We start from the raw sequence: 120,383 nt of genomic DNA on the forward strand, positions 1-120,383 counted from the left end.
ACACAAAGGTACTCTAGCCTGGGTGACAGGTCACACACACACGTACGCACACAAAGTAAAAAGACAATAACAAGTGTTGACAAAATATGGAGAAATTGGAGCGCTCATACATTGTTGGAGGAATTGTAAAATGGTACAGTGACTTTGGAAAACAGTCTGATGGTTCCTTAAAAGGTTAAAAATAGAATTACCCTATGATCCAGCAATTTTAGTCCTAAGTGTATACTCAAGAAATATGAAAACATATGGCCATGTAAAACCTTGTACATATGTTCTTCACAGCATTATTAATAATAGCCAAAAAGTAAAAGCAACCCAAATGCCCATCAACTGATAAATGGCTAAACAGTATGTGGTATACCCTACAATGGAATATTATTCAGCTATAAAAAGTAAAGAAGGGCCGGGCACGGTGGCTCGCGCCTGTAATCCTAGCCCTCTGGGAGGCCAAGGCGAGTGGATCGCTCGAGGTCAGGAGTTCGAGACCAGCCTGAGCGAGACCCCGTCTCTACTAAAAATAGAAATAAATTATCTGGACAGCTAAAAATGTATATAGAAAAAATTAGCCGGGCATGGTGGTACATGCCTGTAGTCCCAGCTACTCGGGAGGCTGAGGCAGTAGGATCGCTTAAGCCCAGGAGTTTGAGGTTGTTGTGAGGTAGGCTGACACCACGGCACTCACTCTAGCCTGGGCAACAAAGTGAGACTCTGTCTCAAAAAAAAAAAAAAAAAGTAAAGAAGTACTGATACATGATACAACCTGTATTAACCTTGAAAACTTTATGCAAAGTGAAAGAAACCAATCACAAAGGCCATATATTGTATGATTCCATTTATGTGAAATGTCCAAAATAGGCAAATCTATAGAGACAGAAAGTAGATTAGCAGTTGCCAGGGGCTGGAATGAAGGGAAAAATGGGGAATTTTTGCTCATGAATCCAGGATTTCTTTTTGGGGTGATGAAATGTTCTAAAATTAGATAATAATGTTGATTTTACAACTCTGTGATATACTTTTAATAAAAACCACTGAATTCTATGCTTTAAAGGGATGAATTTTATGGTGTGTGAATAATTTGTCAATAAAGCTGTTATAAAAAGGAGAACCTAGGCTTGGTGCGTTGGCTCACACCCATAATCCTAGCATTCTGGGAGGCTGAGGCAGGAGGATCGCTTGAACTCAGGAATTCAAAACCAGCCTGAGCAAGAGAGAGACCCCATCTCTACTAAAAATAGAAAAAATTAGCCAGGCGTGATGGAGTGTAGTGGTGCACTCCTGTAGTCCTAGCTACTCACGAGGCTAAGACAGGAGCATCATTTCAGCCCAGGAGTTGGAGGTTGAGCTATGACGACACCACTACACTGTAGCCAGGGTGACAGAGTGAGACTCTGACTCCGCAAAAAAAAAAAAAAAGAGAGAGAGAGAGAGAGAGAGAATCTATCGTATAGCATTAATATATTGATTATGTTTTATATGTATTTCTTCCTCCTACTAGAATTATACTATGAGCTCTCTTCATCCTTACACGCTGTATGTACTCAACAAACACAATAAATACTTGATGATCCAGTAATTAATTCATTGATCTTTGAAAGAAGTTTAAGATGTTGGCAGGCAGTTGGAAGGAAAGATTATTATTCCTTGCAAAAGCAGTGGCTGAGCAGCAGCAAAAAGGAAAGTCGCCAGGCTTGAGCAGCTAGCAATTCCTGTTTGGCCAGGAGAAGCAGCAAAGGTAGCAGTCCGGATAAGTGTGTTAAGGGCGGTACTACCTACTAAATTTGTTCAATATTTAATTGTTATTAAATATTATTGTTAACTGATGGTGTTTTGCTGACTTAAAATATTTTCAGACAAAATGCTGATCCGTTCTGTCTCCCCCACACCTTTTCCCACCTCCTTAGTTTAGTCAAAAGCTGTGAGGTTGCTCCAATTGGAACCGAATGAGAAGTAAAAGAGTTTTATCTTTGGCCACAGCCAGGTCTGCGCATTCTGGGCCTCCTGCTTTAAAAGCCTAGGGTGATCCTCATGCTTCATTCACAGGGCCTCTCAGCTCTACTTTCACACAGTTGCGTTTGGTTTGTTGTTGTTGTTGTTTTTGTTTTGAGATAGACTCTCTCTCTGTCACTCAGGCTGGAATGCAGTGGTGTCATCATATTTCACTGCAACCTCCAACTCCTAGGCTCAAGTGATCCTCCTGCCTCAACCTCCTCAGTAACTGGGACTAGAGACCTGCACCACCACCGTGCCCAGCTAATTTTTTCTATTTTTGGTAGAGAGCGGGTCTCACTCTTGCTTAGGCTGGTCTCCCCCCTGGACCTCTTGGAATACTAGGATCATAGGAACGAGCCACCCTGCCTGGCCTTGTGTTTTTGTTGTTATTGTTGTTTCTTTGGTTTTGGGTTTTTTTGTTTGTTTGTTTGTTTTTTTTTTTTTTTGAGACAAAGTCTTGCTCTGTCACCCTGGCTAGAGTGCAGTAGTGTCATCATAACTTACTCCAACCTCAAACTCCTGGGCCAAGCAATCCTCTTGCCTCAGCCTCCATAGTTGGGCCTACAGGCGTGTGCCACCAATCCCAGCTAATTTTTCTATTTCTTTATAGAGACAGAGTCTCACTCTTGCTTAGGCTGGTCTCCAACTCCTGCCCTCAAGCAATCCTCCACCTCAGCCTTCCAGAGTTTAGGATTACAGGTGTGAGCCACCAGGCCTGGCCCTTTTTTAAAAATTTCAATATATTTAGGTGGTACAAGTACAGTTTTATTCCCTGGATATATTGTATAGACACTAAAAGGTCTTGGCCTTTAGTGTACCGATCACCAGAACATTGCACATTATACCCAATAAGTAATTTTTCATCCCTCACCTCCCTCCCACCTACTTGTACACAGTTCTAAAGCCAGAAACCTGCTTATACCTACCTTCCCAGATTCCTTCCTTTCTTCCTTCTTTCATCCATTCATTCAACAAATATCATTAAGCACCTATTTTTTGGCAGGGATTGTGCCAGACACTGGAAATGACAGCAAATAAGTAAGTTATACCATCAATGTATGTCATGGTATCCAATGCTGAGTTGAAGCATTTCTACTTGACTATTAGTAATATCATTTTATTTATTCATTTATTTTTTGAGACAGAGTCTCACTTTCTTGCCTGGGCTAGAGTGAGTGCCGTGGCATCAGCCTAGCTCATAGCAACCTCAAACTCCTGGGCTCAAGCAATTCTCCTGCCTCAGCCTCCCGAGTAGCTGGGACTACAGGTGAGAGCCACCACTACTGGCTAATTTTTTGTTTCTATTTTTAGTTGACTGGCAAATTTTTTTTCTATTTTTAGTAGAGATAGGGGGTCGGGGGAGAGTCTCGCTCTTGCTCAGGCTGGTCTTGAACTCTTGATCTCAAGCAATCCTCCTGCCTCAGCCTCTCAGAGTGCTAGGATTATAGGCATGAGCCACCGTGCCTAGCTGGTATTATCATTTTAGAAAGGGCTTTAAAACCCTCTCTAGTGGATTTCTTGTGAGAATACTACCTATATTTGAATAGAACTATTCAAGGATTTCACATTCTATTAAAACGAAGGGGAGGGCAGGTATTATCATTTTACAGATGAGACCAGTGAGATTTGGATAGTTTAAATGATTTTTTCAAGTTCACATAGCTAGTAAGCAGCAAAGCCTGCTTGGGAATGCAGGTGTGACTTTTAATTGGTTGCTTTTTTTCTACTGCCCCTTATAGAGACAGGAAAGTCTGACCTAGGGGGCAGCTGCCCCTGGGGGTAAACAATACGGCAGCAGAGAACTGTTTAGCTTTGCTCTTTTAAAATTTTGAATAAACCATCACTGTGTTTATTATCAATTTTATAAATAGGCAGCCATTAAGAAGCAAAGTAATGAACCCAACAGATGGGGACATTGTGAAAATATGTTTCTATAAGGCTTGTAAGTGCACAATTAACAAGAACAGAAATGAAATTTTTAGCAAGCTGTGTAGTTCCTGACTGGTGGAGGCCACCCAAAATTCTCCCGTGGAGATCCTCTGATTTACTTTAGCTACCGGCCTCTGTGTGAATGACTTCCAAATTAAATTCAACAGGTATTGAATTGATGGGCTACAAAATGCTAGGTGTACTTAGAAAACAAACAAGAATGAGACTCCACCCCTGCATTCAGAGCTCAGTCTACATTAGGAAAGCAAATGATTAACATACCATGTGAATACATCCTATAATGGGCAAGTGCTACAATGATGTAGAAGTTTTCCTAAGAAACAATGTTAGGAAACAATTCTGTGTACTAAACATTACTTAAGAATAATTCTAAGCTAGGTGTGGTGGCTAATGCCTGTAATCTCAGCCCTTTGGGAGGCCAAGGTGGGAGGATCACTTGAGGCCAGGAATTCAGACCAGCCTGGGCAACAGTGAGACCTTGTCTTTGCAAAAAAATAAAAAATAAAAAATTAGCTGGGCCTGGTGGCATGTGCCTGTAGTCCCAGCTACTCAGGAGGCTGAGGCAGGAGGATTGCTTGAGCCCAAGTGTTTGAGGTTGCTGTGAGCTAGGCTGACGCCTCAGCACTCTATCCCTGGTGACAGAGTGACACTTTGTCTAAATAAATAAATAGGTAGATAGATAGATAAATACATACATACATACTAGCTACCTGACACCTCCACTTAGCTGTTCCAAACATATCAAAAAAAAATTCCATGTGTCCCAAACTAAACTTATTATTTTCTCTACGCATAAACCAACTCATATTTCTAAACTCTATTCTGGCAGGTTAGAATGCTGCATAAGGCTAGACTTTTCTCCTCGGCCACCCCTCACATCCAGTGCATTGCAAAACCCTGCAGATTCCTGTTTCTTAAAATCTCATGCCCAGCACCTCCTCTCTGTCTCCCTTTCCTCTTGCCTGGTGCAGGCCCTCCACTTTGCTCATCTCAATGACTACCAGAGCCTCAGACTCGAATCCATCTCACTGACTCCAGAGTTGCTGTCTTAAATCCGCCTTCTACCCTTCTCCAACGACCTAGATTTTGACTTTGGGCAGGGTGCAGTGGCTCATGCTTGTAATCCTAGCACTCTGGGAGGCCAGAGAGGGAAGATAGTTTGAGCTCAGGAGTTGAAGACCAGCCTAAGCAAGAGGGAGACACTGTCTCTAATAAAAATAGAAAAATTAGCTGGGCGTCCTGGTGCTACCCTGTAGTCCCAGCTACTCAGGAGGCAGAGGCAGAAGGATTGCTTGAGCCCAGGAGTTTGAGGTTGCAGTGTGCTATGATGGCTCCACTGCACTCTACCCAAGGTGACAGAGAAAGACTCTGTCTCAAAAAAAAAAAAAAAAGAACAAGATCACAACATGCCTCTAACTGGGTCAGCCATGTCTCTAAATCCTACAGTGCTTCCAAATTAACAAGGACATTGAGTTAGTACAGTTTGGTGGCTTCTTGCTGAACCCCTTTCTCTACCCTGAAAGGCATTTTTATTAGTTCTAGGTAGTTACATCTAATAGTAATTCAAGTGTTTGTGATTAAATATACATTTCCTTTCAAACTCTTCTAAATTGCAAATATTTCTGGGAAGGATAATAGAGTAAACCCTGGACCCTTTATTGTGCAGAGTTTGTGAGAGAAACCCATTGTGTGGACTCCCAGAGCAGGAACACCCCACCAACCGCCCCCCTGCCACACCCCCACCCCCACCCCCAGGAAATGCTTTGCCTAAGGCAGGAGTTTTTGTCTAGCAATGTGTGAAGAATTTGAAAAGGCATTTCCTTTCTTGATTGGACTACTGTTCTAAATATATTGGGTCATAGGGCAAAGCCGAACTTCCGCCATGAATTAGATATTAGATGCCCACTCAAGGCCTGCCTCTCTAATTCTCTCAACAACTCAACCATAGAAATCATCAACCTATTTTTTTGTTTGTCTTTTTGTTTTTTGACACAGGGTCTCACTCTGTTCCGTGGCCTAGAGTGTAGTGGTGTCAGCCTAGCTCACTGCAACCTCAAACTCCTGGGCTCAAGGGATCCTCCTGCCTCAGCCTCTCAGAGTGCTAGGATTACAGGTCTGAGCCACCACACCCAGCCTCATCATCAAGCTATTTAACAAGTGAGGGAACCCAGGCTCAGAACACTGTTTCGTTCTTAGAAGCAAATGGTTTGTGAATAACTCAAGACCTAACCATGATTCCTGGGTGTGGGATTTTAAAACAAGTGTTCTTTTACCTTTCAATTCCCTCCCCACTTTCTCTAGGCTAGTAGTTTCCAAAGTGTGGTTCTTAGACCAGCAGCATCCTCATCACCATGGGAACTTAATGGAGATACAAATTCTCAGGCCCCACTCTTGGCCTGGCTAGAGGATAGTAAGGGAAGGAAGGAAAGTTGATGGCTGAGAGACTGGAAGAAAAAGGTGGCCAAGGTCTAGAGGTCTTAGTAAGATGAAAGAACAATTGCAATTAGGAGGAAAAGAGTCTGTATATAGTCATAATTAAAAGAATGAACTTTGGAGGCCGGGTGTGGTGGCTCACGCCTGTAATCCTAGCATTCTGGATCTCTTGAGGTCAAGAGTTCCAAGACCAGCCTGAGCAAAAGCAAGACCACATCTCTACCAAAAATAGAAAAAAATTACCCCATCGTCATGGCGCATGCCTGTAGTCCCAGCTACTCGGGAGACTGAGGCAGGAGGATTGCTTGAGTCCAGGAATTTGAGGTTGCTGTGAGATATGATGACATCACTACACTCTGCCCAGGGCAACAGAAGACCCTGTCTGAACAACAACAACAACAAAAAAAAAACTGTGAACTTTCGAACCCAAACTGGTTCTATCCACTTCCCACATGTGGAACCTGAAACAAGTCACTTAACCTCTCTGATTTGTAAAATCAAAAATAATAAGGTTGATACGAGGACTAAATGACATACACTATTTGTAAAGCAATAAGCATAATATCCAGTGCATAAAAACTATTCAATAAAAATGTTATTTTCATTAAGAATGCTCGGGAAGATTGGAGGATATCTGAAAGATTTAAGATTTCAGATGTAGAACATGGGGATGGAATCAAGGGAAATGAGTTTTAACAAACCCTCCAGGTGATTCTGAAGCAAGGCTGAAGTCTTAAGAACCACATTAGAATCACCTGGAGAGAGGATCCCTTGAGCCCAGGACTTCGAGGCTGCAGTAAACTATGATCACATTGCACTCCAGCCTGGGCAACAGAGTGGGACTCTGACTTAAAACGGGGAAGAAAAAAAAAAAAAAAAAGAATCGCCTGGGGAGTTTAAAAAATTCCCCATTCCCAGCCTGTACTGCAGACCTATTAAACCAGAAAGTCTGGGGTGGTGAACAGGCCTTAGTGTTTTTAGAACACCCCAGGTAATTCCAATGTAGCCAAGGTAGAGAACCACTGCTTAGCCTCATGCTAAGGTAATTCAATAGCTATCCTTTATTAAGCACTCATAATGTGCCAAACACTGATCTTCCTTATTTATATTTACATACAATCCTCATAACAACTCTAGAACTTTGGCATTATTCTTCCTACTTTACAGAAATTAATAGTAAGGCTTAACAAGATTTTGCATCTTGCCCACAGGCACAAAGTTAGCAGAGCCAGGATTCAAATTCAGGATTTTCTAACTCAAAATCTGGACCACAGCTCACTCACTGCCAGATAATACAGCATTCTTAGAACCATCATTAGGGTATGAGCAAGAGCGGCCAGTGGCCACGTGAGACTAGAGTCTTCAGAGTAGGTGCTGGCTCATCAGGTGCTAACAAGAAGCATTCAGAACTCAGAAAAACCTGGCTTTAATGCTGGCTGTGCCCAAGATCCTACTTTGTGGCTTCTTGAGCCTCAGTTTCCTCAGATATAAAATGGAGATAATAGTACTTTGTAGAATTGCCATGAAGATTAAATGAGATAACACCCATGAAAGTGCCTGGCACATACTAAAGGCACAATAAATGCTTGTGTATCCATCCCTTCCCAGTGATAAATTCATCTCCCACTTTAACCCAGCCTGTTAGGGCCTAGGGGTTGGTGATGGTTGTTGCTGTGAGAATGAACCTTGGGAGGAGTAATTTCTCTGTTCATCAATGTTTTCCACTAGTTAACTCTGTTTGCATTTTCTATTCTTAACTCAGTCCCTAATGAAAGCTAAAGCTCTCTTCTCCTGGCCACTGTTGGAATCAGCCCCACCCAAACCTTTGCCTAGATGAGTGAGATGAATCACCTTCCTTTTCCAGTTTGACAGTCATTCTGCCAAATCCCACCTCCTCTCCTGATTAGGTCAGATCCTTCCTCCTCTCCTGATTAACCGCTCCCTCTTGTGGTCCCTCACCTACAGGTCTTGCCCACCCTTAAGGCCTAAGTGTAATTATAGGGTTGGCCTGCACAGCCTTGGATTGATGGCAGATATTTTGACATTAACCTCTCTGGACCATGCGAACATTTTGTCTGCTTCTTACTCAGAACACCCAGCCTCCTGGAAAGGCTCCAAATGAAGTAACCCTCTAACTTCTCATTCTCTACCTAGATTAGCCAGCTTCTTTTCAGCATTCGACCACTCCTGGCTAAAAAGGCTTGTTTTTCTCTCATAGACTCAAACAACACCTAAAGGGACTTTGGAGAGGGCCTTTTGAGTCCATTCCTTCTGTTTTGTAGGTGAGGAAACAAACTGATCTAGGTCAAGTGGCAAGTTGGTGGTGGAGCCCAGACTGTAAGACGGGTTTTCTTACCTCCAGCAAAGCCCTCTTGCAGCAGGAAGCTGTTTCACAGTGGCGATGGCTCTGGATTCGAGTTGCAGCCTTGTATGGCTGTCATGAACCTTACATGATTCCATGTAAGATCCGCACTAGGCTTCAACTTATGCATCTCTTTGGGCTTTGTGACTCTCTTGCTATTTGTTTGTTAACATTTAAAAAGTGTGCATTATTAATAATTAAAATGTGGTCATAGTAGGAAATGTAGCAAAAAGAGGAAAAAAAAATCAAAAGAGACAGAAAAGGTAGGGGAGACAGAAACAGCCAAAAGGATGTGACAGGAAGGGAAGAGAAGGAAAGGGCCAAGGAAATCTGAGATGTGGATGAGTGAGCATCCTGCATCAGCCTTGTTGGTCACAGCCATCATCACCACTCCCACCATCAACCCCAATTGCCCTACTCCACAGATCTAAGGCACTATTACTATCCTCTCCTTTCCCTGCCCTTAATACTGTTCCCAATCAATAGCTGAACCTAAAAGAATCAGGGAGAACTCAGGACATGTGTGCTGGAATAGTTGGCTCAGAAATATAAAAATGTTGCAATGCTCAGTGTGGAATTTAGGTTCTACTGGCTCTCAAGGGAGGAAACACTGAGAGTTTATTCTGGGGAACCCATTTTATTGCCTGATTTTATTGCACCTTCCAGGTTCAAATTCAGATATACCCCATTTCTAACTCACTCAAAGTGCATTGAGTCAAGCTGGGTGATTCTAAGAACAAGGCCACGTCTCATCCCATTACCCTTTGGTGAGATACATAATGCACAGGCAAGAACCATGAGCCAGAGATACAACCTGACTCATTCATTCTTTTTAATGGAAGTTTTTATTGAGATAATTACAGACTCATATGTAGTTATTAAGAAATTAATCATAGAAATCCAGTATACCCTTTATCCAGTTTTCCTCAATGGTAATATTTTGCAAAACTATAGTACAATATCATAAGTAGGACATTGATATTGATAAAATCTATTATTCACAGGTCTCCAGTTTTACTTGTACTCATTTGTGTGCGTGTGTGTGTTTAGATCTACGCACTTTTATCAAGGTCCTTGTATCTATCATCATGGTGTGCATGCTGACCAGTTCCATTACCACAAAGATCCTTTGTGTTGCCATATAACCATACCCATCTCCCGCCTGCCACACCTCCTCCTACCATACCTAAACCCTGACAACCACCATTCCATTACTAAAATTTTGTTGTTTCAAAAATTTTATATATGTGTAATCATAGAGTATGTAACCTTTTGGCATTGGCTTTTTCTACTCAGCATAATTGCCTGCAGAGTCATCACAATTCCTGCAGGTATGAATAGCTTGTTCTTTTTCATTGCTGAATTGATTCACTTTTTTATTCTATGATTGTAAACAAGTCCCTTAGACTTTGGTGCTTTTCTACCTGAAGAATCTTGGAAATTGTCTTAACCCACATAAGCCTCCATTTATTCATCTATTTTCTTTAATGTTGGGAAGTTGACAATAGCATAGTTTTTCCCAGGACTGACATAAAGATCAAATGAGATAATAAGCATCATGATGCACTGTTATCTGTAAAGTGATGTACACATGTCAAATGTTGTTATAATGGCCTTATTGAGGGAAGCTCCTTTTTAAAATTTTGTTTTTCCTGCTTCTTCCAGACATATCAAATTACTTCCATTTGGGGATTTTCTTCCAGCCAGCTGAACTCAAGAGGGACAGGGATTTGACTTTCAGGCCTCCCTTGAGGAAATTCCTTACCTGTGCAGGGAGAAAGGAAGAGAGGGAGAGAGAAAGGGAGAGACAGAGAGAGGGGGAGGGAAACCATGAACCTTTCAGGGCTCTTTTCAGTTACTCTCAAACCTGTTCTGATGGCAGAGTACCTGAGAGTCTATGTATCACTGGCAGAACACCAACCAAATTTCTCAGAACAACTCCATTACTAAGTATAAAAACCAATTTCCATGGCAGAAAAAAATCCCTCTATTTCTATGTGTACAGTATGAAATCACAGTCACAGGCACACACCCATGAAAAAAAGCAGGGTGTCTAAGCATGGTTACCTGTTTCTGACTTTTTCTGTAAATATTCATTTCATGTCCTACTAGAGCTCACTAGAAGACGAGGGATAGTAAGCTGTGAAGGTTGAAGAAAAAATTTAGAGGACATGAACTTAAAATTTGAAAATTCTACTTATTAACCTTCTTTTCTTTTCTCAAACAAGGAGAAAACATCTATTCTGTTTTGGTGGGACTATTCCTGCCCAGCTCACCTTCTATCTAATTCAGCTCAGTCATAATTACCTGAGGATTCCAATATAGATTCCAACTGCCTCTCCTACTAATTGAATAGGTCTTGGATGGGATCAGGAAACTTGTATTTTTTTTTAAAATTCCTTGGGTGATTCTGATAGTCTGCCAGGTTGCAAACCTCTCCTATTTGGGATTCAGTGGCCCCTGATGGACTTTTCCTGACATACCTGGGTGTTCCTCTCTCCTGTAAGATCTGTCCTCACAGAAGTTTTCCTTTCTATCCAAACCTAGATCCAGTGGGTTTTCAAGTTCCTCACAGGCTGGGTGTGGTGGTGTGCGCCCGTAGTCCCAGCTACTCAGGAGGCTGAGGCAGGATGATCACTTGAGCCCAGGAGTTTGAGGTTGCTGTGAGTGAGGCTGACACCATGGCACTCTAGCCTGGGCAACAGAGCGAGACTGTACCTTAAAAAAAAAAAAAAAAGTTCTTCTCTCCCCTGGAACTACCCTCCGTCAAGGTCAGGTCATCATCACATGTGTCTGTATGTCTCTTTCTCTCCTCTTACTCAACAGCTCAGCAGCATTTGATGTGGGTGACCACACCCTCTTGGCCTGAAATACTCTCAACAATTGTTTCCGAGATGTCAGATTCTCCTACCTCCCAACTTCGTTTTTCTTAGTTCCCTTGCTGGCCCGACCTCCCCTGCCTCACTCCTAAAGATCCTATGTCCAGAGTCTTGGCTGACTCTCTTTTGCCTTGTCTGCATTCTGTCCCTAGGTGATCCCATTTAGGTACTTGGCTTTAAATGCTATCCATATTCTAATAGCATTCACAGTTCTACCTGACCTTCTACCTGGGCTGTCTATTTGACATCTCCCTTGGATATCCACTAGGCATCTCAAACTTAACATGTTCAAAATAAAACTCTTGATCTCCACCCACCAACATGACCAGCCTGGCTCTGCAGTCTTCCTCATTTCATTTAACAGCACCACCTTCCAGGCAGATGTTCAAGAGAAACATCTAGCAGTCATCTGTGCTTGCTCTTACCTCCCGCCTCCGCCTGTAAAACATAGTCAGAATCCTTCTACCTTTCACTCTCTGCCACTTCTCTAGTCCATGCCAGCACCATCTTTTATCAAAACTATTGTAATTGCTCTATAATTGGTCTCTTTGCTTCCATTCTTGCCTCCTTATAGCTGATGCCCCACTGAGCACTGTGAAAAATGTAAATGATGTCAGGCCACTACTCTCCTGCTTAAAACCCTCTCATGACTTTTCATAACAAATCGAATAAAATCCAATCCCTTATTTTGAAGCCTAGGAAGTCTAAACAATATAGCTCTGAACACTCACATTGATGTCCCCCTGCCTGTAAGCTTTTTGCATTTCAGCGTTGGCTCAAACATAACCCATCCTGAGAGACACTTTTCCTGAGCATCTTTTTTTTTTTTCTTTTTTGAGGCAAAGTCTCAGCTCTGTCACCCAGACTAGAGTGCCCTGGCATCAGCCTCGCTCACTGCAACCTCCAAACCCTAGGCTCAACGGATCTTCCTGCCTCCCAAGTAGCTGGGAACTACAGGTGTGCACGCCTGGCTAATTTTTCCATTTTAGTAGAGATGGGGTCTCACTCTTGTTCAGGCTGGTCTCCAACCCCTGACCTAAAGTGATCTTCCTGCCTCAGCCTCCCAGAGTACTAGGATTGCAGGTATGTGCCACCTGGCCTGGCCTTTCCTGAGCATCTTATCTGAAGAGTCCTCCAACCTTTCCAGACTTTCTCTTTCTTCTTTTTTTTTTTTTTTTGAGACAGAGTCTCGCTTTATTGCCCGGGCTAGAGTAAGTGCGGTGGCGTCAGCCTAGCTCACAGCAACCTCAAACTCCTGAGCTCAAGCAATCCTCCTGCCTCAGCCTCCCGAGTAGCTGGGACTACAGGCATGCACCACCATGCCCGGCTAATTTTTTCTATATATATTTTTAGTTGGCCAGATAATTTCTTTCTATTTTTAGTAGAGACGGGGTCTCACTCTTGCTCAGGCTGGTCTCGAACTCCTGACCCGGAGCGATCCTCCCGTCTCGGCCTCCCAGAGTGCTAGGATTACAGGTGTGAGCCACCACGCCCCGCCAGACTTTCTCTTTCTTATTACCTAATTTATTTTCTCCATTGCCCTTTCACTATCTGAAACTTTTATTGATGTATTTGTTTACTTGTTTATTGCTGACCCAGCCCCACTAGCATCAAGTGTCATCTCTACAAAGCAGATCCTCAATTAACACTTATTTAATAAATCGCTCATTTGTACCACAGTATAAATGACAGGTACTCCAAGTACTCCATTTTTCTTGGGCATTTCATTTTCACTGGGATCGAAGTTTTGAGATTAGGAAAAAGCAAGCTGGTAAGATTTCAATCATCAATTCCCTGACTAAGGAGAATTTCTCCACCACTCCCCCAAAAAATCATACGTCAGTTTTTACAGGTCACCCCCATTTTCTGTCTGTACTTGCTCCTGAATTTCCTCCAACTTTCCTGGGAGGTTCCCTCAGAAAACTGTTCTTCGCTAGTTGGAGTCATCCCCTCTCTTTAAGAGGCGTGTAAGCGTCCGGGCTCAGAGATTCTATTTTGCATCGCTGCAGCTGGGTACCCCGGTCGGAGGCGACGCCCGGGTGGGGCTGGGGTTGGAGGGGGCGGAGGGGGCCGGAGGGGGCGGAGGGGGGCGGAGGGGGGCGGAGGGGGGCGGAGGGGGCGGAGGGGGCGGAGGGACGGAGGGGGGCGGAGGGGGCGGAGGGGGCGGAGGGAGCCGGAGGGGGCGGAGGGGGGCGGAGGGGGGCGGAGGGGGCGGAGGGGGCGGAGGGAGCCGGAGGGGGCCGGGGCGCCTCTCTGGCCGCACCGCGGCGGTTGTCGGTACCTGCGGCCGCCTCAGCCGTGCGCTCCCGGTCTGTCCACACCCGCATTCCACCCAGCTCTGCCCTGCCCTTGTTTCCTGTACCTTTTCTGCCCTGTACTTCTCGCTTTTTAACTGGCTAGATGCCTAATCCTACCGCCGGCCTCTCCATTTCTGGAAATAGTTGGCCTTCGCCGCTGCCGCACTTCTGCCCCCTGGCAGCCGAGGCGGGAAGCGCGCCGCTCTGACTGGAAAGCGCCGCTCCCCGCGCCCTCGGGCCTCAGCCGCCCTTCCGGGAAGGAAGCAAGCGGTGGACGGTCCCTCGACTCGGGAGTTTCGGAGAACCGGCTTTCTCTGTGGCAGGGTGACGGCCAAGGTATTTCTGTATTCAGGCCACTCACTCTGCCTCCCCCCACCTCAGTGGTGTGTTCCCTTTCTTCCCTCCATGGCCCATGTTCACGACAGAGATCCTCTCAGGGCTGGATTGAGAATTTGGTACCCCTGCTAATCAACAGATATTTTGTAAATGTTTGTTCGACACTTACTTAGTGAGGGTGAAGAGAAACTAGTTTTCTAGTAATAAAAATGACTAAAGGATTTATAACATGTAAATTTTCCAAACCAGAAAACTTCCTGCGAAGCATTCATTTTTTGTCTTCCCGTCTATTCTGATTTCTGTTACCATAGATTAGATTTGCCTGTTGTTGACCTTCATATAAATGGAATCATACAGTATGTGTTTAATACTTTTTTGTGTCTGTCTTCTTTTGCTTAGCATGTTTTTGAGATTTATGCGTCTGGTTGCATAAAATAGTTCTTTTGATGGATGAGTAGTATTCTACTGTATGGATATACCACCATTTGCTTATCCATCTCCTATCAATGGACATTTAGACTGTTTCCAGGTTTTTTCAGGCTATTATCAATAAGCCTACTGTGAACATTTGTGTATAACTCTTTTCATAGATTTTTTTATTTCAGAATATTATGGGAGTACAAACATTTTGGTTACATGTAATGCCCTTGCCTCACCCAAGCCAGGGCTAGAAGCATTCCCCCTTCCCCCATACAGTGCGCTCTGTCTCCATTAGTTGTGAGTTTACCTCCCCCCACCACCACCTGACCGGCACCCAATGAATATTACTACCATGTGAGCTTTTGTCATAGATGTTTCAATTTTGGCCTTGGGAAATTACTTTAGGAGCAGAATTGCTGGATCATAAGACATATATTTAAGTTTACCAGAAATTGCTAGTTTTCCAAAGTTATTGCATCATTTTACATTTTGGGGCACATATTAAAATTGTTTAAATTTAGGTAATAAAGTAACACACACTCAGTGACTAGCCTGATACTGTGTTTTATTCACTATAAGAATTTCTGTGGCTGGGTGCGGTGGTTCACGCCTGTAATCCTAGCCCTCTGGGAGGCCGAGGCGGGTGGATCGCTGGAGCTCAGGAGTTCGAGACCAGCCTGAGCAAGAGCGAGACCCCTTCTCTACTAAAACTAGAAAGAAATTATCTGGCCAACTAAAAATATATATAGAAAAAATTAGCCGGGCATGGTGGCGCATGCCTGTAGTCCAAGCTACTCGGGAGGCTGAGGCAGTAGGATTGCTTAAGCCCAGGAGTTTGAGGTTGCTGTGAGCTAGGCTGATGCCACGGCACTAACTCTAGCCCGGGCAACACAGTGAGACTCTGTCTCAAAAAAAAAAAAAAAAAAAAAGAATTTCTGTAGGCCAGATGTGGTGGCTCCCACCTGTAGTCCTAGCAGTTTGGGAGGCTAAGGTGGGAAGATCACTCGAGCTCAGGAGTTTGAGGTTGCAGTGAGCTATGATGAGGCCACTGCACTCTAGTCTGGGCAATAGAACGAGACGCTGTCTCAAAAAACAAAAGACAAAGAGTTTTTTTGATTGTGACTACAGACTCCAGAAAACTGTCAGCTAGAAGATTTTGGGATTGGAGGCTTATCTTTTTTCATACTACAATTTGTTCATTCAGGTCACAAAATTCCTCACTAGGGGTCAGTCAGTTCTAGAAAGCCATGGCTTCTTATTTCCCTTAAAAATGCTCTGTACTTTTTGCCAGTTCTGTAGAGTCAGATGGAAACCTGAATTAACTGATATAAATATTTCAAATTTATTCCAGTGATGCTTTTAGTGCTCTTTACAGGTTTCTGTTTGGAAAATTCAGAGCATATGGGTGTATTTCTGATATCTTTCTTGTTTTAGGAGAGAGGGATGGGAATACCTCTAGTACATCACCTAAAATCTAATTAAAAAAAATTAGGGCTGGGTGTGGTGGCTCACGCCTGTAATCCTAGCACTCTGGGAGGCCGAGGTGGGAGAATCGCTTGAGGTCAGGAGCTGGAGACCAGCCTGAGCAAAAGTGAGACCCCATCTCTACTAAAAATAGAAAAATTAACTGGGCACGGTAGTGCATACCTGTAGTCCCAGCTACTCAGGAGGCTGAGGCAGAAGGATTGCTTGAGCCCAGGAGTTTGAGGTTGCTGTGATTTAGGCTGATGCCACGGCACTCTAGCCTGGGCAACACAGTGAGATTCTGTCTCAAAAAAAAAAAAAAAAAAAAAATAGAAGGGAAACCAATATAACATCAAAATTCAACTTCCAGTATTGTGGATTTGATAAGTAAACCCCGATTTTTATCAGTTTGGACCACCAGCTTGAAAATTGAACCACCAATTTAAAAAGTTTCTATTAGAAATCTTGTGCTAAGTTCTGAAAGCTAATAAACTATAGAAACATGAAATTGCAGGTTATGGCCCTTCTGTTTATATATTTCAGCTAATACTTACTGCACTGTGAAGGATCATGGAAGAATAAAACCTGCTTCCTGGACAGATTTTATTCCTGTCCTCAGGAATTTATATATTTCTATTGAGAGAGATAGGAATTTAACTAATTATAACAGAAGCCAAAATATATATAATCGTATCTCCTTAAGAAGGAGGATATATTGTGAAATCTTTAAAAAAAAAAGTCACTTCTCTAAAGACCAAGAATTATTCTTTATCTTATTTCCATCCGTCATGGTATCTGCCAACATGGTGTTCACAAAAGAGGCTTAATAAATAGTGTTTGGCTGATTCTCTGGTATATAGAAATTAATTGGTAGGTATAAAAAAGGAGCCTCAGCAGAGAGTGAGAGAGAAAAGATGGGTTGTAAATAAATATGTTCTTGAAATGTCACACTGTGATTGTTGAGATAATGCCTACCTGGGACTTTAGAATCCCTGCCTATGTCTATGTGTCATTTCAAGTGCAATACAAACAGTATGGCCCCGATGCTGACTCAGAAGGACATTTTGTCTTATTAAATCACCTATGTTATGTCCCTGAGCAAACTAGGTGTTCCCTGAAGGTCTCCAAAGACATTCAGTTAGTCATGTCTAGAAATGAAATTAATTTGGGAGAGTAGCATAGTGGATCAGGGTTCCATTGAAAATACTTGTTTTTCTATGAAAAAATATTTCAAGAGAATTTAAAATATTTTCCAGGAAGAATATTTTTCACAAATGTTTTTGATTTTAAGATTTTTTTTTTAATCTCTTTTCAGACCACCAAACTCAGATGTAAAATGGAGGAAATGTACCAATAGGAATAGGAGTTAATTTTAGCAACAAAAACAAAAAGAATATGTAAAATTTAAAAATTTTTTCTTTCTTTTCTTTTTTTTTTTCCTGTGAGACAGGGTCTCACTGTGTTGCACAGGCTAGATTGCCATGGTGTCAGCTTAGCTCACAGCAACTGCAAACTTCCGGATTCAATCGATCCTCCTGCCTCAGCCTCCTGAGTAGCTGAGACTAACAGGTGTGCACCACCACACCCAGCTAATTTTTTCTATTTTTAGTTGCCCGGCTAATTTATTTCCATCTTTAGTAGAGATGGGGTCTCACTCTTGCTCAGGCTGGTCTCGAACTCCTGAGCTCAAGCAATCCTCCCCCCTTGGCCTCCCAGAGTGCTAGTTTTACAGGCGTGAGCCACCATGCCCAGCCTAATTTAAAAATTTTTAATGTGAAGCTTAGAAGTTAATTCTTTAGAGTTAAAATAGAAGTCTTCTATTAAAATCTAATAAATCTAGCAAAAATTAGGAAATGGAAATAATTTTTCTCTTTTAAAATTTAAAGAATGTTGTTGATTCACAAAATGTTTTGTGTGATAAAATGGTTTATGAGACATGCGACTGTGGTAATTACCCACTTGCACACACCCAGACATCTATTTTCAAAAGGTAGGTAAAGGAGTTTCGTTGCAGATGACTGAATAATTTTGTGATTATGTAATGCCAAGATTAATTTCAGAAATCACTTAAAGCAAGGTGGAGATTAGCAAAGTAACCAAGAAAGATCAAAATGTAAAAGGGTCATGTCCAGATATGTTTTAATGCTCAAACCAGAAGCTTCAGACTTTTACCCTCTCCTCCTTCTGAGCTGCCAAACTGGCTTTTCTGGAGGCAGGCTTTGTCCGGATGAGTGACAGCTGGTGATATTTCTTGTTTGGGTAAAACTCCTTTGAATTTTTGGTTTCTTGCTCCCACCACTTAACTCTTTAGCCTTCTCTCTCTCTCTCTCTCTCTCTCTCTCTCTCTCTCTCCTTTTTTCTTTTCTTCTGTCCTTTTGGCACTGTTGGGTTTCCTCTGGACTCTGCTTGCCTGCCCCAGCATCTCCCTGGGAACTCTCTCTGCCCTCGCTGTCGAGCTTTCCCAGGGCCTCTAGTTCCACGCCTGTTTTCCTGGGCAAGGCGTTTAGGAGGTGTCTTGGGATGGGAAAGGAAACAGAGCAAACTTGGCATTTCAACTGCCTTGGGTCAAATGTTAATTAGTGTGGCAAATATTAACAAACAAATATAATTATTTGTTAGTTGTGTGCTTGCTAAGGAAACATGGAACATATAAAATGTGGGTTGACGCTGGGTGAGGTGGCTGATGCCATACTACAACATGGATGAACCTTGAAACATTATGCTAAATGAAATAAGCTTGGCTGGGCACAGTGGCTCATGCCTGTAATCCTAGCACTCTGAGAGGCCGAGGTGGGAGGATCACTGGAGGTCAGGAGTTCGAGACCAGCCTGAGCAAGAGTGAGACCCTGCCTCTACTAAAAAATAGAAAGAAATTAGCCAGACAACTAAAAATATATAGAAAAAATTGCTGGGCATGGTGGCGCATGCCTGTAGTCCCAGCTATTTGGGAGGCTGAGGCAGTAGGATTGCTTGAGCCCAGGAGTTTGAGGTTGCTGTGAGCTACACTGATGCCAAGGCAGTCTAGCCTGGGCAACAGAGTGAGACTCTGCCTCAAAAAAAATAAAAAAAATGAAAAAATAAATAAATGAAGTAAGCCAGACACAAAAGGACAAATATTGTATGATTTCACTTATACGAGGTATCTGGAGTTGTCAAATTCATAGAGACATTGTATGATTTCACTTATACGAGGTATCTGGAGTTGTCAAATTCATAGAGACAGAAAGCAGAATGGTGGTTGCCAGGGGCAGGAGAAATGGGAAATTGTTGTTTAATGGGTAGAGAATTTCTGTTTGGGATCATGAAAAATTCTGGAAGTGGAGAGTGGTAGTCATTGTACAACATTTTGAAAGTACTTACTTAATGCCTCTGAATTGTATACTTAAAATTATGGAAATGGTAAGTTTTATGTTATGTATACTTTACACTCCTACACCGCCCCCCCCCCCCAAACAATGTGGTGGGTTTATGGCCAGCCCAGACTTGGTTTCTGTAAAGTATCTTCTAATGAGAGCTGTCTTTGAGCTTTCTGAACCAGCTCTGTGTCTGCTCTGCTTCTAGGACCCAGAGGAGACTGATTCTGTCTTGCTTAACCTCTGTCTGGAATGGGAATTACTGACATCAAGTGGAGCAGTTCCTAGAAAACTCTATTTAATAAAAGTAGGAATTTTGGAAAAAGCCTACTGCTGTGTATTCTAACTGGTCATGATATGGGACTTGTCTAGAGTTATCATATTGGAAAATGAGGGCATTCAATTTTTTTTAATTTTTTAAAATAATTTTTAAAATAACACTTGTTTATTATAGAAAATTTAGAAAATAAAGGTTATCAGGAAATAAATATTACCTATAATTCCATCACCCAAAGAGAGATCATTTTAACATTTTGGTATGTATCCTTTCAATTAATTGGATTTCCTATTGTGTGTATATATGTAAACTCCTTTTTGAAATGAAAAGTTTATTGAAATATCTTTCACTGGGAATGATTTAGATAAGATTTTTGATGATTACTGAGTTAAATTTGTTTTATCAAGAGCTTTGTTTGGCTTTAAATAAACTTTATGTTTTATAATACTTTTATATTTATAGATTTACATAGATAGCACAGAGAGTTTCTGTATCTCCTTCACCCAGCTTCCCCGTTAACATTTTATGTAACCACGACACATTTGTCCAAAATAAGAAATTTACATTGGTACATTCCTAAACTGCACACTTTATTCGAATTTCACTAGTTTTTCCACTAACCTCCTTTTTCTGTTCTAGAATCCAATTTAGGATACCAAATTGCATTTAAGATGAGTTTTGCTTTTTTTTTTTTTTTTTGCTGTCTAATACTTTCAGGATATTGTAGAGGGTACAAAAATAAATAAGTTGCAGCCTTGTCCCCAAAGAGTTCTTAGTCTACTCAGAGCAGTAACAGAGGTATATAAACCCCAATAGTGCAGGGCAGATGATAATAATTATATTAGAGAAGAACAAAGGGTTTTAACAAGTCCATTCTGGAGATTGGAAATGCTTAGTGAAAGAAGTGGGCTAGGCTTGGCCACACAGAGGAGGCAAGGTTGACAGTTTTTCAGGAATTGTAAGTAGGAGTCCAGTTTGTCTACAGCATACAGGCTATATCACCATTTCCTAGGTCTGCCTATGAATCCAACTGATCTCTATGGCTTTTTAAAAATTTAGATATCTGAGCCCAAATCCCCTACCTATTGAATCTGAATTTGAGAAAGCAGGGCTGACCAACTTTTCAGTTTAAGAGTCTGCTGTGTAGCCAGGATTGAGAACCACAGGGATAAAGGGAGAAATACTTATAGAAATATACAGTGACAAGTAAGGTATTCAGAGGCTTGAGAAATTAATACTAATCTGTTCTATTTTGCCCTAGACCAGCAGAGTTACCATTTAGCTACTTAGAATGACAAACTAAGAAATACCAAATTCCCTACTTTCCTCCTTTCTTCTTTTTTTCTGATTTTTCTCAGATGTGGTGATTATGAAAACAAGACCCAGGAAAAGTGCAAAAGTTATACATAGACAAAAGTATATTCTATAAAAGTATATTCTATAAATGTAGAGATAAAAATGTGTATAATCATGTATTATTATATTTTTATTTAAATGTTAAATGCCATTGGATATGTTGTGGTACTTGCTACTGATGTCTGTTAAAAATGTAGATCTGGAATTTTCTACTGGATTTTTAATTCTGAGAAAGTTTCCATAATGATGTTTCTATGTGTTTACCCACAACCAGTTTTGTTTTAGATCTGTCTCTCCTACAAAATTAGGACAATGGTGAACATATTGCAAGTCTTCAGCAATGTTTCCTAAAGGAAGGAAGGAAGGGAGGGAGGGAGGGAGGGAGGAGAGAGCAGTGCTTTAGGAAAGTCAGGCCAACAGCAGGTACATGGTATAATTAAGCACAGGGAGCAGACCAGTAATGAAACAGATTATAGTTTCATCCTGAATGAAGATGTATTTAGAGAAATGGGAAGGATGGAACAGCCTTTGGACAATCTTGCTTAAGAAATAAATATATTTGTGTATATATATATTTTTTTACAGTAAATCATTTTATTTGAAACAAAGTGTATACTTTTCTTCCCCAACAAACAATTATTAGTTATTTCCTGGTATCTTGTTTGAATGAGCAGGATGGGATGGCATTGAAAGAGAAACATTCTTACATATACAGACAACATGGTTTAATTGTAACAAACTAGGACTGACCCATATAGACAACTGACCCTGTAATCTAATGACAAGACAAAAAGAAGGGCCACAGATCAACTTTTCAACAATTAAATAGTCATCATTTGAGGAAACAACTATATTTTAATTGACTCTATAGAACTATATTTTCAGGAACTCCCCTTTGGACTGAGAGGACCAAAATTTTTATAGCACAAAAATGGCAATAAACTGAATTTATTGAGTCATCTTCATGCTTAAACAATTTTACTTCTGCCTTGGAGCATTACAAGACTATCTAGAAGATATAGATAAAAATAAAAGCAGAAAATTACTAAATCAAATTGACTCTACATTTTTTGATAAATTTGAACATATTCCTTTTTAGCAGATTTAGCAATAGAGATATGAAATAGAAGTTACATGCTTGTTATAGAAAGACCTATCATCCCTATATCTTTACTTATAAATTTCCTAAGTGCTGGAATTTTTCTGCTGCTTGTCAGTGATCAAATTACTACAATATTGGCTGGAACTTCTGTTTATGAGATTATCCTCTCAGTTCCTTATCTGTGAAATGGATTGGTAACACTCAGATTGTGCTGGACTTCTTCCTTCATGATTTCAGTGTTGCTTGTGGTATGGCTCAGGCCCTATTATCTTCTCAGTAGCCAGGGTCCCTAAATTCTTTTTTCAGCCACCTTTGAAAGTGATTTATTTGAGTTGTAACAGAAGTACACATCTTTGTGAAAAGCTCAGTTGATTTTTGGGTTTTTTGCTACATGAATGACTGGAGCTTCTCTGGACATAAGTAGTTGTTAGAATTGGGATCCTCAGGACCTCACTTCTGCTTAGAACATTCACTTTGTCACACTGGCCTCTTAACCACTTTGGTGAAGCAGCAAATAACCAGAAAAAGCCCCCCAGGCATTATACTATGTGAGGAAAACAGCACAGGGCTGCCTTATGCAATTTAGTCTCCTCATTTAGATACATATAAATATCTGGGTTTGGAGCGGGTCAAAGGCAGATTATACCTAAAGAAAAAAGCTGCAGTGGAGCCGCTGATGAAATAGAGTTGCGCAGTTTAGGCTCCCCCTGGTGGCCACATGGAGTCAGTAGAATAATTTGCCCAATTACAACTCTTCCCTTCCTCCCTGCCCTTTGTTAAAGCCCCTTCAAGTAGATATCCTATTAAGAAGTTCTTTATAACAATAGAGAATAGAGCTTTAAGACTTTTGTTTTTGGTTCACGAATTCTGTCCTAAAGTGCAAATATCATAGGGTGAACTTACACAAACCTAGATGGTACAGCCTACTACACAGCTAGGCTATGTGGCATAGTCTAAAAACTGCTCCTAGGCTACAAACTGTGTAGCATGTTACTGTACTGAATACTGTTGGCAATTATAACACAATGCTAAGTATTTGTGTATCTGAACATATCTAGACCGGGCGTGGTGGCTCATGCCTGTGATCCTAGCACTCTGGGAGGCCAAGGCAGGTGGATCATTTGAGTTCAGGAGTTCGAGACCAGCCTGAGCAAGAGCAAGACCCCATCTCTACTAAAAAAAAAAAAAAAAGAAAGAAATTAGCTGGACAACTAAAAATATATAGAGAAAAAATTAGCTGGGCATGGTGGCGCATGCCTGTAATCCCAGCTACTTGGGAGGCTGAGGCAGGAGGATCACTTGAGCCCAGGAGTTTGAGGTTGCTGTGAGCTAGACTAATGCCACAGCACTCTAGCCTGGGCAACAGAGTGAGACTGTGTCTCAAAAAATGAAAAATAAAAAATAAACCATATCTAAACATAGAAAAGGTACAGTAAAACTATGATATACAGTGCACTTTGTTATTCTGTTAAAGGCCAATGACTTAACTGAGGGGACAGGGACCTGTTTTCATGGTATCTATTTCCTTCCGACTGACATTTAGGTATCTTAAAAATAGGATATTAATACAAATGCTCCTCAGCTTACACTGGGATTATGTCCCAGTAAACCTATAGTATGTTGAAAATATGGTAAGTTGAAAATGCATTTAATATACCTAACCTTAACATCATAGCTTAGCCTGGCCTACCTTAAATGTGCTCAAAACACTTACATTTGCCTACAGTTGGGAAAAATCATCTAACACAAAGCCTATTTTGTAGTAAAGTGTTGAATATCTGATGTAATTTATCGGCTGCTCTACTGATGGTGAAACATAGAATGGTTGTTTGGTACTTGAAGTACAATTTCTACTGAATGCGTGTCGCTTTCACACCATTGTGAAGTCAAAATATTATAAGTCTAACCATGGTAAGCTGGGATCTGTCTGTATTCTATTAAGATATTTATTACTTTCTGACCTCCAACATCTGTTAACGTAAGTCAGTAATGGCATGAACCAGTATAATGTTTTATAGGCTACAACCAAGGTAAGGGAAGCACAGTGAAGGTCCTGTCATAGGAATGATCTTTGGGAACCACTGCTACCAAATTCCTAGGACTCTTGCCACTAGGCTGGTAGAGTCCACCACCCTTGGACAATCCTCCCGGAGCCACTTGACTCTTGACTCTGCTGTAGCTACCTTGAAAATCTCTACCTAACCTTATAGCTTTGGGCTTAATCACATGCCCGTGCTCTAGTTGCCAGGAGGCAATGGCAGGGCCACGTGATGGACAGTGGGGCAGTGCCTCTTATTGATTTTACGATTACCTTGAAATAGGAAGGGTATTTAGAAGATGGGAAACCAAAATGAGCAAATGTCCACCACAGAATTTGTCTATCATATCTCATTTGAAGTAGTGGTCATATTATATTACATATATATATTTTTTGTTGCTGGGGCTAGAGTGCAGTGGTGACATCATAGCTCACCGCAACCTCAAACTCCTGGGCTCAAGTGATCCTCCTGCCTTAGCCTCCCGAGCAGCTGGGACTACAGGTGCATGCCACCATGCCCAGCTAATTTTTCTATTTTTTGTAGAGACAGGGTTTTACTATGTAGCTCAGGCTGGTCTCAAACTCCCAAAGTGCTAGAATTACAGACGTGAGCCACTATATCAAACCAATATTTTGTGTGTCCATTTCTCCACTAACCTGTCAATTCCTTGGGGATAGTGAGCGACCTTGTCACTTTACACTATTTGTGTATCCCTAGCACCTAGCACACTGGTTGGCACAAGATCTATTTAAAAGAACATTTGCTCTTTTTGTTGTGATTGAAGAAGTCAGTTAATGGATATAAACTATATTCTTATTCTACCACACTGTGGAGTTCTTCATTGTAGTTTCTTTCTAAGCTACATTTTTCACATATGCATATACTTTTTATTTTGAAATAGTTTGACTCACAAAAAAGTTGCAAAAATAGTACAGAAGTTTCTATGTACCATTCACCTAACTTTTCCAAATGATAATCAGTGTAGCTTTTAAAAATTCCTGGTTGAATTTCTCTTAACCCTGCTGACTCTTTAGTCACCTCTCATGTTGCCAACTGGTGTGAAAATGCAGGGAACTTAATGCTATGTTTCCCCCACCATTTCTTCCCATGTTTGAATTTTCTCTTTTTTTTTTCTGTTCTGCTCTCCTTCTCTGCTTGCTTCTGTGGTTTTTCTCTTTAATGCCTCCTCTTTAATTCTTCTTGTACTCACTTTATACTTAAAATGTCTTAATTCCAAAGAGGCTTGGAGGCATAGTAAAATGACAAAATGTGGCATGTGTGCGTACCCACACATAGAGATCTGGTCATAAATTAGGGGTGAAAGGAAAGCTGGCACTGAAGTACAGGAGTTAGTGTCACCTGTCTCTCTCCCCAGCAGAGTCCATTTCACCAAGTCCACAGCCATCTCCAATCCCAGAAGTCCTTGCTCTGCTTGTCATGGACTGAGTTTATAGCCACCTCTTCCACAGGGGCAAAGGCAGAGTTCACCACTAGGGCAAAGCGTTAGCTGGGTAGTGTGTGCTGTGCGCTTCAGAGATTTTGCAGACCATATTCTCTGGCTGTAGGTACTCTATTTCCCAATTGTTCCTCTTAAATATTTGGTAAAGACTTTATAATGAGTAGCAGGCTTCACTGCAACAGAGCAAACAAGTTAAAATTTTATTATGAGTATTTCTGTTTGCAATAAAATTGACTAAAATTTGGTCTGATTTTCATTGTCACTATGCCAGAAATTCTAACCAATGTAAGCAATAACATTTTCTTCCTCTAAAAACATATTTTGTTGCTCTAAGTTATAAAGAATTGCTAATGACTTGTCAGCTTTTTAGCTAAGATCAAGTCTAAACAATCCTTGCAGTTACTGTTGAGAGATTTGTTTTGGTTTTGTTTGTTTGTTTGTTGTTTAGAATCAGCGTCTTGCTATGTTGCCCAGGCTGGTCTTGACGTTCTGGGCTCAACAAATCTTCCCTCCTTCCACTTTAGCCTCCCAAATAGCTGGAACTTCAGGTGTACACCACCACACCTGGCTTGTTGAGAATTTTAATAACTTTAAGTTGACAAATATTTATTAGTTATCTTTAATAAACATGATGTTTTAGATGAAAGTTAATTGGGAGAACTCTAACTAAACGGTTGGCTCCTATCACACAGAAACTCAGTTATACACATTCCATTTAGGAATAAGTTCATAATGGTTCAAAATGATCCGAGCTCACTTAGGCACAGTTCATGTCTCCACCCCTTGTGTTATTATATATTTTTGTTTTTAAGCAGTAGATTTGATATAAGTAATGATAACATAGTAATTGTGGAGACAAAGAAGCAGAATTTGAATTACTTCATTTCCGTCACTCTGTATGACTACCTGACTTTTTTATTTGTGTTTAAAATTTAAAACAGTGGAATAGAATGTAAACTACAAGTTGTGATATTTTGGTTTGGTAAGTGCAAGTTTTAGTTCATACATGAAATATTTTACCGATTTGAATAACTTAATGTTACAACTGAAATGTAGTATTCTTTAAAAATGGTTGTTAGTTTTAAATCTAAAAAACAACCAGGTATGGGGACTCATGCCTGTAATCTTAGCACTCTGGGAGGCTGAGGGAGGAGAATCGCTTGAGGTCAGGAGTTCGAGACCACCCTCAGCAAGAGTGAGACCCCGTCCCTACTAAAACTAGAAAGAAATTATCTGGGCAACTAAAAAGAAATAGAAAAAATTAGCGGGCGTGGTGCTGAAAGCCTGTAGTCCCAGCTATTCAGGAGGCTGAGGCAGGGGGATTGCTTGAGCCCAGGAGTTTGAAGTTGTTGTGAGCTAGGCTGATGCCACAGCACTCTAGCCTCGGCAACAGAACAAGACTGTGTCTAAAAAAAAAAAATATATATATATATAAATGAATCAAGAAAATACATAGTTACATGAGTGTTACAATTTAGTAGTTGCCTAAATTGTATTTTTTGCCAGCAGTTTAAATTTATTAACATTTATTTATTAGTTCCTGGACAATTATTTACACAAAATATTATTGTATCAGTGTGTAACCAAAGGATCAAAGTTCAAATTGGTAGGTAGATATAAAATCTTTTGAATAAACAGTTGTGCTTTTTACCCTTTGTTGTACTATAATATTTATTTTATTTTAATTGTTTTTCACTGGATACAATTAAAAATGGAAATTTTCATTATCTCTATTTCTTTTCAGTCCTTATTGTCATTTATTTCTTGATTATTAAAAATGATCTACTCATGGTGTCAAAACTGCTAGGTATATCACAGCCCACCCCCTCTATCTTGATCTTCCGTCCACTTCTCCCCGGGTTATTTGCCCCAAATTGACCATATTCCTGTGATTTCTTAAACACAGCAATTTAGCTACCTCTGTGAATAAAAGAAAGACATCTCTAAGTGTTTCACCCTGGCCTCAAATGTGTTATGGGGGATTAAGAGGAAGGGAGTGTGCTTGTGGGGGACTCAGAATTCTTACCAAGGGCACCCAGAGGCCAGCACTAGAGACACCCACGGGAAAAGTGCCACGGAGTGAATAAGAGTAGAGGCCATGAAATCCAACTGTTCTCCTGTTGAGAGTCTCCATCCTTTGTCAACTCTAAGCTCAATTTTATTAAGGGAGATAGAAGCTTCCTTATGATTCATTTATCCAACTGCCCCTGGAGGGCAGGAGAATGCCTTTTATTTTCTCTACTTCCTTAGCTCCTAGGTCATAGTGTTTGGCTGAAACTGCTTACTTTTAGGTCAAAAAAATGTCAAACAGCTGCAATTTCATGTTGTTCAAGTATTCATTGTTGTTGGTAATGATGATTATGCTGAAAAATATCTCTCAATTCTTAAATGTCAAGGTGTTCTTTCATAGTTAGATCTGGGGGGCGGGTATTGCCCAGGCTGCAGAGTCACAGTGGGCCAATGGACCTAACAGGCTTCAACTTCTACAGAGGTATACTGTTACAAAGACAAGAAGAAATTCATCACGTAACTTCAGATTTGTGCCCCATTACCAGACCACATAGCCTATAGAATACCATGAATATTTCTTAAACAAACACTCAAATTATTTTGAAATTTATGTAATTCATGTAATTCATTATATTGGATTCCATATTTCATATTTAAAAGCATTGATGCGTTAAACATAAGCATTTAAATAAAATACAAGGCCTGTCCAGAAAGTATCCAGCCATGTAATATGAAAAATAGAGACATTTACTGAAGATGATACAAGATCCAAGAAACATTGTACGTAGGACAACGACGGCTCATTCCCCTTCAAAGTAGGCACCTTGGGACCTCACACAGTTCTCCCAATGTCTTTTAACCTAACCTGTGTTCAACATTCTCAGGTGTTCTGCTTGTTGCAGGCCTCCCAGATCACTTTCAACAGATTCTTGACCATCTTTGAAGTGTTTGTGCCACACTTTTATTTGCTCTTCCCTCATTGCATCGTCCCCAAAAGCTTTCTGAATTATCTGAATAGTTTCCGCAGAGGAATGTTCAAGCTTAATGCAAAATTTGATGCAGATTCATTGCTCTACTTGCTCAGTCATTTTGAATGCGATGGCCACACAGTAACACATTCACTCAACGGTGTCTAGTACAGTGAAGGTGTCATTGTTCACCCACGCTCGTTACAGTCCACTCTCCTTGGCCGCCAGGTTACATTGATGTTGTGCAAACTGTTCTTGTTATATTAACAATGGCTGGATGCTTTCCGGACAGACTTCATATAGCACAATTCTTATAACTTTGTTTTGTCATTTCTTCAATCCTTGATATATAAGCAACCTCCCCAAATCCAAGTGGCTTTGGTCTCTCTCTACCTCTAAGAGGCTCCAGTTTTGTGTACATTTTCACTTATGTGTGTGTGTGTGTGTGTGCATGGTATACCTTTAAAACTCATTGTTCATTTAACAAATGTTAACAAATACCAACTGACTGCCTAACTGTACTAACTCCAGGAAAGGAATACAAAAATAAATTACTTCTTTTCTTAAAGAAGATCATAGTTTGGTGAAGTATAAAGGCAAATGTGTAGAGTGGCATTCAGTAATTCTGGGACAATGCTGAGTACAGTGGCCCAGCTACTCCGGAGGCTGAGGCAGAAAGATCACTTGAGCTCAAGAGTTAGAGACCAGCCTGGGCAAAAGCAAGATCTCATCTCTAAAAAATAAAAAAATTAAACATAATTTAAAATAATTCAGGGGCAAATTTAACATTTGAGTGTTTTATATGCTGGTAAGATAAGAATTTTATTCTTAATACTCTCCTCAAAGTTCAGACTATTTGTATGGAGATTCAATATTATGTGAACCTTTCTGGCTAAAATAGCATATGTATCCTAGTGAAGACAGCTGTATCAGGAAAAAAATAGTAATAATTAAACAAAGGCAAATCATGTTCTGGTTTTACTAATGATTCAATGGAAAAAAGACTAGGTCATATTATGCTTAATATATGTTTTGAAAAATATAGATTTACTTTTAACCAGTATTACAATTTGATTAGTCACTAAAAAAATTTGTAGTTTTAGTCTTTCTTTGGTTTGTCTGTCTTTTTTTTTTTTTTTACAAGTGGTAATTTTCTTTTAAATTTCAGAGTAAATTACAGTTATTACATAAACTTATGTTTATTACATGAATGATAATGACTAAGATGTATCCTGAGAGATTACATATGCTAAAAACCACTAAATGTGTTAAATAATCAAAATTTTGGTATCTGAAACTGTTCATTGACTGATAAATAAACCAGTATTTTTTTTTTTTTTTTTTTTTTTTTTTTTTTTTTTTTTGAGACAGAGTCTCACTCTGTTGCCCGGGCTAGAGTGAGTGCCGTGGCGTCAGCCTAGCTCACAGCAACCTCAGACTCCTGGGCTTAAGCGATCCTACTGCCTCAGCCTCCCGAGTAGCTGGGACTACAGGCATGAGCCACCATGCCCGGCTAATTTTTTTTGTATATATATTTTTAGTTGGCCAGATAATTTCTTTCTATTTTAGTAGAGACGGGGTCTCACTCTTGCTCAGGCTGGTCTCGAACTCCTGACCTCGAGCGATCCACCCACCTCGGCCTCCCAGAGCTAGGATTACAGGCGTGAGCCACCGCGCCCGGCCTAAACCAGTATTTTTTTTTAAGCCTTTAAATGTGTTTGAAATACCAACTACGTGACAAGTTTTTTTTTTTTTTTTTGAATCAGAGTCTCGCTCTGTTGCCCGGGCTAGAGTGCCGTGGTGTCAAGCTCACAGCAACCTCAAACTCCTGGGCTTAAGCAATCCTTCTACCTCAGCCTCCTGAGTAGCTGGGACTACAGGCATGCGCCACCATGCCCGGCTAATGTTTTTTCTATATATATAATTTTAGCTGTCCAGATCATTTCTTTGTATTTTTAGTAGACACGGGGTCTCGCTCTTGCTCAGGCTGGTCTCAAACTCCTGACTTTGAGCGATCCTCCTGCCTCGGCCTCCCAGAGTGCTAGGATTACAGGCGTGAGCCACCACGCCCGGCCAAGTTTTTGAGGTCATGTTAAACTCATGTTTAGTTATAAAATATTGTAAAATTTATTTTGTTTATGGTTATAAAATATTGCAGAAGATTGTTTAAGGTTATAAAGTGTAGAAGGTTCATTGTGTTTGTAGTCATAAAATATTGTAGAAAGTTGTATTGTTGCTTATATCATTACTGGAAATGATCTACTTTAATACTCTATGGTGCTGTATTAGACAAAACTCTTTTGGTTGCAAGTGATAGTAACTCAGTTTGATAGCCATTGACTACCTTAGTTTCACGTGCTTCCAGCTTCTCTACCTCATTGGAAAAATGCAATAGTCATGGGAAGGGCTTTGGTCTTCCCAATTTGAGTAATGGTCCCACCTTGGAAACCATCACTATTGCCACATGGATAGGTTAATCTGAAGGCATCCTTTAGTAGGAGATGGGTTCGATGATTGCATTCTCACCTGGACCATATGAGTTGGGGAATGGGTGGTTCTAGAAGGAAGGTATATGAGACTAATAAATCACATCTGTCGACTAAAGTTTCCTTCCAGGATGATTGTCATTTGCATACAGCCTTGTGGGAGTTATGTCTAGATTGTCCTCATGTGGAAAATGATAATACTTCTGGGTTAATCATTATTTCCTAAAAAGAATAAAGCTGTAATTTGCACTGTTTTTGATCTCAGGATTTGTGCTGGGACTGAAGAGATTTTCTTACGGAATTACATTTATGTTTGATAGGAAAACTATCTCCGACCTTAATTATTTTTGCCAAAAATGGGATATCTGACTTTTTTTTTAACAGAAAAAACCCACAGTGAATGGCACATAATGTTCCATTATTTTAATTCTTTTCCAGGACCTGGTAGGTTGTGTTAGCCACTATAAAAAGGTACTCGCAAAATTTAATTTCATTTAACATAAAGTTCAAAGAAGGAGTGATTGTCTTAAAGGTAATCAATTCAGTTCTGTTATTGAAGAACCAATGGGGTTGCTGCCTGATGCACACAGAAGCCAACACTGTGGTGCCTGCTTTTGAGAGAAGAAGGGCTCCTGTGGCAAGGAGGCAACACTCAAATCTGTCTCCCTCAGCTAGGGGCTGGGGCAGGTTTTATAGGCAGAGGGTAATGAGGCATGATCTGATTGGATCTTGCAATGAGGTGATGCTGGGTGGCATGATCTGACTGGTTCATGCCATGGGGTGATGCCAGGGCTTGATCTGATTGGATCATAAATAATGCCATGAGGTGCTCTCTTCTTAATTTGATCCCTGCTCCTTGGTCAGAGCACTTAAGACCCACCCATCGTTTCAGGTGTGGTTCACCTGGGCATGATTAGGTTATATAACTTGCAACTTCAGGGTCCATGGCAACTGAAAAACAACTCACAATTTTGTTACATAAAAGTTGAACCAGGCTGGGCAAGGTGGTTCACACCTGTAATCCTAGCACTCTGGGAGGCCAGGGCAGGAGGACTGCTTGAGCCTAGGAGTCCAAGACCAGCAAGAGGGAGAACCTCTATAAAAGCTAAAAGAATTAGCTGTGTATCATGGTGCACACCTGTAGTCCCAGCTACTCAGGAGGCTGAGGCAGCAGGATTGCTCAAGCCCATGAGTTCAAGGTTGCAATGGGCTGTGATGAGGCCACTGCACCACTCTATCCTGGGTGACACAGCTAGAGCCTGTCTTGAAAAAAAAAAAAAAGTTGGCCCAGCGCGGTGGCTCACGCCTGTAATCCTAGCACTCTGGGAGGCTGAGGTGGGAGGATCGCTCGAGGTCAGGAGTTCGAGACCAGCCTGAGCAAGAGCGAAACCCTGTCTCTACTAAAAATAGAAAGAAATTAGCTGGACAACTAAAAATATATATAGAAAAAATTAGCCAGGCCTGGTGGCGCATGCCTGTAGTCCCAGCTACTTGGGAGGCTAAGGCAGTAGGATTGCTTGAGCCCAGGAGTTTGAGGTTGCTGTGAGCTAGGCTGATGCCACAGCACTCACTCTAGCCCGGGCAACAGAGTGAGACTCTGTCTCAAAAATAAATTTATTAATTAAAAAAAGTTGAATGGTCTGGTTCTGCGGTTGTAGTTCCATTTTATTCAATAAACAATAGTTGAGGATAGACTATGTGCCGCTAGGGACTGTGCTGGATGCTGGGAATGCAATGATGAACAGGGTACAGTCTCTGTCCACAAGGGAGCCATTAGTAAGAGAAAAGACACATACACAGATACTTTCAATGTAATATGCTAGGTACAATGTTAGATGTATGCTCAGACATATGGGAGAATTTAGTTTACCCAGCAAGTTCAGGAAAAGCTTCATGGAGGAAAAGAACTGAACTCTGAATAAAGAATAAAATTGAGCTGGAAGAAGACACTGAGAAAGGCAAGGCTGGCAGAGACTCAGGCCATGAGCAAAGGCTCAGAGGTACAAATTAACATAGTATTATATATGTATAGAAGGCTCAACGAGTTGGATATAATTCGAACATAAATGTCAAGGTAAAGAGTGATAGGAGACAAAGAGAGGGAGGCAGTGTCTTGATGGTCTTAGCTATGCTGCTAAAGGACCTGGACTTTCTGCGGGGGATGGTTTTAAGCAGAGTTAGATTTATATTTTAGATAGTTTTCTATGCTGCAGTGGGGCAGGTGGCTGAAACAAGAGCAAGATTGGAGGGAGGGAGTCTAGTGAAGAGGCTAATGCAACAGTATGCTGAAAAGATGATGAAGGATTGAACTTGATGAGGCAACAAGATGTCTTATTCATCTTTGTATCCCCAGTGCCTGATGTAATTCCTGGTACATAGGATGAGCTCAAATAATATTTACTAATTGAGTTAAATTTATTTTTCCTCTTCCACATTCTAATGAAATCATCATCTTTTAGCTTTAGAACCACATTTCTAGTAATTATTATAATGCATACTGGAGTTCTAGCCAACAATTTCATAAATACATCATACAAAATGTAGTGAGAGTATATATGCTGATAAATAAAATAAAACTAGAAAATCTGCCTAACATGATCATAATACATCCCACAAACATTTATTGATCTTTTTTTTTTTTTTTTTTTTTTTTTTTTTTGAGTCAGAGTCTCACTTTGTTGCCCGGGCTAGAGTGAGTGCCGTGGCGTCAGCCTAGCTCACAGCAACCTCAAACTCCTGGGCTTAAGCGATCCTACTGCCTCAGCCTCCCGAGTAGCTGGGACTACAGGCATGTGCCACCATGCCCGGCTAATTTTTTCTATATATATTTTTAGTTGGCCAGATAATTTCTTTCTATTTTTGGTAGAGACGGGGTCTCGCTCAGGCTGGTCTCGAACTCCTGACCTTGAGCAATCCACCCGCCTCGGCCTCCCAGAGTGCTAGGATTACAGGCGTGAGCCACCGCGCCCGGCCGATCTTTTTTTATAATTTTTTTTTTTTGAGACAAGAGTCTCGCTCTGTTGCCCAGGCCAGAGTGCCGTGGTGTCAAGCTCACAGCAACATCAAACTCCTGGGCTCTGGGCTTAAGCAATCCTTCTGCCTCAGCTTCCCAAGTTGCTGGGACTACAGGCATGTGCCACCATGCCCAGCTAATTTTTTTCTATACATATTATTAGCTGTCCAGCTAATTTCTCTCTATTTTTAGTAGACACGGGGGGGTCTCGCTCTTGCTCAGGCTGGTCTCAAACTCCTGACCTCGAGCCATCCACCTGCCTCGGCCTCACAGAGTGCTAGGATTACAGACGTGAGCCACCGCGCCCAGCCCAATTGATCTTTCTTATACTTTGTTTTGCTTTTTTCCTGGACCAAGGGATGTGGATAAGAATATAGATTTTAAAGGATTGTTTCAATCATCGTTGCAATAAAAAACTAAAGCCAGATGGCCTATCAACTAAATAACACTCAGTGCAGAAAATAAGCAAATCTGCAGCTGTCTTTGCCTATAAAAGACTGCATATCTTGCTGGGCACATGGTATGCACACAATAAGGACTTGTTGATTGATCTGTTGCAATATGTGTTGAAAAGTCCCTGAAACCAGAGTTTAGTGTGAAATTGGAGTTTTATATGAATATATAACCGAAGATCAAGGTGTCAACATGGGAAGAATTAAGAGAAAGCCAGGAGGTGTAGGTGGAAGAGAATAAAGAATTTTATGAGGCCATATAGCAGGCTAGATTATTTTTGTTTTGTTTTGTTTTTAGTTACAAAATTTAATTGTCAGGATCAAGCAGTGGTTATTGGTCAAACCAATCCACATTGACAGCTTTAAAGTATTCAGATGCTAATTTTTAAACAAAGGTAACAAATACCAATCAGATTCTTTTTTTTTTTTTTTGAGACAGAGTCTCGCTTTGTTGCGCAGGCTGGAATGAGTGCCGTGGTGTCAGCCTAGCTCACAGCAACCTCAGACTCCTCGGCTTAAGGGATCCTACTGCCTCAGCCTCCCGAGTAGCTGGGACTACAGGCATGCACCACTATGCCCGGCTAATTTTTTCTATATAGATTTTTAGTTGGCCATATAATTTCTTTCTATTTTTTTTTTAGTAGAGACGGGGTCTCGCTCTTGCTCAGGCTGGTCTCGAACTCCTGACCTCGAGTGATCCACCTGCCTTGGCCTCCCAGAGTGCTAGGATTACAGGCGTGAGCCACTGTGCCCGGCCTCCAATCAGATTCTTATAACACTGTGCAGGATCTACATAAACTTGATTCTGGACATAGTTCAATACACAGGGTTAGAGAATGACAATGTAATTACCAAAGGTGTTATTTTCCAAATTATTTTTAGTATAAGACAGAATACATTCTAACTTTTTAAACATGTAAAGCTGCATAAAACTCAAAGCAATCAATTTTCTACTGGAGTTCAAAATAAGTTTCCTTTTTCCTATCTAAACACAATTCTTGGCATTGAGGTAAATCTGAATTCATGTGATATACTTTGTCAAACTTTTCCAGAAAATTTTAAGTCCTGCTTTAAGAGCATTTCTCATGTTACACACACATACATATATATACACACACACATATTTTTTTCTTCAAAGACTAATGATACATTTATGAGATTAATAAGCCTGTACTGGAACCATGATACTACTAATAATATGACAATAAAAAAACCATTCATTATCCAAAGTGTTCCTGAAAGGTGCAATAAGAAATGGGATCACAGAATTTATGTACATATATGAATCACTAAGCGTTCAGAAATTAAGCTCACTTTGGGAAAACTCATTCTATTGTCTTTGGAGCTGAGGTTGCAAAATTGTGATGTATAACAAAAATATTGTGTATAAAATCTCCAAAACCAAGCATTAGCCTAAATTGGCAATAACTGTGGCTATGAAACTTCTTGCTTTGTGATCTGCAGGTTTTTACTGAGGTAACAACCTCTCATCTCTTGCTCTTCTCTCTTACCCTCCCTCACCACAAAAACAAAAACAAAAACAACAAGAAAAGGAGCGCTGTTACTCCTCTGGCGCTTCCACACCATCTCCCGATTAGAAGAATGTCGAACCAAAATTGCAAACTCTGAAAAGATAATGACTTTGGAGGAAGAGCTAAGAAAGTGGATAAACGATAAATAAATACAGCAATGGCTTTAGCTGTGAATGAGTTTCTTTGCTCTGGCATTGGTAATGTCAATACGATCTCTGCTGGTGTCAGCCTCTTCTGTGACCTGGTCTATTTGTCAATTTTGAGCTTCAATTTCATTGCCCATGTCCAGGGCTATGTGTTTTAGATTTCCCAGGATACTACTCACTTGAGTCAGATTCTCTTCCATTTCATCTTCTTTAGGATCATTAGCTATACCAGCCGTTCTGGTCACTCCTCTCTGGCTGCAACGGGAGCTGCATGCACCCTTGTCATGCCTGTGCATGCCAACCCTGCCTGTGCCAGGTTAGATTATTAACCACTGCCACCCTGGGAATCTGACACCTTTTGACCACTTCACTGTAAATATGAAGGAAATTTCATCTGTGCCCACATTTTCTCTGCTGTTTGATGAAGAATCAAGAGTTCTCACATTTCTCTTTTACATTGTTCGCTTTGGGACTTTTTTTCTCTAGCATCTTCTAAATCAGTTAGATATTTTGGGAGAAAGTTAGCAAATGGTAGTGGCATGTTAAGCATAATAAAAAGAGGGAAGTTCACACAAGATGTGTTGCAAAAACAGGGATGGGAGTTGAGCAAGGACAGTTTAATAGAGAACATTTTTCTGGGACTATTAGAAAATCTGGTATTGTTCATTCTTCTGTAAAGCTCTTGGGATTTTAGAGTCTAAAATTTACACTGTGATGGTGTCCTTTACAATTTGTCTTTCCCAAAGGTAACTATTGAATGCTGACTCATTTCTTTCTATTCACAGTATCATAAACAAGATATAAGAAGATTTGGCATGTCAATCTTTGGCAGACAAAAGGTTTGTGAAATTATGAAATAATAATTTCATATTGCTAAAAAATTGCAAAATGGCATCAAATCTTATGGTTGCTAAATTCCTCCTCACTCTGGCATTGTTGACTTGGCTGCTAAATGTAAACTAGTTGCAGCCATCAAAGACAGAGCCAAGTCTGAAGACATCAGACTTTTACATTGACATAGTTTTTGCCCAAATATTTTCCATTGTTTTATGCCTGTTAACAAGTGTTACTCAAAATAGGTTCACAAAGAAGTTTGTGAAACAGTTGATTAAACAATGTTCAACAGTTCTCTTCTGAAGTATTTCTCTAAGTCTTCAATATACTAATGTACAATGGTGTCGATCTAAAAGGAGGAAGTTGAGGCAAAATTATTATAAATAGAGAGTTCACTTGGGCCAAGCTTGAGGATTACAACCTAAGAACATAGATTCAATATGTCTGAATATACATTCAAGTTGCCCTGAATATACACTCCAATTACCAACAGTTAGTAAGTTTTTAAAGGAAAAGCAGAGGCACTTCCTAAATTGTTTACCAAGAATATACATTAAAATAACATAAGAAATTGATTGGGTATATTGTTCTTTGTATCACAAATTCCAAGAATGTGAAGATAATAGGTGAGACAGCTACTCAGGAACAAAATGCCTTTTTGTTCCAGGCATGGGTGCTAGGAGAGTGGGGGAAGATGACTGAAGCCCCATACTCATGTATCTCTGGGCCTGATAAATTTTGCATACCTCACATAGCTCAGACTGCTTTGAGCTAGTTTTCTTTTCTCAGTGGGAACCTTTAAGAGCAGGTTACAGTAAATACTATTTCCCAGATTTCTTTGCTAATAGGACATTATCTTTGAGGAGCATCTTATAGGACTAAAATTAAGCAAAACTCAGTTTGGGCTTCATACCATAAAAGTTAGATGGATTTTACAATGTGATTTTGAGATAGTTTTTAGTGGACTTTCGTCAGTTGCCTTCTCAACAGTATTCCTCTACTCCTCCTTCCTATAATCCTCAGTTTTCATTTTGGGATTCCTAGGGTTCTGGGGAGGCTGATTCCACTCCTGACTTCAGGGATGGCTCATATGACCTAACCTGAATCATTCAGTGTGTTCCATCCAACAGGCTGCAGTGATTGGTTTGGGTTGGGCAAGTATCAGAGCCAGTACAATCAGAATTTTTCCTGGAAATGTTAGTAGGAGAACTCTGTTTTCTTCTTCCTGCTGGATGTGAATGAAAAAGCAAGTCATCCAAGGAACTTCAGGCTACCATCTTGGAAATGCAGAGAGCCAGCTTTATGTGGAAGATAATAACAAAAGTGACAGAGTGTAGAAACAGCAAGACACTGGTCCTCAGTGTTGAGTTTGGAGCTAGTCCTACCTCTGGACATTTTATGTACAACCCAATAAATTCCCTTTCCTTGGTAAGCCAGTTGGGTTTGGTTTTCTATTATTTGAGACAAAATTCATAGTTACTGATAGAGTTTACTTACCATAGTAAGATATATACTGCCACCTCTTTTAAGAAAAATAAACATTGAATTAACCATGAAAAGAAGATCTGCTCCCCTCTTCTCCCTAGTCTAGTTTCACTTTCCCTTGGTATCTGTAGTTATTTACTGTTGCTATGACGACAATGCTCTAAAAATGTGCTGTTTCCATTTTTATGCTCATGCATAAGTATAATCAAAACCTCTTGCTCTGATTCATCAAATTAGCATTTATAGAACCCACTTTATACTAGGCAAAAAGGTCCAAAGATATGACAATCCTTGACTGTTCAGAAGCTCATAGTCTAAGACAGTTTCAAATTTTCCAAATAATTTCATATAAAACTATAGGAAATAAATATAGGAATTGAAAGCATAATAAATAGTCTATTTTATAAAGAAGGCTCCACTTTTAGCGGGGCTAATTTGTTCCCATTCTGCTTGCCCTTTTAAGATCTTTTCAGTCTAGCTCCAAAAGAGTTGGTCTAAAGTAGCCTGCCCAGGTCCCTCATTTCCTAGCTGCTCCCTTTTCTTTCCACAGAATAAGCCATATTCATTCAATACCTAGAAGTACCTTCCTAGGAATTTTCTTGTTTCTTCGTTTTTTTTTTTTCTTAAGGTAAAATTCAAATAACATAAAATTAACCATTTTATTTTATTTTTATTTATTTATTTGCAGAGACAGGGTCTTAGTATTTTGCCCAGTCTGGTCTCAAACTCCTAGCCTCCAGCAATCCTCTTGCCTTGGCTTCCCAAAGCACTGAGATTATAGGTGTGAGCCACCATGTATGGTCTATTTGTCTATGCTTTCACCAATACCACACTGTCTTGATTAATGTATATTTAGAGTAAGTATTGAAGTTGGTAGTATCAGTCCTCCAAACTAGTTCTCCTTTAATATTGTGTTGCCTATCTGGGTCTTTTGCCTTTCCATATGAACTTTAGAATCAATTTGTCAATATCCACAAAAGAACTTTCTAGAATTCTGATTAAGATCGTGTCAAATCTAAAGATCAAGTTGGAAAGAACTGAGATTATAACAATATTGAGTCTTTTTACCCATGAACATGGAATGTTTCTCCATTTATTTAGTTTTTTTCCTCTGCCCATTTTTTAATCATATTGTTTTTTGTTGTTGTCGAGTTGTCTTAGCTCTTTATATATTCTGGATAGTAACACCTTATCAGATATATGATTTGCACATATTTTCTCCCCTTCTGTGGGCTGCCTCTTCACGCTGTTGATGTATCCTTTGATGCACAGAAGTTTTGGATTTTGATGTAGTCCAATATATCTGTTTTTTCTTTTGTTGACCATACTTTTGGTATCATATACAAGAAATCATTACCAAATCCAATGTCATGAAGCTTTTCCTTTATGTTTTCCCCAAAGAGTTTTATGCTTTTAACTTTCAGAGCTAAGAAATCTTTCCTTGGAAGCCCACTCAGCCAACTTCCCCACATGTCTCACTGGCCTAACTATAATTGCATGCTTCTCCTAATCACTGGCAAAGAGAATGTAATGGCCAGGAAAGGAAATTTGACCAATTAAGACTGGCTCCATCAGTCTTGGGCTGAGGCCAATGTTCCTGAAATGCAGGGTTTCAGGGAGGAAAAGGAGGAATGTGTATTCTGAACAAATCAGCGTTCTCTTAGCATTGAAGAAGATGAAACCATCTCTTTCTACTATGCTTATTATGCACTTATTAGATATATTCCAGTAGAGGAAAAGGCATTCAGCTTGATTGTGCTACGCTTCAGAGTCTCCTGAGTCCTTTCATCACCTGCAAAACTCTGATTATGTAAGGGCTGTAATGAATGATGAGCTAACATGTCTTCACTGGTCTAGTTAGAAATTGATTTATCAGTGATAATTAAAACATTAAAATGTAGTTCAGGAGCAGTCATTTGTGTGATTAAAATGGTTCTATTCTTCAGAGACTGATCACTCCTGAGGAAACCAGTTAACAAAAGTTTCTAACCCTACGGGGTCAAAAACAGCTCCTAGTTCTAGATCTAGGACCTAGACCAAGATCATGCTATGATGCTGCACCCCCCCCCCCATAAGCTCTTCCTGAAATAGCCAGCCAACTGTACCTATTTTCTTTGCCATATACTTATGCCTAATATTCTGACACAGATTCAAAAGTATATGATCTTGGCCGGGCGCGGTGGCTCATGCCTGTAATCCTAGCACTCTGGGAGGCCGAGGAGAGTGGATCGCTCGAGGTCAGGAGTTCAAGACCAGCCTCAGCAAGAGCGAGACCCCATCTCTACTAAAAATAGAAAGAAATTATCTGGCCAACTAAAATATATATATATAGAAAAAATTAGCTGGGCATGGTGGCGCATACCTGTAGTCCCAGCTATTCGGGAGGCTGAGGCAGTAGGATCGCTTAACCCCAGGAGTTTGAGGTTGCTGTGAGCTAGGCTGATGCCACGGCACTCACTCTAGCCTGGGCAACAAAGCGAGACTCTGTCTCAAAAAAAAAAAAAAAGTATATGATCTTATTTGGGAATATCAAAGAGGGAAAACATGAAAATATTCTATAAATTAGTAAAAAATAAATAAAGCAATCAATACATATAATTCCCTTCCACCCCCAGGAGTGTCTAGGTAGAAGAAAGGAATGAATACTAACTGAATACATAATAGTCATGAGGCACCATTTGGGCTTTTAGTAATTCACTATGGAGAATGAGTGGATTAGAATATAAAAGAAATAAAATGATATCCATAGTCAAATCACCCTGACACTTGGTATATTTCTATGTTTTTTAAAATGCATTGATTATTAAAATTTTATATAGTTTTATATCATTGCAATCAAACCATGTATGCATTTTTTCTGAACAAATAAAATATACCTCTCCATGTAATTCTAAATTATTCATGATTATCATTTTATGGCTGTAAAATATTTCATCTTATTATAGCATTGTTTATAATTACCATTTTATTGAACATTTACATTATTTCCAATTTCTTATTACTAATGATGTGATACGTGTTTTGTAAACAAAGCTGTTTCACTATTTTGTGATTAATTCCTTAGAACAAATTTCCAAAATGGAAAGAATTGGGTCAAAGGGTATAAATATTTTAAGGATATATGTATTACCAATATTAACATTATCAGTATTCATTAAAATGGAAAATCAGACTTTAAAAGACTTTAGACTTTAAAACATATAACATGGCAAAAATAAAAATTTTATGGTATTGAATCTTTTTTTTTTGAGACAGAGTCTTGTTCTGTTGCCTGGGCTAGAGTGCCATGGAATTAGCCTAGCTCACAGCAACCTCAAACTCCTGGGCTCAAGTGATCCTCTTGCCTCAGCCTTCTGAGTAGCTGGGACTACAGGCTGATTTTCTTTTTCCATTTTTAGTTGCCCGGGTAATTTCTTTCTATTTTTAGTAGAGATGAGGTCTTGCTCCTGCTGAGGCTGGTCTCCAATTCCTGACCTCAAGTGATCCTCCCGCCCTGGTCTCCCAGAGTGCTAGCATTACAGGCATGAGCCACCATGCCCTACCCAAGCTGAAGTTTCATCAGAGGTTGAATTCCTCTAGGTCACTGTTTCTCAAACTATCAGTGATGAATGATCTTTTAAAAATTATCATCCTGTCACTGATCAATACTTTTGTAAAATACAATAAAAATAAATTACTAGAAAAGTAAAATAAAAAAACCAGAACACATAGCTGGGCACGGTGGCTCACGCCTGTAATCCTAGCATACTGGGAGGCTGAGGCTGGAGGATCGCTCAAGGTCAGGAGTTCTAGACCAGCCTGAGCAAGAGCGAGACCCCGTCTCTACTAAAAAATAGAAAGAAATTATCTGGCCAACTAAAAATATATAGAAAAAATTAGCTGGGCATGGTGGCACATGCCTGTAGTCCCAGCTACTCAGGAGGTTGAGGTAAGAGCATTACGTAAGCCCAGGAGTTTGAGGTCGCAGTGAGCTATGATAATGCTGCTACTGCACTCCAGCCTGGTCAACAGAGTGAGACCCCGTACCTACCAAAAAAAAAAAAATTGCTCATCAAGTAACATAAAGAAATTCTAATATAATTAAAAAATTGTTTCAAAATTTTCTAATTTCCCTAAGAGCTAGAAGGGAAAGTTCTTATATAAAAGCAAGTTTTTAGACAACTCATTCCATGCTATCAGCCATCTTCAAATCTACCTAGCCTTTGTACTTATGGTTTTTTTTTTTTAAAAAAGTGCTAAAAATAGAATAGTATATAAGACTGATGTCACTGGTTCTCAAGAGTATAGAAATAAAGAGCAAGTTAAGATCAAGCTACAATTGCTAGTAATAAAGACCTAAAAAGTTAGAGAAATTTCTCTTCTGTATATTTCTCAGAGGTTATATTATGCTAACATGCATGGTGAAGCTCTAAGAGGGAGTTTGCAGGGTTTTCCAAATGATTTTTGATTACAGAAACTCTTTTACATGGGGCTTCTTGAGGGAACATGCTTTGAGAAATTCTGGATCTGCTGAATACATCAGAGCAATTGCAAGAAAGGTAAAGGGCACATGTTAGGCTTATGGTCTACGTCGCATAGCCTTGATACCCTAAGGTGGAACTAACCACAGAGTTTTGGCTGTTTGCCTGTCTTTCAAATAGATAGGATCCCAGAGAGGTGTGTTATGCCTTTACAAGGCTAGAAAAACAGTTGGAAAATAGCTGGAGTCATTAAATCTTTCAGAACAACTGGTACTAATGGGTATGCTTATTTTGAGATAGTTTGTATATATAATAGTTTATAATCTGTGTTTCTCACATCTTTAGGTAATACGTAAGTTTCACAGCAAACACCTGACTGTGGGAAATTATAATCAAGTCTCCTGGAGAAAGGTGGCAGGTGTTACTTTTCATCAATGTGCTCAGAGACGAGGCAAACGCAGGTCCTTTGTGTTCCTGATGGTGGCTGGATGTCTTGCAGTTGGCAGTCTGCCAGACTTTCAAATCATTTTCCTTCTTCCAAGAGAACTGTTGATGTACTTGGTCCCGGGAGGCTGAAATGCTTGGCAGTTCACTCAGACCCTCCTCCTGCTCTGTACACTGGTGTGAGTGCCAGTCACCTTGAAAGGGAGATTGACTGTTACCAAACAAATGCAACATTTAGTTGTTGTGGGCTGGGGAGATCTCCCCCATCATCTTTGCCTTTTTGTCAAGTTGCTCCTGGCAAGTATTCAGATTTGCATAAATTGCTTCTCACATTAGAGACAATTTTTATTTTCCTTCAAATTGTTCTTTTCATTGTAAGTTGGAAGAAATAAAAGAAGGAAAGACACCCGAATGATAAAACAGCAGTAGCTACTATGAGCTGGTTACAGAACACTGTTCTGGGAGAGTTTATAATCTGATAAGCAAGACAGACAAAAATGAAAAAACAAGAATAGTACAATCTAAGCATCTGATGTATAAAATATGCACAATATGTAATTATATATGGGATTTGAAACAAGACTAAATAATTTGTTCAATAAACATTTTTGAGTGTTTAGTATGTGCCAAGTACTGGGGATATACCCATGAACAAGATGCAATTACTACATGGGAAGGAGCTCGCAGGCTAGAAGGAGAACAGTGACCTGTAAATAAGTAAGTGCAAAAAACTGGTTAGGTGCTTTAATCTGTGGAATTCTCTGAAGTCATGAATGAGGGAACATAAAATCTACTGAGGGGTAGGAGAAGTCATTGGACAAAAGTAAGTATGTATATATCACATTTTGTTTATCCACGTATTCACTGATGGTTATTTGGGCTGTTTGCACCTTTTGGCATTGTGAATAATGCTGCTATAAACATGAGCATACAAGTATTTAAGTACTATTTTCTTTTTTAATTTTAATTTTAATATTTTAGAGACAGGTTCTTGCTCTGTTACCCAGGCTGTAGTGCAGCAGTGAAATCACAGCTCACTGCAGACTTGAACTCCTGGGCTCAAGCGATTCTCCTTCCTCAGCCTCTAGAGTAGCTGGGACTGAACACATGCACCACCAGGCCTGACTTAATTCTTTAAATTTCTTGGTTAAGTTGCTCTATAGTTTCTCTCTCCTGATTTAACCCAGACTAATGCAAAGGTAGGCTGTAATAAGTTTAAAAAATCCCTAAAGCAACTGCTAAAAAAATAAAATAGGTATAGCTCAAAGATATTGGCTGAATGACAAAAAATAATTATTCTGGCCGGGCGTGGTGGCTCATGCCTGTAATCCTAGCACTCTGGGAGGCTGAGGCAGGAGGATTGCTTGAGCTTAGGAGTTCGAGAGCAGCCTGAGCAAGAGGGAGACCCTTTCTCTGCTAAAAATGAAAAAGTAACCAGGTGTCATGGCGAGTGCCTGTAGTCTCAGCTACTCGGGAGGCTGAGACAGAAGGATTGCTTGAGCCCAGGAATTTGAGGTTGCAGTGAGCTATGATGACGCCATTGCACTCTACCCTGGGCCACAGAGCAAGACTCTGTTTCAAGAAAAAAAAAAAAAAAAAAAAGATCTATAGGAAGGTAGAAAAAGAGAAAAGAGGAACAAAGAACTAAAGCGAGCATTTATTCTCCACATCGCTGAGTGTAACACTGAATGTAATAGCAAGCATTCAACTGCATCATTGAATGTAAATGGTCTACACACCCCAATTCAAGGCACAGATTGTTAGATTCAATTTTTTGCTTTTAAAGAGACAGGGTTTTGCCCTGTTGCCCAGGCTAGAGTGCAGTGGCCCAGTCATAGCTCACTGTAACTTTGAATTCCTGGGCTCAAATGATCCTCCTGCTTCAACCTCCTGAGTACCTGTGACTACAGGCGAAGATCATCACACCCAACTACTTTTTAAATATTTTTGCTTAAAGAAGCCAGTCTGAAATGACCACATACTGCATGATTCTAACTTATGACATTCCAGAAAAGGTAAACTATAAAAACAGTAAAAAGATCAGTGGTTGCAAGGAAGGAAGGAGGGATGAGTAGTTGGAGCACAGGAAAAATTTTAGGGCAGTGGAACTATCCTGTATGAGACTGTAATGATGGATATGATACATTTTGCATTTGTCAAAACTATACAATACTAACAGTAAACCCTAAATTATGGACTTTAGTTAATAATAATCTATTAATACCGGTTCATCAGTTGTAATAAATGTACCAAGCTAATGCAAGATATTAATAACAGGGAAATCTTTGAGTGACAAAAAAGATGGTATATGGGAACCCTTTTTGCTATCTGCTTAATTTCCTATAAAACTGCTTTAAAAGTATAGTCTATTAATATTTTAAAAAGCTATCTCACACTACTCTCAGATCAAAAAAATATTAAAGCTAAGAAAATCAGGTTATGTAAGAAACAGCAATAATGAAATCACTACATGATATTTTTACAGTTAAAGCAGAGTTCAGGGGAAAATCGATAGACATAGAGTAATAAGAAACATGAATATAAATAAATAAAGAAACATGAATATAAATCAACTGTAGAAATTAGAAAGGAATGGCATTAAGCCTAAAGATAGCAGAACAAAGGAATCAGTAAATGCAAAAGCAGAAACTGAAGAATTAGAAAATTTAAAAAAGCTGGAAATAATAAATATCAATGAAAGAACTGGTTCTACTGGAACACATAATAAATGGGATAAATTATTGGTTAACAGAGGCAACTGGATAGCTGAGAAAATAGGTGGGAGATTTACTTTAACAAATATTATTAAATATTTCAGATATATAGAAAGATACGAAGGATAATGTAAGAGACACCTGTTAAACCACCACCAACCTAAAGAATAAAACACTATGAAGGCATTTGAAGTCCCTTTGTTCTTTTCCATTACAGCTCACCATTATCTTGAAAGTTTAGTTTTTAATACTTCCAATGCATTTCTTCATAATTTTATCACATATGAGCCTAAAATTTTATATTATTTTGCATTTTATGAACTATATAAATGCTAATTTACACTACACACTTTTCAACTTGTATTTGCCTACCCATGTTTTTCAGATTGTCCATGCTAGTAGATGTAGCACTAGTTCATGCTTTCTACCTGCTATTATATAAATACGCCACCGTTTACTTACTACTTCTGTTAATGGCAATTAAGCTTCCTGCTCTTTTGGAACTATAAAGTGTGCTACAAACATTCTTGAATCTGTAGGTATTTCTTTGGGCACGTGCGCAACAATTTTCCTAGAAAAAGGATAGGCACACGTAATTTTACTATTTCCTAACTGCTCTCCCAAGGGTTTCTGCCAGTGAATACCACCAAACCAGCTGTGTTAGTTCCAGCTGTTCCAATGCTCATCAACACCCGATAGGGAGGCTTACTTTTCACTCTACCTCCTTTTTATAGTTCATGGCATTTCACCTTATACAAGTCTTTGAATTTTATTTTAATTAATCCTCACAATCATCCTGTGGGATAAGTATTACTCTTCACATTTTACAGACAAGAAAACAAAGAATCTCTTCGTTTGCTGAGACGACAGTTTCTTTTCTTCTTTTTAAAACGTCTTACTTTGCGATCTTGTTCACTGCATCTTTGTGCTCCCAGTGCTGGAAAAGCCGTTTTTTTGAAGGTGTACGGGGCAGGTGGCCAGAGTTGCCAGCCTTCCCTCCCCTTCCTCCACCTTCACAGCCAGCTCTGTGCGCCACCACCCGTAGGCCGCCGTGGCTCTGCAACGCGGTAGAACAACAGGTTTGGCCCACTGAAGACTCCGTAGTCCTCGCCGATCTTCCCTCCACCCCTCCGCGCTTTCCGAGGGCTACCCCCGCCGCGCCGGAGAAGGTGGGGCCGGCGACTTCGCTCAGCAAGGTGCGTTGCGATAGGCTGAGGCTTGCGGCGCTAGCGCCCCGGCTGCCGGAAGTGCTGTGGTATTCTCCCTCTCCGGAGCCGCTGTCGCAGAGGTTGGAGCGCTGCCCCGGAAGTCCTCCCCCCGTTCCCCGCCCGCGGCAAACATGGCGGTGGACTCGGCGATGGAACTGCTATTTTTAGATACTTTTAAACACCCGAGCGCTGAGGTAAGACTTGGCGAATTGATTCCGACCCTATTTCTCGGCTTGGGGACCCTTACAAAATCGCTAGGCGTTGTGGAGTTTTCTTTCTGCCGATTGCCGTTCTAATTCCTCACATACACACACCTCCTCCCCTCAACGGTGTGATCACCGTGTCGGAGGAAGGGCGGCAGCAGCCCCTTCGTTTCTCTGCTTAACTTGGGCCCCCAGCGTCTTTGGTCGAGTTGGTTGCTCTGTTTGCATTGCTTTTTAAATTTTTTCAAAAATATTTTTCTGTCAGCTTTGGGCCTTGACAAGGATCATGGTTCTCAGGTTTACCTCAGGTGGCGTTTGGGAGGGCTCTTGGGTAGTTTGTGTTTGACAGCAGTGCGGGGGTCTGAGCAGCTCGCGCTGGCTTCGCGGTTTTCGAGTCACGGTGTTTCTAAACCCCTCTTCTTTGGGCTCTTTTCTAACGGGAATTATGTGGCCCAGTTGTGACAGTCATCCGGTTTAGGATTGCGGCGTTCTCCAGTTTGTGTGGAAACTTTAATACTTAATCTCTTGGAAAGATTTCCCACGTTGGGACATGAGCTACTTTCGCGGAAAGCTTTTGCATGGAGAATACTTCTGAAGAGAGGAGAGCTGAGAGAATTACAGTCATCCTGTCGTCAGAAAGCAGATGATTGTTTTGAGGGGCCGGGGTCAGGTGTTGTGGAGCAATCTTTCTGTACCAAATTACTTGATCGCCCCTGAACGTATGATAGGCCCCGCCATATATAAATTAAATATGGCCAGTTCCCCAGAGGCGATCAAAAATGAACCTTAACGAAGGCCACAGAAAAATTGAAGCAAAAAAAGGGCAAACCTCGTCTTTCTCTTAGTGTAAACTTAATTTAGAAAACTATTCTTCAGAGACTATTTCTCTTATTTTTATCAAGAGTGTGTTCTAGTCTGGGCGCGGTGGCTCACGCCTGTAATCCTAGCACTCTGGGAGGCCGAGGCGAGTGGATCACTCGAAGTCAGGAGTTCGAGACCAGCCTGAGCAAGAGCGAGACCCCGTCTCTACTAAAAAAAAAAAAAGAAAAGAAATTATCTGGCCAACTAAAAATATATATAGAAAAAAATTAGCCGGGCATGGTGGCGCATGCCTGTAGTCCCAGCTACTTGGGAGGCTGAGGCAGTAGGATCGCTTGAGCCCAGGAGTTTGAGGTTGCTGTGAGCTAGGCTGACGCCATGGCACTGTAGCCCGGGCAACAGAGCGAGACTCTGTCTCAAAAAAAAAAAAAAGTGTGTGTTCTAGCATCAGGCTTCGTGAGAATCTGTAGAATGTCTCTTGCTTTCAGCTGTATCTCCAGTGCCATGGGCAGTATTTAGCAAAATGTAGGTGCTCAATAAGAATTTGAATGAAAAATGTTTAAAATGTTTTTTCTTTTAGGAGATAATGATCATAGTGAGTAGTGGTTGTATCTTAATGCTTTACTTGGCAAAATAAATTGACAGCCTTGATCTTCTAATTTAAAGAATGGTCTGTAAAAGACAAAAATTGGAGAACTTTGTCATTTCTATGGACAATACGTTAAGTATGGTCTCACATTTCATGTGAGTCAGTTAGCCCTGTTCAATTACTATAATTCCAGTGAGGTTTTAGAAAACTCACAATGGGGGCAGTAGTTGGATCAGAACAAAACATACCATGTGTATAGAAATAGAGAACAGTCAAAAATGAAAGAAAGAAGGATATGATGAATTAGTTTAGTTCTATTCTAGATTAGAAAATTGGCATTCATTTGTTTATCATATATTTAATCTATTCCTTTATTCATTCTTAGACAAACATTGAGGACCATGAGAAGATAGGGCAGGTAGTAAATACCTTCCTCTGGAGGTGATTGGGTAAGGCTTAGTAGAGATCACATTTGAGCTGAGTCTTGAAGGATATGAGTGAATTGATTTCCTTTCTCTGTCTCTCCCCCAAATCCTGTTATAATCAGTATTTACTTTGTATTTTGTAGCTGTGATTAACAGATATCTTTATATTAATATTTTCCAAATCCTCTACTTAATATTATTATGCTTAAATGTGTACACCCCCCATCTACATTAGTGTTCCAATATTGTAATACTGTTTTGTGTTTTATCACCTATCAACATGTGTATCTATATAAATCAAGAAATACGTATGTATAACAGTTTAAAAGTAAGCTTCATTTATAAAAATTTTCTTTTTTTTTTCCACTAGGTAAGACATTTATGAGGTACAAAGTCAAAAGGTACAAAAGGGTATATGGTAAAAAGTAAGTCTTTCAGCCGGGCACAGTGGCTCATGCCTGTAATCCTGGTACTCTGGGAGGCCAAGGTGGGAGGATTGCATGAGGTCAGGAATTTAAGACCAGCCTGAGCAAAAGCCCTGTCTCTACAAAAAGTAGAAAATTAGCAGGTGTGGTGGTGTGTACTTGTACTCCCAACTACTTGGGATGCTGAGGCAGGAGGATCACTGGAGCCCAGGAGTTTGAGGTTGCAGTGAGCTATGATGATGCCACTGCACTCTAGCCTGGCTGACTGAGACTCTGTCTCAAAAAAAAAAAAAAAAATATATATATATATATAAGTCTCCCATCCCTGTCCCCTAGCGATCCTGTTTCTCTCCTTAGATATTCTATACAATATAATAAATTCTTATATGTTTAGATTTCTGACTTTACAAACAGTGATGTAATATAATACTCTTTAAGATAAATTATACATTTTTAGTTATCTGTTTATTACTTTCCAGGTGAAATGCTGGGTTTAAAATACTGTCTTATGGAAGCGGTTGATGCTAGAATGTCCTTTCTTTTTAGAGGTCATTTTATAGCTTCTTTTAGGAAACCTACTTGGAACTCAACTGCAGAAGTGATAATGGAAGGGGTAGGAATAGATGTGATAGCTAAGGGAGCAGGTAGAAAGAGAAGGTAGTTGGCAGGGATAGTAGAGTGAGGGGAGACAGCTACATTGTAACCTGTAAACACTCCTTCCACAGGTAAATGTGGCTTAGAATTGTGGAATCTGACCAGTCTGTACTTCACGTTCCTATTACTTTCCTGATCATAAACACTTCCATGATATCTCATTGCCAACCTTTCTTCCTAAGCTTTATTTTTAACTTTCTGAAAACACAATTTAATAAACTTTTAAGTGCCTATGAAAAGCCCTTCATTTATTAAATGAATATCTTAGGCATATGAATATACAGTAAACTGAGGCTTGGTTCTTGTCTTCTTGAAGCACGTACACTAATGAGAGAGATAAATGAGGCAGTTGCAATTCAGTTAAATAAAGGACTTTGTTTATACAAGGGAGAGGCACCTATCTAGACTTGATCTGGTTCAGCTTTCAAGAGAAAATTGACATCTAAAAGGGAGTTGGGACAGAGGGGTGTGAGGGAGTTCTAAGCAGAGAGAACAGCATGAATGACGGCATGAAAATGAGAAAAAATATGGTGTATTAGGGATAGAAGTTTGGAGTGATAAAGAGGCCAATTTTACTTATAAGACCTAGGAATTTGGCTTGACAGCAGTAAGAAGCAAGAAGTAATACGTTCATATTCTACAAAGACCACACTGCAACGGGAGAATTGGTTGAAGGGGGGGGCAAGAAAGAAGCACAGAACCAGTTAGGATCTATTTACTGTAATCCAGATTAGAGCAGTGTAGTATATAACACTAAAGGAGCAACAGCAGAAATGGAGGGAAATACACAGATTTGAGAGCTATTTAGGGTTTTAATCAATAGCACTTGGTATTTGAATGGATGGATGATTTGTTTTTTATGAAATTTAATTTTTTTTGAGACAGAGTCTCAGTCTGTTCCCTGGGCTAGAGTGCTGTGGCATCAGCCTAGCTCATAGCAGCCTCAAACTCCTGGGCTCAAGTGATCCTCCTGCCTCAGCCTCCTGAGTAGCTGGGACTACAGGTGCATGCCACCACGCCTAGCTAATTTTTTTCTGTTTTTAGTAGAGACAGGATCTCACTCTTGCTCAGGCTGGTCTTGAACTCCTGAGCTCAGGCAATCCTCCCACCTCAGCCTCCTAGAGTGCTAGGATTACAGGTGTGAGCCACCACGCCTGGCCGGATGGATGATTTAGACGAGAGAGAATGAGAAGCCAAGGATGATAATGTCTTGGGTATTGTGTGGATGGTGGTGCCATCACTGATATAAAACAGTTGAGTTTGGATTTGAATTTGTGGTGCCCAAAGGACATTCAAGTGGAGATGCCTAGTGGGCAGTTGGATATGGCAGCATGGGGCTCAGGAGAGAGGTCCTAGATAGAGTTACAGGTTTGAAATTGGCTAATGACTTAGATGAAAATCTTATTTCTCGTAAATCTCTTGATTGTGCTTAGCTATTCTGCCCTATTTTCCTCCCCTATTTTGTTCTCTAGCCATCAAGGGAGAGTCTTGCTCTGTTGTCCAGGCTAGAGTGCAGTGGTATCATCATAGCTCACTGCAAACTCAAACTCATGGGCTGAAGTGATCCTCCTGCCTCAGCCTCTGGAGTAGCTGGGACTATAGGTACGTGCCACCACACCTGGCTATTTTTCTATTTTTTGTAAGGATAGAGTCTCATTATGTTGCTCAGGCTGGTCTCAAACTCTTGGTCTCAAACTATGCTCCTTCTGTCTCAGCCTCCCAAAGTGCTGGGATTACAGGCCTGAGCCACTGCACCCAGCTAATTTTTTAATTTTTTGTAGAGACAGGGTCTTGCTCTGTTGCCCAAACTTATGTTTGCAATTTCTTGATCCTTCCAAGTTCATCTTCCTTTTGTGCATGCTTTCTCCTCCTACTTTTCCCTCTCTTCCACTGATTTTTGTTTTCCTTGAAGACTTAATTAGCTTAGGTGCTACTTCTTTTGGGAAACCTTCCTTGGTATCCTTCTTCCTCCACAAATGTTTCCCCACAATCTGAGTTAGCTAAGTGCCCCTCTGAATTTTCATAGCATCTTGTGTGAGTCTGTATTGTGGCAATTTATCTATTTGTCTACCACAATATATTGTCTGTTCCCCCCCCTTTTTGTTTTTGAGACAGAGTCTCACTCTGTTGCCCTGAGTAGAGTGCTGTGGCTTCAGCCTAACTCACAGCAACCTCAAACTCTTGGGCTCAAGTGATCCTCCTGCCTCAGCCTCCTGAGTAGCTGGGACTACAGGTGCACACCATGGCACCTGGCTAATTTTTCTATTTTTAGTAGCGATGGGGTCTCACTCTTGCTGAGGCTGGTCTCGAACTCCTGAGCTCAAGCAATCCTCCCGCCTCAGCCTCCCAGAGTACTAGGATTACAGGAGTGATCCAATGTGCCCGGCCTTAGATTGTTCCTTTAATGGCAGAGATTATATCTTGTCTTCATATCCTCAGAACCTACCATATCTTGGAATATAGTAGACATTTAATAAATGCTTGGAAATAAGTATTTAATAAAAATGGTAGCAACTAATACAGAAACTCTTCTACTTAAAAACAAAATAGATTTTGAAAGGCTCTAAATCCTTAAATTCATTTTTTTAGGTCCATAGGTTATAGTCTAACTACTACTAATGCCATTCATTAGTAGAGGCCAGGTTAGAGGAGGATAGAGTTGATAAACTTTTGTTCTAAGCTTCCTTTGTACATATAAATGAGAATTTAGGTTGAACACAGTGTCTCTCAGCACTTTGGGAGGACAGGTAGGAGGATCAGTTGAGACCAGAAGCTAGAGACCAGCCTGGGCAATGTAGCAAGACCCAGTCTCTACAAAAAAGTTGTTTTAAAATTAGTTGGGCATGGTGGTGCACACTTAAATCTCAGCTACTGGGGAGGCTGAGGCAGGAGGATCCCTTGAGCCCAGGAGTTTGAGGCTGCAGTGAGCTAGGGTCGCACCACTGTACTCTAGTGTGGGTGACAGAGTGAGACCTTGTATTTATAAAAATACAAATAAATGAGAATTTGTTACTATGTGAACAAAGGAACTTCTATATAGTAAGCTTTTTAAATAAAAGAGTTTGTTACTGGCAGGAAATATAGCACCAAAGTTGAGACAAAATGCTTATTTCTCTTATGCTTATATAAAGTTTATATAAATCTGTGGTACAGTCTGGGCAACATAGCAACACCCCACCTCTACAAAAAATAAAAAAATTAGCTGGATGTGGTGATGTAGGCTTGGATGACAGAGCAAGACCCTGCCCTTAAAGAAAAATCTGTAGTATTTGTTGAATACCTAAGGTATATTTGTAATAATTAGGATACAAGTTCAGCTGTTGTAACAAAAGCCAAAGTAACAGTGGATTTAGCTAACATAAAATTTTGTGTTTCAGTAATCTGGTTGAAAATAATCTAGGGCTAATATGGAAGATCTGTAATGTCAGGAACCCAGGCTTCTCTGTGTTGTTCCTCTGCCAACCTTAGAGTGTCGCCTGTGTCGTACACAGTAGCTCACTATAATAACATGTTTTAAAGACAGAGTGTTGGAAGAAAAGGTGGAAGAAACGTCTAAAAGTCTGAATTTTCCCTTTAAGGGCATGACCCAGAGGTGCCTACATCATTTCCATTTACATACCATTGATCAGAATTTAGTAATCATGTGTTCATACTGGCTTCCAGAAGTCTGGTAAATAGTCTTTACTTGTGCCCAGCTAAAACTTCTCTAGAAGAAGAGGAAATTGGATATTGTACAACCGCTAGCAGTCAGCCTCACTTCGCATTCATCCTGTTTATTTTATATCTTTGAGAGTTTAAAGTACATTTAAACAGTAAACATATTTGGGGATTTCTATACCCCTATATTATAATCTCCAAGTTTAAAATGCAAAATTAGGAAGTCATCCTCTGTTGCATTTCTAGAAAGACTAACTTGAACATGTTCTTTTGGTATATTGATATGCACGATATTCCTTGCAACTTGAGGAAGAGACTCAGTCTTTCTAGGAACAAATAATGTAAACCATTCTTCTTGTGATGAACTTTGACCACTAGGTGGTGACAGTTGACTGAACTGCTAGGAAAAGTTGATGTAAAATAGTCCAAAAATAATGTGAAATTTCATTTTTTATTATTGAAAACAAGAGTTATATTTGTCTAATTCTGTGTCAAATGATACATACAGATAAGTATATACTAAACATAATTTATGCTATCCATTTTTATATTATGATAAACTCTGTGGATTTTTTTTTTTTTTAAATTTCAGTAGGGGTTTACTGTGACCATTCAGTGCCTGAATGACTTCCCTAATCCCTTGATATTAGTTCATATGTAAGTTTAGCAAAGTAAGCTGGTTTAAGTACACATCTACAGTCTCTTGTCTGTAATTTAAAAATTCAAAAATAGTGGAAAAATCAGTTGGCCATGTAGTCTGATCTATACTGACATGATGCTCGTTATATTCTAAATAATAGTGTGAATGTTGATACATGTGGCTGCAGAAATATTAATGTTTTGATTACAAGGTACTACCCTAGAAGGGAAGCCACTGAGGTCTTAAGTATTATAATATGCAGTGTTTGTATCATATTACCTTTCTGGAAATTCAAAAAGTCAGGATTCTGAAAGGCTTTTGGCTCCAGAGGTTTCAGAGTGGGTCTGTATTGGTATAAAGGAAGTAAATACACTACAGAAAATGTTACACAAATTGGGAGACTTAAGTAGGTGCTTTTTATCATCAGCTATTTTTAAAAAATGATTTATACAGCATTGTAAATAACTTATTTAATGATACAAAGTTTATTTTAAGGTTATTTGTGATATTCTGAATGAGAAAATCGTATAGAAGATGAGTAAATTTTGAATAGAGAAACTTATTTACTTACATATGTTCCCCCCTCCCTCTCTCTTTAAAGCAAAGTTCTCATATAGATGTTGTTCGTTTTCCTTGTGTGGTTTATATCAATGAAGTCCGAGTCATACCCCCAGGAGTAAGAGCCCATAGCAGCCTGCCTGACAATAGAGCATATGGGTAAGTAAACTCTCTTTTTGAAAGTATTTTTTGACTAAAGATTGTCTTAGAAACATATTCTTAAATGCAAAAATTTAAGGTAATGTTTTGTAAGTAATAAAGCCCTGAAACTTTCTTCAGTTATGGTTATGCTGCATTGTGATTAACTCTAGATTTTCTACATAACACATATGTCATCTTAAACTTGAAAAGAATAATTATTTCACCTAAGTACTGGGTAAGATTTTCTTTAATCATTATTTTTTTTAAAGTTGGTGGATGCCAGGCATGGTGGCTCATACCTGTAATCCCAGTGCTTTGGGAGGCTGAGATAGGAGGATCATTTGAGGCCAGGAGTTCGAGACCAGTGTGGGCAACATAACCAGACCCATGTCTTTACAAAAAATACAAAAATTAGCTGGATGTGGTGGTGTATACCCATAGTCCCAGCTACTCAGGAGGTCAGGAGGCTGAGGTGGGATGATCTCTTGAGCCCAGGAGTTCAAGGTAGCAGGGAACTGTGATTGTACCACTGCAATTCCAGCCTGGATGACAGTGAGGGTCTGTCTCTAGATGAATGAATGAATAAATGAGTGAGTGAATCAGTGTATGTTGGCGGAAATAGGTTTACATTTTCCAAAATATTCTGGGGTGGCATAATCAAATAGATGAAGTTTTTTTTGTTTGTTTTTTTTTTGAGACAGAGTCTCACCCTGTTGCCTGGGCTAGAGTGCCGTGGTGTCAGCCTAGCTCACAGCAACCTCTAACTCCTGGGCTCAAGCAATCCTTCTGCCTCAGCCTCCCAAGTAGCTGGGACCACAGGCATGCGCCACCATGCCCAGCTAATTTTTTCTATATATTTTTAGTTGTCCAGCTAATTTCTTTCTATTTTTAGTAGAGACGGGGTCTTGCTCTTGCTCAGGCTGGTCTCCAACTCCTGAGCTCAATTGATCCTCCCGCCCTGGCCTCCCAGAGTGCTAGGATTACAGGTGTGAGCCACCGTGCCCAGCCTAGATGAAGTATTTTTAACCTGACTTTTCTCTTGAAAGTAAGATAAAGTTTGAATATTAAGAAATTTAATTTTTATTACATTATTGCATTTCTTATTATATGATTTTATGGTATCAGTTTTTATGACTTGGTGATAAGCCTGATATGTCTTTTTATTATTTTATAGCTTCAAGTTAGCCAATAGCTATAACTAGCAAGTAATTATTTGATGCTTTCTCTAAGTTACTGTGAGAAGTAAAATGTAAAATCTAGTCCCTGACATGGGGTTATAGATAGCTTTAACTACTGACATAAAATAGAGAAATTTGATCTTTGTTGTAACATGAATAATCATTATCTTCTGATTTTAATTATAAGGTTGGATATATAAGCCAAATTTTGGCTGTGGAAACATGAATATATGTCATAAATATATTAAATCTAGTATTGTATATTAGCTATATATATAATAAATACTAATATATCTTACATGAGTTTTTAGCTTATAACTAGCCTAGGTATTAGTTTTATGTATCAATATCACATTTCATTCTAGGCATGCTATGGATAACTCAATTTCTATCACATAAAAGAGTTAAACTAGTTAAATCATGGTCAGGTGTTATGGGACAGATTCAAAGTTAAGGGCTCATTTCTTCATTATTGTGAAAAATAGTTTGTTAATTGTAGAAATAGATATAAAATCTCCACCATTCAAAAATTAAAAGATTCAAAATAAAACAATAAGATGTTTAATTAATGTTTGCAATGAAGGATCATTATAATTGACTTCATATCTTTGATCCATGTTTAAGAAAATTAAAACTCATGTTTTCCTATACATGTCTTTCTTTACCTATAAAGGGAGATGTATATAGAATTGTAAAGATGGGGTATCGATAATATATCTGACAGTCTTCTCTATTTGTGCTGCTTTTGGTCAAGCAAGACCTATTAGTTATCTGTTTTTCTATAACAACTAATAGTCTAGAACTAAACATTTATTATTTCACATTGTTTCTGAGGGTCAGGAATCTAGGAGTGGCTTAGCTGGCTTAGGTTCTCTCATGAGATTGTAGTCAAGATATAGGCTGGGGCTGGAGAATTTGCTTGGTAGCTCGCTCAAGTGGCTCCTGGTAGGAGGTTTCAGTTCCTTGCTAGGAGATCCACACCATGGGCTTGCTCCAGAGTGAGTGATCCAAGAGAGAGAGAGAGCATGCCCAAGAAGGAAGCCACAGTCAGTGTGTTTTATAACTTAATATCAGAAGTGACATTATCACCTTTACTGTATTCTGTTGGTTACATATTCTGCTGGTACAGTATGGGAGGGAACTACACAGGGTGTGAATGCTAGGAAGCTAAAGGAGTCATTGGGGGCCATCTTGGAGGCTGGCTACCACAGCAGGCAAACTGGATCTCTGCCGTTAGTTGCAATGAGTAGGAGTATTGGTTTCATTTTCCCTCTTATCCCTTTTCCTTTTCTTAGCTAGGGATGAGTGGCTCTTTGTGTTTTAGTAACTCCAAATATAAAAGTATCAGAAACAGCTTTATACATGATTAATATGTTACAGAACAGTGAAATAAAGTATTAACACAACAAAACAAATCCAAGTCAGGAAGACTAGAATCTCAAGGTTGAAAGTAATGTTAGAGATCAAATGATACTTGTGAGCATACTTTACAATAGTGTCTTTTCTCTTTATAAAATTCAGAAATGCATAGGTAAAGTTAAAATCCCTATAATTTCTCTATTCCAAGACAATCAATCGTAACATTTGGTATTTTGTGGTTTTTAATGTGTGTGCGTGTTTATATATGTATGTGTGTACGTATATTATGTTGTTGTTTTACATGTGGTAAATATGTGAGGTTAGGTTTTTTTTATAGTCACCAAGTTGTGAGTTAAAAGTCTAATGCAGTCAGATTACCCTAGATTCTTTTTTTTTTTTTTTGAAACAGAGTCTCCCTTTGTTGCCCGGGCTAGGGTGAGTGCCGTGGCGTCAGCCTAGCTCACAGCAACCTCAAACTCCTGGGCTTAAGCGATCCTACTGCCTCAGCCTCCCAAGTAGCTGGGACTACAGGCATGCGCCACCATGCCCAGCTAATTTTTTTCTATATATATATTTTTAGCTGTCCATATAATTTCTTTCTATTTTTAGTAGAGACGGGGTCTCGCTCAGGCTGGTCTCGAACTCCTGACCTTGAGCGATCCACCCTCCTCGGCCTCCCAGAGGGCTAGTATTACAGGCGTGAGCTACCGCGCCCGGCTACCCTAGATTCTTTAAATCACTTTTCAGTGACTAGGACCTGAGCCTATAGTGGGTCAGAAGTAAAGAGTTTACATTTGAGCTCTTTTTCCTTTTCTTGAGATTTGAGAGTCCAGGGTCTAGTTTGAAGAAGGGCAAGAGGGAGAGACTAGAGTTGTTGGGTTGAATTCGGGTAAGGTAAATGTATGTTGTTACTCTGACTCTACTGTATATTGTTCTGTGTATTCCTTTATTTCATTTAATAATGTGTCAGGAATACTTTCATATTATTAAATGTTATCCGAATTTATGATTTCTAATAGCTACATAGTCTAAGGAATTTAATGTGCTGTAATTTATTTGATTAGTCTTTTTTGTGGGGACCATTAGACTGTTTTGTTTTGTTTTGTTTGAGACAGGGTCCCCCTCTGTTGCCCAGTTTGGAGTGCAGTGGTGTCATCCGTAGCTCACTGCAACCTCCTGCCTCAGCCTCCTGAATAGCTGGGACCACAGGCACACACCACCAAGCCTAGCTAACTTTTCTATTTTTTGTAGAGTTGGGATCTCTTGCTGTGTTGCTCAGGTGGTCTCAAATTCCTGTGCTCAAACGGTCTTCCTGCCACAGTATGGGGATTGCAGGCATGAGCCACCATACCTGACCCCTTAGATTGTTTTTAGTTTTCAAATTACAAGTAACAGTATATGATGAGTCTCCTCTTGAAAAAAATCCTTATTAACATATTAGTGTTTCTGTGGAAACACTTCTAGAAAAAAGTGGATCAAGTGGTGTGTCTTGGTCCATTTTGTGTTACTATAATAGAATGCCACAGACTGGATAATTTATAAAGAAAAGCAATCTATTTCTTACATTTCTGGGGGCTGGGAAGTCCAATATCAAGGTGCTAGCATTTGACAAGGGCCTTCTTGTTGTGTCATCACATGGAGGAAGGCAGAAGGGCCAGAGGGAGCAAGAGAGCAATAGGAGATTGAACTTGCTTTTTTATTAAATAACAAGCGCACCCATGCTAACTAACCCACTATGGGATAACTAACCTACTGCCCAGGTAACAACATCGATCCATTCATGAGGGCAGAGTGCCCTCATGACCTAATCACCTTTTATTAGGGCCTACCTCTCCACACTGTTGCATTGAGGATTAAGTTTCCAGCATAGGAACTTTGAGGGATGCTTTCAAATCATAGCATGATGTGAACATTTTTTCAGTCTCCTGATTGCCACATTGCCTTTCAGAATGACTGTACCATTTGTACTTCTATCATGCATGAAGGAATCTCTTCGATGGTACTGTGGACATGATGCTTTTTACCATTTGGGTTTTTATATGAACAATAACAAAGAATGTGGTGTTTAAAGCCAAAATTTTAGTTGAGCCTAAGGAATTTTGGCCAATGGTGCTATGATATGGTATCTTTTACATGAAGTGTACTAAAATTTCAGTCTAATGCAAATTAAATAGGCTTTAATCTTAACTATATAATCTATTTTAAAAAGACCAAAATATTTGTGTAAATTGCTACTATAGAAATTTCAATTTAGGCTTTAAGTCACAATTTAGGGCTCTGATGCTAAGATTATGATTACAGCCTTGTATTAATGTGGATTAAGTTGAAATCAAATTGCAATTATAATATAGAACTTGAGGCTGGGCATAGTGACGCATGCCTATAATCCCAGTGCTTTGGGAGGCCAAGGCAGGATTGTTTGAGCCTAGGAGTTCAAACAGCTTGGGAAACATCGTGAGACCCTATCTCTATAAAAAAAATTTTTTTTTAAAATTAGCTGGGTATGGTGGCACTTGCCTGTAGTCCTAGCTATTTGGGAGGCTGAGTCAGGAGGATCACTTGAGTCCAGAAGCTTGAGGTTGTAGTGAGCTATGATTGGGCCACTGTACCCTAGCCTAGGCGACAGAGTGAGACCCTGTCTCAAAAAAACAACTTGAAGTTAGTTAACCCCTAATTCTTTTTGCTAATGAAAGGGAGCAGTGATATAAAGAATTATACAATTAGGTAGATATCACAACAATTAGTATTTACCTTTAAAATAAATTAAAAATTTTAATTATTTAAGGTAGACACCATGTAGCAGATAAAAGATGCTTGATTAAAATTTTATTTTCAGTAACAGTTGTCCAGTTGAGAATTGGATGTGAATAAAATTATATAAAATGTCATATTAAGGCTAGGTGCGGTGGCTCATGCCTGTAATCCTAGCACTCTGGGAGGCTGAGGTGGGAGGATTGCTTGAGCTCAGGAGTTGGAGACCAGCTTGAGCAAGAATGAGACCCCCATCTCTCCCAAAAAGAAAAAAAAATCAGCTGGGCATTGTGGTGTGTGCCTGTAGTCCCAGCTCCCTGGAAGGCTGAGGCAGAAGGATCTCTTACAGCCCAGGAGTTGGAGGTTGCAGTGTGCTACAATGACGCCACTACACTCTACCCAGGACAACAGAGTAAGACTCTGTCTCAACAACAACAAAAGAAAAAACCAGGGAAATTGAGTACCTCTCCTCCCAACCCTCCACCCCTTCATTAAAAAAAAAGAAAATAATATTCAACGTATATTTTTGTTATTTAAATCTTAGGAATGTTATACTCTAATTCTAGAATTGCTTTTAACTTTGTACTTACTATATTTTTTGTTTTAATTTAGGAACTGATTATTACAAAGGCTGATATTTTGACTTTGTTTTATTCACAGGGAGACATCGCCACACACATTTCAATTAGACTTATTCTTCAACAATGTAAGCAAACCAAGTGCCCCGGTTTTCGATAGGTTGGGAAGGTAGGTAATTTCACTAGTAACTTATGAGTTAGTAAGCAAAACATTTTTGTTCATTAGCTAGAAGAAAAGGATGTATCTGCTGGAAGACCCGAGAATGCAAGGTTTAATTTTATCAAGGCAATATTAAAGAAATGTCAAACTCATAAGGAGATGTTGAGTATATTTACAAAATAAAATTTTAAATGTGTGAAACATTCCCCATCTTTTGTTTGCTTTTTACTCTTACATGCATTTCTTATACACGTGATACTTTCACATGATTTAATAGTAACCATCTAATTTGGAAAAGATTGCTTTTTGATTCTTAAGTAAAATTATATAAACACATTGTGAGCTAATATTTTATGTGTCTTTTACATCATACTACTTTGTAATTTAAAATTCCATAGTCACTTTTGTAAATTCAGACTTTTGTTAATAGATACTCCCTTTTTGGATTATTTAATACATACAAGGTATTATTAAAACTGGTTGTGATATCTGCAAACAAATTGACCATTAAATGCATTTACTTAGAACTCATTTATAAAATAAAAAATTTTAAAGGTAGCTTAAATGTGGGAAAATTTCTATTTCTGTCAGAAATTCACAGTTTCTTAGACATCATTCTTTTTTTTTTTTTTTTTTTGAGACAGAGTCTCACTTTGTTGCCCGGGCTAGAGTGAGTGCTGTGGCGTCAGCCTAGCTCACAGCAACCTCAAACTCCTGGGCTTAAGCGATCCTACTGCCTCAGCCTCCCGAGTAGCTGGGACTACAGGCATGCGCCGCCATGCCCGGCTAATTTTTTCTATGTATATTTTTAGTTGTCCACATAATTTTTATTTCTATTTTTAGTAGAGACGGGGTCTCGCTCAGGCTGGTCTCGAACTCCTGACCTCAAGCGATCCACCCGCCTCGGCCTCCCAGAGGGCTAGGATTACAGGCGTGAGCCACCGTGCCCGGCCGACATCATTCTTTTATTGATTCTTCTGTCATTTATTATTAAATTATGTTGGTAATTTAACCTTTTTAAATTAAGGGAAACCTAGAAAATTAGAAGCAGATAGTTTTTACTATTTTAGGGTGTTTTTATGTCAATAGCCACTTGATAAAAATAGGCGCTTTTCTTACATTTTAGTTGTAGTCTGCATTTTTGTATAAATGTAATGCAATGGTTCTCTACTCTGGCTGTATATTAGAATTACGTGGGGTGCTTTTAACAAAATATTGATATCTGTACTCAGCCCAAACCAATTAATTCAGAATTTTGGGGGTTGATTTATTCTTGATAATATTTTGGGGGCAGTAAATTAAACCCAAACTTCGTGGTTTATTCAATCAAAACAAAAATGTAGCATTTGGTTACATTAAAATAGTTGGATCAAGAAAGACTTCATCATCTATGATGTTCAGTGTTTCAGCCTGTGTATTTATTCCCACTCTTTTTGGCAGCCTGGAATATGATGAGAATACTTCCATCATCTTTAGACCCAACTCAAAGGTAATTGTGGAAGTCAGTTTTCAACTTGTCATTGCTGTTTGTTCTCACCTCCATTCAAAGTTTGTGATCCAAATAAATTATTGATGCAGAATGTCAGTTTATTTGGTTTTAGTGCTGCAGGATGTCATCATTTCTTATCTGATTCCTCTTGCATCCAGAATCTATTTTAAAGTGGAGTAAAGACCTTGTAATGTCATTCTCTACCTATAAAGCTCTTTCTTCCCCTAGTTATATACTTGAATTAGGAAGAGACCAGCATTTGTGCTTTCCCTTCTTTTATTAAGGTGAGCAAATTCAGAAGATGATAGGCAGATTATTATTAGACATTACTGTTCCTTAATTAAGGTTTCTTTAAAAATACATATTTCATATTTCTCCTTCCTTATCAAAAGTGTGCCATTTTTCTTGATACACCAATTGCCATTCTAGAAACAGCTAATGGAAGATCTAAAATGCAAAAATAATTTTGATTTTGTATGGGACTACAGTTTGCTTTTTGATTTTGGGGGTGGGCATGATTATTTAATCCTCTGCATCCTGTTTAGACTAAAAATTATCATCGTTATCTGTTTATCTTCCTCCCAAAGGGATTTCTGCCAAGAATCTATCAATTCCTGGGCGTAGACTTTGAGCCTTTCTTCTGGTCCCCAGTTTCCCTATATAGTCTAGCAAGGAGAATATTAAATTCTCTCTTCCTTATTGTGCCTTCAGAAGAGGCCCCAATAACACTTACAACTTCATCTTTACCGAGTATGGTGGAATGTAATGAGAACCCAGAAGTCAGGGGCTTTGGTTTCTAGAGCAGGTTCTTCTTCAGACACTCTGATTTTTTTATTTATTAAAAAATAACAATAATATTTGTTCTAACTGTCATAGTTGTAAAGATCTAGCCATTAAGATAGATCAGCTTTGAAAAGCATAAAGTTATTTTTATTTTATGAGGAAATATTGAGGGTTAATGACATTGGCCAAGTCTTTGATATTTTTAGGAGAAAGTTTCTTTGCAAAAACAATTTATTTAATGCCTTTGGGTTCTCTTTTTTAAGTACAATATGGGTACATAAAATATACCTGCATATATGATTTGGGCATGTAAGAAGAATGCTATACAATTTTATGAACTTTGTCATTCTTGAAGCTGGGCACAATTTGTACTTTTGTTCCCATCCTTGATCCCATTAACTATTGAGGTTTAATTTATTAATTAGCAATAACTCCCATTTAATTTTATTCTCATTTCTCTTCTCTTGGGTGGGAATCTGGTTAAACTTACAGGACTGGGGAGATGTAGTCTTAGGACAGATTTAGTTATGGTAATCATGGAGAACCATATAAAAGTTGTACCTCTTGGTAAATTTCACCAATTTGACCTTTGCATTTTCAGCATACTTTTAAAGATTTTAGTTGAGCCACAAACTAATTTGATACCAGTTTACTTCTAGCATATTAAAACATTAATTTGGAAGTTTTTTTTTCACCTCTACAAACCAGGTGAATACTGATGGTCTGGTGCTAAGAGGCTGGTATAACTGTCTGACACTGGCAATATATGGATCAGTGGATAGAGTGGTAAGTCATGACAGAGACTCACCACCACCACCACCTCCACCACCACCACCTCCCCAGCCACAGCCAAGTTTGAAAAGGAATCCAAAACATGGTGAGAATTTTAAATTTGCTTTCATCAGTGAAACTTATGTCTATTATATTAAGAAAAGGTAATTCAAAGAGCTCACCTACCTTTTGAACCTTGCTTAAGACGTGACAAGATACCTGGCAGTCTCTTATTCTTTCCTATGAGAATTTCTTTTTATGTTGAAGTGTTTACAATTTCTTTTCTTTTCTTTTTTTTTTTTTTTTTGAGGCAGAGTCCTGCTCCATCACCCTGGCTAGAGTGCTGTGGCGTCATCCTAGCTCACAGCAACCTCAGACTCCTGGGCTCAAGCAATCCTCCTGCCTCAGCCTCCCGAGTACCCGGGACTACAGCCATGCGCCACCATGCCTGGCTAATTTTTTGTATATATTTTTAGTTATCCAGCTAATTTGTTTCTATTTTTAGTAGAGACGGAGTTTCACTCTTGCTCAGGCTGGTCTCGAACTCCTGACCTTGAGCGATCTTCCCTCTTCGGCCTCCCAGAGTGCTAGGATTACAGGTGTGAGCCACCGTGCCTGGCTAAAATATGTTAATGATAATACAATCCAGTAGCTATTTATGGTTTACTATCAAAATTATTTCTAAACTAATTGAAGAGTAGGCAGGAAGTTTGATATGTATTCCTGGAATACTTATGTTAATGGAAGTTTTTTTTTCAGGAATGCATTTCAAATTTTTAAGATGTATAAATCTTAACTAATGCAGATTTCTCCTACTTCAGAGAACCTTTTGCTCATTAGCCAAAAACAAGAAAAATAAGAACTTCAGTACACTTCAGTGGCTTTCTTTCTGTAGGGTAGGCAGCTGGGCTTATGTTTCCAAGGGCTTATGGGCTTATATCTCTTTTCCTTACTCCAGTACTAATTACTGTAAGGAGTTGAAATAAGGAGATTCAGATCCAGGCACAGTGGCACATGCTTGTAATCCCAGCTACTTGGGTGGCTGAGTGGGGAGGATCACTTGAGCCCAGGAGTTTGAGTCCAGTCTGGGCAATCTAGTGAGACTGTGTCTCTATGAATGAATGCATGAATGAATGGAGATTCAGGATTACATTGTGAAATTATAATTGAGGTCATTAGGGAAAAAATTTCTTTACATTTAGCATTTTGTGAGTACAAATGAGTTTTGTTTCTATTAATCCTGACATAGTAATGTCGTATAAGCTCTTTTTCTCTAATGGTGGTCATACACTGCACTTTATCTGTTTTCTTATATCTTACCTGCTAAGCATAGTTAGTCTTTTACTTTTATTTTTCCTTTATTTCTTCCTTCTTCTGTACTTGTTGGTCTTTTTTGCCAGACTGAGCTCCTTGTGGACAGAGAGTATATTTACTTATATTTGTATCTTTAGTCTTGTCACAATACTTGACATATATAGGAGTTACTTTAACATTTTGTTCAGTTTACTTAACTTTTTACTTTGACATAATTTCAGATTTCACAGGAGGTTTCAAAGAAATGTACAGGGAAGTCCTGTGTATTCTTCAGCTTCCCCCAGTGTTAACATCTTTTATAGCTATAGTACAATATCAAAACCAGAAAATTGGCATTGGTACAATCTGTAGAACTTGTTTAGATTTCACCAGTTAGACATGTACGTCTTTGTGTGTAGCTTGGTGCTTTTTAATGTCACTTGTAGCCTTATAGAACCACTGCCATAATCAAGATACTTAACTATCCCATTGCCATAAGGTTTCCTCATGTTAACCCCTTTATATCCATATCTATCCCATTCATCTCTAATTTTGGCAACCACTGATCTGTTCACCATCTGTATAATTATATTAATTTAGAAAAGTTACAGAAATGGTATACTGTATCTTTCTGAGATTGACTTTCTTCATTGAAGATAATTTCCTTGAGATTTTTGTCCACTTTGTTATGTATATCGATAGTTTGTTCTTTTTTATGGCTGAGTGGTATTAATAGTATGAATGTACAACAGTTTATTTAATTTTTCACTTGTTGAAGGACATTTGGGTAGTTTCTATTGTAGTTTCTGGCTGTTACAAATTGGCCTATGTTTTTGGCACAAAAATTAGTCTTCATTTCTCTGTGATTATGCCAAAGACTGTATACATTTTGGTATGTGAGAAGTCAGAAATTCTGACTTTACCAATATAGATTATTTAGCAAAATTTCTGTTAAGACACTAGGAAGGAAAAGATTATTATCAATAAATTCTGAAGATGGAAATCTCAAATGATGAAAAGGATATTTTCATGCATTCATCTTTCTATACTTTAATACTGTCATCCTGAAGTCTGCCCAGAGGAACCTGCATGTAGGAAAAGTTGGCCCTTTGTATACATGTGGGTTTTGCATCCTGTGAATACTGTATTTTGAGTATAAGGGGACCCACATAGTTCAAACCTGTGTTGTTCAAGGGTCAACTGTGATTTGAAAGTTCTTTTTCTGTCTCTAATAAAACTCTAGCTGATGGGGAGAAAGAAGATCAGTTTAATGGAAGCCCTCCAAGACCACAGCCAAGGGGACCAAGAACTCCTCCAGGACCCCCTCCACCTGATGATGATGAAGATGATCCTATGCCTCTGCCAGGTATAAATAAAATCAGTGCTAGGTTTTTTTTTCTTCTTGATTATTATTAACAGTGCTTTTTGATTAAAGAAAAGAAATTAGATGCTGTTAATCAAAAGTTGATGAATCTTCCCCCCCATGCTGTGCAATATTTCCTTGTATTTTTCTATTGATAAATGAACTTGTTTAAAAAAATTAGTTAATTAATTTGAAGCTGTGCCAACATTACTTTGAAAATAAAGTGTTAGTTTGCTATAGTGACATGTACAAAAGAGTACCAGTTAAAAAATAAGTAGTATGTATTAGAAAAGAGAAAAATCTGGATAGTTACTTAATACCTAAAAAGAAAAGGATTTGTTTATGGTACTAGAACATAAAATAGTATACTTTATTAATTCTCACTATATGAAGTTATACAATGTATACACTTAATATTTTTTAAAAGCAAGTAAATTCTCCCACCTTTTTAAAGGGTATTTATGAACTAAGACATCCAAAATATCATTAAGTAGTTGCCTTATTTAATCCTGCTGCCTTGTATTACTTAAACTATTAAAATAATCTGTGCCTTAAACCTCAATTTTTCAGTGTCTGGTGACAAGGAAGAGGATGCTCCTCACAGAGAAGATTACTTCGAGCCCATTTCTCCTGATCGGAATTCTGTTCCCCAGGAAGGTCAATATTCTGATGAAGGAGAAGTAGAAGAGGAACAACAAGAAGAAGGAGAAGATGATGAAGATGATGTGGATGTAGAGGAAGAAGAGGATGAGGATGAGGATGATCGCCATACAGTAGACAGCATCCCTGAGGAGGAAGAGGAAGATGAAGAAGAAGAAGGTGAAGAGGATGAAGAAGGTGAAGGTGGGTTATGTTAGCTAGGGCTTTTGGTTTTAAGTGCTAGAAACTTAATTCAATGTAACTTTGAAGAATGCAAGATAATTTATAGCAAAGATAAATGGGGCCGGGCATGGTAGCTCATGCCTGTAATCCTAGCATTCTAGGAGGCCGAGGCAGGAGGATTGCTTGAGCTTAGGAGTTCAAGACCAGCGTGAGCAAGAGTGAGACCCTGTCTCTACTAAAAATAGAAAAATTAGCCAGTGTAGTGGTGCACACCTGTAGTCCCATCTACTTGGGAGGCTGAGGCAAGAGGATTGCTTGAGCCCAGGAGTTTGAGGTTGCAGTGAGCTATGATGATGCCACTTTACTCTACCCAGGGCAACAGAGCAAAACTCTGTCTTAAAAAAAAAAAAAAGATAAATGGGTTTCAAGAAATCCAAGAGTCTATTAAAAAAAGGCGGGCAGGGGCGAGAGGAAGAGAGGGAGAAAAAATATTTAAAAAAAAAGGAACTGAGGGTCAGAATGTAGCTGGACCTCAAGGCATGACTAAAAATGAGATTTCCATCTTTTCTGTGCTTTTTGTGTCTCCTTTATACTCTCTCTGTCAATTAACTGTTATTTATTCACCCAACAGCTTTCATTTACTTTGTCTAACCAACCAGTCTGAACTGCTTGACTATATCTCAGTCCCATTTCCAATTTCCTAGGAGAGAGATTCTCTTTGGCTTGCTACAATATAAGTTTCCCCTTGATACCATCAGCTTTGGCCAGGGAAACAGGGTCATGTTGCAAATGCATGTTGGTTAGGGATTTGGTGGCTGTTTTCAGAGTAAGGAATGATGTTGTAAGCTGGTTGGAATTCTTAAAGATGTCTGCCAGCTAGATATTTTAGCAAAATGCTACATTATTTTCAGAAATTCAGGGAGAAAAGTCTCAGTTACACAAGGACATGTGGCAGTATGATGCAGTCCTTTAATTAGGCTTTATTTTTCCTTTGAAAGTAAAACATGAGAGATTTTCAAGCTAATTAACTCTTCATTTGTCTAAGAAATAGCATGTAATGTTAAGGCATTTATGCAAAATGACAGCTAATCTGCGTTGGTTTTTTCCTACAGTAGTGATGTGAGAATGAGTGTCATTTCAGAATCACAGAGGCCCTCTTACAAAATACACAAATGATTGGATTATTGAGTGATGCTTTTCTTAGCTTTTCTTATCCCCAGATTGCCAAATAATCTTTTCTAGGTTTATTGTATTTGAGTGGCAAAAAGTAGTTAAATTTCAGGCAGGCAGTTTTCTATCTCTACCCTATCTTGGTAGAGAAGGTGAGAGAAAGGCTGGGGTATTTAATTTTTTTTTCTTTTTCTTTCTTTCTTTTTTTTTTTTTTAAATATAGAGATGGTGTCTCACTGCGCTCAGGCTGGTGTCGAACCCCTGAGCTGCAGCTATCCTCCCACCTCGGCCTCCCAGAAAGCTAGGATTACAGGCATGAGCCACCGCGCCTGGCCCTTATTTAATTTTTTTTTTTTTTTTTTTTTTGAGAGAGAGTCTCGCTCTGTTGCCCGGGCTAGAGTGAGTGCCGTGGTGTCAGCCTAGCTCACAGCAACTCAAACTCCTGGGCTTAAGCGATCCTACTGCCTCAGCCTCCTCAGTAGTTGGGACTACAAGCATGTGCCACCATGCCCGGCTAATTTTTTTTCTCTCTATATATATTTTTAGTTGCCAGATAATTTTTTTCTATTTTTAGTAGAGATGGGGTCTCGCTCAGGCTGGTCTCGAACTCCTGACCTCAAGCGATCCACCCACCTCGGCCTCCCAGAGTGCTACCTTATTTAATTTTTAATAGAAGACATCTGGCTAATGTCAGCATCAAGCCCCTATAGGCCTTTATCTTTTCAAATACTAGTGTATTGCTAAGGCTAATAAGCAAAGGAATGTCAAAAGAGGGCTGGAGGAATTCTCTGGAAACAATCTCTCAAGAGGGCAAGCTTAATTTCTTCCCTCCTGAGAGAGGTATTTTTGTTACTTTGAGGCATTTCATATTTCTGTGAGGAAAAGATAACTGTTACAGAGTGTGTTGTAAAGCTGAAGAGATATGATAGAAGAATTTGCTTAAGAAATTTGTCCATAGTTCTAAAATGTTGGTAATTGTGTATAAGGTGTTGGGGCAGAAGTTAATTTTGTTGAGAAAATTATTAATTCTTAATGTCTGCCATACTACTAAATAAACTGTTTTTTGATCAACCAGAATTTATGCGTTAAACAGCAATGATATAATAATTAAATATTATTCAAACTAATTTTCAGGGGATGATGGCTATGAACAAATTTCCAGTGATGAAGATGGAATTGCTGACTTGGAGCGTGAAACATTTAAGTATCCACACTTTGATGTTGAATACACTGCTGAAGATTTAGCTTCAGTTCCTCCTATGACATATGATCCATATGACAGGGAGCTTGTACCACTCTTATATTTCAGCTGTCCATACAAGACAACTTTTGAAATAGAAATCAGTAGACTAAAGGATCAAGGTCCAGATAAAGAAAATTCAGGGGCAATAGAAGCCTCAGTGAAATTAACTGAACTATTAGATTTGTATCGAGAAGAGAGAGGTGCAAGATGGGTAACAGCTTTAGAAGAAATTCCAAGTTTAATAATAAAAGGATTAAGCTATTTGCAATTGAAAAACACAAAACAAGACTCCCTTGGCCAGTTGGTGGACTGGACCATGCAAGCTTTAAATCTACAGGTAGCCCTTCGCCAGCCTATCGCCTTAAATGTCCGACAGCTCAAAGCTGGGACCAAATTAGTGTCCTCACTAGCAGAATGTGGGGCTCAAGGAGTTACGGAACTGCTGCAAGCAGGAGTGATCAATGGATTATTTGAGCTTCTGTTTGCTGATCATGTGTCATCTTCTCTTAAGTTAAATGCCTTTAAAGCTTTGGACAGTGTCATTAGTATGACAGAAGGAATGGAAGCTTTTTTAAGAGGTAGGCAGAGTGAAAAAAGTGGCTATCAAAAACTTCTGGAACTCATACTTTTAGATCAGACTGTAAGGGTTGTCACTGCCGGTTCAGCTATTCTTCAGAAATGCCATTTCTATGAAGTCTTGTTAGAGATTAAAAGACTTGGTGACCATTTAGCAGAGAAGACTTCATCTGTTCCTAACCACAGTGAACCTGATCATGACCCAGATGCTGGACTTGAGAGAACAAACCCAGAATATGAAAATGAGGTAGACGCTTCTATGGATATGGATCTTTTGGAATCCTCAAATATAAGTGAAGGGGAAATAGAAAAGCTTATTAATCTCCTAGAAGAAGTTTTTCATTTAATGGAAACTGCACCTCATACAATGATCCAGCCTCCTGTTAAGTCTTTCCCAACCATGGCACGAATTACTGGACCTCCAGAGAGGGATGATCCATACCCTGTTCTCTTTAGGTATGATATGTTTGGTTTTTGGGAAATATATTTCACAAATCACTGAAAGCAATTTTATGTGGTTGATTTTGTTTTTTATCTGTGTAAGGATACTTGATATTTCAGGTTACAGGGACTGGAAAGACAAATAATTGTGCTAATATAGAGAGAATTTGTGAAAGAGCAATTATAGTTCTAGGACTTGGCAATAGGACCTAGCAGATAAGAGAACGTGAGAAGGCACAAGAGGTTTCTAGCCAGGGTAATAATAGGAACTTGTTTTATTGATAGAAACTAGTAAATTAAGAGAGAGTGAATTTTGAAAGGAGAAATAATTGCATTTTGGAAGGATTAGTTTGAAGTGATCGCAAGACTCTCATGTCCTAATGTCATGTATCAGCAACCACAAGATCACTGAGATTCTCTAGGAGGATTCGCAGGACTCAGCATGTAATTATACTCAGCAAAGGAAAAAGGTACGTGGGACAAAGTCTGGCGAAATCAGTCACAAGCTTCCATAGTCCTCTCACTGGAGTCACACAGGGACCACGTTAGTCCCCCAGCAACAAGTTGTGATAACATGTGTGAAATGTTGCCTGTTGAGAAGGCTCTTTAGAAAGTTGGCACCCAGGACCTTTTTATTTTTATTTTTAAATGACAAACAATAATTGTAAATATTTATGGGATACAGTGTGATGTTTTAATATATGTATACATTGCACAATATTGAGCTAATTGGCACCCAGGCTTTTTATTGAGGGATAGCCTTATAGGCATTCACTGCCTATCATGTATGAGAATTCCAGATTCCTAGAAGGAAAGCAGGTTTTCAACATAACCATATTGTTTGCATAAATAATGGAGGCACAGCGAATTATTCTTATCAGTTGGGTGTGTGGGAATCCTCCTGAAATCCAAGTTCCCTGATATCAGCCAAGGGCCAACCTTGCAAGCAGGCCTCTCTAAGAATAAGCACTCTGAGGCCTGGTATGTTAACTGTTTTCCAATAAGGTGGTTAAAGATGCTCTTAGAGCATAGTAATTCTGGAGCTTTGTTTTCTGTTTGACTTGGCAGTAAGCAGTTACTTGGGTTGGGGGGTGTTTATTATGAAGTAGAAGCAATAGTTTAACCAGTAGTTGGATTGAAGAGTCAGTTTTCACTTTTGATAAAAATGCATTCTGGCCTTTAATTTACTTATCAGTAATAATTTGGCAGGTGTTTATGGAAGCTATTGTGTCACCATTCATAGTGACTAAAATTGTGAAGAGAATAAATCAGAATTTTAAATAATTTTTATGCTTTTTAGCATTCAAAAAATTACAGTATTCTTCCTAACTCAAAATTAACAAATTTACATTAAGTTGGTCTTCTTTTGTAGTTAAGAGATGTCTTTATAGACCGCCCCCCCATTTTTGAATTTTTGGAAAAATACTGTTTTGATTTTTTTTTTAAAGTCTAGTTAAATTTCATTTTGAAAAAGTTGATTTTAGAAGAGTTTAAGGAGGCCAAGGTGGGAGGATTGCTTGAACTCAGGAGTCCAACCTGGGCAATATAGTGAGACCCCATCTCTTTTTAAAAAAAAGAAAAGGAAAAAAAAAGTTTAAATCTGGCAGGGCCTATTGGTAAGCAAGGAAATCCATACACATAAGAAAACTGATGCCTAAAGAAGTTGTCCATAGTATTTATGTCCACTTTGGAGCATTTATGTCTACTTTGGAGTGTTGGGTAAATTCATTCTTTTTCCCCTGAGAGTATGTATACCGAAGAATAGTTTTTAGATCTGATAAAAAAGTGCTGTGTATGATAATATTAATTAGTCACATATTAAAAATTGATAGTTTGACAGTTTTTTTCTACTAGAGATATTAATTCAGATCTCCTATAGTAAATCTGAATATACAATATTTTTCTATAGTACAGTTGTACTTAAGTATCTGTGGGGGATTGGTTCTAGGACCTCCCTCGGGTATCAAAATCAGAGGATGCTCAGGTCTCTGATATTAAATGGCATAGTATTTGTACATACTTTAGTATAATTTAAATAATTGGCTATATGAATAGTTGTTATAGTGTATTATTTAGGAAATAATGACAAAAAAATCTGTACATCTTCAGTACTGACACATTTCAAAAAATATTTGCAGTCCACAGTTGGTTGAATGTGGAAGCCACAGATATGAACGGCTGACTGTACATATACTATATTTTTCCTAGATACACTAATACGCATATACTGCTATGCCATGAATAGAGTAGGACCATGGTGAAAAAGGAGCATTTGATAAGTGGCCTATAGAGAAGGCCCAGAATTTAAAGTCAGGGTTAACTCTGGAAAGAGAAAACTTGTCAATAGTTATTAATTGAACACCTCTTGAGTACTAGCTAGATAGGAGAAAGCCTCACAGAACTTTCACTTTTATTTGGCCTAGTAGGAAGAAGACTTGCTACTCACATTATGTTTTCATTTAAAGCAGCATATTGCTGAGGATAAGGATTATGGTCATTAAAAAATTTTGCTGGTTTCCTGTGTAGTGAATATCGAATGAATGAAGAATGCTTTGCACTGACTTGACATGTATGAATTAATTTGTCCACAGGTATCTTCATAGTCATCACTTCTTGGAGTTGGTTACCTTGCTTCTGTCAATTCCAGTAACAAGTGCCCACCCTGGTGTGCTGCAAGCCACAAAAGATGTTTTAAAGTTTCTTGCACAGTCACAAAAGGGTCTTCTTTTTTTTATGTCGGAATATGAAGCAACAAATTTGTTGATCCGAGCTCTGTGTCACCTTTATGATCAAGATGAAGAAGAAGGTCTCCAATCTGATGGTGTTATTGATGATGCATTTGCCTTATGGCTACAGGATTCAACACAGACGTTGCAGTGTATTACAGAACTATTCAGCCATTTTCAGCGTTGTACAGCCAGTGAAGAAACTGACCATTCAGATCTCTTGGGAACCCTTCACAATCTTTATTTGATTACTTTTAATCCTGTGGGAAGATCAGCTGTTGGTCATGTTTTCAGTCTTGACAAGAATCTCCAAAGTCTTATTACTCTAATGGAGTACTATTCCAAAGAAGCCTTAGGGTAATTTTCTACTTACTCCTTAAATTTCCTATTATGTTAGGAAACTAGATCACTATTACTAGATCACTAATATAGTTGCTTAAGAGAAGGTGTTGTTTTGAGAGAAAAACACTATAATTATTTTTGACGTAACACATAACTTGTTAATTAAGTAAGGATTAGAGTGACAGAAATCTCTAATATATAAGATGTGTCTATAAAGCAATGAAATGGACCTTTTAGCATCTTCTTTCAGTTTCCCTGTGATGTTAACAAAGATTGCAACTGTAGTACCCCTGCTGTTTTATTGTAGAGGGGAATTATGATTGTTTTTTTTAATGTATGTATTTTTAAGGCTGGTCAAGTGTAGCAGTGGTAGTGGAGAAGGAACAAAGTAATCTGTAACTGGTTGTGATTAATTAGTTATAAACACCACTGCATTTGGACCAGACTGTAGAGGGGAATTCTAAGGCACAGGAATATACATATACCTTTTTTTTTTTTTTTTTTGAGACAGAGTCTTACTCTGTTGCCTGGGCTAGAGTGCCGTGGCGTCAGCCTAGCTCACAGCAACCTCAAACTCCTGAGCTCAAGCAATCCTTCTGCCTCAGCCTCCCGAGTAGCTGGGACTACGGCATGTACCACCATGCCCGGCTAATTTTTTCTATATATATATGTATGTTTTTAGTTGTCCGTATAATTTCTTTTCTATTTTTAGTAGAGACGGGGTCTCACTCTTGCTCAGGCTGGTCTCGGAACTCCTGAGCTCAAACGATCCGCCCACCTTGGCCTCCCAGAGTGCTAGGATTACAGGCGTGAGATACCGCGCCCGGCCCGTATACCTTAAGAGTAGTGAGAACTCTCTTGCTATCTTGTGCTCTTGCCTTTTAAGACATTCATGGTACTTTGGTTTCAGAATTGCTTTGACTAGTTGGGGGGAATTGAGAATGATAATAGTTTTGAAGAACCTGCCTGGTAGGGCAGAGGGTTTTAGTGTATGAGAAGAGAGACATGCCCTCTTCCTAGCTCATGTCACACAAAGCAATAACATCCAGGTAATGCTCTTCACAATGGGGACTTGGTACAACTCCTTGAGTGACAGCTCTTTTTGGCTGGGGGGGGTGGGGTGCCTACGAAAGGCAAGCAACAATGGCTTCTGTGCCTATCCATATCTTATTAGTTCTATAGTGGAAGACTGAGTATTGAAGGCAAGTGATTACTCTTGTTCCTCTTTATCCCAATTGGACAAATATTTTAAAGGAGACTAATGAAGTATACTTCCTAATCTTTTATTGCTAATGAAGTATACTTATTAATATTTCATTTTTCTTCTGATCTTATTTCTTGATAGAATTTTACTTTCCGTAGTGATATGTTTTCTTTTTATATACTTTTAAATAGTGTTTTCAGGTGAATTGGATGTGAACTGTAAAATCTGATTTCTTGTCTTCAGGAAGTTAGTTGTGTTTTATTGTAAATTCCATTGGTCTCTTTAAAACCAAGTAGAAAAAAAAATGTTTAAAAATTGTTCCTACAAAATCGTTTTTGTACCCAAACCTTACAAACCTTATTTTGTTTCAGCGATTCCAAATCGAAGAAGTCAGTAGCTTATAATTATGCTTGCATACTTATTTTGGTGGTGGTTCAGTCTTCCAGTGATGTTCAAATGCTTGAACAACATGCAGCATCTCTCTTGAAGCTTTGTAAAGCAGATGAAAATAATGCTAAATTGCAAGGTATGGTACTGAAGTTATTTTAATCGTTTGTAATGTGAAGGAAAAAGCCTTTGAATATCTGTAATTAGTGCTTCATCATGTTTTGATAATATACCTGGTAATACTCTATTTTTAACTTCCTGAAATTATGTTTTATGAAGATAGTTTATAAAACTAAAGATTGATAAAATATTTTAGTATATAAATGAAAAGGTTTGAAATTGCCTTTTTCTGGAAAGTCATGAAGATTGATATTTAGTTGAAGTTTCTAATCAAAATGGAAGAGGTAGTAGTTTAAAGACAAACTGAAAAGTTCAGTTTGGGTATGGTTTTGCCTCTGTTTTGCTGTATATATATTTCTAACTACAACACAGTTGAAAACATAGTTTAGAAATCTGTTAGTGGATTAACACATATTTGCTATCCTCAAAAGTAAAGAAGAATGAATATGAACATTATTTTTTTTAAGTATATAAATGTATATTGAATGAGGCCAGGCACAGTGGCTCACACCTGTAATCCTAGAACTCTGGGAGGCTGAGGCGGACGGATCGTTCGAGCTAAGGAGTTTGAGACCAGCCTGAGCAAGAGCAAGACCCCATCTCTACTAAAAATAGAAAGAAATTAGCTGGACAACTAAAAATATATAGAAAAAATTAGCCGGGCATGGTGGCACATGCCTGTAGTCCCAGCTACTTGGGAGGCTAAGACAGAAGGATGGCTTGAGCCCAGGAGTTTGAGGTTGCTGTGAGCTAGGCTCACGCCATGGCATTCTAGCCCAAGCAATAGAGTGAGACTCTGTCTCTAAAAAAAAAAAAAGTATATTGAATGAAGTTTTTGGCAAACCTTATGTGGGCAGTCTTTAAAAGTTTAAAATACTTAATCACGGTTTTTAAATTATTTTATTTTGATTCCTGGCTTTCTGACCTTATCAAGTAGAAGATTTGATAACATAGAGTAAATATTGTAAAAATGCTTTAAAATAGCATGTGACCTCTTTTCTTTTTAATCCTAAATTTTACATGTGGTATCTCCAGTAACAGTTAGGTAGTAAACTCAACTTCCTGTCCTGGGAATAGATTTTTTCACTTAAGTATGCTTTTATAAAAGGAGAGCACACAGTGTCTTCAAAAGTATGATTAATGCTTTACTTTACTACTTTTTTATGGGTGATGGGTACACTGCAATTTGTTTTAGTATTATTCATTAATATTGTTCATTTGAACTGTGTATTCTGTATACATGAAACAGTTAATTTAAAAATGCAGAGAAAAAATACTCAGATGTGTATAGCTGTAATCCTCATGGAGGAGTGTAGAACCAAGGAGAGACATGACTGTTTTCCTGTCCTTTAATCATGCCTATGAAATGTCTGGAATTGGTATATGACTTTTCAAATTAGAGTGTGCTTTTCTAGAAATATTTTTGGTAGTAAGAGAATAGGCATTACAGCATAGCTTGTAGGAAAATTTTGTGTTTGGTTGCAGTAAAGGGTAGATTTCATTTGTGTTTATTTAAAAAGTTTGCTGTTATTGTTTTGGCATGATAGTAATTACTTTTAATTTTATAGAGGCAAATTAGGAAATTGAAAATTAAAAATTCATATTAAGGGAAGAGGCACTCAGCAAGATTCCTTTGGAAATTAATTCATTTTGTTTCTACTTTTTTGGGGGGGGTTAGGCAATGGCAAAGATAGAGAAGTAAACACTATGTTATATTAGTTTATAAGCTGTCTATTTTATAAATCTTTTTTAAATGTTGTAAATTGATTGTTTCAAAAAATTCATTTTAATTAGATGGACTGTTTAAGCATTTAAACATTTATGTTTTCAGAAACCAGATAACTTAGAATAGTTACTTTTTATTTCTAAACCAGAATAGTAGGGCTACATTTACATTTCTTTTTAAAACTTGCTTAAAGAATTAGACACAAGTTCATCACTGTATGAAATTTAGATTATTGGAATCAATATGGATCTGATAATGTTTTCCTTTGAAAAAAATACTTTTACTTTCTTTGTCATAACTGTGTTTATTTTTAAATATTATTAATTATTCTTCTTGTTTTTAAGAACTTGGCAAGTGGCTTGAACCTCTGAAAAACCTTAGATTTGAAATTAACTGCATCCCAAACTTAATTGAATATGTTAAACAGGTAAGTAAAACTTAAAACCACTTTGCTTTTATGAAACTATGTGATAGCATATAGTGATCCTGCATTAAATCACTTGTGTAGATAATGCAGAAATTGTTAACTGTCCGTGATTAATTTATTAGACTTTGTAGATACAGATTGGTATATGTAGATTGATGTGTGATTATGTGTTTGTATGAACACACATGCATAAAACCCTGTGTACTACCAGACTCTGTCCTATTTTTTACTTTATTAATATCACCTACCAGCTTTATGACATTTATAAAAGTGTTTTAAAGTTAAATGTTATCATAGTATAGCATAACTGTTCAATTAAGCTTTAATTGGTGAAAAAGAATTTCACTCAGAATATTTAGGTGAAAATTGATAGGGCCAATTCCAGATAATTGCAGTGGGGGCTCGTTCTCTTTGCTGTTAATTTGGGTTGGTCAAATCTGTAGTTGAAATAATTTGTAAAAGTTGAAATTCATAAAATCCATAAAAATAGAAAAAATTCTTATGCAGTTCAAGTAATTTATACTGAAAAAAATCACTGCATTTTTAGTTAGTATTGTAAATTGTTTTTTTCTTCTTTGTTCCTTAGTTGATGCAACGTGTAGCATAAGAAGAAGGGCTAAATGCATTCATAGATACATAAAATGTTTTATGCTAGAGGGGCAAAATGAACCTTGAATTATCTCCTCTTTCATTTAGTAGCTGAACTCTGTATGTATGTGTGTGTGTGTTAGAGAGAGAGAGAGAGATGTGTAAATCATCTTGGTCTTGGAATTGCAGTGTATGTTATTTAAGTAATTTATGTGAATTATTTAATCTGTTGCTATTCTGACACTACAGTAAAGTATTCTTTGGGCTTATCTGCTTCAGATATTTCTTTTCTGATTTTTATGCCCTTGTCTTTTACTCCATCTCTCCTATGAGTACTTTACTTCCTGTGATGCCATCATGTCCTTCTGTGTTCTTACTCTGTGCCTCAAATGACATCTAGAGCTTTTCATTATATTTTCTTTTATTTAGCAGAAGTACAATTAATGTCCTGTAAAGTTAGATGGTCATGTATTCTGGGTACTTGTGCATGGTTGAGTGAGTATTAACAAGATGTTTAATAAATATCAGATGACTTTATTAAAAGTCTTTAACCAGTAAGAAATTTAATTTTAGAAATTTGAATTACATGCTATAATTAAGAGTTTTGATTTTTTTTTTTTTTTGAGACAGAGTCTCGTTCTGTTGCCCGGGCTAGAGTGCCGTGGCGTCAGCCTAGCTCACAGCAACCTCAAACTCCTGGGCTCAAGCAATCCTCCTGCCTCAGCCTTCTGAGTAGCTGGGACTACAGGCATGCACCACCATGCCCGGCTAATTTTTTCTATATATTTTTAATTGTCCTGCTAATTTCTTTCTATTTTTAGTAGAGATGGGGTCTCGCTCTTGCTCAGGCTGGTCTCGAACTCCTGAGCTCGAATGATCTGCCTGCTTCAGCCTCCCAGAGTACTAGGATTACAAGTGTGAGCCACTGCGCCTGACCCGAGTTTTGATTTTTATATAAATCTTTATCCCATTAATTGTGATTATTATAAGTGGTTCTGATCCCCAGATAGATTATAAACAGTTGATCCAAGACCAAAACTTCATTCTGTGGCTCCCTGCTGTCTTGTGTAATTTGTGGAATTACCAGGAAAATAAAGGAAAAGATAATCTAAAGTGGGAAACATACAAAAGAGAAGATTTTTTTTATTTATTAAGTATATAAACAGAGGCTTAGAAGTTAGAATGATAACTTCCTTTTTTTAGAGACAGGATCTCACTTTGTCACCCAGGCTGGAGTGCAGTGGTTCATTGTAACCTCAAACTCCTGGGCTCAAGTGATCCTCAGCCTCCCAAGTAGTTAGGCCTACAGGCACATGCCACTTCTCCCAGCTAATTTTTTAGACTTTTTGTAGAGGTGAGGTCTCACTATGTTGCCTAGGCTGGTCTATGACTTCTGGGCTCAAGGGATCTTCCCACCTCAGCCTCCCAAAGTGCTAGGATTACAGGCATGAGCCACCAGCCAGAAGTTGGAATAGTAACTTTTTTTTTTTTTTTTTTTTTGAGACAGAGTGTCGCTTTGTTGCCCTGGCTAGAGTGAGTGCCATGGCATCAGCCTAAGCAATCCTGCAGCCTCAGCCTCCCGAGTAGCTGGGACTATAAGCATGTGCCCCCATGCCTGGCTAATTTTTTCTATATATATTTTATTTGGCCAGATAATTACTTTCTATTTTTAGTAGAGACGGGGTCTTGCTCTTGCTCAGGCTGGTCTCGAACTCCTGAGCTCGAGCGATCCACCCGCCTCGGCCTCCCAGAATGCTAGGATTACAGGCGTGAGACACCGTGCCCGGCCTGGAATCGTAACATTTTTGAATGTTATTTTTTCCAAGTTTTTAAACTGTTTATAGTGCTGGTCTGTGAAAGCTACAAAAATTTAAATGTAACTGTTTGTTGCCAGAAACATAGCATAGGCAGGTGCTAATGACATAGACAATGTATTTCTTTTTCCTCTAACCCAGTCCCCAACTGGTTATAATAACTAGACTCTCTTGGTATCTACTTTTTAAAAAAATGTATGTTATGTAATCCAAAAACATTCCCTGTTGCTTCCTCAGTTTTGAAAGAGGTTTAGTACTCGCAGGGCTTTTAAATCCAGAATCATAGCTTCATTTTTGGGAGAGAAGATGTATGAAAAGGGTATAGAGAAAGGGAGTCATTTTAAACTCTTAATACAGAGAATCTCGTATATTCCTGTATGTTACCTGTGTTTTAGTCAGTACTTTTTAATGTACTTGTGCATTATAATTGTTTTTATTTGCATAATATATAGAACAACATACAGTACCTACATGCCAAATAATAGTACATACAGTACCATTTGTGCCAAAGATTAAGTAATCTTGATCAACTTCTTTAACTCTAAGGCATTTTTCATGTTTTAAATTTACTTAATAAATGTAAAATATTACATGTACTTAACTTGAAGCTCTTATTTTTAATTAATGCCTTGTTTGGAATTTTCTCTTGATCTAATGGGTACCAAGAAATAAAACTTCCTGTTCATTTTTATTTTTAAAGAATATTGATAACTTGATGACTCCAGAAGGAGTTGGCCTTACCACTGCCTTACGTGTTCTGTGTAATGTGGCATGCCCACCACCTCCTGTTGAAGGTAATGTGGTTACTATACTTTAAAAACTATTATTCTTTAAGCCTAGTATAAATATCATTTATTAAATATTCAAAATTCTTCACCATTATTAACATATAAGTAATTAGGTTTTTTTTTTCTCTTATCCTATATAAAGGTCAACAGAAAGATCTGAAATGGAATCTTGCTGTTATTCAGCTTTTTTCTGCTGAAGGAATGGACACCTTTATTCGAGTTCTGCAAAAGTTGAACAGTATTCTGACTCAGCCTTGGAGGCTCCATGTCAACATGGGGACTACCCTTCACAGAGTTACTACTGTTTCAATGGCTCGCTGCACACTCACTCTTCTTAAAACTATGTTAACGGAACTCCTGAGAGGTGGATCCTTTGAGTTTAAGGACATGCGTGTTCCTTCAGCACTTGTTACTTTACATATGCTACTGTGCTCTATCCCCCTCTCAGGTCGTTTGGATAGTGATGAACAGAAAATTCAAAATGATATCATTGATATTTTACTGACTTTTACACAAGGAGTTAATGAAAAACTCACAATCTCAGAAGAGACTCTGGCCAATAATACTTGGTCTTTAATGTTAAAAGAAGTTCTTTCTTCAATCTTGAAGGTTCCTGAAGGATTTTTTTCTGGACTCATACTTCTTTCAGAGCTGCTGCCTCTTCCATTGCCCATGCAAACAACTCAGGTATCACTTCCATATAACATGCATCTTATAAATGACTGCAGTAACACTTTTTAAAAAACCAGTGATTTTGTTAAAAAACAAAAACAAACCCTCATCTCCTTTCCCCCCAAAAGACATAAAATAACTGGATGAGGGGGAGATAAAACTGAAGCAAGTTGTTCATTGAGGAAATATGGGGGTAACATTTTAAATAAATTTATGTTAAAGTGAGTTTTATTATGCTGTTATGTATACTTGTACTTATATTTTTCTGTTATTTTAAATTCCTTTTTCCTCCTTTATCATGTGTTAGAATTTGTCAATAACTAGATTGCTTCACCAGTGGACTCTACTCAACTGACTGCTAACCTGAGAACGATAAGATTTCTTAGATTCATTGAATTTAAGCAAATGTTTAATTGTATAATAGACAATTAAATGTTTTAAGCATGCAGTAAAGATGTTCTTTTCATAACAATTTTTCCTGAATAGTTTTTGTGACTATAAATAAATATAAGAAATCTACGTACACACACATTATACTTTTTTAACAGGTTATTGAGCCACATGATATATCAGTGGCACTCAACACCCGAAAATTGTGGAGCATGCACCTTCATGTTCAAGCAAAGTTGCTCCAAGAAATAGTTCGCTCTTTCTCTGGCACAACCTGCCAGCCCATTCAACATATGTTACGGCGTATTTGTGTTCAATTGTGTGACCTTGCTTCACCAACTGCACTTCTGATTATGAGAACTGTGTTGGATTTGATTGTAGAAGACTTGCAAAGGTATTTTCATTTTGCATTAAAAATTTTTTCCTCAAGTTATTTTTGACACACACTTTTTTTCCACTTACAATTTGGAAACTTAGGTTTACATGTATACTATATATACATGTAAATAAATATCCATACATAAATATGTACATGTATGTATATATGAATATATGTAGATTTTTTTAAATTAGAAAGCTTTAGATTTTATTTCATGTGTAAGATACCTTGAAGGTCTTGATTTTGGGTTTTTGAAAGGTGAACTACAAAGAAAATATGCTATTGAAAACCTAAATTTATAAAATTATGCAGTAATTGTAAAATTCCAGAGAAATTGTTGTTATGTTTAAGAAATGAAATGCTTTATACAAAATTTGTGTGAGTTGATATGTATTGAAAAATAAATATTAGATAAACAATGCTTTAAAATCAAGAACTTGTTTACTAAATGTATTGATTTTATTTCAGCACTTCAGAAGATAAAGAAAAACAGTATACTAGCCAAACCACCAGGTTGCTTGCTCTTCTTGATGCTCTGGCTTCACACAAAGCTTGTAAATTAGCTATTTTGCATCTAATTAATGGAACTATTAAAGGTGATGAAAGATATGCAGAGATATTCCAGGATCTTTTAGCTTTGGTGCGGTCTCCTGGAGACAGTGTCATTCGTCAACAGTGTGTTGAATATATCACATCCATTTTGCAGTCTCTCTGTGATCAGGTAATTATAATTATTTTATGAAGAGTGTATGTGTGTAAGCTTCTCTTGATGTAAATCTTGGCTGTGAGTGCAGAGCTCTCACCTATGTTTTGTTACTCCTACTGTTGTTTAGGGAGATAAATTTGACTAGTGAACCAGCAGTAAATTATTTGGTGCTTCATAGCTTTCCTTGAGTTAGTACTTCATCGGTTTCTCTGAAGAGCTTTTTTCCTTTCCTTTATAAGATCGTAACCTTGGATAATTGCTTTATGTGACACTGTTTTTATATTTTTAGGATCAATTATGTCTACTTTGTTCATTTTCATTCCAATTATATTACACACCAAGTCATTCTTCAATTTTATAACTGTGTGATTGGTTGAATTAATGTTTTCTTGTTAGGGAAACTTTTGAAGGCATCATAGGCTACTACAGTTTTAGTGTATTTCAGACTACTGTATTTATAGACGTTGGGTAAAAGTAGCAGTGTTTTTTCCTGTTGTCTATATTATTATTTCCTGTTGTCCAGACTTCCAGTGTATAGTTTCATGAGTTAGTGAGAATTGTTTTAACTTCTAAAGCTTGTTGTAATTGGTATCTTTGGAAAAGATTTTCATTTCCAAGCATTTTAACTTGTCAGAATGCTCCTGCTAACTGGTCACCAGATATGACTTTTTTCAGGCAGTATATAATTTTAATAGAATCCCCTGTTGGAAGATTATCTTTTTCTAGCTTAATTAAAATCCAGTTTGATTACTTTTAAGACTCAAGTCAAGAAAGAACATTTTTTTGTGTGACTTATTTTCACAAAAAGGAAACATAATAGAAAATAATTTTGAACCTGATAGAAAGGATTTTTAAGTCCTTATACCTCAAAGTGTCCATGTGGTTAGTATTTGTTCTGTAATCCACTTTGGATTGCGTGACTACACTGAATAGCACTATAGCATCCTTGCTGCCCTGATCACATAAACCTCGTTGATAGCTTCACTTTGTTATATTTCCCTTCTGATTCAGGCTTTGTTTTATAGTTTTTTTTTTTTTTTTTTTTGAGACAGAGTCTCACTCTGTTGCCCAGGCTAGAGTGAGTGCCATGGCGTCAGCCTCACAGCAACCTCAAACTCCTGGGCTTAAGCAATCCTTCTGCCTCAGCCTCCCCAGTAGCTGGGACTACAGGCATGCGCCACCACGCCCGGCTAATTTTTTGTATATATATTTTTATTTGGCCAGATAATTTCTTTCCATTTTTAGTAGAGACGGGGTCTCGCTCTTGCTCAGGCTGGTCTCGAACTCCTGACCTCGAGCGATCCACCTGCTTCGGCCTCCCAGAGTGCTAGGATTATAGGCGTGAGCCACCGCGCTCGGCCTGTTTTATAGTTTTAAAACAAGTTGAATACTAGTTTACAGTATGTTGAAGTGATTAAAGGTGATAACACATACCCTAAAACATATCCAAAATGGTCTGGTAAAATACAGTTTACTTCTTTAAAAAGAGTAGTGGGAATTTTTAGTTATTAGCTAACTTGCTTAGCAATAGAAAAGCTGAATTTTAGAATACATGAAAAATAGAGGGAAATATTTGATTGGAAAACTGTGGCTAAAAGTTCGTTTGCTTCATCCATCCCTTGTGATATTTTAAATTCCAGTATTGCCATATGTGATGTCTCATGCCTGTAATCCCAGATCTTTGGGAGGCAGACGTGGGAGGATCGCTTGAGACCAGGAGTTCAAGACCAGCCTGGGCAACATAGTGAAACCCTGTCTCTACAAAAAAATTTAAGAATTAGTTGGGTGTGGTGATGTGCACCTATAGTTCTAGCTACTCAGGAGGCTGAGGTGGAGGGTTGCTTGAGCCCAAGAGTTCGAGGCTGCCCTGAGCTGTGATTGTGCCACTGCTCTCCCGCCTGGGTGATAAAGAGGGACTGCTTATTTAAAAGAAAAATCCAGTATATTTCTCTGAATAGTTTCTTTATAAACCCAAAAGATAGAAATAAATAAATAATACAGTGATTTAAATATTTTAGTACCAAAATACCTTTTCTATTTAATCATTTGAAAATCGAAACTACACTCACTGCAATACAGAAAGAGTATTTTTTAAAGATATTCTTTTAGAGCAAAAATAACATAAAGTAAAATATTTAAGTCTTTATTTCTTTGGGTGTGTATTCTTGTATTAACTTTAATAAAGGGGCAAAATGACTCCTTTATTATTTTTTTTTAATCTCAGCATATTACGGGGGTACAAATATTTAGGTTACATATAATGCCTTTGCCCCACCCAAGTCAGAACTTCAAGTGTGTCTGTCCCCCAGATGATGCTTACCACACCCATTAGGTGTGAATATACCCATCCCCTCCTCAAAAATAAGAAACGCTTCACCAATTTGCATGTCATTCTTGTGCAGGGGCCATGCTAATCTTTTCTGTATTGTTCTAATTTTAGTATATGTGCTGCCGAAGTGAGCACAACTCCTTTATTCTTAATATGTTTAAATGTATGTTTGGGCTGAAACCATAGCAATAGTAGTTTAATGAGATAGTTACTAAGTATTAATTGCTATGTATTTCTCAAAAGTGCAAAGTGATAATGATAATAATTTTATAAATCTATTTTTTCTCTGCTTCCTTCCTCCCCTACAGGACATTGCACTTATTTTGCCAGGCTCTTCTGAAGGTTCTATTTCTGAACTGGAACAGCTCTCCAATTCTCTACCAAACAAAGAATTGATGGCCTCAATCTGTGACTGTCTATTGGCTACACTAGCTAACTCTGAAAGCAGTTACAACTGTTTACTGACATGTGTCAGAACAATGATGTTTCTTGCAGAGCATGATTATGGATTATTTCATTTAAAAAGGTAATGCTTTGTCTAATTTAATATACTCTTAGATTTAATTTTTTCACTGCTACTCTCCTCCCCTAAATTAATTACTTCATACCTATTGTAGAAAAGTTGTAGGTATCATTTCTTTCATGAGAGAAATTTTGTGTTTATAGAAAAGATTCATTAGCAGTGAAATGTCATGTTAGAATCTTTGGGATTAAAGATGTAAATTGAATAGATAAACAATGTGGGCATGATGCAGTATCTATAAGGAAATCTTATTGTTCCAGGGATGCTAATTCATACCTCAAGGTTTTGTTGATGTATCCTCAGAGGTGATGGTAGTGCAATTTTATAGACCCTAAAACTAAAAGTGCTGATTCTATATACAGTCATTCCTTCGTATCTGTGGGAGATTTGTTCCAGGAACACCCACCCCTCTCAGATACCAAAATCCACAGATGTTCAAGCCCCTCATATAAAATACTGTCATATTTGCATATAACCTATGCACGTTCTCTTACATGTTTTAAATTAACTCTAGATTACTTATAATACCTAATACAATGTAAGTGCTATGTAAATAGTTGTATTTTTACTTATACAACTGTTTAATGTATTTTTAAAATTTGTATTATTTTTTATTGTAATGTTGTTAGTTTTTATTTGAGGTGTTTTTTTCCACCCATACATTTTGAGGGGACAAGTGTTTTTTGTTTCATGGATGAATTGTATAGTGGTGAAATCAGGGCTTTTAGTGTACTTGTTGTTTGCATAGTGTATGTTATATTCAATACATAATTTTTGTTGTTGTTCTGTTTCTCAGGCTAGAGTGCAGTGGCATCATCATAGCTCACTGCAACCTCAAACTCCTGGGTTCAAGCAATCCTCCTGCCTCATCCTCCCACGTAGCTGGGGCTAACAGGCACATGCCACCATGCCTGGCTATTTTTTGTAGGGATGAGGTCTCATTCTTACTCAGGCTGGTCTTGAACTCCTGGGCCTCAAGTGATCCTCCCGCCGCAGCCTCTCAAAGTGCTAGGATTATAGGTGTGAACCTCATCTGTAATTTTTGATTTCTCACACCACCTCCCATCCTCCCCCTTCTTAGTTTGCAGTGTCCATCATTCCACTTTGTATTAGCATACATACCCATCATCTAGCTCCCACTTAATAAGTGAGAACATGTGGTATTTGTTTTTCTGTTCCTAGGATACTTAGGATGATGGTCTTCACTTCCATCCAAGTTGCTGCAAAAGACATTATTTCATTCTTTTTTATGGCTGAGTAGTACTCCATTAATTATATATATATATATATATATATTTACACACACATGCACACACACACCCATATTTTCTGTATCCCTTTTTTTTTTAAATATTTTCAATTCATAGTTGAATCCACAGACAGATGCAGAATCCATGGATATGGAGGGCCAACTATATTTTGTTTTCTAGAGAAATGGCTGAGTTAAAATTAATTTGAAATGATATAAACTCCAAGCTGCTTGGTGTCTCAAATATAATTTCTGCTCTAGTCTCTTTGTTTATACCCTGATCTTTTTCTTTGCTAGGAGAAGGATGAGGGAAGGTAGCTGGCTAGTACATAGATTTCCTTGGAATTTGTTGAAATTTACATGGGATTTTGAGATAGTAAGGAGGAGGAAACATATATTTGTGCCTTTCTCATTAATTCTTTTGGCATTGTTTGAAAAATAATGGTTCAGGTATTGTGTTTGATGCTGGCTCCTCCCTTCTCCATCTCTTTGTCCTGTTTAACATCCATACCTTCTACCCAACCCCCTCACAATCTCTCACCAGAGTCTTTAACCTTTTTTCTGTTGCCTGGATATTTACTACATATCCTGTAAAATTTACCTCATATGCTATACTTCTGAGAAAGCCAAAATTTCCTTGATTCCTAGCTGGGTTAGCTGATCCCACAAATATCCTTTGCATACCTCTGCTATAGCATTACCTGTGATTTTGTTAGCTTTACTAGATTCATGTTCTGGTCCTCTTTTCTTTTTTCTTTGCTTCTTTTTTGACATGGCGTTCTTGCTGTGTTACCCAGGCTGATCTCTAGCTCTGGTGCTCCAGTGATCCTCCTGCCTCAGCCTCCTGAGTAGCTGGCATTACAGGTACACACCTCCGTGCCCAGCTTTCTAGTGCCCTTTTCTTACCTGTAATTTTTTCCTAAGTCATCTTAACCTGTTCTCTTTTTCCCTTTTAGCCCTTATCTCTCTGCTAAGCTTCAAGTAACCCATTAATCTACTTGACATTTCTACTTGGCTGTCCAATGGGCATCTCAGTAATTCTTGTGGATTATTTCTCCAAAACATATCCTGAATCAGATTGCTTTTCTCCATCCTCATAGCTACTGGCCTTACCCAGGCCACTGTCATTTCCTGCATAGCTTCCTAACTGGTCTCTTTGCTTCCACTATTGTCTGTAAAATTCATTCTCTCAAGTAGCCAGAGTAATCTTTTTAAACTTAAAACAAAAACATGTCATTTTTCTGCTGAAATTCTTCTAATGGTTTCCTGTTGTGCCTCAAATAAAATCCAGACAAGTCCTTGATTGATAATAGTAGGGCTTTATACAATCTAGCCTTTGACTTATCTAATAAAACTAATAAAAAGTAGTCCTGTTATCTTGACTTTTTGCTCTTCTGTCAAGCTCGTTTCTATCTCTAGGCTTTTTATTTTCCCCTAAAATGTTTTTCTCCTAGATTCTTTCATGATTTATTTCATCACTTCACTCAGGTATTTGTGTAAATATATGTCCTGTCTAAACAGCCTGTCTAAAATACCTTGCCCTTTGTGTTGTTGTTCCCTATCCCTCTTCATATTTTTCACTATATATATATATATTTTGGAGACAGAATCTCGCTCTTCTGCCCTGGCTAGAGTGCCATGGCGTCAGCCTAGCTCACAGCAACCTCAAACTCCTGGGCTCAGGCAATCCTTCTGCCTCAGCCTCCCAAGTAGCTGAAACTACAGGCATGCGCCAGCATGCCCAGCTCATTTTTTCTGTATATATTTTTAGTTGTCCAGATAATTTCTTTCTATTTTTTTAGTAGAGATGGGGTCTCACTCTTGCTCAGGCTAGTCTTGAACTCCTGACCTCGAGCGATCCTCCCACCTCGGCCTCCCAGAGTGCTAGGATTACAGGTGTGAGCCACCGCGCCTGGCCTTTTCACTGTATTTATACATTAGATTATATAGATTTATTACTTATTTGGTTATCTTTCTCTCTAGAATATAAGCTGCATGAGGACAGGAACTGTGTCTTCTTGACTACACTCTCTCCCAGCACCCAGAAACCTGGTACATAGTAGGCGCTATGAAGGAATGGAATTGAGTACTAGATTCATCTAGTTCACAAATATTTATTGAATGCCTTCTCTGGACTAGACACTGATTTTAGGTGCGGGAGATTCAAGAAAAAAAAAAATCTGTGCCTTCTTGGTGCTTTCATTCTACTGGAGGTTGTCAAACAATAAATAAGTAATTAAAATATATAGACTGCAACAGAAAAAACATAAACCAAAAGAGGATAGTGAACACCTGAGTGAGGTTGGGAGTTGCCATTTGAAATATGGGAATGAACTTGATCAGGGAAGTCCTTGAACAGAGATGAATACGTGAAGGAGGTGAGGAATGAAACATGCTAATATCCTGGGGAGAACAATTGTAAAAAAGCATGCCTAAGATGTCTGAGAATCAGCTGTGAGGCCACAGAGGCAGCCCTTGGAGTGAGCAAGGAGAAAAATGTTAGGACATCTGGTTACAGAGGTAATGGGGGCGTGAGATGGGGGAAAGATCACTAAGGCCCTTTAGAATTATTATAAGGGCCATTTTAAGTAAAGATACTGCATGATCTGTTTTTTATTAACAGGTCACTATATACTTTTTCATATATTTTCCCGTATAGTCCTCACAACAATCCCAAGGCAGGTTACACTTTAGAAAAAATATTTTTTTTTGTTTAGATACTTTTAGACTTCCAGAGGAATTGCAAAAATAATAGCACAGAGTGCAGGTATACCCTTCACCCAGCTTATATTTATCAAAACTAAGAAATTAACCTTGTTTAATATTATTAAGTAAAGTGCAGAGCTTGTTTGTGTTTCACAAATTTTTTTCTTTCTTTTCTTTTCTTTCTTTTTTTTTTTTTTTTTTGAGACAGGGTCTTGCTCTGTTGCCCATGCTAGAGTGCACTGGTGGCCTCCTCATAGCTCTGCAACCTAACACTTCTGGGCTCAAGCGATCCTCTTGCCTCAGCTTACAGGCATGCACCACCACGCCCGGCTAATATTTTTCTATTTTCTTATAGAAATGGAGGTCTTGCTCTTGCTTAGGCTAGCCTTGAATTTCTGGCCTCAAGCAGCCTTCCCATCTCAGCCTCCCAGAGTGCTAGGATTACAGGCATGAGCCCCTGCACCTGGCCTTAATTTTTCTATTAATGTATTTTTCTATTCCAGGATCCAAGATAGGACCTTACATTACATTGCATCTTTTGTCTCCCCTTTCCTTGTCTTTCATGACCGTGACTTTTTAGGAGAGTACTGGTCAGTTGTTTTATAGAATGTCCCTCAATTTGGGTTTGTCTGATATTTTCTCATGATTAGATTGATCTTATATGCTATATTAGGAGGATACCACAGAGGCAATCCTTTTTCAGTCCATCATATAAGGAAATACATGATGTTGATATCTATTACTGATATTAACCTTGATCACTTGGTTGAAGTGCTATATGCCAGAATTCTGCACTGCAAACTTAATAATTTTCCATTTTAAATTACTAAATATTTTGGAGAATAGGCTTTGAGACATTAGGATATCCAAACATCTTGTAAGTTTTTTCTGCCAAAAACTTTAATCTGCCAATTTTAGTACCTATCAGTATTGATTTTGGCAAGATGTGGCAGTTATTACTGTGATGTTCTAATGGTAGTTTCCTATTTCCCTCATTCCTTTTTCTCAATATTAATTTTCCTTCTGTAAGGAAGAGTTGTTGCTTCTCCTTCATGTATTTATTCAGGTATATTTATATCAGTATGGATTCATAGATGTTAATTTTTTCATTGTATAATAATCTGGTACTATTCTTTTTTATTTTGTTGCTCAACTTGTTCCAACTTTGGCCATTGGAGATCTTTCAGGTTTAGCTGCTGTACCCTTTTCATATGCCCTATCTTTTTTTAATTAATAATTTATTTTTTAAAAACCACTTTCTTATTTCTAGTACTACAAGGTGTTCCAGGATCAGGTTGTATTTTCCCTGTTTCAGCCCTGAGATCAACTTCTTCTCCAGTGAACCCTGATTCCTTTTATTGGAGAATATTTAGAAACCAGGATGTGGGGCGGGGCGCAGTGGCTCATGCCTGTAATCCTAGCACTCTGGGAGGCCGAGATGGGTGGATCATTTGAGCTCAGGAGTTCGAGACCAGCCTGAGCAAGAGCAAGACCCTGTCTCTACTAAAAAAATAGAAAGAAATTAGCTGGACAACTAATAAAAATATATAAAAAAAAATTAGCTGGGCATGGTGGCACATGCCTGTAGTCCCAGCTACGTGGGAGGCTGAAGCAGTAGCATTACTTGAGCCCAGGAGTCTGAGGTTGCTGTGAGCTAGGCTGACGCCACGGCACTCTAGCTTGGGCAACAAAGTGAGACTCTGTCTCAAAAAAAAAAAAAAAGAAACCAGAATGTGGGCTCTGAGTGTGCATTGCTATTAGGGTATTACTGATTTGTGTTTCTCTAATTGGATAGAACTGTGAAATTATGTGCCCTAACTCATGCACACACACGTATACACACACATATACTTTCTTTTTACATTTTGCTTACATAAAAACAGATAAATCTAGTAAAAATAAATTTATTTTAAAATTAAATTATTAGTAAATAAAATTTATTTTCAAATAATAAATCTATTAATTCTCATGTATTTATTTTTAAAAATAAGTTCATACTAATACCTTGACTCTGATCCAATACCAGAAGTTGATTCTCGTCTTTCCCCCTTTTTGGTAGCTTTGTTCTCCTACAGTGAGAAACTCAGCTCTCATTATCTATAGACATACTTACCTATTTATTTAGCCCTAGTATACAAATGAAGTAGTAGTTTCTAACTAATTACCAACCCATACTCCTGTGAGAAACAAATTAAGCAACTAGACTACAGTGTTTGTATGCAGTTCTTTGTGTTTAGCTTTACTATATCCAGGCATAGCACTGTCCTTATTTCCTTCTGTTTGATTACATGATTCATTTGTAATACAGTTAGGTTTATTTGTCATAGTCTGTATTCTTATTTTTTTCCTCATATTCTGATTGATTTTTGGAAAAATTTTGTATCCAGTAAAATTTATGTTTTGTGGTGTACAGTTCTGTGGATTTTGACAAATGCTTAGAGTCATGTGTTTATCACTGCTATTCCATTCAAAGTAGTTTCATCACCCCAACATTCTATCATGCTGCCCTTTTATACAACCCCTCTATCCAACACTGGCCACTACTGATGTAATTTTCTTCATATACTTTAGCTTTTTATAGAATGTCATATAAATGAAATTATACAACATGTACACTTCTGGGTCTGGCTTCTTTCATTTAGCAAAAAGCACTTATGATTCATTAAGTTTGTTACATGAATCAATAGTTCTTTTTATTGGTGACTAAATTCCAGCAATCTGGGTTGTTTCTAATTTTTGGTGGTTATATGTAAAGCTGCTATAAACCTTTGCAAACAGGTTTTTTGTGTGAACCTAAATCTTCATTTCTCTTGGGTAGTACGAATGGGATTGTTGGGTCATGTGGTAGGTGTATGTTTAACCTTACAAGAAATTACCAAACTGTTTGCCAAAGTAGGTATACCATTTTGCATTTCCACCAGCAGTGTGTTAGAATTCTAGTTCCTCCTCATCCTCACCAGAACTTGGTTTTGACAGATTTTTGATTTTAGACATTCTAATAGCTATGTATTAGGCCTTAGTCTTTTATTGACCATGGAAGTATGACTTACTTGCTTATGATTGTATGCAGTGGCTGGTAATTATGGTCCAATTTTGAACCCATGCTTTTTCCATTGACAGTATTATCTTTGTATTTAATCTCATTTCTGTTTGTTGTACCTTTCCATTTTATTCGGTGATAAAGTTGTCAAGAGCTGGGAATCTTTTTGGTCTTCCTTTTATATTACATTACCAAAGTCTTGTATAATGGGATCTCAAAATCTAACCAATTTTCCAAATATAGACACCACAAGCTTAGTGTTAATATCATACTTACTTCCATTTTGGCTAATTACGTTATAGCTTAAAGGACATAATTGAACATTACAATACTTTGCCCTTAAATTCTCTTTTGATCAACTCAAAACTGTGAGAATAATTTTAGCAAGACTGTGTATTGTCTAGATTTTAGATATATATTGTGATCGTTTAACACTGAAATGTTTCTATATCAGGGGTTGGCAAACTGGCCTAAAAACCACATCCAGTCTGCTGCCAGTTTTTGTAAACACAGGCCAGCATCATTTATGTGTTGAGTTAGACTACTTTCCCGTTACACTAGCAGAGTTGAGTAGTTGTGACTGAAACTACTGTTGTGTATAAAAGATAAACTGAGTTGCGTAAAAGTCTGCAAAGTCTAACGTATTTACCATTTGATTCTTTTTTTTTTTTTTGAGACAGAGTCTCGCTCTGTTGTCCAGGCTAGAGTGAGTGCCATGGCATCAGCCTAGCTCACAGCAACCTCAAACTCCTGGGCTTAAGCTGATCCTACTGCCTCAGCCTCCCGAATAGCTGGGACTACAGGCATGCGCCACCATGCCCGGCTAATTTTTTTTCTATATATATTTTTAGTTGGCCAGATAATTTCTTTCTATTTTTAGTAGAGATGGGGGTCTCACTCTTGCTTAGGCTGGTGTCGAACTCCTGACCTTGAGCGATCCACCCGCCTCGGCCTCCCAGAGTGCTAGGATTACAGGCGTGAGCCACCTCGCCCGGCCTACCATCTGATTCTTAATGCAAAAAGTTTGCTGACATCTGCTCCCTACCCTCCATTTCCTTCTGTCATTTTACAATGTCATAAGGATAGTTATTCTTTGTAGTAGTTATGTAAGTTAGGCTTTCTGGGCAGGCTTCTGAGATAGCTATAATGTCCTTATGTTAGAGAAATCCTCAGGTTATAAAAAGTTTAAAATTAGAGAAATGGTAAGTTTCTTGTTAAGTATTATAAATTTATTATTTGGGGGAAGATTTTTAAGAGCTTGAAGCTTAGCTTTAAAAGGACTTGGTAACTATAGATACTACTTTGTTATATTATTTGTGTAGACAGACACACCAAAGTACTTTTTACAGTTTTTAAAATGATGGACTAAATTTTATTCTGTCTGAACTGAGATAGTTCATTTCTTATACTAGTTTTATATGCTCATATTTTAAACAATATCTCTTTATTTTTTACTTATAGTTCTTTAAGGAAAAATAGTAGTGCTCTGCATAGTTTACTGAAACGAGTGGTCAGCACTTTTAGTAAGGACACAGGAGAACTTGCATCTTCATTTTTGGAATTTATGAGACAAATTCTTAACTCTGACACAATGGTAAGTGTATGTGTGTATATATACTTGGTGTTTCCTAAATTTACAAACTTTGTCATAAGTGAAAAAACCAGTTCAAAATTATCTTAGAACTCAGAATAGTGGTTTTTTGTTTTTTGTTTTTTTTTTTTGCTGTTTGCCTCACTATAAATACAGGGTTTTGATTAATTTTTAAAAAATCAATGTTTAAGAGTAGAATATATTGAACTTTTCTTTAATTTAGTAGGCATCATTAATTTGTCAGTACCCTATGACTTTGCAACTTAAATAGGTAAAAATACTACCATAGTGCCTTCTTTTTATAATTCCTGACATTGCGTTACCTTGCTAGGGTAATTCAGGACAGTCAAGTTTTGAGTCTCTCAATTATTTACTTGTCATTTAATTAAGCACTTACTGATTGTGTTTTGGATATTGTGATTTTGGGGTGACTAAAAAGTTTATTATATTATGCTAGAGTATTTTGAATCCATTATAGATATATGAATTAAAGATTATTTTTCCCACTCTTAAAATCTTAATTAAGACTTCTCTCATTAGTATTTTCCAAAAATCATGGTATATTATGGGCGCAATTCCAGAAGTTATTGTCATGCCCTGCCAGGCACAGTGGCACACATGTATAGTCCCAACTACTCAGGAGGATGAGGCTGAAGGATTGCTTGATCCCGGTAGTTCTAGTCCAGCCTGGGCAATATAGCGAGACCCCATCTCTATTTTAAAAAGTTAAAAGTTTAAAAAAAATATGCCAGCCTTTAAAAACTTGCTTGGGGTCAAATAAGTTTGGAAATATGCACATTAGTACACATCAACTATACACATTAGTATATTAAGAGCTCTAAAAAGTTCTGGGGTGCTTTGCTGCAGTGTAATCCAGCAATCCAGCTTTGTGTAGATGTATTACCTGTGAAATACTTGTGCGTGTGTACATATCCTGTGGGTCTGTGTGTGTGTGTGTGTGTGTGTGTGTGTGTATACACACCCTATGGATCAGTATGTATTCTGTCAACATTGGTTTAAGAAATTCAGCTCATATTTAAGATTTCTATTTGGGGAGAGGTGTAGAGGACCCATTTAATATATTATTACTAAAATAAATACATGGGATTTCATATGAAAAATAAATTTACTGTTTAGTGTGTTCTTTCTAATGCTTGTAATTTATTTTGAGAATATTTAATTCAGTAAGTCCTTCTTGCCGGACTGCTATGTTTGTAGTTATTGTCTTGCCAACTTTATTGGCAAATTACTATTTGTTTTCTGTTTTATCTAGTTTGTTAAAGTGATTACACTTACCAGATACTCTGATTCTGAAAGATTGATATATTTAACAGTAGACCTATGCTGCCCTAAAGAGATTAGAGTTTTACTTGATGGAAGAGTATTTGTTCATTAGTTTCATTAGATCTTAAGTGACAGGTTGTTTTTTTTTTTTCTTTTGAGACAGAGTCTTGGTTTGTTGCCCGGGCTAGAGTGAGTTCCATGGCATCAGCCTAGCTCACAGCAACCTCAAACTCCTGGGCTTAAGTGATCCTCCTGCCTCAGCCTCCCGAGTAGCTGGGACTACAGGCATGCACCACCATGCCCGGCTAATTTTTTCTATATATATTTTAGTTGGCCAGATAATTTCTTTCTATTTTTAGTAGAGACGGGGGTCTCACTCTTGCTCAGGCTGGTGTCGAACTCCTGACCTCGAGTGATCCTCCCGCCTTGGCCTCCCAGAGTGCTAGGATTACAGGCGTGAGCCACCGCGCCCGGCCTTAAGTGACAGGTTATTAACATATTAGTTTGACAGATTTTCTTACACATGTCATCAGTTAAACATTTTCTGATCAAAAACAACTAACTAGTGTTCATTCATGTTATCTACAATTTGCTGGGCCCTCATGATTGCTAATTAATGCTTTAATTCATCCCTCATCAGTGCATTTCCTTTTCTCACCTCCTTCATTGAGAAGATCAAGGCCATCCTTTTTAACCTCTAAATCCTTTTACTACCCCCTAGATTCCTTCCCTGTCCTTTCTAATTTGTTATTTCCTTCCTTAATTAGAGGAAAATAATATCCTTACATCGCTTCATCTGTACTTATGACCTGGATCCTGTCCTAGTATTTTTCCTGATTCCTTTTCCCTCTTCTTTTTTTATGAGTCTCTGTGCCCTTAGCTAATGGATAAAATCTCTGAATTTTATCCAAATTTTATCCAAAATCAAATTGTTTGTTTTCCCCATAAACTTTATGTTTTATATGCCTTACCTTCATACTGTTGATCTTCCCTGACCTCCAAGATAGAAATCATGAAATAGTAACCAACTTTCCCTCATAATCATCATCTTCAACAGTAGCTCATTCTTGTCAGTTTTATGCACAAAACCTTTCATACTTCAGTCTCTATTTTATGTTTTCACTCCCCATTACCATAGATTTCTCCTTCTTGCTCCTTCTTTTTTTTTTTTTGGAGACAGAGTCTTGCTCTGTTGCCCAGGCTAGAGTGCCATGGCATCAGCCTAGCTCACAACAACCTCAAACTCCTGGACTCAAGCCATCCTTCTGCCTCAGCCTCTCAAGTAGCTGGGACTACAGGCACACATCACCATGCCCAGCTAATTTTTTCTATATATTTTTAGTTGTTCAGATAATTTCTTTCTATTTTTAGTAGAGATGGGGTCTCGCTCTTGCTCAGTCTGGTCTTGAACTCCTGAGCTCCAACAATCCTCCCGCCTCGGCCTGCCAGAGTGCTAGGATTACAGGCGTGAGCCACCACACCCGGCCTTGCTCCTTCTTTTTTAATAATATTTTTATTGAATTATAATTCATATGTCATAAAATTCACCCTTGTAAACTGACAATTCATTGTTTTTCAGTGTATTCATAAAATCACATAGCCATTACCACTATCTAATTTTAGAACATTTTTATCACCTCAGAAAAAAGCTTCATCCCCATTAGCAGAAACTCCCCTTTTCTCCTTTCCCTCAGTCCCTGACAACCACTAATCCAACCACTAATCTCTGTCTTTATGTCAATTTCTGCAAAAAGGGCTGCTAGGATTTTGATTGGAACCGTGTTGAATCTGTAGATCAATTTTGGGAGTATTACTTTGTTAACAGTATTGAGTTTTCATATCCATGGAGATGGTAGGCTGTCTTTCCATTTATTTAGGTCATCTTTAGTTTCTTTCTATGATGTTTTGTAGTCATTAGTGTACAAGGCTTGTACCTCATTTGTTACACTTATGGCCCTGGTATGGGAAGTGTCATATCTGGTATGTAGGGGTGGTGGAGGTTTTGGATGCTATTGTAAATGGAATTGTTTTCTTAATTTCATTTCTGGATTGTTCATTGCTAGTGTTTAGAAATACAATTGTGTTTTTTTTTTTTCTTTTTTTATTTTAGAGGCAGGATCTTGCTGTTTCCCAGGCTGGAGTGCAGTAGCCTGATCATAGTTCACTGTAACCTTGAATTCCTGGGTGCAAGCGATCCTCCTGCCTCAGCCTCCTGAGTAGCTGGGACTACAGGCGCACACCACCATACCCAGCTAATTTTTTTGAAAACTTTTTGTAGAAATGAGGTTTTACTGTGTTGCCCAGGCTGATCTGGAACTCCAGGCCTCAAGCATTCCTCTTACCTCGGCCTCCCAAAGTGCTGGGATTATAGGCGTGGCCACTGCGCCCTGCCATACAATTGATTTTTGTATTTTGTGTCTTGCAACTTTGCTGAACTCAGTGATTAGTTCTAATAGTTTTTGAGTGGCTTTCTTAGGATTTTCTGTATATAAGATCATGTCATCTACAAATAGAGATGTTTTTACTTTTTCCTTTCCAATTTAGATGTCTTTTATTTCTTTTTATTATCTAATTTCCCTCACAAGCATCTCCAGGACAATGTTTAATAGAAATGGCAAGAATTTCTAGGATCTTTGTGTATCTTTGTTTTGCTCCTGATCTTAGGGAGAATGCTTTCAGTCTTTCACCACTTAATATGTTATCTATGGGATTTTTGTAGATGCCCTTTAGCAAGTTGAGGATGGTACATTTTATTCATACTGTAAGTGTTTTTATCATGAAAGGTTGTTGGGTTTTGTCAACTGATTTTTCTGAGTCTATTGAGATGGTAATTTGGTTTTTCTCCATATTCTATTGAATAGTGTATTACATTGATTATTGCATGTTTAACCAACCTTGCATTCCTGGGATAAATCCCACTTGGTCCTGGTGTATGATCCTTATATGTTGCTCAATTCAGTTTGCTTTATTTTATTGAGGATTCTTGTGTGTATATTCAAAAGAGGTCTTTTCTGACCTCATTAAGTGAGCTTGGAAGTGTTCCCTCTTCTTTTACTTTTTGGAAGAGTTGTGAAGGATTGTTTAGTTCTTTAAACACTTGTTAGAATTCACAGTGAAGCCATTTAGGTCTGGGCTTATCTTTGGGGGAAGTTTTTTTTTCTTTAATATATTAATTTGGTTGCTTTACTTAATATTTCTGTATCTTCTTGAGTCAGTTTGTGTCTTTTTAGGAATTTGTTTCTCTGCCTTCATCTTCATTATCTAATTGATGGTATGCAGTTGTTTATTGGATCTTTTTTTAAACTGTTTCAACTGTTTCATTTCTGTAAGGTTGTTAATAATGTCTTCATTTTCATTCCTGATGTTAATAATTTGAGTATTCTCTTTTTTGTTCTCTGTTTAGTTAGTCTAGCTAGAGGTTTGTCAGTGTTGTTGATCTTTTCAAATAACCAACTTTTTTCCTATTACTTTTCTCTGTTTCATTTATTTCTGCATTAATATTTATTTTCTTCTTTCTGTTTGCTTTTGGTTTAGTTTGCTATTTTTCTAATTTCTTAATGTGGAAGGTTAGGTTATTGATTTGAGATCTTTTCTTCTATTTTAATGTAGGCATTTTTAGCTGTCAGTTTCCCTCTGGGCACTTCTTTTGCTGCATCCCATAAGTTTTGGTGTGTTGTGTTTTTATTTTGTGTTCATTTTAAAGTTTTCTGATTTCCCTTGTGATTTATTCTTTGTCCTGTTAGGAGTGTGTTTAATTTCAACATGTAAGAATTTACCAAATTTACCAAATTTCCTTCTGTTATTGGTTTTTATTTCATTACATTGTGGTCAGAGAGTATACTTTATTTGATTTAAATCCTTTTAAATTTATTGATCCTTGTTTTACAACCCAAGCATCTGATCTACCCTGCAGAATGTTCCATGTGCTTAAAAATATTATGTCTTCTGCTGCTGTTTGGTGGAATGCTACACAGATGTCGGGAGTAGTTGATTTATAGTTGTTTAAACGTTCTATTTCTTTGTTGGTTTTCTGCCTACTTATGTCCACTATTGAAAGTGGGTTACTGAAGTTGCCAATTATTATTGAATTGTCTCCCTCTAATCCAATTTTTGTTTCATGTATCTCTGGACTCTATTGTCAGTGTCATGTATATTTATAATGTCTTCCAGATGCTTTTATTATCATAAAATGTTTCCTTCTTAGTCTCTAATAATAACTTTTGTCTAAATGTTTGTCATATTAGTATAGCCAACTCCAGTTCTGCTTTGGTTATTGTTTGCACGGTATACACTTTTTTTTTTTTTTTTTTTTTTTTTTTTTTGAGACAGAGTCTCGCTCTGTTGCCCGGGCTAGAGTGAGTGCCGTGGCATCAGCCTGGCTCACAGCAACCTCAGACTCCTGGGCTTAAGCGATCCTACTGCCTCAGCCTCCCGAGCAGCTGGGACTACAGGCATGAGCCACCATGCCCGGCTAATTTTTTGTATATATATATTTTAGTTGGCCAGATAATTTCTTTCTATTTTTAGTAGAGACGGGGTCTCACTCTTGCTCAGGCTGGTCTCGAACTCCTGACCTCAAGCAATCCACCCGCCTCGGCCTCCCAGAGCTAGGATTACAGGCGTGAGCCACCGCGCCCGGCCTACACTTTTTTTTATTCTTTTACTTTCAGCCTGTTTTTGTTTTTTAATCTTTTTTTTTTTTTTTTTTGAGACACAGTCTCACTTTGTTGCCCGGGCTAGAGTGAGTGCCGTGGCATCAGCCTAGCTCACAGCAACCTCAAACTCCTGGGCTTAAGCGATCCTACTGCCTCAGCCTCCCGAGTAGCTGGGACTACAGGCATGAGCCACCATGCCCGGCTAATTTTTTTTTTTTTTTTGTATATATATTTTTAGTTGGCCAGATAATTTCTTTCTATTTTTAGTAGAGACGGGGTCTCACTCTTGCTCAGGCTGGTCTCGAACTCCTGACCTCGAGCGATCCACCCGCCTCGGCCTCCCAGAGCTAGGATTACAGGCGTGAGCCACCGCGCCCGGCCTGTGTTTTTTAATCTTAAATGTGTCTCTTGTAGACAGCATATAGGTTAGATAATTTTTTACATTCTGCTAATCTCTCTTTTGATTGGCATATTCAATTCATTTATGTTTAGTAGTTTTGCTATTTGTGTCTTGTATATCTTATGTCTTTTTAGTTTCTCTTTATTTCCATGAGCCTTTTGTATTAAACAAGTATTTTCTACTGTGCTATTTTAACTTCTTTGTTGTTTTACTAATTTTTTTCCTTAGTTTTTTTTTTTTTTACTGATTGCACTGGAGACTACAATTAACATTTTTGTTTTTGTTTTTTGAGACAGGGTCTCACTCTGTTGCCTGGGCTAGAGTGCAGTGATGTCATCATAACACACTGCAACCTCAAGCCCTTGGGCTCAAGCGATCCTCCTGCCTCAGCCTCCCAAGTAGCTGGGATTGCAGGCACATGCCACCATGCCTGGCTAATTTTTCTAATTTTTTGTAGAGACAAGGTCTCCCTCTTGCTCAGGCTGGTCTTGAAACCCTGGGCTCCAGTGATCCTTCCGCCTCGGCCTCCTAAAGTGCTAGGATTACAGGCATGAGCCACCGCGCCTGGCCAGCATCTTAACTTAATACAGGTTAAATCAAATTAATACCAACTTAATTCCAAAAGTATACAAAGACTACTGCAATATAGTTCTGTTTCTTCCCCCTTCCTTCATGCTGTTATTGTCATATAAATGACAGTTTTATTGATTATGAGCCCATCCACACAGTATAGATAGTAATTGCTTTATTCAATTGTCTTTTGATTCACATAGAAGAAAAGAGTTACAAACAAAATATATTTGTATTATCTTTTATATTTACCTTTGTAGTTAATCTTTATTTCTTCACTTGGATTCAATTACTGTCTAATGTCCTTTCATTTCGGCTGGAAGGACTTTCTGTCGTATTTTTTTGTAGTGTAAATCTGCTAGTGAAAAATTCTATTTGTTTGTTTTTTAAATCCAGGAATGTCCTAATTTCTCCCTCATTTTTGAAGGATAATTTTGGTGGTTATAAGAGTCTTGGTTGATAGTCTTTTTCTTTCAGCACTTCGAATATATCTTCCTGCCTTCTTGCTTCCGTGGGCTCTGATGAGAAATCAGCTGTTGATCTTATTGGGGATCCCTTTTATGTGTTGCATCACCTCACTCTTGCTACTTTTAAGATTCTTTGTTTTGGCTCTTAACAGTTTGATTATTATGTATCTGAGTGTAGATCTCTTTGAGATTAACATACTTGGAGTTTGTTGAGCCTCTTGGAAGTATAAATGAATACTTTAAATTTGGAAAGTTTTCAACCATTATTTCTTCACATACTCTTTCTGGCTCTTTCCTTCCTCTTCTTTTGGGACTCTTATTATGTATATGTTGCCGATCTTGATGGTGTCCTACAGATCTCTGAAGCTATGTTTATGGGTCTTCATTCTTTTCTTTTTTTTTCTGTTTCTTAAAGTGGATAATCTCACTTGATCTAACAACAAGTTCACTGATTCTTTCTTTTGGCAGCTCCAAGTCTGCTGTTGAACTTCTCTGGTGAATTTTTCATTTCAGTTATTGTATTTTTCCACTCCAGAATTTGTATTTCATTCTTTTCTTAAAAATAATTTTTAGATCTTTATTTTCTTGCAGAGTATTGTATCAGTCTTCCTTCCAGTTTCCTTCCAAACATTTACTTCTTTGATATATTCTGAATAGTTCCCTGTGAATTCATATCTTCCTAAAGATAATAACTTTTAGTATCTGTAGGATAAATTCTGAAGTTTTTAGCATGGCATTCAAGAACATTCACTATCTGGCCAAAAAGCCACCTTTGCCACTATCCCTCCCTTAGAAAACATTTTATACTATACCATTGTTCCATAAATCTCAATCTACTTTTATTTTTTCCCCTTGGTCATGCTTCTCTTAGCTTGTTGGTATGTCTCTGTTCTTCTCTTATTTATTTATTTATTTTTTTGTCAAACTATAATCTGTCCATCAGTGCCTGTTTTAATGCATCCCAATTTGTAAAGTCTTTTGAGATTACTTTTCCTTCTGTACTCAGATGTTACTCATATTTCTGGTTTTTAGATCATTTATATATCTAGTTACCATTTCGTATCCCACTTTCTGAATATTGTCTCAGTTAAGTTACAGACTGTGTTTTAATAGCTTTTTCCGAGAGTACTTGTGTAGTGTTTTACACAGTATAATAGCTGAAGTATTTGACAAATGAATGAGGAAATTTGAAATAATGTCATACACAAATATGATAGAATTTCCATTTTTCTAAAACAACAATGTAGATTATGGTTTTTTAAATCTTCTTAAAATACTTCATTACTAATCACAGTAATACATATACAGAAAACTTAGAAATGTGCTCAGTTTGGCCCTAGATTTCCTAAGCCTACTTTTAGACTGAATTAGAATTTAAAAAGCATTTTATTTTGTTCAAAACTATTTCTGTACATAATAATGAAAAAAAAAGATAGTATAGAGAAATGAAAATTTTAGATCATTCCAAGTATTTTAATTTGTTCATAGTTTTTGTCTGTCCCCTCAATACTTTGTTTTTTTTTTTCCTTTTAATCTGTGTCAATAAACTTTAGTGACCTTGATCTTCTTCCACTGGCTTCCCCCACCCGTCTTTTAAATAGGCTTAACTTTTTAGAGGAATTTAAGATTCTTAGCAAAATAGATTGGAAGGTACAGAGAATTCCCATATGCCCGCTGCCCCCACACCCAAACTCCCTCACTATTGACATATCATATCACAGTGATATATTTGTTGTAGTTTATGAATCCACACTGACATATAAATATTGCCCAAAGTACATAGTTTACATTAGGATTCAAAGACATTTTGATTTCTTCCTTCCCCAGTCTGTTTTCCTTTTATTTCCCTTCTTGTCTTACTGCGTTAGTGAGGACTTTAGGACAATGTTGAAAAAGAATGGCCAGAGGGAATGTTCTTACCTTGTCCCTGATCTTAGCAAGAAAGCTCTGGTTTCTCACCATTCGGTGATGTTAGCCGTAGGTTTTTTTTTGTATATGTTTTTTATCAAGTTAAAGAAGTTCCCCTCGCTATTCCTAGTTTGCTGAATTTTTATCATGAATGGGTGTTGGATTTTGCCAAATGCTTTTTCTGCATTTATTAATATGATCATGTGGTTTCTTCAGCCTTTTGATGTGATAGATTACATTAATTGATTTTAGATTTTTGAACCAGCCTTGTATACATGGGATAAATCCCATGTATACAAGGCTCCATTATTAATTGCTGATTCGTAATTGCTGATGTTTTGTTTGCGATTTTTGTATCTGTGTTTATGAGAAATAGTGGTCTGTAGTTGTCTTGTAATATTTTTTTCAGCCTTTAGAGGACAGTCTCTTTAAAGAGAACTCTTCGTTATCTGTTCCTGTTTGTATACTTTGATTATTTTTAACTTATTTTATTATTATTTTTTTAAATAAAGCACAGGCTAGACCACTTACTAACCTACCCACACCTCTCAATGGAGCAAATAAAACTCTTAAATACTGAATGTTTATTGGATTTCTCATTAAAATTGTATTCCTAACACAGTGTAAATCCCTTCCTCAATCTAATGTTTTCTGAAAGGAGCAGGTGTACTTCTGGCACAGTGTCAGTTTGAGTGGGATTTTGTTAAGAATAATTTTCATTCAGCCTTCGTTGACATTTGCTTGGTTATAGGACAAATGGTATAAACTCCAAACAAAATTTTAATTCTTTATGCCCATTTAAAAAGTACTAAATCCTTTATCCAGATTTGTGTGTACACTTTTATTTTGTGAGTCCTACTCCTAAGAGACCATATTCATTTTGAGTCATTTAAAACAGGACTGTGTTGTAAAGATACGAAACTACCCTTAGGTAGGTATATGACTCTCTACCGTAAGTGTTCTTTCATACATGACACCACGGATGGTTTTATTAACATGAACCAAGGTTTATTTTGCCGGAAGGATTTTCTTGTATTGAACTTTATCACTCCAAAATTTATTCTATTATGTAGCATACTTTTTAAAAGTAGAAAATAATTGTTTTCCTTATCTTCAGAAGGATAATTTCAGGTTTTGTCAGTTCTTTGTTATAGCAAGCATTTTATTAACTCTTGAGCATCATCAGTATGTTACATGTCCTACAAATGCCAGTGTATTTGCAATTGGATGTTTTTGTTGAGAAATCTTAGTGTCAGTAAATTAAATACATGTGTTTACCTATTTATTTTGTGAGCCTTACTCAAAGAAAACTTATTTCATCTTTGAGCTAAATCCTTCTTAAAACTAGCCATTTCCATTGATGTAAAAGCAAACATTGAAGGGAAGATTGCAGCATTTGGCTTAAATATCTGAATGTTTGGAAGCATCTGTGCAAATTTCTCTGCTCTCAAATTTAATTTGTGTGTGACATTTACAGGGATGTTGTGGAGATGATAGTGGTCTCATGGAAGTAGAGGGAGCTCATCCAACACGGACGATGAGTATTAATGCTGCAGAGTTAAAACAGCTTCTACAAAGCAAAGAAGAAAGTCCAGAAAATTTGTTCCTTGAACTAGAGAAGCTTGTTTTGGTAAAAAAGAAAAACAAAAATAGAGCACTCCTGAGACATATTTTCTTCTCAATTTGACTAGTACAAGTATTTCGTAGTGACCTTTTTAAATATAGTGAACCCTTAGTTGGTTATTTGTACCATTTCAAAAAACCCATTGAATTAATAATTTGGAGTGAAATCTTCCATGCTATTTATCAATCTTAGAGAGTAAAATGAAGCCTTTTTGAATTGTCTCTTCTTTGGATGCATGGTGTCCCCTGCTGCTGCTGCTTAGAAATAAAATGACTAGTGTATTTGGTGTTTGTTTTATTTCAATGTTTAATGTTAAGTTGATAATTTCTGGATAGTGTTCCAAATTTAATAGCCTTTTCAACTAAAGAGTCAGTAGATTATGGGCATAAGTGTTCAAATTTTACCTTCACTTTCTTACTCTGCTTTTATTTGTATCTAGGAACATTCAAAAGATGATGACAATCTGGATTCTTTATTGGACAATGTAGTTGGACTTAAGCAGATGCTGGAGTCATCAGGCGATCCTTTACCTCTCAGTGACCAGGATATAGAACCAGTACTTTCAGCTCCAGAATCTCTCCAGAATCTGTTTAACAATAGGTAAAACAAGCAATGTTTTATGATTGAGTAGATATTGTTTATATAATGGCTAGAGTCTGGAGAGGGTCAGTAAACTTTTTTTTTTTTTCTGTAAAGAGCCAGATAGTAAAAATTCTAGGCTTTGCAGGCCTCTGTTGCATATTCTTCTATAGTTTTTTGTTTCTTTCTTTTCTTTTCTTTCCTTTTTTTTCCCTTAATATACAAACCATGCCTGGCTTGCAGGCTATATAAAAACAGGCCTTGCAAAATGGACTGTTGTTTACTGATCCCTGGTCTAAAGGATATATACCTCTTAATCTTTGAAGCACTGTAGCGATAATGATCATTCAACATGATAGAATTAGTCTCTGTACTTAGAAAAATTAAATATGAGCAGTTTCTGTACAGACTGGTATAGTGCAGTAAACTTGCCTTTGGAAATAAAATCAGAGCTTTGTTTTATTTTACAGAAAGTTCAGAATTTGTCACAGCAGGATTAGTTTCCAAGTTACTGGTTTTTAAGGATATTTAATTCTCAAATAGCTTTTTGAAGGAGTTTTTTTAAAGTGTTAATTTTAGTAACACTTCAGAGGGTCATATATTTATTATAATTGTGCCTTCCATACATTGTACTTGAAAAGAAGCTAAAATATTTGATTTTGGAATTCTGCTTTTTACCAAATGCTTTTCTTATTCTAGGACTGCATATGTGCTAGCTGATGTCATGGATGATCAATTGAAATCTATGTGGTTTACTCCATTTCAGGCAGAAGAGATTGATACAGATCTTGACTTGGTATAAATGATTTTATTACTAAATATTTAGGAAAAACTTATTGTTGTTGTTTTTGTGTTTCTTTGTGTATTATTACCATTATACGTATTATAAGGCTGCTACACTCTACTTGGGGGTCACTTCAACATTATTTTTATGCCAGTTGCTCTCTTAACAGCATCCAAAACTTCGAGTTTTGGGGTTTTTTCTGAGACAGGGTCTCGCCGTGTTGCCCAGGCTGGAGTGCAGTGGCCTTATCACAGCTCACTGCAACCTCTAACTCCTGGCTCAAGCAATGCTCCTGCTTCAGTCTCCCGAAGTGCTAGAATTACAGGCATGAGCCACCACGCCTGGCCTTTCAGTTTTTTATGCTACTTGTTTTGCTTCTTTCCTAGACAGTCATCTATATTTTGAGAATATGACTCTTAAGGGAAAAATTACATTTTTTCGTAAGTTCTCTGAAGCAGTTTGTTTTCTTATATCGGTAGTACGTAGATTAGGGAAAAGTATCACACAAAATAACTTCATTCTTACATTTGAGTTTAAGGAGAGGAATGGTGAGTATCTGTTCTCAGTTTGGGAGCTTATAGAAAATATATTTTTTATAATATAGTATGAATGGGAATTAACATTTTTAAAAATCTTTTTGTACCGTATATTGGTTCTTTTCATGATCAAAGAAATGTGCTAGTGTTAATCTTGTGCAATAAAACTAAAAGAATGCTTCACCTTTAAGGTATATTTAGTGTGTCGAATTTCTTTTTTTTTTTTTTGAGACAGAGTCTCACTCTGTTGCCCGGGTTGGGGTGAGTGCCGTGGCATCAGCCTAGCTCACAGCAACCTCAGACTCCTGGGCTTAAGCGATCCTACTGCCTCAGCCTCCCGAGTAGCTAGGACTACAGGCATGTGCCACCATGCCCGGCTAATTTTTTTTTTCTATATATATTTTTAGTTGGCCAGATAATTTCTTTCTATTTTTAGTAGAGATGGGGTCTCACTCTTGCTCAGGCTGGTCTCGAACTCCTGACCTCGAGCGATCCACCCGCCTCGGCCTCCCAGAGTGCTAGGATTACAGGCGTGAGCCACCGCGCCCGGCCTCGAATTTCTTTTTAGTGTAAATTGTTCAATGATTCTTTAGAACTGTGCTGTCCAGTAGAATTTTATGCAATAATGGAAGTGTTTTATAATCTGCCCTGTCCAATACAGTAGCCACTAGCCTCAAGTGACTGTTGTACAATTGAAATGTGGCTGGTATGACTAAAGGACTGAATTTTATTTTGATTTAATTTTTCTTTTTTTTTTTTTTAAATATCCTTTGGACATTTCCATATTTTGATTTAATTTTATTAATAAATAATTTAAATAGGCATATGTGGTTAGTGGCTACCATATTGGGCAGCACAGATCTAAAATATTTATTAAAAGTTGTATTTTTTATAACTGTAAGCTGAATCACAACTGTTTTGCAATAATAATTGTAACCTTACATGTATTAGAGAAATTTTAGGTCTCTTAAATTTGATACATTTGAATAAAACCTAGGCAAACTGAATTTTGATTTCTCTGATGTGAAACCTGGTTGCAAACTCATAAATGCATAGAGCTTCTGACAATCTGTGGCACAGAATTTTTTTATAACAGAAATGTTGACTATATAAGGCTGGCAGGCTGTTATTTTCAGATTCTTTTGGAAAAGTTCTAGAGATATGACAGTATTAGTTTACATAGAGAAATACAAGGAATGCTAGGTTCCATGTTATGCAGCAAAGGTCTCCTAGATTAATAGCCCTGCTTTAAAGAATGCCACCAAAAAAAAAAAAAAAAAGTAGCTGAATTCCTAAGTTTTTTTTTTTTTCTTTTTTTGGTTTTTTTTTTTTTTTTGGGTTTTTTGTTGGTGTTTTGGTTTTTTGGTAACATGTTGCTTTTCGGAAAGATGAGGGATAGAGGTAGATCTGTAATTTATTTGTTATGAGAGTCAAATAATAAGAATTTCTGTAGTTAAATGTTACATTAGTAGTTACATTTAAAATGTATTTTGTTTGTTTTTATGACTACAGGTCAAGGTTGACTTAATTGAGCTCTCCGAAAAATGCTGTAGTGATTTTGATTTGCACTCAGAATTAGAGCGCTCATTTTTGTCAGAACCATCATCTCCAGGAAGAACCAAAACTACTAAAGGATTCAAACTTGGGAAGCATAAGCATGAGACTTTTATTACTTCAAGGTAAAATTTATTCTACTGAAGATCTTGATTGTGGTCATATAAGCTTATTTATGTTAATGTATTTTAAGATGGACACATGACTATTAAACAGAAAAGGAAATTGACAAATCACTTGAATCATGAATATTATTTGGATTTCTTTTTTTGTTTGTTTGTTTTTTGAGACAGAGTCTTGCTCTGTTGCCGGGCTAGAGTGCCATGGTGTCAGCCTAGCTCACAGCAACCTCAAACTCCTGGGCTCAAGCAATCCTTTTGCCTCAGCTTCTCAAGTAGCTGGGACTACAGGCATGTGCCACCATGCCCGGCTAATTTTTTCTATATATATATTTTTAGTTGTCCATATAATTTCTTTCTATTTTTAGTAGAGACGGGGGTCTCACTCTTGCTCAGGCTGGTCTCGAACTCCTGACCTTGAGCCATCCACCCGCCTCGGCCTGCCAGAGTGCTAGGATTACAGGCATGAGCCACCGCGCCCAGCTATGGATTTCTTTTTTAAAGATAATAATTTAACCAGGATATACCCAGTACATTTGTTATATTGTTTTTTATTGAGATTTTAGAAGGCTTGAATAGGAAGTGAACTGGATTATTTAGAAACATTATTATTCATAACAATAAAATGTGAGTATGATTCTTAGCTAGTTTGTTGGACTATCCCAGACAGTAAGATAGATGCTTGTAAAGTTAATAGAATTAGAATAAGAAAAAATTGAAACCTATTTTACAGTATTGTAAAGATTGACTATTATATTTTCACTGGAAATTTGAAAAAAAGAACAATTTTTCATGGAGTGTTTTTGTTTTATTAGTGGAAAATCTGAATACATTGAACCTGCCAAACGAGCTCATGTTGTGCCACCACCAAGAGGAAGGGGCAGGGGAGGATTTGGACAGGGCATACGACCTCATGATATTTTTCGTCAGAGAAAACAGAACACAAGTAGGCCACCATCTATGCATGTGGATGACTTTGTTGCAGCTGAAAGTAAAGAAGTAATTCCTCAAGATGGAATACCTCCACCAAAACGACCACTCAAAGTATCACAGAAGATTTCTTCTCGTGGTGGATTTTCAGGCAATCGAGGAGGACGGGGTGCTTTCCACAGTCAGAATAGGTTTTTCACACCACCTGCTTCAAAAGGTAATGACTAATGGGTTAGAATATTGGAATATTACAATATTGAATGAAGGTGATTCAGATGGAAGAGATTCAGATGTATTTTCCTTTTACTATAGTTAAGCTGTCTCTAAACTAGTGGTACTATTTGCATGGTACTCAATTGGATAGAAGGAAGAAACCTTTTTTTTTAAGTTAACCTTTGATAAATTGCAGTTTTAGTGATGAATTTAAAAGAAATCTTGGCTGATTATTTTCCTTTTTACATTGAGAACTTTATTCTTTCTGAGTAACATCCATACATTATTTTCACAATTATACTTATCAACAATTTCCCTTTCTCTTTCCTTCCTCCTCCTCCTCCTCCTCAAAAAAAAAAAAAACCCACACACAATTTCCTTAAAATTGTTCTGTGTAGTTCACCATTGTTTTGCTTAATCTGCTTACTTCTTTTTTTTTTTGAGACAGTCTCGCTCTGTTGCCTGGGCTAAAGTGCCATGGTGTCAGCCTAGCTCACAGCAACCTCAAACTCCTGGGCTGAAGCGATCCTCCTGCCTTGGCCTCCCGAGTAGCTGGGACTACAGGCATGCGCCACCATGCCTGGCTAATTTTTTCTATATATATTTTTAGTTGTCCAGATAATTTCTTTCTATTTTTAGTAGAGACGGGTCTCACTCTTGCTCAGGCTTGAACTACTGACTTTGAGTGATCCTCCCGCCTCTGCCTCTCAGAGTGCTAGGATAATCTGCTTACTTCTTAATGTTACATTTAATCTGTTTTAAATTGTTTCAAGATTTGAGAAACTGATTATATATTTATAGAAATTATACTGTACTAGTGATTGATGACATGTTTTCATACCTGCTGAGTTAAGAGGGTAGGAGTGAGAGAGAACAGGAGTCTACATTAATAGCAAACACTTAGATGTGTTAGGAACTATGATAAGCACTTTACATATAATACCCTCACATCCTCATGAGGTAGGTTCTCTTAGTACCCCCACTGTGCAGAAGAGAAAATTGTCAGTGAGCTGACCAGGACACATAAATATAAGTGATAGAACCGTGGCAGTCTGGCTTTAGAGCCTCTGCTCTTAACCACTGTGTGATGTTGCCCACGATGTAGTAATGTAGTATATTCAATTTACCTAATTTCAGTTTCTCTTCCATTACTTTTTTTTTCCCCCAGAGACAGAGTCTTGCTCAGTCACCCAAGCTGGAGTGCAGTGGTGCAATTATAACTCACTGCAGCCTCCAACTCCTGAGCTTAAGCAATCCTCGCACCTCAGCCTCCTGAGCAACTAAGACTACAGGCACATGCCACCACGCCTGGCTAATTTTTTAATTTCTTCATAGAGACTGGGGTCTTGCTGTGTTGCCTAGGCAGGTCTTAAACTTCTGGCCTGAAACCATCGATCTTTCTGCCTTGGCCTCCCAAAGAGCTGGGATTATAGGCATGAGCCAATGTGCCTGGCCCTATGACTTTTAAAGATAAAGAAAAACCTGTCAAATCTTTGTTAATCCAAGTGAAGTTGTCAAAAAGTAGGTTTTGATAGTGTTGTTTGTGTTTAGGAAACTACAGTCGTCGGGAAGGAACAAGAGGCTCCAGTTGGAGTGCTCAGAATACTCCTCGAGGGAATTACAATGAAAGTCGAGGAGGCCAGAGCAATTTTAACAGGGGTCCTCTTCCACCATTACGACCACTTAGTTCTACAGGTATGTATCCTTATTACTTGATGTTGCTGAGAGAAAGGAAATGAATTCCTGCTTTTCAAATTGTTGCATATCATGTACAGTTGAACCCTGTGCATTTCTCCAAGAACTTAACTGCTAATAGCCTACTGTTGACTGGAAGCCTTACTGATAATATAAACAGTCAATTAACACATATATTATGTACTGTATTATTATAATAAAGTAAGCTAGAGAAAAGAAAATGTTATTAAAATCATAAGGAAGAGGAAATATATTTGCTATTCATTAAGTGGAAGTGGATTATCATAAAGATCATCACACTGAGTAGGCTGAGGAGGAGGAGGAGGAAGAGGAGGGGTTGGTCTTGCTGTCTTGTGTGGCAGAGGTAGAAGAAAACTCACATAAAAGTGGACCCACACAGTTCAAACCTGCATTATTCAACGGTCAATTGTACTCTCATTCTGGGAGAGAATATTTTGGAATGCAGGCTTAAAATGCTAAAGTTTATATCCTTGAATAATGGCCAATGTACATCTTCAATAAAAATAATCATAATTTGAGATTCTGAACTGTTTGTATAATCTGGATAGTTTCATGGTGATGTGCTCTATTTTTATATTTCAATAATGAAATACAATCCTTAAAGTACCTTTCTGACCACAGAATATTTTAATAACAGAGATATCTTTATTCACATAGTATATTCTTTTTTTGTTAATAGTATTGTTTTTGGTATATAAATACATAACCTCATTTTTCTAAAACATTACTGTATCAAGTCCAGAATTTGCTCATCACAAGTAGCTTTTAGTTTCAAATGTACATTTTTTTAAAATAACAGTTTAATTTGGGATATGATTCTCACATAGCATACACATTATCTGTTTAAAGTGTACAATTCAGTAATCTTTAGTACATTCACAGAGCTTGCACGTGAGTTTTAAAAGAGTAATTCTTGGTTTGAGCTCAGTGTCATGGATTAATATTTATACAGTGGGAAAGGAAAGGATGTTGGAACTAAAAACTATATTCTTTCTTTTATAGGCTACCGTCCAAGTCCTCGGGACCGTGCTTCTAGAGGTCGTGGGGGACTTGGACCTTCCTGGGCTAGTGCAAATAGCGGCAGTGGAGGCTCAAGAGGAAAATTTGTTAGTGGAGGCAGTGGTAGAGGTCGGCATGTACGTTCTTTTACAAGATAAAAAGTGTATATGAACATTTCCTAAGGACAATAAAAATAAAATAAGACATTGAAGGACCAATTTAGACTTAGCAGTTATCTGGATACATCTGAGAGAATATTTTTATCTGAAGAAAGCAGATTTTGTTTGATACCTAATGAGATTTCAATAAAAATCCAAACTTTTTATGTATGTTTGTATATATTTTTCCCCTTTTTGTATGACTATTTATTTAGAAAATTTCTAGGTAGAAAGAGAAAAACTAAATGATCTGTTTTGTATTTTTCTTGCCTAAAACAGATGTTCCCAAACTTTCTCACCTCATGACACCCTTTAGTGTCTTAGTAATTTTTTCACAGCATACCTAGGCCAAAAGAAATATGTAACACTTCTTTTCATTAAGCAATTAGGCCCAACAACTTAATAAGAATTTTATGTCATCACCACTAGTAATTGCAGACACTGCAGAATGTTCCAAACCTTGGAATCAGTATCATTTTCTATTCCACTCTGCTTCTTGCACAGTACTTTTTATCAAACTGCTGAAAACTCAGTTTTAGAAAGATTGCTGACATAGAAAAGAATATAATATAATGTTGAAAATGTAAACTACCTCGAACCTAGTAGTTTATATGATGTCCAACAGGTGTTGCTATGTTTCCCTCAAAAATTTAAAATATCCTGTAACATACATGTTGATTTACTAAGGTGCCCTGGTACACAGTTTGAGAACCATGGCTGTACCAAAAGAAACAAACCACTCGTCTCCGTCATGTTAGAAAGAAATATGAACTTACTTTGTGTTTCAGCTTTGGACCCACTGACACCATTTTATTATGCAATTATTTAAAGTCTGAAATGAGTCATATCATAATACTATTATTTTGGGAATCAGAAACATCTAATAAAAGCTGGACTTTATATATAGAAGTAAAGCTTATAACTTTGAGAAAGTAGCCATATTTTCCCCCAAGATATGTCTTAACACACTGAACCTATATAACTGGCATAAAATATAGAGTTCTCTTAAACAAAAAAGGAGTTGTATGAGTCTTATTCCATACTTTTGTCACTCTTTGTTTTGGGGAAGTATTTGTGAGTAAAAAGATGGTTTCTGATCATTAGGAAAACACCTTAAAGAAAAGGTCAGCTCTAAAGATTTTCATGATTAAGTGAAAGATAATGGAAAATTTTTCATAACTAGTGGCCTCAAAAAACCTCAGTACCTTAGTCTGCTCGAACTGCTATAACAAAATACCATAGACTGCGTAGTTTAAACAACATAAGTTTATTTGTTACAGTTCTGCAGACTTGGAAGTCTGAGATCAGGGTGCCAGCATGGTTGGGTTCTGGGGAGGGTCCTGTTCCTGTTCTTGCTGTGTGCTTCCATGGTCTTTCCGTGGTGCATGCTTGAGGACAGAGGGTTTTTGTGTGTCTTCCTCTTACAGAGGCACTAATCCCATCATGAGGTTCCCACCCTCATGACCTAATGTAAGCCAAATTACCTCCCAAATGCCCCACTTCCTAATACCATTACATTAGGGCTTCAACATATGAATTTTGGGGAACATACATTCAGTATAACACTAAGATAACCTAAACTCCCTTTAATCCCGAAACTTAATAGGTTCATCTTCCCAAAAGACATTTCGTACATTAGGTAGAATTCGAAATTTGCCCCCAGTGTCTTATATAAATACCTGTAAAAATTGTTCATGTTTTCTAAGTAACTATGTTTTCCAAATAAGAGCATAGCTATATATAAATACATATTTTCTTGTTTTTTTTTTAGCATTAAACTGAATATAATCTTTGATAAATATCAGAGCTGTTTCTGCTATTTAAGTTTCTTAGGTTAATACCTAGTAATTTGGGCAAGTGAAGCTAATAAATTGTTAGAGTAGAAGCAAAATAACGTCAGGCAAGTTAAAATGTCTTGAGTAACTAAAAAGTCTTAGAAAAAATGAGGAGAAGGAATCTTAACATAGTTACCAGCCCTGTACTCATATATCACTTACTCTTTATAACAGTCCAGCTAAGGAGGTATTATCCTAATTTTACAGATCAAGAAAGCTGAGAAGCTTGACTCAAGCATGGTAGAAACAGGATTTAAAATCAGGTTGGAGCCAGGCACAGTGGCACACACCTGTAGTCCCAGCTACTCAGGAGGCTGGAGGATCCCTTGAGTCCGGGAGTTTGAGTCCAGCCTAGGCACCATAGCAAGACCTCCGTGTCTTACTAATAATAATAGTAAAATCAGGTTAGCTGTTTCCTAATTCCTTACCTCTCCATCTTGGATAGGTAAAAAGTTACTTTTTAGGTTAAGTGTGTGAGGGATCAGAATTCATAATTTATCATATGGAAATTAAGTTCCAGAGACCTAACATTGTGTTTTAGTTATTTCAGAAATGAGCCTTACATAAGACATTTCAGGGAATGTTTTGAGTGATAATCAGAAATTAAAAATGCCACATACATTTGAGAACAAAGTTTAAACTATAGCACAGGCATTTATAGGATGATTTATTTCCTAAGAATAAGAAGAAAATACTGTGAAATAATGCTATGTTTTATTTACAAATGACATTGCTGATAGTAGATCAGGTGCAGTGGCTCATGCTAGGCCTGTAATCCCAGTGCTTTGGGAGGCCAAGCTGGGAGGATTGCCTGAGGCCAGGAGTTCGAGGTTACAGTGACAGTCTGGGTGACAGAGTCAGACTTTCTTTTGGGGGAAAAAAAATAGTTACGATGAAAAAATTATATACGTGATTTTTATTTTTAAATTCATAAGAGATTAGGAAGTAAGGAGCAAGATCTTATAAGGGACATATAAATTTATAATCTAGAGTAAGGGTTGCAAACTCAAGTACTAGCAGTGGCTGGAAAGTAACAGAAGAGGAACCTGGTGGAGAATAGATTGAAAACTGGAGAAGAGTTGGCAGTTGACACTTTGACCTCAGTACCAGGGAGAAAACCAAGAGAGTGGGGCTGATGGCACCAGGAAGTGCCTGCAGTATTAAAGGAAACTACTCTTCAGCTTCAACTGATTGATACCTTGGAAAACTGATGCATCTTCTGATATTTAATATATTTTTGGAGCTGGCCACAGTGCTCACACTTGTACTCCCAGCACTTTAGGAGTCCAAGGAGGGAGGATACCTTGAGGTCAGGAGTTTGAGACCCAGCCTCTATAAAAAATAGAAAAGAAATTAGCAAGGTGTGGTGACACACACCTGTAGTCCAGCTCCTCAGAAGACTGAGGCAGGAGGATTGCTTGAGCCCAGAAGTTCCAGCTTATAGTGAGTATGATCATACCACTGCTTTCTAGCCTAGGCCTCAGAGCAAGACCCTGCCTCTTAACATAAATAAATATATATATGCTTTTTATTTTATTCTATTTAAATTTTTATTTGTGGCAAAAAAAAAAGAAACATAAAATTTACCATCTTAAATAAGCCAAGCACAGAAAGACAAATCTCACGTGTTCTCATTCATATGTGGGAGCTAAATATTAGAAACAATGGATCTCATGAAGACAGAGTAGAATGATGGTTACCAGAGGGTAAGAAGGGTATTGGGGAGCAAGGGATGGGTAATAGGTGCAAAAACAGATAGCATGAATGATATTTGATAGCACAACAAAGTGATTGTAATCAACAATAAGTTAGGGTATACTTTAAAATAATTAAAAGAGTGGAATTGGAATGTTCCTAACACAAAGTGTTAAAATGCCTGAGGTGATGGATATCACAATTACCCTGATTGGACTAATTCACATTGTATGCCTGTATCAAAACATCACACAGACACTATAGAGATATACAACTATTATGTACCCATAATAATTAAAAATATTTATAAAAAGAAACTTTAGGCCAGGCGCAGTGGCTCACGCCTGTAATCCTAGCACTCTGGGAGGCCAAGGCGGAGAGGATTGCTTGAGGTCAGGAATTCGAGACCAGCCTGAGCAAGAGCGAGACCCCGTCTCTACTAAAAAAATAGAAAGAAATTATATGGACAGCTAAATATATATATATAGAAGAATTAGCCGGGCACAGTGGCGCATGCCTGTAGTCCCAGCTATTTGGGAGGCTGAGGCAGGAGGATCGCTTGAGCCCAGGAGTTTGAGGTTGCTGTGACCCTAGGCTGACGCCACGGCACTCTAGCCCGGGAAACAGAGCGAGACTCTGTCTCAAAAAAATAAATAAATAAATAAATAAATAAAATTAAAAATTAAGTGGAATCATACAGAATTTGTGTTTCTTTTTGTAACTGGCTTATTTCACCTGGCATAATGTCCTCAAGATTCATCCATATTGTAGCAGAGGTAAGAATTTCTTTTTTAAGACTGAATAATATTCCATTGTGTGGATATACCACTTTTTGTTTATCCATTCATCTGTTGATGGACACATCAGTTGCTTCCACCTTTTGGCTATTGTATATAATGCTGCTATGACCATGTGTGTACAAATATCTCTTCAAGACCCTACTTTTAGGTCGGACGAAGTAGCTAGCACATGCCTGTAATCCTAGCACTCTGGGAGGCCAAGGCAAGAAGATCACCGGAGCTCAGGAGTTCCAGACCAGCCTGAGCAAAAGTGAGACCCCATCTCTACCAAAAAGAAAGGAAAAAAAACCCAGCTGGGTGATGTGGCGAGTGCCTGTAGTCCCAGCTATGGGGGAGGCTGAGGCAGAAGGATCACTTAGAGCCCAGGAGTTGGTTGCAATGAGCTACAATGACACCACTGCGCTCTACCCAGTGAGACAGAGACTCTTGTCTCAACAAAAAAAAAAAACAATGTAACTGAATACCCCTTCTCACAGCTCCCTACCCCTTTAAAAAAAAAAAGACCCTACTTTTAATTCTTTTGGGTATATACCCATAAGTGGAATTGCTGAAGGATATGGTAATTTTATTATTTTTAATATTTGAGGAATCATCATACTTCTTTTCACAGCAGCTGCATCATTATACATTCCCATCAACAGTGCACAGGGGTTCCAATTTCTCCCCATCCTTGCTAGCACTTGTTAATTGTTGGTTTTGCCGTTTTTTTTTTTTTTTAAATAATAACCATCCTAATGGACATGTTTCTGCCTTTTAAAGAGAAGCCAGAAATCTGGATTATTGTGTATTCAATTTTCAAATATGTAATTAATTCAAATTAAAATATAAAAAACATTTTGTGAGCAAAACAAAAATATATGCAGGGCAAAACGTTGGCAGAGGGTTACAGCCTGAAGGATTTTATAGCATCTTTTTTAGAAATCAGAATGGGATTGCTATAAAAACTTATTTTCATTTGTGAAGCTGAAATTGACCAGATAAATTTGTGATGGGACATGATGCAGTAGAGAAACAGTTTGGGGGCCAAAAGCCTGGGTTGGAGAACCAGCTCTACCACTTACCAGCTGTGCAAGTTTAAATGACTCTTCTAATCCTAAATCTGTCTGCCTATCTCAGTAGCAAATTAAGGTATGTACTTGAATTTTTTGACATGTAGAGCATTATCATTTTAAATTAGAGCCTTTACTGCCTAGAAAAAATATATTTAACATGCTATTAAAGGAGAAAAACCCAAACTCTGTAAAATAAAGAGGTTTACTCTGAGCCGAGTGTGTGTGATTGTGGCCTAGAGCACATGTTTTCAAGAGGTTCTGAGAAAACCAGGTTAGCCAGGTAGCCAGGTTACAGTTTGGTTTTACACATCCATGGAGACAGGAATTACAGGTAAGGTCATAAATGAGACCGGGCACAGTGTCTCATGCCTGTAATCCTAGCATTTTGGGCGGTGAAGGAGGGAGGCTTGCTTGAGGTCAGGAATTTAAGACTAGCCTGACCAAGAGCAAGACCCTGTCTCTGCTAAAATTGAAAAAATTACCTGGGTGTCATGGCTTGTGCCTGTAGTCCCAGCTACTCAGGAGGCTGAGGCAGGAGGATCACTTAAACCTAGGAGTTGGCGGTTGCAGTGAGCTATGATGATGGCACTGCACTCCAGCTGGGCGACAGAGCAAGACCCTGTCTCAAAAAAGAAAAAAAATTATAGGTCAATATATGGAAGGTATACATTGGTTTGGCCCAAATAGGCAGACATGGAGTGGGGGTGCTTACAGGTTATAGGTGGGTTTAAAGATTCTTTGATTTGTAATTGGTTAAAGAAATGAAGCTTTGTCTAAAGAGCTGGAATGTTTTAAGTTGTTAAGCAGAGACAAGCTACCAGACATTTACCAAAACTCAAATGATCTGTTAAACTGACCTGCAAGTGTACTAAATTATTAACAGGCCTAAGGCCTTGCAATAAGATACTAAATCATTAACAGGACTTAGGCCTGTTAATAAACATTTTCCACCTATTCTATCTTAGGGCTGCTACCTCTAAGGTTTCATTTACATAACAAGATCACCTTTGCAAGGTGGCTCCATGGCGCAATGGATAGCACATTGGACTTCTAGAGGCTGGAGGCATTCAAAGACTACCTTTGCTAGATGCTTCTTCCTTTCTCTCTCTCATAACCTGTCTGGCCACTAAAACCTGTTTTGCCTGAATCCGAGCCTCTGTTTTTTTTTTTTTTTTTTAAGGCATAAATCAAGCATAAATCAATAATTTATTGTTACTATATCTCACAATTTATTGGGTCAAA

At 38.0% G+C, this 120,383-nt stretch overlaps 1 protein-coding gene and 1 non-coding gene across 3 annotated transcripts; one reads left to right on the forward strand and one right to left on the reverse strand.

Annotated features, from left to right (window-relative positions):
* The first annotated feature begins 47,530 nt into the window (after positions 1-47,530).
* Positions 47,531-113,930, forward strand: VIRMA (vir like m6A methyltransferase associated). Of its 2 annotated transcripts, XM_045560756.1 has the most exons (24): positions 47,531-47,662; positions 55,482-55,597; positions 61,528-61,614; positions 63,046-63,094; positions 64,586-64,754; positions 67,185-67,307; positions 67,875-68,147; positions 70,431-71,571; positions 74,148-74,639; positions 76,200-76,354; positions 78,406-78,488; positions 81,591-81,684; positions 81,821-82,365; positions 82,899-83,134; positions 83,588-83,840; positions 86,463-86,680; positions 95,134-95,266; positions 106,025-106,177; positions 106,611-106,771; positions 107,450-107,546; positions 109,583-109,749; positions 110,559-110,890; positions 112,438-112,581; positions 113,605-113,930. In XM_045560756.1, the coding sequence occupies exons 1-24, from the start codon at positions 47,600-47,602 to the stop codon at positions 113,757-113,759; spliced, it is 5,439 nt and encodes a 1,812-aa protein (XP_045416712.1). In that variant the 5' UTR covers positions 47,531-47,599; the 3' UTR covers positions 113,760-113,930. The 2 variants fall into 2 exon arrangements, with proteins under 2 accessions (XP_045416712.1, XP_045416713.1); XM_045560757.1 differs by lacking the exon at positions 106,025-106,177 and having other exon boundaries at positions 47,550-47,662.
* On the reverse strand, positions 86,183-86,289 carry LOC123645298. Its single transcript, XR_006737491.1, has one exon. It is a non-coding gene; the product is annotated as a U6 spliceosomal RNA (small nuclear RNA).
* Positions 113,931-120,383: the final 6,453 nt, after the last annotated feature.

Source organism: Lemur catta, chromosome 9, assembly GCF_020740605.2.
Source record: "Lemur catta isolate mLemCat1 chromosome 9, mLemCat1.pri, whole genome shotgun sequence".
Classification (NCBI taxonomy): domain Eukaryota; kingdom Metazoa; phylum Chordata; class Mammalia; order Primates; family Lemuridae; genus Lemur; species Lemur catta.

Excerpts from the sequence above, each read along its gene's own strand:
- VIRMA (XM_045560756.1), top strand. The coding sequence starts at position 47,600 with ATGGCGGTGGACTCGGCGATGGAACTGCTATTTTTAGATACTTTTAAA. Across the intron at positions 55,598-61,527 it reads CCTGACAATAGAGCATATGG|GGAGACATCGCCACACACAT; the intron begins GTAAGTAAACTC and ends TTTTATTCACAG. Across the intron at positions 110,891-112,437 it reads CACACCACCTGCTTCAAAAG|GAAACTACAGTCGTCGGGAA; the intron begins GTAATGACTAAT and ends GTTTGTGTTTAG.